We start from the raw sequence: 137596 nt of genomic DNA on the forward strand, positions 1-137596 counted from the left end.
AAAGTTGAATAAAATGACCGATGATGTTGCTGATTAGATCAGATTCACGGGGAGAGGACATGAAGAATCTCCTTCAGATGGTGTAGGTGTTGAAATAGAGAGCTGATAATGGATTTTCCTGTTAAACATGAGGTCGTGCACCTCCTGCTCAGCGGGACACGGAGCTCGTTACTGTCTCGTACAAGGTCACAACAGAGTCAATCGTATCTGTGCTGCAGCTGTGGTGAAATGTGTGTCTCCTCAGAGTGTGAGCTCAGCACAACCACGCGTCCCTGCCTCACCGCCGCCACAAAGGAGCGGGGAAGTGAAATCATGTTATTTGGCCATTACCTGCAGCCACAGAAGTGCTGATGGTGGAGGAGCCTCTCTATCCCATCACTACCTTGTCACAACCAATCCAGCTGCTGCTGCTGATAGCTTTCTTTCCATTTTCCTCCCCCTCTCTCTGTGAAGCCCTGCCTGCCTCGCCGATTGTTCTGGAGGAGGCCATCAGCTCTCCACAATGTCTCTGAGGAGCTCCCCACTGTCCTTGACCCCCACACGTGTGTGTGGGTGTGTGTGTGTGTGTGTGTGTGTGGAGGAGAAAACCTTCCTTTAACCTCTTCAAGGTCTGAAGAGGAAGCAGCTGGATGTGGAGGAAAAAACGCAGCGTCTTCTCCGGAGATAATTCGATTACAATTAGATTCCTCACACACAATGACTGTCATTCACCTGCTTTACATCTACGTCTATCACACAGTGTGCGACAACTTTCAAAAGTATGTGTGTTTCAATCTCGGAAAAACAGTCGAACAGATGAATGAAAGCAGAGTTTACACATTTTAAAGAAACATGAGGACAAATATCTACTCACCTACCTAACCCTTGTGTTTAGAGTTCATCAAAGATGTTAACTTTATATATTAAACAGTGTTTTAAATCTTCAGCAGAGTTAAAAACATGTGTGTGTGTGTGTGTGCAGCGGCGCGCGTGTGTGTGCGCGTGTGTGTGTGTGTGTGTGTGCGTCCTTCAGCATCTTTTAAAACACACATTGTGGCTGCGCGGCTCCAGCCGAGAGGCTTAGTGATGCACTGTCAGAACCCATTTACCTCCTTCATCTCCATCTCCATGAGAACATGGTGGGGGGGGCGGAGCCTCTTGTTCTATCTGACACCACCACTCACTGTGTGTTTTTACCCCGTTTTTCTCTCCATTATTCCTCATCAAACCCATACGTCTGTTGTTTGTTTTGTCTTTATTATTCTGTTGTTTATTTGTTATTCTGTGGTTTATTTATTATTCTGTTGTTTATAGTATTATTATATTATATTATCTTAACTCATGAGGTCAGAGTTTGTTTAAATGGTGCAGTGATTGGTTAATATGTTTATTTTTCATTTCTGAATTGTTCCATTTATCTGTCACACGATTATCTTCCTTGCATTGCGTCAACATTACCTGCACAGCAGCTGCGATTGCCGTTGCCTAGCGACAGGCGCGTTCCATTTGTTGTTGGAACTCGGAGATTCTGAGGCCAACGACCCCCGACACGGGATCACAGACACAAACGACACAGTACTTTTATCGTTTTACCTTCGATGGTATTTGTTTCACAGGGAATTAGATGTAAATGTGGCGTTGCCATCGACGACTGACTACGTTTGCGACTTCTCGACTTTCTCACGTCTTTTTATGGTCTGTACTTTCTTTAAAAGTCCCTGTTTGGACCAAGTCTCACAAATCCTGCTGCTGCAGAGACGCCAGGCTCATCAGACTCCTGCAGACACATGTCCTCATCAGCTTTATTATTATTGTTATTATCTCCACAGCCATGGTGAGATTATTCCTGTGTCATCAGCGCCTGTGTCTCCTCTCCTTGTTCCTCGGGGGAATCTTCCACTATGAGTTTGTGCTGCTGCTGCTGAAGATGCAGGATCACGATGAGGATGAGGAGGAGGAGATATATCTACTGGCTAACATGCAGAGTGAGGTCAGATTAAAGCAGGTATATAGGCCTATTGATCGGAGGATTGACAGCTGTGAGGAGGTCATTGATTTGGCCGCACAGAGACAACTTTTGACCTCGGAGTGTTCGAGGTGAATCGACGTCTTTAATCCAGACGGAAGAGAACGAAGTCTGGTCCCAAAATATTCTCCAGTTTTGTCTTGTTATCCTTAAAATGAATTTTAAGAAAGATAATCTGCCAATGTGGTCAATTCAGAAATGGCCAAAAGTAAGAGTTACACCTTAGAATTTCAAGTTTTAGCTTGTTACTGCTAATTAAAGCTTTAAATAAGATGGAATATCTGATTTTGGCAAACTCAGACATATTTTTTCTGAATACTAGATTCTTTTCAGACACAAAATAAGAGCAATGTCCCAGAAACAAGACTAATTGCACTTTCTTAAAAATCTCTTAATGCAGTTTTTGTAGTGCACTGCATGATTTTAGCTTGTTTTGATGAAGTTTCTGAGCCACATCTCACTGAGGACACTCAGAGAACCGGGGTTTGTCGAAAATGTAAATACTCCAGCAGAACTGTACATTTCTTTATTTTATGTCTTTAATCCAGAACTGGACGACGTTCCCGCTTTGAGGCAGACAAAGCATTTTACAGGAAGGACAACACTGACTGACCAGGTTCACCTCACACTGCATCACCCCGCCCCAGGCTCCTCCCTCCCCCACCCCCCACCTGCCGCTGCCGCTTCCCGCCACCACAAACTGCTGCAGGGAATTCAAACACTCACTGACGGTAACGTGAGTGGATCACAGGTTTCTCCCACAAATGAGGTCAGCGGTGGTCGGATCATTGAGAGGTCAGTGCGCTCACCTTTTCTGCCTGTGACACACACACACACACATGCAGTAAAGTAGCAGAACAACGTGGTAACACCTGAGCAGCAGCAGCAGCAGCAGCAGCAGCAGCAGCAGCAGCAGCAGCAGCAGTGCGGCCGTGTAAACACACAGAAGCTGCTCGTTATGGTTTATAGAGGGGGGGTCATTGGGAGAGCAGAGGGACGTGCGCTCACTCTGACATGTCACAAGGGTTTCATTAGCGATGCTGCACAGCAAAGGTTACCGTGTAATGTGTCTCATGTGGTTTGTACAGTAAACGTTCTGAAGAAACGTTCAGGGCTTTGATTTCAGCCTCGGTGAAGAATTTACGGTCACCTGATGACCTCATGACCGGCAGGAAGTGGAGGCTGCAGGAGGCGGGTGACACAAAGTGACCACACGAGGCAGCAGCAGACCAGCAGCTCCTGAGTCCCCGCCAGCTAAAATCACTGGTTTTCTCTGTGGGCTTTGGTGTGGGAGAGTGAGTGCTTTACAAACTTGAGTTTCCTGTCAAAAAAACCCGGTCTGACAGTGAGATAAAGACGCGCACGTGTTCTGAAGACGTCGTAGACTCAAGTTTCTGTGGATTTTGTGTCCCTGGTGGCGGCCATGTTGTGTATGTCTGTCATGTTGCGTGACTGTCAGTGCTCCACTGTAGTCTGAGACCGTGTCCCTCAGTGGTGCAGTATCATGCTGGTGTGAATAATCCAAGCATGAAGAGTTAAATCAGCCCCGCGGTGCCTGATGTGTGATGAACTCCTCCAGCTGTCCGCTAACATTAACTGGCCCCTCCTCTTTAATGACGGCCGGCAGCTTTCCTGAGGCCCCTTCACACGGTTAATTGTTTCAGCAGCGACTTGGTTGGTGTGTTGTCGCAGATATGTTTCAGTCTGGAGTTTGACCTTTGCACGCTAATGAAGGATTGACCGCGGGCAGCTCATGCTTTGGCTCCGTCTCCTGTGTGACGTGTACGCTGAGGTGCGGGTAACGTCATCGGAGCGCGGGATGAAGGTCGCTCGAGCCGAACGGAACACATGAGTACACACACGCTCTTCCTCGTCGTTTGTGAATGGTTGAAGAGTCGTTTGGTTCTCGGGGCAGCGTTGTCCGCTGAGATCAGCCGACACGTTAGCTGTTGGCTGTGAGTGTGAGGAGCCGTTCCGCTCCATCAAACTGTGTTAGAGTCACACGGGCGTCGCCTCCCGCGCTGCGATGATGGCCGCCGCCGTCCTCTGTCTGACAGCGACCACCATCATCATCATCATCATCATCTGCTGCTGTTGTTGTGAATGGAAGCTGTTAGCGGAGCGTGATCACTGAGAGCATTATCACAGTGTGACCCACGCAGTCGTCACAGTGCTGCGTTCATGGGCCTCCAACCTGGGCCTGAATCCGGCCCTGGCAATAGGGGGTGGAGCCTGAGCCCGGCCCTGGCAATAGGGGTTGGAGCCTGAGCCTGGCCCTGGCAATAGGGGGTGGAGCCTGAGCCCGGCCCTGGCAATAGCGGGTGGAGCTTGAGCCCGGCCCTGGCAATAGGGGGTGGAGCCTGAGCCCGGCCCTGGAGCCTGGCCCTGGCAATAGCGGGTGGAGCTTGAGCCCGGCCCTGGCAATAGGGGTGGAGCCTGAGCCCGGCCCTGGCAATAGGGGTGGAGCGCCCAGCCCTGGCAATAGCGGGTGGAGCTTGAGCCCGGCCCTGGCAATAGGGGGTGGAGCCTGAGCCCGGCCCGACATGTTTCAATAAGACAGCGCTACAACCAATCGGAGCAACGCCGAACATAGTCAGAGCGGAAAAGGATCCAAGGCCAAGTGTTGCGTGTAGAGTGTGTTTGATGGAGAGATTCCTGTAAGATGACAAAAGTTACGGTAATGGAGCCCAGCAAAGAATATGAGAATTGTTTGTACATTCAGAAACAGAAGAAACCCTAAAGTATTACCAAGAGATTACAGCATGTTGGAGTGACACTGGTAGAGAAAACACTGCGTCTCACCCTTTTATCCAGACTTGACCGTGACTTGCCGGTGTACTGGAGATGATGGAGGCGGAGGAGGAAAAGACCGAGTGGAAGCCACGACAGGTCGTTCAGATAAACGAAGACATGCAGGACCTGCCACAAAAAAAATTAATATCAGACGCAGCATCACTGAGGTTTGTTACTATTTACATGTGTTACAGTAGCAGAGAGCGGCAGGGACTACACCACATTAAGCCCGCCCACCGACTCTACTCACGATGTGATAGAATAGAATAGAATAGAAATACTTTATTCATCCCCAAGGGGAAATTGTTTTAACAAAGCAGCACTACAAACAGTATTATAAACATAAGATGTAAAATGTGCAACAGTAAGAAAAGATTGGCCAAACCAGAGTCTGGCTGCAAATGAACTTTGCTGCCGCTATGGTGCGTCTAGATTTTCTAAGCTAGTCACAGACGTTAAAGAAGGTTCATTCTATTCTTTATATTTTTGTTTAAAGGATTATTATTTTATTACTTAATGAACCTGATCTGGACACGTTGAATACTGCGAGTAGGTACATTTAGTTTCCTGTCAATCATAAGTTTATTTAGAAAATTCTTTGATGCATTTTTTGGAGTTGCTAAACTGATTATTTTGTTGTTGAGTTTTTTGTGCTAAACCAAATTCCACAATGTTTTCTGACCGTTACCATGACGATGATGGTTGGATCATGTGACATGAGGTTGTTGGGTTTTGGTATTTACCATTTTAAAAAAAAAACAAATATATGAGAGAAATAGGAATACGTACATAATAAACAATGTTATCCTGTTTATTTTGAGAATAAATGAAGATTTTTCTAAATTAACCTAATACATATATCATAGTTTAAAATAAATAATGATCAATGTAGAAAACACTATTTGTTTATGAAGTGTCACCATTTGTGTTGCCAGTTTTCACTGTATGTGTGTGTGCGACTGTGACATATGCAGTGGGGTATTTTTACACTTTGCTCTGTGCAACTATAATCCAAACAGACAGTGCTGTGAGACACTGGCAAGGTTTTACGTGCCTTCACAAATGTCACCCTGCTTTGCCTCTGGTCCCTGACACACACACACACACACACACACACACACACACACACACACACACACACACACGCTCACGCTGCAGATGCACATGCAGGCTTAAGTTTTAATTACATATACATTTGTTTCAGGGTTAGCTCATCCAGGAGCAGAAGTATTTGCATTGTTCTGAGTCAAATGAGTCAAATGTCTCGGCTGAACCAGTTGTTAAAAATATATGCAAAAGATAAGAAATATATTTTAAAGTTTATATCATATTTTAATGATGTTTTTTTTTGCTTTATCTCACTGTTTTTCTTACATTTCTAACAGGAAACTGAGATTTGTAAAATACTCACTCTCCCACACCAAACCTTATAGAGAAAATCAGTGATTTTAACATCACAGCACACAGGAGTTGTTCATCCAGTTCAAATATTATTATATTATTATTTTGTAAAATTCGGCATTTGAAAACCTAAGTTCAGATTGACCTCAGTGACACAAAGTGACCACACGAGGCAGCAGTTGACCAGCAGCTCCTGTGTCCCCGCGAGCAAAAATCACTGATTTTCTCTATGGGCTTTGGCGTGGGAGAGTGAGTGGTACACAAAAGTCTGTCTAACAGTGAGATAAAGAGGAGAACTTGTTCATAGACGTAGAATGGCACAGATTTTCCTCTGTGAGCATGTGACTTGTTTTTCACACAGAGAGCAGAGGGAGCCTGCCTTTGTGTCACTACCTTATACAACCACACAGACATTTCAAATATGTAGTTTCCATTCAGTGTCTCAATGCTGTGGATTCCAGTTGCGCTGCAGAGGTGCTGCTTTTGGTTTTGGTCTGACCAATGAAATCAAATGAGGTCGACCCACAGACTCATTTTGGGGGTTTAGAGACTTGAGCTCAGAAAAATGCTTGTGACGTTTGGCTGAAGAGCTAAAACATCTCTGCTACAGTTTCCCACATTTTTCCGGGAGGCTCAGAAATAGACGTGCAATCATCATTTTTATTTATAGCTGCTGCATCAGTCCTCTCTGTCGGGACTATCACATAGAAAGAACGATGTCGGAGGAGCTCGCTGGGGATTTAATGCATTCATGACATGTAAAGATATGTAAAATGACATAAATGATGTCGGAGCGCGGTAATTATCGTCCTCATAATAACTACTTTCCTGAATTTTAATAGATCCTTTGGTGCGTGACAATTTTCAGGTGTTTGTTTGTGAACAAAGAAACAGCGTGATGAGGGAGCAGCTCTGCAGTGCAGGACACTGTTTTTCAGTTTGCCTTTAACAGCCACTGGAGGAGCGTCGGTTGGTGCTGCTGCTGCTGCACCCTGAGGCCTTCTATACATAATTATATACACACACACACACACACACACACACACTGCCGCCTCATTAGTGACTGCAGCCTGAGGCTTACAACAGGGAAAAGGCCTAATTGCACAGTTCAGCAGCGCTGACAGTCCTCGTAGCATTTTTTTTTACCAGACTCCAGGATCAGGTAGCGACACCTACAGACACTTCCTGCCACTTCCTGCCACCACTGTTTCAAATGGCGTATTTCCACCGGCTCGCCTCATCTCGGGACGGCACGGCTAGGTTGCATCTCCACTACAAAAACAGTACCTACTTAACATGGGTGGAGGTACTGACACATAATTAGTGCTGTGGCTTTATCTCACTGTTAGACACTTTTCCAACAGGAAGTTTGTAAACCACTCACACTCACACACCAAAGTCCATAGAGAAAATGAGTGATTTTAGCTCAACGGGACATAGGAGCTGCTGGTCTGCTGCTGCCTCGTGTGGTCACTTTGTGTCACTGAGGTAAATCACAGCATAGGATTTCAAATGCAGAATTTTCCAAACAAGACTTTGGAATTTACTGATGGAGGCAGCAGTGGATCAACAACTCCTGTGTGCTGTGATGTTAAAATCACTGATTTTCTCTGTGGGCTTTGGTGTGGGAGAGTGAGTGGTTTACAAACTTGAGTTTCCTGTTGGAAAAGTCTGTATAACACTGAGATAAAGACGTGAACATGATCTGTAGATATTGTAGACTTAAGCTGACATAGATTTTATTACCTGAGTCTTTAAATTGCACTAAGAGACAGCCTTTTCTAGCTGGAAAATAAAGGTTTGTGTCGCTTTGTAAATGGTGTGCTCTCCCACACCAGACCTCATACAGCACACAGGAGTTGTTGATCCACTGCTGCCTCCATCACTAAGTTTAAATGTCTTATTTTTTTTAATTCAGCATTTGAAATATTTCATTTACACTTAACTTAGTAACACAAAGTGACCACACGAGGCAGCAGTAGACCAGCAGCTTCTGTGTTCCCGCAAGCTAAAATCACTGGTTTTCTCTATGGGCTTTGGTGTGGGAGAGTGAGTGGTTCACACACTTTTCAGTTTCCTGTTGGAAAAGTCTGTCTAACAGTGAGATAAAGACATGAACATGTCCTTTGTTCAATGACTAAAATATTTGTTTTGATTATGTCTCAGTAACTCATACAACAGCACTTAAAAACACGACTATCCCTTTAAAAGTGTTTCAGTGGATTTGATCAATACTGATATTCTTGACACATGAAGAGTAAATGAAGTGATTTGTGGATGAAAAGTAAATTTTACAATAGTTGTAAAGATTTATTTTCTTTATAAATGACACACACGGGGATGAGAGTGCACTCTTGTGAGATTATGATCTTCTGCCATCTTGTGGAAAAACAGAGAAACACAGCCTCTAACATGTGACCTGTGTCGCTTATGTGATATTATTTATATTTAGATCAATTTAAAACTAAAAGTAGAACCTAATTAACGATTGGAAAGTTCTTTGAGTTGCCTTATTCCAAACGTCTTATATAATCTAAATGTACGTTTCGCGAATCATACAAGGGTGATTTGTCGCTCGTGTCTTCCCGTAGGTTTGTTGATGTTGTTGCAGGAGCTTGTACGTGCGGACTGACAGGTCTGTACACCATGTACTTTCACTCATTTTCAGCACGGTTAAAGTGGTTTATTTACGCATAACAGCGTTAATGTTGGCTTAATTCATGTTTGTAGTTGTGTTTGAGAAGGTGAAGTCACAGTCGGAAGATGGCAACATGAAAGGAGAAAGTGTTCCATCAGCTGACCGGAGCTAGGCCTATCAGCAGCAGCTAGTTAGCGTAGCTTAACTGAAGGGCTAGTTGGTGTTAAAGCAGTGCTGTTTCTGTTTTTTTCTAAAACAAATAAATATATTTACTGTCAACGAAGAAGGTGTTTAGTATAAATGACCGCTGCTCCGTGAAAGACACGCGCTAATGTTGCATCATGAGCTAACAGCAGCTAACTGGGCTAAAGGTTAGCTGCAGTTTGGTGATGTAACTTAAGTGACAACACATGTTTTTGTTGTTTTTACTCCCGCAGATAAATCAGCGAAAGCAGGAGGAAAGTGAACATACACACACACACACACACACGAGCGCACCATGTCCACCGGCGTAAGTAGCACAGCATCGTTTCCTGTGATTGATCAAAATAAAAGAACACATTTAAAAACATCCGAAGAAGATATAAATATTAAATGTTAATATTTTTTTAATAAAAAACATTTTTTAAGCCAGGATTTTTACCTGAGATTTATTATTTATTTGTAGTCTGTTGTTTAATTTTATTCAACCCTTTAATATCCTTTTAAATACCTAAATAAATGAGGTAAAATGTTACTTATTTTAAGTACTGATTCACTTTATCTATGTCATTACATTTTATCTGTTATTATTTTGTGTTTAATATTTCTTTACCCTTGTTTAGATCACTTTCTTTCCTCGCGTCTTCACTTCTCCATTGTTGTTTTTATTACTTAGCTTCAATAATAGCTTTCTTTCTTTTTTTTTTATCTCGTGAAGTGCTTTGTTGCATTGTCTTGTATGAAAAGTGATGAAAAAACAACTTGACTATGAATTCATTTTAAATAGTTATAAGAAAAGCATGTAAATTGAGTAAAGCTGTAAATGATGTGACAGGAAGTAGTTAAAGTGCTGGATTATGATGACGTTAAATGAGCAGTTTTGAACTGTGAAAATAAATCTACACATTTTGGTCCAAATAACAGAGAGAAAAGAAAATATCAGCACACAGTGAAGCCTTTTGTGTAGTTGTAAAGTATTTATATTGGAATTTGTTGTAGTGAGGGAGTACTGCATCAGTGTCTTGTCTTTGACGGTCGTCCTCTCTGTCTCTCTGCAGGTGCTGTGTGGATGCAGCAGGGTGGTTCTGTCTCAGACCGCGGGTCGTCAAGCGTTAGCTGCTCTCAGAGTCGGAAGAACCAGAACCTTTTCTGCTGCTAGTTCAGATGAACCGTACGTTACTTTATCACACACAGACTCAGGTGAGTGAGTCGTCTCTCAGCAGGAAGCTTCCAGCCTCTCTGGTTCTGTGTCGCGTCTCTGTATAAAACAGACGGCGTGTTCTATCTCGTTCTCCAGGACCCAGAACTGTGTGGCCCGATGAGAACATGGGGCCGTTCGGTCCTCAGGACCGGCGCTTCCAGTTACCTGGCAACGTTGGCTTTGACTGTCACCTGGACGGCACGGCCGAGCAGAAGAAATTTCCGATCCACAGAACGGTTCCGGACGTGCTGACCGCGCCGAGCAGCGCAGAGAGACACCAGTTCGTTCTGGCCCAGTTTGTCAACGAGTTCCATGTAAGTGTTGACAAATTTAAAGACATAATATGTAACTTTTCTGCCTTTTAAAATGTCTAAAAACAATCAGATTTATGTCTTAAATCATCCAAAATGTCTTTAACACATTTTAAATCCGCAGAAATCTGTATTTTTGTTCCAACTTAATGTATCGCTAAAGAAAAACTGCGCGACTTTGATGATAATTTGTGTGTGTTTGTGTTTATCAGGGGAAACTGGGTCCCATGTCGATCAGAGTCAACAAAGCAGAGCAGTATTTTCATCAAACAGACACCGACTGTTCCATAAACTCCTGTCCTGAGCTGCTGAGGAAAGGTGTGTGTGTGTGTCCAGGTATTACTAATGTTGTGGGGACCTAAACCTGTTTACCCAGTCACATTATGGGGACTTGTCTTCCGTGTGTGCGTCAGGTGTTTACCCCTCAAAATGGACCATATTGAAGAATTTTAATTTTATTAATTAGGGAAATTATTCCTCTGCATTTGACCCATCCTAGAATTAGGAGCAGTGGGCTGCCACATTGAGTAGTGCCCGGGGAGCAATGGGGATTGGGTACCTTGCTCAGGGGTACCCCAGCCCTTTTGGCCAGGTGGGGATTTGAACCGGCGACCCTCCGGTTAAGGTTAATGAACAGTGTGTCTTCTTTTTTCAGATCTAGAGCTACTGTTTCCCTCAGCACCTGCCACCTCCATCACGGTTGTCACGGTGACGCAGAGTCGTCGTCACTGTGAGGAGGAGAAGGAGGCAGAGTCAGAGCAGGGCACAGAACAGCTGCTAAACAAAGTCAGTCCTGTCATGTTTCATTCATCTGTTTATAAAGTATTTTTATAAACGTTTTATGATGTTTATTTTGTGCGTGTGTCTCACTTCAGTTTGTAAACGGAGCAAAGGAAATGTGTTTCGCTCTGTGGACGGCGGGTTACTGGGCCGACTTCATCCACCCGACGACAGGAGCAGCGGTGAGTCACATGAGACATATTTATGATGTTGAATACACACTGAATCTATTAAATATTGATTAAAAAATACATGGAATCAACGAAATTCTGTTCAAAAAGTAACCATTTCTGTTGTAGCAGAATTTGGCCATATTTATACTCAATTTCACACATAAATATCCTATATGTTTAAAAAGTCAAAGAAATACAGAAGGTATTACATGAAGCCGTAGATATTTTATTTTTTTATATCTCATATACCCAGCCATGCAAAAGTATTTTTTTGATTTATATCCTGATGTATATCTTCCCTCTCGCTCTTTTTTTAAACTACATTTCTCACAGTTCTTTGCGTCTCCGTTAAGTCCCGCCCCACTGCAAACAGAGGAGGAGCTGAGACATTTAGGTTTCCACATCGAGGTGTCGGGCTCGTGCACGGTGATCCGTCACATCCTGAGCGGAACGCCGTTGTTTGTGGGGACCGTTTTCACCAACGCACCGACCCACAGCGCCACCATTGCGCGGCTACAAGGACTGTCGGACGTTCTCGACGACGAGGAATAGGCTGTTTTTCTATTTAATATATATATTATTTTTATGAATGGCCTCTTATTTATGGTGTGAACAAGCGTCGGTGTCACTGAGACGCTGCGTGACTGGACCAGGATTATTCCACACTACAGTACATCCAGGCAGATTACACCACGTGTTATTATTGTAATTTGCCTTTTTTAAACGTGTCGGTCAGTGACATCATCATCATCATCATCATCATCGACGGTCAGATGATGAGAAACAGAAAGTGGAGACATTTCATATGCAAAGCGACGTCGCTTTGAGATTTAATAATTTATTTTCACAGCTTGAGTCGAAGGAGCTGAAGCAAAACTGGTGAAATAAATCCAAACTGTGAAGACTTCATTTCCTGTCATGTTTCCCTACATTTATTTATTGATTTGTTTTAAAAAGTACTATTAAAGACTGGAACAGGCCGACTAGGGCTGATTTTTCAGCTTCTTAAATGTGAATATTTTCTGGTTTTTCTGCTCCATAAAACACAGGAATCATTAAAACCGAATTGTTTCGGTTTGTGGACAAAAACAAGACGACATTTTATGGACCAAACAAGTCCTTGACTAATCATTTGCAGCCCTACGTACTTCTAATTCTTAAAAAAAGGGGGAAATCTTGTTGGAGGCAAATTACAAAATATAAAAATAAACAAAAAAGATTTAATAACACTGAGTGTGAAATATTAGATCAAACTTTTCTTTGAGTATCTGTACTTTTGTAAATGTTCAAACAAGTAGTTAAAGTGCAGAATTGTGATCTGTTATTGCAAGTATTATATTTGATTGTGTTGGTGCGCCCCTGCTGGCGGCTCAGGTAACTGCAGCCTGTGTGTCCATGTGAGCCGCCATCTTTGGAGGCAGATGAGCGCGCTCTGCTCGTCGTTACTACAAACTTGAGTTCACCGTGGACGCGCAAATACACGCACACTTCCGTGCGAATATGTCCAACAGAAACACGCCGAACAGCGGCTCTCCTCAACCGGGGAGGCGCGGGACCGACTCCCCGGCCATGGAGCAGCAGCAGGCGGCGAACAAAGACAGCCCGGCACCTCAGCAGCAGCAGCAGCGGCCGGATGAGGAGGCGTCTCCCGCGGCGGAGCAAGCGGAGGGAGCCGGGGAAGGAAGCGGAGAAGCTCCGGCTAAAATGACTCTGGATATCGCGAGTTTTCGGAGACCTGGAGAGAAGACGTTCACGCAGCGGTGTCGCCTGTTCGTCGGCTGTTTGCCGCTCGACATCCCCGAGGAAGAGTTCACCAACATGTTCGCCAAATATGGGAACGTGAACGAGGTGTTCATCAACAGAGAGCGGGGCTTCGGCTTCATTCGCCTGGTATGACTGACTCCTCGCCTCCCGCTGCTTGCACCGCCATGTTGTATCAACCTCCTCTTTAAATTTAAACTTTATTTTTAGGTGGATTTTATAGATTTAATACAGAACTGTGGAGAACAGGCGTTAGCTGCTATGTTAGCATTAGCTAGCTTGCTAATATTCAATGTTATTGCACGTACGCGGGCGTCACCAGTGACGTCAACACGTAGACGCGGGGATTGGCCGCTCCAAGACCAGAGTGTAAACAAGTGGTCACAGCTTTTCTGGATGCAAACGTTTAAGTGTTGTATTCAAAGGTGTTACACTTTAAGATGTACTTATAATTTTATATTGTAGATTTTAATCACTGATATCAAATCACATAGCTTTAAATGACTGTGAATGATTAAAGTCTGGTGTTACAGTAGTTGAACATATTTGCATGAGAAATATAAAATAGCCTTTGTAAAAACTGTAGAGCTGCATCTAATTATTATTTTCGTAATAGATTAATCTGTCATTTATTTTCCCAATTCATCGAGTCATCATTTGGTCCATAAAATGTTGGAAAACGTTAATTATTGTTTATCAAACTTGGAAATGATGTTCTTAAATGTCATGTCCAGTTTTAATTATTTCTTCTGATTCAGATTCATTTAGTAATGGATTTATTATTGCAGCCCTAGTTTTAATAAATATTCTTCTTTGCTCCTCTCGTCTCCCAGGAAACCAAGACGCTGGCAGAGATCGCTAAAGCAGAGCTGGACGGGACGATTCTGAACAATCGACCAATCAGGGTCCGGTTTGCGACACACGGCGCCTCCCTCTCGGTCCGCAACCTTCTGCCCGTCGTGACCAACGAGCTGCTGGAGCAGGTGAGAGAGCGGTGGAGGGACTTCCTGTTTCCTGTCCCCGCTGTGGTCTCTGTTTCTCACTGAGTTGTTGTTGACGTTGTTGACGACCTCTCGTGTTCTCAGGCGTTTTCTCAGTTTGGACCCGTGGAGCGAGCCGTCGTGGTGACAGACGACCGCGGGCGTCCCACGGGGCGGGGCATCGTGGAGTTTGCGAACAAGGCGGCGGCGCGGAAAGCTCTGGAGCGCTGCACCGAGGGAGCGCTGCTGCTCACCACGTAAGAAACAAACAACAACATCAGGCCCATTTAGATCTTTGTGAATTCACGAGCGGCTTTAATATCGTCAGAGGGGGAGGAGCTTCAGTCATCTATTACTAGTCCATTACTTAATTGATTGTCAACATCTTGATAGTCCTTTAGTCGGTTTGAGTGTTTTGTTACATATTTACAACAAGTTTTATGATTTTTGGGTCAAAAACAAAACATTGGACCAAATAAAAGAACTATTTGTAAATAAACTTCTCCTTTTAGTTTCCTTCTCCTCCTCCTCAGTCATTTTCTTTCCTCTGTCCTTCTTCTTCCTCTTCTTTTTTTGCACATTCTTGTTCTTCTCTTCCTCTTCCTCTTATTTCTATCATTACAGCACTTTTGTATCGATTCATAATCGACTAAGCTGTCCTTTATTTTCTTAATGAATCGAGTACTTGTTGTTTCAAATCACTTTGTTCTTCTTCTTATTATTATTGTTATTATTATTAATATTAATATTAGTAATTGGAGGAGGAAATCAGAACATGTTCACACTGAGGAAGCTGAAAACTATTTGGTCTTTTTCTCTAATTTCTTCTTCCCTTCTCTACTTCTTCACCTCCTCACTGCACCTTTTCCTCCTCTGAATTTTGCCTCCTCCTCCTCTCTTGTACTTGTTTTTGTCGTCGCCGTGGAAACAAAGTTAGACTGAGTTTGAGTGGCTGCTCTGTGTCTGCAGCACGCCGTGTCCCGCCATCGTGGAGCCGTCAGAGCACGTAGACGACGACGAGGGACTCCCTGAGAAGCTGCTGCAGAAAATCCCAAAGTACCTCAAGTGAGTGAAGACGTGTGTGTTGGTTTGTGTTGCAGCTGTGTAGCAGGTGTGTAAGTTGTGTCTTCTCCTGTCCGCAGAGAACGGGAGCAGCCGCCACACTTCGCTCAGCCCGGCACGTTTGACTTTGAGTACTCGTGTCGCTGGAGAGCTCTGGACGAGCTGCAGAAGCAGCAGAAGGAGCAGGTGGACAAAAGCATCCGCGAGGCCAAAGAGAAGCTGGAGGCGGAGCTGGAGGCGGCCAAACACGAGCATCAGCTCATGATGATGAGACACGGTCAGGGCTCCTTCTATCCTCACACTGTTCCTCCTTCATTATCGCCGCCCTTTTTCTCCTTTTCACGTTTTCTCGCGTGTTTTCCAGATCTGATGAGACGTCAGGAGGAGCTGAGGAGGCTCGAGGAGCTCAGGAACCAGGAGCTGCAGAGACGCAAGCAGATCGAGATGAGGTACAGTCACACACACACACACACACACACACACACACACACACGCCACCGAGGCAAATAAAACGAGTTATAAAGAGGAGTTTTGTGTTGTTCTCATTGTTTTCTTGTTAATTATCGACAGTGGTAACATTTTACTGAGCGGAGCAGATCATTTCCATTTCACCTCACATTGTAACTCATGTTCACATATTAACAGTGACGTATATTGGTACATGCTAATCTATGGATTAAAGCTGAGCACTGTTTTTGATATTTTAAGTATCTGTGATGACTCTCCCTGTTCTTGAAGGCTGCTGCGTTGATAACCATCAAACACACGGAATGTTCTGTATTATTCTGCTTTAACGCACTTTAATTTAACAAAGACAAAAAAAAGAAGTATTATCTGAAATAAAAGGTAGTAATGAGTGAATTGTATTCATTTGAGAGGGTATTTACAGTGTTTGTGTCTGTTTTTGTCAGACACGAGGAGGAGAGGAGGAGGAGAGAGGAGGAGATGATGAGGCACAGAGAGCAGGAGGAGCTGAGGAGGCAACCTGGAAACTACCTGGAAAATGTGAGTGTGTGTGTGTGTGTGTGTGTGTGTGTGTGTGTGTGTGTGTGTGTGTGTGTGTTTTCACCTGGCTTCATCACGTCAGCACAAACACGGAGAGAAATCCCAACCAGCATCTTACTGTGATTCTGTTACTGTGTTTTTAATCCACACAATCCGTGGATTAAATCTGTCTGATTGTGGATTTTGACATGTTTGCTGATGCATTTGCTTTTTCTGTGGTTGTCTCTGATTCCAAACTCTAAGTCACAAAAATCATTTTTCATCAAACATTGGGATTAACTTGGGTTGCAGCTCGGGATTATTTTCTTTATTTATTGATCAGTTTTTGGTTTGGTCCATAAAATATAGGAAAATGTGATGTGAAATCCTTGAAATGTTGTGGTTTTCATGTCTACAATTTGAAATGAGTTTTCATGATTTCTTTTTGAAAATATTCACATTTAAGAAGCTGAAAAATCAGAGAAATTCTTAAAAAACGATTAATCCTTGATCAAAATAGTAATAGAAATGGATTGATTCATTAATTAGTAATCACTTAATCGTTGCAGCCCGAGCTAACGATGATTATTGATGATCTATGATTTGGAGCTGAGGACACATGAAGACTCACCACTAGAGGGCAGTGTCTCCTGTTTAAACCACTGCACTGAGGAATAATCTCTTTATTGTTGCTGTTTTTACTCCACGTTTGTTGCTCGTCATAAATAGATGGATGTTTGACAGTGAACTCACTTTCATTCTTCTTCTCTTGTTGCAGAGGGAACAGGAAATGAGAGCGGGGGATCTGGGCCCGCGTGGAGGTAAAATGTCTGGATTATCATTATTATTATCATTTACGTGTGAGTCCTTCACTTCAACACTAACCGTGGTTACGCTGTGATATCTCGTTCAAACTTCACAATGCTGTGTTTATTTTCTTATTTCTTCATTCATGTTGCATCAGAAATACATTTTATTGTGAAATATGTGTCGTTTAAATGGCAAAAAAACAACACTTTTATGTTGAAATTCTGTCGCCAGTATCACTACAGTGATATCACCATGGAATATTGTGATATCATTTCAAGCTAAAATTGTAACTTACACACTGAACGGTTGCTTTTTGTAGATGGTTACAACCAGGCCTCTGCTGCGCCCGGCGCTAACCAGGGCGCTCAGATGATGGGCCTGAGTGGAAGGGGCGGAGCCATCGGCCCGGAGGGAAGTCCAAACATGGGCGTGCAGTTAATGCCAGAGAACGGAGCCATGGTAACGTATCTGGAAAATTCCGCAGAGCTTGAGTTTAATCAACATAAAAATCCCAATTGATCATAAATCTGTAGATTGAATGGAAACATTTCTTCTTTTTCTTCTCCACGTTACTGCGACATCGTCACAGAGAAACGATAGATACTCGCAGGGTGGATCAGTGGGGGGTCGGCCTGAGGTCGAGTCACCTAAACAGCAGCAGCAGCAGCAACAGCAGCAACAGCAGCAGCAGCAGCAGCAGCAGCAGCAGCAACAACAACAGCAGCAACAGCAACAGCAGCAGCAGCAGCAGCTCGGCCCTCAAGGAGGAGCAGCCACGGGGTTTGGCATGGGAAATCCAGCAGGGGGCGTCTTTGATGGGCCAAATAACAAACGCCGCAGATACTGACCTCATGGATCTTTGTTACTGCTTTATTTTATTTTTTTAAAAACATGTCTTCTGTTTAGGATGTAGTTGTTCATTTTGTGGAAAAAAACTGAATCTAATGGCTTTTTTAATGTTTACTTCAGCAAATAATGTGAATTTAAGTGATTGTTAGGGTTAGTGTGGATGAGTGAATCAGCTGACTCACCAGCACAAAGAATCACTGATTTTAGACACTTAACTTAAGACAGACTTTTCCAACAGGAAAACTGAACTTTGTAAACCACTCACTCTCCCACACCAAAGCCCATAGAGAAAATCAGTGATTTTAACATCACAGCACACAGGAGTTGTTGATCCACTGCTGCCTCCATCACTAAGTTCAAACATCTTATTCTGTCAAATTCGGCATCTGAAATCCTTCGTTCACTTTAACTTCAATGACACAAAGTGACCACACGAGGCAGCAGCAGACCAGCAGCTCCTGTGTCCCTGCGAGCTAAAATCAGTGATTTTCTCTATGAGGTTTGGTGTGGGAGAGTGAGTGGTTTACAAACTTTTCTCTCAGGACCTCACAAACCCACGCTTGAAAATAACAACCTAAACCATTATTTTTTAAAGGTGCAGTGCATAGAATTAAGGAGGCTCTATGAACTGAATTTGAACAGAATATTTACAACTATGTTTTGATTTATTTATTATATTATAGAAAAATGAAATAAGAACAGTTGTGTTTTTGTTAACTCAGATCGTGCAGACGCTGACATCTGCTCAGTCTGCTGTGTTTGTACAGGAGGCTTTTCTACGATTGTTCGCAGCCTCCGTAGTTTCTCTTACACACTATATGCGATAGTTGCAATCTGCAACTTCACCACCAGAGGTCACTAATCCTACACGGGTCACACCTTTAAGGTGACATCAGGAGCAGAACCTCGGCCTATGTTGTTTTTTTAAAGCAAAGATAACCTACAGAAATCGAATACTTTTGCTAACATGAGAAAACAAAAGTTCACATTCAGACATTTAAGAACCTTCATTTTCACTTTTTCCTCTTAAAAACACAACAGACTTAAAGTGGAGGTTTCAGCGCCCCCTGTGTCTGATGGACAAAAACATTTTTTAGGAAAAAACGTGCTTTTCTGTGATTTCTTTCAAACATATTTGTCTCTTAAATGCCGTACAGTCACATGACTTCATGAATCAAACTTACATAAGTTTAATTGAATAAATACACATGTGGAGCATCAGAGATCACGCTTGTTTTTTTTCTCCTTCGTGTGATATCACGTGTTTTTAAATCTTTCATAAGACCTGGTTTATTTTTAGTGAATCAGCCACAGTGTGGTTTCAATAAAAAAAAAAAAAAAAGTTTTTTGTTTGACATAATACAACTGAAGAATGTTTCCACTGTGTTTGTCTGGTCAAAAATTATGGTGAAAAATTAAAAGTCTATTATTTTTTAACTTGAGATGATGAAAAACTGTATTTTTCATGTTTTATGTCATGAATATTGTCCGTGTGTTTTGTCTTTATGAGGACATTTGAACAGAAGTGTGACACGGACACAAAAGTGTGTTTTGTGTCTTCTCTTTGCCCAGGGCTGCTCATTATCAGCAGAGGAAAGCCAATCATTCCACTGATCCACTTTTTAACGGGGCTCGGATTAATGAGGATAATCTGGGGAAAGAGAAGTCGCCCTGGTTCTGCTTTAGCCCACTTTGTGGCCCACTTCTCACTTTTCAGGGGCAACTGTTTTCTTCCTTTCTTCTGCTTCTCTAAATGTTCCACTTTTTCTGACCTCGCCATAAAACAGCAAGTAAACTAAAGTATTAAAGCAATAATACTCCACTTAAAGTCTTTATGCTAGCTAGCTATTGTTAGCTAGTTCTGGCTAACGTTATGACCAACTCAAGTAGTCTCGAACTTTAAAAATTGAATTTCTTAAGTTTTTATGCTGGAGGATTGTGTAAAAGTGATGATGTTCGCTAATGAGCTGTGCTATAGCATTCGTTTTTATGCCGAGGAAGGAGTAAAAGTTAGCGTACTCGTGACAAGGACTTCTTTCTTTCTTTCTTTCTTTCTTTCTTTTCTGAGGTTTAATGGCGGTTGGCAAACAACGATTGGGTGCATTACCGCCACCGTCTGGTAGGGAGTGTGGTTCGAAATGTTAATCCAACTGAACTATTACTGAAATAGTGACAAGGACGTGATGTTAGCCGTGTTATATCCGTGTTTATGGACGCTTCATGTGGCTTTTATGCTAGCAAGCTAGGTCCGGTGGTTAAAAGGGTTTTATTAGTAAATGTTTGCACACTGGTAATACAGAAATATGAATAATTTAAGCAGATTTTGCGCTTAAAAAAGAAAGTTTATAAAACATGAGAGATTCTGCGTGATTTTACATTTATTAGCACGTCCACCTAGCATGTTAACGAGCTCCGCTAACGCCCAGATAAGAAAAGAAGCTAACAACAAAACTGTGTGAAAGACTAGAATTTAACCGTGTTTTTCTTTTCTTACAAACTTTACTGAAGCAGCTAAATAAACAAAAATCTTGTTTTTGAGTAGTTTTTGTCCAAAATGAACGTAATTAGTGAGCTAAGGGACACCAAAGAGTGTCCTACATCGTTTTTATCTTAATTTATGACGTCAATATTAATGTTGATGTTATTGTGTATAAATAAAAAAAACATTTTGGACACATAAACACTTTCAATTCTTATTTTATAAATTGTATGTGTGTTTGCATCAATCAATCGGTTCATATTAATGTGTTTTAACAGAGGACGGATCGTGGTGGAGTTATTGATTAATGAAGGAAATCAGGTGTTATTGATGATGATGTCATGGTTTGATGTACAGGCGGAGGTTAGGTTGTATGTTTGGAGTCATTGTGGTGTTTCACTGTTTCATCTCCTCTGTGCTCTGAATGATTCTGTTAAAAATACGTGGGCCTTTTTTTTTTGTTTAGTTTTTTTACAGTGTTGGCCCCGCCTCCTCTCTGTGCGTAAAGACGCATTAAGAAGTGTCGCAGCAGCAGCGGATAATCCAGACTGAAGCTTCACACTCATGGTGAGCGCACACACTCTCACTCTCTCTCACACACACACACACACACACACTCTGACAGAGCTCATGAGGTTTGTTACTGTCATTGTTTGTGTGTCATGTGTCTCTCCTGTAGTTGTTGTTGTTGTTGTTGTTGTTGTTGTTGCTGCTGCAGACTAACACAGTTCACTGTGGCTGCTCCAGGTTTGAGTTCAGATGCTGTTTGTTTGAGCTCTGAATCGCTGAGGACAGCTGGACACTGAGCTGGAGGACGTGAAGGCAGCTGGAGAACATCTGGAGGCTGGACAGTGAGCAGATGGATGTAAAGACAACTGGACACTGAGCTGGAGGACGTGTAGACACTGACACTCAGTGTAGAGGCTGGACAGTCAGCTGCAGAACATCTGGAGGCTGGACATTGAGCTGAAGGACGTTTCGATGCTGGAAAGAGAGCTGCAGAACATCTGGAGGCCGTGGGGACAGCCGGACAGTGAGCTGGAGGACGCGAGGAAAGCCAGACAGTGAGCTAGAGGACGTGGGGACAGCCGGATGGACATGTCCCCACTGCAGCAGCAGCAGGTGGAGGAGGACGTCAGCCTGAGGAGAGGCAGCATGGAGCAGGAAAATAAACGGGTATGATTTTCAAAATAAAACCTTTGCTGGACAGAAAGCGTCTCGTTATCCTCAGAGGTCACGGCTGAGGTCAGGGCTGAGTCAGGTCAGGCTTCAGGGACAGACGACAGGATGAAGAACAGGACACCTATACAGATATAAATGTAAATGTAAACCTCTCACTCTCCCACACCAAAGCCCATAGAGAAAACCAGTGATTTTAACATCACAGCACACATGAGTTGTTGATCCTCTGCTGCCTCCATCACTAAGTTCTATCGTCTTATTTTGTCAAATTCGGCATTTGAAAAACTTTGTTCAGATTGACCTCAGTGACACAAAGTGACCACACGAGGCAGCAGTAGACCAGCAGCTCCTGTGTCCCTGCAGCTAAAATCACTGATTTTCTCTATGGGGTTTGGTGTGGGAGAAATCACTTTTTCCTTGTTTTCCTCTGTCGGTGAAGTCAGGACTTTGTCGGTGCCTCCTCATACAACCATATATATATAAAAAAAAGACAATTTAAAGTCATCTTGGTGAAGATGGCTCCGCCCTGCTGGTGAAAAGGTGAAATACAGCATCATTTCATGCAGAGTGAGTGTGTGAGAACGTGTCAGAGAGCAGAGACAGATGAAGGTTTCATCACCACAGCTAATCTTCATTCACGTCACTCTGGAGGCCGAGCTCTGATCAACGAGCGAGCAGAGCAAACATGAACACGTGAGGTCACACATAAACACATGAGGTCACACATGAACATGTGAGGTCAGACATGAACACGAGAGGTCACACATGAACACATGAGGTCACACATGAACATGTGAGGTCACACATGAACATGTGAGGTCACACATGAACACATGAGGTCACACATGAACACACAAGGTCACACATGAACACACAAGGTCACACATGACTGTAGACTCACAGTAAAGGTGGAGAAGGAAATAACAAGAATAATAATAATAATAATAATAATAATAATAACAATGATAAGACAGTGTTGTGATGTTGTTTGTGTTCAGAGGATGAAGTCTCAGAGTTGTCGCCGTCAGTCTGCTCCGTCTCTGGTCATCACCAAGGCCCTGACCCGGTCCAAGACTCTGTCCAGGTACTGGTCTCACACACGTACACACACACACACACACACACACACACACACACACACACACACACACCTGTGGAGTTGAATCCACTGGCACAGATAATCCATGTGTGACCAGACTTAGTGCAGGATCAGGATTCTATTAATAGAGTCTGTATTTGAACGTGTGGTCTGAGAAAGTGAGGAAGAAAATAACCTCGTTAAAAGACGACGCTGTTGTTGTTGTTTCAGAGACAGCTTCCTGGTCCCCGTGAGTCCGGAGACGTGTCCCCTGGTGCAGTCCTTCCTCGCGGCCTCAGAGCGCTGCTTCCTCCAGCACGGACACGCTCAGCTGAGGACGGGGATGCAGACTCAGGACAGACACCTCTTCCTCTTCAACGACGTCCTGGTCGTCGCCAAGGCCAAGTCAGAGCAACACACAGTTCAAAGGTTACACTCACAGAGAGAGTGTGTGTGTGGTCACACTGGTCTGCCCCTCCCTGTCCACAGGTCGGCGAACCACTTCAAGCTGAAGACTCAGGTGTGTGTGAGTGAGATGTGGACGGCGAGCTGCGTGGACGAGGTGTGTGAGGGCAGCATCGACACAGAGAGGAGCTTTGTCATGGGCTGGCCCACCTGTAACTGTGTGTGTGTGTACAGGTAACACACACACACACACACTGTCAGACAGACTTTAACAACAGGAAACTGAAGTGTTCAAACCACTCACTCTCCCACACCAAAGCCCACAGAGAAAATCAGTGATTTTAGCTCACAGGGACACAGGAGCTGCTGGTCTACTGCTGCCTCGTGTGGTCACTCTGTGTCACTGATATAAATTCAAATGAAGGATTTAAAATGCCAAACTCATAAAATAAGACATCTGAACTTGTGATGGAGGCAGCAGTGGATCAACAACTCCTGTGTGTGTGTGTGATGTTAAAATCAGTGATTTTCTCTCTGGGCTTTGGTGTGGGAGAGTGAGTGGTTTACAAACTTCAGTTTCCTGTTGGAAAAGTCTGTCTCACAGTGAGATAAAGACGTGAACATGTTCTGTAGATGATGTTAATGACTTAAACTGATGAAGATTCTGTGGCTTTAATCTGCTGTTTCTGATGTTTCAGTTCAGCAGAACAGAAAGAGAAATGGCTCTCACTCCTCAAAAGGTAAACTCTAACCTTACATGTGAGCGTGTGTGTGTGTGTGTGTGTGTGTGTTTATCACCGAGTGTTTCTCCTTCACATTCTCTGAAGTCGCATAAAAGAAGAGAAAGAGAGGGAGGAGCCTAAAACAATTCCACTGCGAGTTTACGGGAAAGGGATCAACAGCTTTGCTGTGGTACGTTTATTTTCTTTGTTTCCTGGAGGATTCTTTTCTGTCTCCGTCTTCTTTTGTTACAATGAAATCATCGTTTGTTTGTTTGTTTGTTTCCTTCACAGACAAAGACACTTCCTGTGAGCAACTCCGATTCAACCAATGAGGTGATCCGACTGGCTCTGCAGCAGTTCAGCATCATAGTGAGTCAAAGCGAACACGGGAGCATGTATGTACTGTACATATACTGTATAAGTATATAGACAGGTTATTGTTTGCTTTGTCTCTCAGGGAAATGTGAAAAACTACCAGTTATGGGTCATTTCAAAGAGGGACAACGCCCCCTATCCTCTGATTGGTCAGTGTGTGATGTCAGCTGACTGACGCTTAAACCACAGAACAATCACACACTGACGTTATCCTCTTCCTCGTCTCCCACTCAGGTCACGAGTTTCCGTTCAGCGTCCACATGAACCACATGAGACAGGCGGCGTCTCAGGGGGGCGGGGCAGGGGCCAGGGACGCGGTGGTGGCGGCGCCACCTGTGGACAGAGACAGGCTGCAGGTGGGACACGTGCAGGCCAGCAGGCAGTGTCAGTTCATTCTGAAGCCTCGACCCGAAGAATCGCTGCTGCAGCAGCAGCAGGTGTTTGCAGGTGGGCGTGGTTTTTAAAGAGGACCAGCTGCTGCTGTGTCCCCGCAGCTAGAATCCCTGCTTTTCTCTTTGGACCTTGGTGTGGCAGAGTCAGAGTGATGTCGTGTTTTCTTTTCAGATTTTTCTCAGAAGTCCTTCAAAAGGAGGCGTTCCCTCATCACCTGGGCCTTCTGGCGAGGCTCCGCCTCTCACCTGAACGAGCTGTCTGTCTCTGGCGCGGCCCGTGGCTGCCTGTTCGGCCGCCATCTCAGCTGCGTGTGTGTGGAAGACGCGTTACCCAAACCCGTCATGGTGAGTGACGTTTTTTTACACAAACACAACAACGAGTTAATGTCCGTGTTTACCCATCATGCCTCACTCCACAGGACATGCTGGCGTTCCTGTACCACGAGGGGCCGTGGACGCGGGGAATCTTCCGGCGTCCGGCGGGAGCTCGCGCGGTCAGAGAGCTGCGAGACTCTCTGGACGCTGGAGAGTTCCAGCTTCCTCTGACATGTGACCACGTCTTTGTCATCGCCGGAGTCTTTAAGGTGCGAGGAAACGTCACGCCATTTCACGTTGGAAAAAAGCCTCTAGGACATTGGTCTCCAGTGAACAGATTACAGATTACAGATTACGTAGTCATTAGTGGCCAAAATGTATCTCAGCGTCAGTTCAAAACAAATGTAGCCTCAGTCATGTGAGCCTCACACAATAATCTAATCTCCTTCACTGTTGAATCACAGCAGGACAAAGTGTTCACAGCAGAGCAGCAGGGATTGTTCATGTAATCTGGATTATAATCTCTCGTTATCCGCAGGGATAACACACACACAGTTTATAAAGTGTGTCATGTGTTCACACATCAGGGTCGACATTTTCATTCACCGAGAACAAGCGACAAAGAACATCGCAGAATAAAAGTGAAAAGGATCGTGAATTATGGAGCGTTCGCGCTGAACACGAGCTGATTTTTAATGTTACGATAAAAGTGAAAATGATCGTGAATTATGGAGCGTTCGCGCTGAACGTGAGCTGATTTTTAATGTTACGATACAAGTGAAAATGATCGTGAATCATGGAGCGTTCACACTGATATACATGAATGAACTTGTCTGACGTGTTTTCTTGACACAAACGCATCACACGTGTATGTTCTTTCAGGATTTCTTACGTAACATCCCGGGCAGCTTGCTGTGCTGCGAACTTCACGAAGAGTGGATGGACGTGCTGGAGGAAGAGGAGGAGGAGGAAGAGCAGGTGCAGGACGTGCAGAGGTAACAACGTCACACACGCGTGACACCCTGACGACGGTGATGATTCCACACACGCGTGTGAGCGATGGTGACTCCCTCTGTTGCGCCCCCCGCAGGATGATCTGTCGCCTCCCGAGAGAGAACGCTCTGCTGCTGCGACACCTGTTAGCGCTGCTGCACGGTATCCAGGGCAACGCTCACGAGAACCAGATGACCGCGTTCAACTTGTCCGTGTGCATCGCTCCCAGCATGCTTTGGCCACCGGGGGCGCCGTGCAGCCCGGAGGTGGAGGGGGAGGAGACCAAGAAGGTGAGAGGGCTTCAATCATGGTGACGTGTGGAATGTTCATTTCAAAATAAAAGTCATAAAATCATCAGAAATGAAAAGACTTGAGGTTACTTTATTTTGAAAACATAAAGATGTGATTATTTCTTCTTACAGAGATTCATTTTATTTACTCTATAAGAGAAAAACTGATGTTTAAATGTTTCACACTTGACCTCACATCATTTAGTCGGTTACAGTTTGAACTTTTATTTTTTAACAAATAAACATGAAGTTGGAAAGCTGTAGCATGAACTAATGATTTAAAACTTTAGATCCTGAGGGAATTCTGGAGCTCATTAAACTTTTAGACTGTAATGTTCCTTCAAACAAAGAAAAACAACATTGAAGAAAGTTGACCATAAAATATCATTATTATACTTTTTCCTTTGATTATTTTGGCTTTTCTACAAAAACAAGACTTATTTCACTTCCCCTGGCTGAGTTTTTTGCAGTGTGGAGGTTGGATTTTGCAGAATAATGAGATAATACTGTGGAATGTGACTGTGACCCAGACTGAGTCTGATTTAATGACTTTAACTTGCGCGGTTACATAAATCTGTCAACAATAAAGCATCTGTTAGCATCTGTTAGCATCTGTTAGCAGATGACTTGACCTTGTGAACCTGTCGCCTCCTCAGCTCAGACTTTTCTCTTTGGAATCTGTGAAATCAGCTTTATAGGAGGATGAAGGTCTAATTTTAGTATGGTCTTGACTTCTGGACCTGGTCCAGACCAGACTCAGTGAAGTGTAGAAATGTGCTTGTGTCGCCGCAGGTTTGTGAGCTGGTGAAGTTCATGATCGAACACTGTCAGCAGATTCTGGGAGAAGACCCTCGGTCTCTGTTTGGAGGACCGCCACAGAGACGGCACTGTGACGAGACTGGATCAGGTAAATCTACATCTGCAGGATTTGAAGAATGTGTTTCACGTCTTTATCTCACTGTTCCAACAGGAAACTGACGTTTGTAAAGCACTCACTCTCCCACACCAAAGCCCACAGAGAAAATCAGTGATTTTAACATCACACACACAGGAGTTGTTGATCCACTGCTGCCTCCATCACTAAGTTCACATGTCTTATTTTTTGAATTTGGTATTTGAAATATTTAATTTAGACATGCTTCAGTGACACAAAGTGACCACACGAGGCAGCAGTAGACCAGCAGCTCCTGTGTCCCTGCAGGCTTAAATCACTGGTTTTCTCTATGGGCTTTGGCTCTGACTGAGTCTGAGTCTTGTGATGGATTAATTTATTTCGCCTCTTTATCTCCTGGACCTTCAGAGTCCTGTTCTTACCCTCTGACAGACTCCTCCTACGACAGCCTGGAGAACGAGCTGGACAACAGCAGCGGAGGATCGCCCAGTTTCTGCAGCCGCCTCCGCTCCAAGCCGCTGCAGGGAAGCCTGGACTCCATCCTCACATCGAGTGACTGCGACCAGGACACAGGTCCAGGAGACCACGATCAAAGCAGAGGTCTACACGGTCTGGAGAGAACCAGAGGCAGGAAGCAGGACTCAGCGGCTGGAGGCTCCTCGTCCACACTGGACTCCCTGTCTCCGGAGGGTCCACACAGACCGAGGCGCTACTCAGAGCCGGCTATAGCATATGTGGCTAAGTTTGGACCATGTGCTTCAGGAAGCACTGAGGTCCTCAGTGGTGAGGAGGAGGACGGAGCTGAAGATCTGTCAAAGGAGACACCCAGCAGTCACACACACTGCACAGGTGAGAGCAGGAGAGCAGGAGGAGAGTGTGAGGCCTGCTCCTCCAGCCTCTCCTCCACCACCAACTCACCCGCACCAACTCGCTCCTCCCTGGACTCTCTGGACTCCCTCAGCAGCGACAGACCAGGTCTTCTCCTGCCCAGGACGCTGCTGCCCTCCAGCAGCTCCTCTGTAACACCTCCACCCTTCAGATTGTCTTCAGAGCAGAACACCGTCCCAAAGGCTTCCCCACCCAGAGAAGCTCTCAGCTGGGGAACTGTGAAGAGCAGCAGAGGCTTCCACCTGAACACGTGGGTGAAGAAAGGCCGCAGACTCTCACTGAGCCAACAAGACAACGCAGAGAAACAAGAAGACGACGACAAGACTGCGGTGAGTAGATGGTTTTCTAAAGTCTTTGCTTTATTTGGTTTTGTGGTGTTTTTGCAGCACTTTTAAAAATCTTTTTCTCCCACACCAAACCCCGTAGAGAAAATCAGTGGTTTTAGCTCACAAGGACACAGGAGCTGCTGGTCTACTGCTGCCTCGTGTGGTCACTTTGTGTCACTGAGGGCAATCCAAACTTGGGTTTTCAAATGCCGAATTTGACTAAATAAGACACGTGATTTTCTCTATGGGCTTTGGTGTGGGAGAGTGAGTGGTTTATAAACTTCAGTTTCCTGTTGGAACAGTGAGATAAAGACGTGCACACGTTATCGTAGACTTAAACTGACGTAAATGTTATTAATTGAGTCTTTTATAAGGTGGCCAAACTTTTTCTTAAGGTGTCGTTTACTCGCTGAGTCTTGTGCTAAGTGGCTAAAATCATGAAATTATCATCCAATGTTGTTTCAACCAACAGGGAGGAGGAGTCCCTGACAAGTGTGAGAGAGGAGGAGTGAAACAGAAGATCTGCAGATCCAGAAAAGATGTGAAGATGAAGCTCGACCCTGAAGCACACAGACCTCCGTCTCACCACCGCTCCACAGGAAGCCTCCACCTGCCCGTACCTGCCTGGTCTCACTGCTCTGACGCCACACAGCAGACAGCAGAGCCTCAGGTGACGGAGCGGAAGCAGTCGTCGTCTCCGTCTTTCTTTTCCCAGCACAGAGGTCCGTCCCTGTCCCTGTTCAAACGACGCAAATCTCACTCTGTGGAGGTGGAGCGTAACGCCAGGCTCCACGCTCGCCGCGCCTCAGAGCCTGGTCAGCGGCTGGTGGAGCAAGCCTCCGCCCTCAGCCACACTCAGCTGCCCAGTGACCCAGGGCTGAAGGTGTCGCAGGTGGATTCGCAGGGATCCGCCTCTGAGGCTCGCTTCTGCCTGTCCCCTCACTCCACCAAAGCCGTGAGGGACTACTTCTCCTCGCACCCGCGCAGTAACCCCCAGAGCAGCCAGCAGGTGGCGCTGGCCCTGGTGAAGAGTCACAGAGAGTGGCTGAGGAGAAACAGCGACCCCACAGCAGAGCCTGATTACGAGCAGCTTCTGTTTGCCGAAGAATCCTTTGTCTGATTATTACTGAGGTTGCAATTTAGCGCGCTTTAGTGGCACAGTTAAAGGAACAGTTCAGGAAAAACTGATTCTAGGTATCTTAAGAACACGTTCACGTCTTTCTCTCACGGTTAGACAGACTTCTCCAACAGGAAACTGAAGTTTGTGAACCACTCACTCTCCCACACCCAAGTCCACAGAGAAAATCAGTCATGTTAGCTCGCGGGGACACAGGAGCTGCTGGGCTACTGCTGCCTCGTGTGGTCACTTTGTGTCACTGATATAAATTCAAATGAAGGATTTTAATTGGCAAACTCATAAAATAACACATTTGAAGTTAGTGATGGAGGCAGCAGTGGATCAACAACTACTGTGGGCTGTGATGGTAAAATAACTGATTTTCTCTATGGACTTTGGTGTGGGAGAGTGAGTTGTTTACAAAGTGACACACTTTGTAAACACCTTAACTATATAACCTGTAGGGTCAATAATACTATGCGTTATGATATGTTTCTTTCTATTAAAACTTATGAACGTTCATTAGAGTCTAAAACAGATGATATTTCATTTCGGGTGTGTAACTGAAACAGATCTCGATCCACTGGTTGTGTTTAAAGAATGTTTTCATAACTTTATCAGTCTGCCAATTTAAAAACAAACTGCTGTTGCCTTTCTCAATTATAAACACACAGAAAGTCAATCTCCTTATCGATGACACAGTTAATTTACATATTATTATTGTACTATCTTATATTTTAAATTTACACTGTTGAGGGTTTTAGGTTAAGTTTGTGTGAGTATTCTCAATTAAGGCTTTCATAGACATTTTTGAAAAGGCTGCTATTATCTGTGCTGCTGCTTGCCAACTGTAGTGTTAATGAATGTCAAGGTTATGGTAAGAATATCATTGTAAAAGCTTTCTGTTATTATTTACACACAGCAGAACATGTTCATTCTGTTGCCAACAATGTGTTTCTTACATTTTAATCGCATACATCTTTGCAGTATTGTTCTATCATGTAAATATTATGATCTTATTTTGAAGCTTTATATTCAACACAGCTGAAATTGCCTCAAGTTGTTGCTTTCTTAAGTTGTTTAAGTCACTGTACTTTGTACGTGCGTTTATTTATGCTTTGTTTATGAGCCTGAAACTCAAATAAATACAAATAAAATTACCTCTGAGTGCAAAACTGCTTTTCATGTTTAAATTATTGATTTAGTTTAGGTTTTATGTGTAAGATACACGCGAGAGCCCTCTGCAAATACAGTAGAACAAAGTTTTCAAGTGTTGTCGTAAAAAGATTTAAAATATTTTTTTCCAAAAGATTAGGATCAGTATTTTTCATTTGAATTTGATGATTTTCTTGATTATTGTATATTAATATTATTATTTTTATTTAACCTTTTAATAATCTTTGACTCCCGTCGCTGCTTAAATTGGTGGAATCCTCCTTTAATTGGTAAACTGACGCAATTTGTTTCTTTCGACCAATCAGGAGCGGTTGCTGGGCAGAGTAGAAGCAGTCGACCAATCAGCGTTTAAATTGAGGACGTTTGCGGGCGAACAGCGAAGGACGAAAGAAGAAACTCTGAAAAGTGACAAAAAAAACCCACAAACAAACCTGTTATTATCATTTTTAGGTATTTCTTTTCGTCACCTTGGTTCGTTAATTCCACAAAGAACATATTTACTGAACAAGTTTGGACATTCGGACACATTTTGGTGCAGTTTGGACACCAAACGCACCTACGTATCAGGGTAAGGCTCACGAGCTAATGCATTAGCGACTAGCATTAGCGTTAGCTGCTTATGTTAAATTACGTTTCTGTTTTTTAACTGCGTATTTATTTTACACTGGTATTCGGAACAAAAAACACATTCTTAACATGTGTTAATGTTTTAAAGTGTCTAGTCTTATCTATTGAGAAATGTTCTTTTTGAGCGTGTTTGCATTCGTGAACTGACCCATTTTTATCACAAGGACATGCATTAGTTTCATATTGTTAAAGATAATCTCCTGGTTTTTAAACACATTTTATTTTTATATCACCCGTAAAACACTTTAATATAAAGAACATGTTTCTTCGTTTCATGTCATCATTTAGCACTTTTTCTTACTCATTTCATACTCTTAAATGTATGTGTTTAATGATTGAAATAACAAAATATAAAATTATTGTAGCATAAGTGGCAAAAGAAACGTTTTTTTAAAACATGAAATACACGGGAAACATGTGGACATGTGTGCTAATGGAATTGATCACAATTTTTTCAATATTTGACTTGCCTGTATATTTAATTAAAATGTTGGGGCTTTTTATTAGAATATTGTGACGCAAATCCAACTTGGAAAATAAATATTATCTGTAATGTAAAAAATGGGAAAAATTTGACTCAAGAAATTCAGTATCCCTCAGGTTTAAAATACATACTTTGAATTCAATTTATAAAGTAACTCAACCAATCACAGGAAAAAAAAGTTCAAAGAGACATTCAATTCCATTTTTTTCCAGTCACTTTCTTCATTTTCGTCCTCAGAGTCACTTCCTGTCTTCTCTCTTCTTCTTCTTGTTCCTCTACTCTGGCAGAACGCTGAGCGCTGCGCTGCTCTTGGCCTTGCCCATGGTGAACCTGACCGTGCCGCTCATGTCTGCGCTCGTGTTCCTCAGCGTGAGCTTGTGAGTCGCCCTGCGGCTCTCCAGCCGCACACATGGACCCGAGCGAAGAGTCTCTCCATTCAAAGTCCAGACGGGAGGTTTCTCTAGCTCCAGAGACACCTCGCACTGGAAACATGCTGACTCATGCTCGCTCACCTCCACGTCTTCCAGCTCTTTGACCATCACGAGTGCCTGGGCTGCAGCGGCATCATGGGAAAGATTTACAGAACAATTATTCATAAAAATATATCAAATATTGGCACTTTGTTCACAGCTCACTCTCACTAAAATCGATACCAGCTTGTCTATGATATCTTAAGAACATATGTTCACATCTTTATCTCACTGTTAGACAGACTTTTCCAACAGGAAACTGAAGTTTGTAAACCTCTCACTCTCATGTTTATATGTCAGTAGCTCATACAGCCACACTTACTGTATATATAAACCTTCACTGTTCGTTTAAACTAAGCAGCCATCTTACCTTCCACCATCAGCTTGGCCTGGCACGTGTGCTCCCCAACCTCGATACTGTAGCTGCCCTCGTCCTCTACCGCCACCTGCTGGATCACCAGCTTATGCAAGCAGTCGTCCACCAGCATGTCCACACGCTCCGAAGGAGCCAGCTCCTCCCCGTCTTTGTACCAGGTGACGTCGCAGCGAGGCGACGACACGGTGCACTCCAGGATCACGCGGTGTTTCTCCAGTGCCGTTCGGTCTCGCAGAGGTTTGACGATGGACACCGGAAGCTCTGGGGGATTATGAGAGAGATTGGAAAAAGCACAATGAAGTGGAAAATGTACAAAATGAACAGTAAAACCAACTCACCTTCCACTTCGAGGTAAGCTGTAGACTCAACGTCTCTAGCCACAAAGTGTATTTCTCCAGCGTCCTCAGCTTTAACATTACACATCAGCAGGAAGTGTTTGGTCCCTGGACAAGGTGGAAGACAGGAAGTTTGACACGTTTGAATCCACATTTGAAGACACAAGTCAAACGGACATAAATCTCCCCATTTTTTGCAGTGCTATCGTAGGAAATACTGACACGTGATAAACTAAAAAATGATTGATGTGCATTTTAAAACCATTACATGGATGAAACAAAGTGTGAGTCCAGGCCACTGATCCCTGGTGGGCTGTGGAGGCACTGCAGGTCGGCCGAGAGAGGTCTTCCAATAACTATAAAACTTTTATGATTAGTTGTGTGTTAAATATAGAAAAAAATGGCAATTTCTTTCGTTAAATAAGGTTAATTGAACTTGACATTTCTAAGTTAAATATGTAAGCAAAATTAAAACTTATTTATGATTAGTTCAGGTTAATTATACCTGATATTTGATAGTTTGTTTTGAAATTATTTGATCTGAAAAGGCCTGATTTAAAATATTATTGTCTGCTTGTCTGTGAAATAACTAAATAATATTTAATTTCAGGTTTTGTTGGGCCAAAAAAACAACAACGTGATAGTATTCACATTTTAGAAGTTGCTGACCTTCAGTGCGGATCTTGATGGTGCTGCTGGGTCGGATCCTGTGACCGTCCTTGTACCACTCTGCTGTCACGTCGTCCAGGGACACCTCGCACATGAAGACGGCGTTCTGGTCCTCCTGGATGTAAAGATCCTCCATATCCTGAACGATCTTTAATGCATGCTCTGAAAGAGATTTAGATGGAAAACACCGGGAGTCAAACACAAAGGTGAGTTTCTGCTTTAAGGGAAAAGCTTAACAAATGCTTCACCTAATAAAATCTATGTCTACAATAACTTCTCTGTCACACCAAACCCCATAGAGAAAATCAGTGATTTTAACATCACAGCACACAGGAGTTAATGATCCTCTGCTGCCTTCATCACTAAGTTCATTTTGAATCCTTTGTTCAGATTTACCTCAGTGACACAAAGTGACCACACGAGGCAGCAGTGGATCAACAACGCCTGTGTCCCTGCGAGCTAAAATCACTGATTTTCTCTATGGGATTTGATGTGGGAGAGTGAGTGGTTGACAAACTTCAGTTTCCAGTTGGAAAAGTCTAACAGTGAGAAAAAGATATTGTAGACTTAAATATAAAATATTATTATAATGTACTGTATATTTGTAAGTAAATGTATGCTCAGCCAATTACCGTAAACCTCCAGTGAACAGGAAGTGCTGACTTCCCCCGTGTCACATGTGTAGGTGCCAGAGTCGCCACGGGAACACTGCATGATCTGACAGAACCGCTTCCGACCCATGGAGTAGATGCGGCAGTTCTTCCCTGGCTTCAGCTCGGTGCCGTTCTTTTTCACAGAAGAAGAAAAAAAGGACAAAGGTATTTCTTCATGAATGTCAAACATGTTACCATAAAATCATAAAATGTTTTTTTTTTTTTTGTTTTCACTATCAAGTCTGACCTTTAGCCACGTGACATCAACGTTTGGCCGTGACAATTCACACTCCAGAGTGGCAGGAAGTTCCTCCTCCACACGCACGTCAGCCAAAACTTTTACCACAGACACTGGTGTCTCTGTCAATTATCAATAATCAGTCACAATTCTGAAGTGTGGATGTATGAGGTACTGACACATTGTCAATGCGAATGTGTGTTTGTAAACCACTCACTCTCCCACACCAAAGCCCATAGAGAAAATCAGTGATTTTAACATCACAGCACACAGGAGTTGTTGATCCACTGCTGCCTCCATCAAATGTCTTATTTTGTAAAATTCAGCATTTGAAAACCCACGTTTGGATTAACATCAGTGACACAAAGTGACCACACGAGGCAGCAGTACACCAGCAGCTCCTGTGTCCCTGTGAGCTAAAATCACTGACTTTCTCTATGGGCTTTGGTGTGGGAGAGTGAGTGGTTTACAAACTTCAGTTTCCTGTTGGAAAAGTCTGTGTAACAGTGAGATAGAGACGTGAACACATTCTTTACATATCATAGACTTATGATCAAACAGATTTTATGTGTAGAGTATTTTGGTAAGTGGCTAAACTCTGGCATTTCTGTAATGTCCTTGCTGACAAACATGTTTTCAACGTCTCTGTCAGCACGTCATGTAAACCTGAGCTCTTCCACTTATTAGGTCTGTACCTATGTCAGAGTCAGTCGTTACCTTTTACTGTGAGCCTGGCAGTGTTGCGGGCCCCTTCAGCAGAGAAGATGATGGTTCCTGTGTCCTCCAGTGTGAGGCCAGACAGCGTGAGGCCGTGGACTTGACCATTGGTGCTTACCCGCCACCGGTTGTTTGGTTTCACGCGAATGCCGTCCTTTTGCCAAATCCCCTCCACGTCTGCGTGGGAGAGCTCCACCTCGAAGGAAGCTGTCTCCCGCTCAAAGGTTTCTTGGTCAGTTAGGCCTTTGCGAATTGAGATTTTACGAGCTGGAGTGGAAGACATGAAAAGTAGGAGTGAAGAATAGTTTGTAGAAATCTGTTTTAAATCAGGTTCAGTGAAGCTCGGACACAAGAAAAATAATCATTTTATCCACTAATCCAATCAAATCAATGTCAGAACATGTTCACGTCTTTATCTCACTGTGAGACAGACTTTTCCAACAGGAAACTGAAGCTTGTAAACCACTCACTCTCCCACACCAGTACAACGTATATTAAGCGGGTGAATAATTTTATGAGGTGAGACTTTTTATTCAGGGGCTGTTATTTTCCTTGTGTCCCTTTTGAGTAGCTTTATTCTCAGGCTGGTTCATACAACTACACTTGAAGAAGCTGAAACTATCTTCAAGGCAGAGCTTACTTTCCCACTGCACTTTGAGTAAATACTGTGATTCAAGGACAAATTAAAGTCATTTAAATCTAGATTCACTTTATCACATTACAAAAACAACACTGAACATGTAAACATTTGCTATTAAACCCTCCACCTGGCCTCACTTACGTTCAACATTGAGCTTGACCTGTGTGCGGTCGTGCAGAGTCTCACAGCGGTAGGTTCCCCGGTCAGACAGAGTCAGGCTGTGGATGGTCAGACTGCGTTTACGGCCGTTCTGTGCCAGCGTATGTCGAGGACCTGGCTGGATGACCACACCCTGCCTCATCCACTGGACCTCGCCACTCTCCAGACTGATCTCTGTTTCCAGGGTGGCGTCGCAGAACTCCTCTGCCATGACGGCGTCCGTTTTCCTTGTGAACATGACCTGAGCCTCTGAACAGAATGAGAAGATACAGAAATAAATGTTCATTCCTAGAAATACAACATTTTCTCTCCCTAAATGTGTTTAGGGTAAGTTTCTTACCCTGAACTTTGAGGCTGGCTTTGCTCACTGTCCCCTCCACCTCTGCTGAAATCCTGGAATTGTCCAACAACTGGCACTTCTTAATCACCAACATGTGGCAAAGCCCGTTCTGTGTCGCCTGAAAACGATCGCCCAGAACGATCGCCTCGTTGTCCATGAGCCAGACCAGCTGCACGTCCTCAGGTGACACCACACACTTGAACGTGGCGTCTTCTCCTTCCAGCACGTTGGCGTTGTAGAGCTCAGTGAGGAACTCTACCACTCGAGGCACTGAAGACACAGTATGTTGAGTATGTTTAAAGTGATCGTATAGGTCTTTTAAAGTGTGGTTGTATGAGACACTGGACTGTGAGCACCCCCCCTTCATTGAGAGAGACGGTTCACATCTAAACTAACCCTTAAATAACCTGTGACCTTATATAATGCAGACATACTCACTCTCTACTCTCAGTGTCGCCACAGTGCGGTCATCTCTGGACTCACACGTGTATTCCCCAGCGTCCTCTCTGCTCAGTCGGTGGATAGTCAGGCTTCGCTCCACTCCGTCCGCGCGAATGGAGAACCTCCTGCTCGGAATCATCTCCTCGCCGTTCTTCAGCCACTGCACGTCTGCCTTTGGCTTACACACTTCACAGCGAAGGGTCACCATGCCGTCGGCGTGGGCCACAGTGTCCTGGAGCGGCTTCACAAACCTGATTCTCATTTCTGTGGCACAATAAAGTAAAATTACTGTGACGTTTCAGCTTAAAATGTGGACGGGTAACAAAGCCAAACTGGAGTTTTACCTTTTACGAGGAGGCTGAAGTGTATCTGGTCTGTGTTGACATCACAGGTGTACTCTCCAGCGTCAGAGCGCCGTAAAGGGTCGATGGTGAGTGTGCGTTTGTGACCGTCAACAAGAGCCCTGAAGCGCTCCCCTTCAACGGGCGTCCAGTCTTTCAGCCAACGCACCTGAGCGCCGTCCTTGGACACGTAACTCGTCATGGTCACACTCTCTGCTTCATAACCCGTCACTACGATGTCATCCTCCTTGTTCACAAACGTCACCGGAGGCTCTTTCATGTAAAAGAAAAAATACAAACACAGACACACACATGTTAGATTTATTTAATTTCACTGATTCTTAACGCGTCTGCAGTTGTATCATCTGTGGCTGTACCTTGAATCCTGATAACACTGATCATCTTATCGTCCACAGCGTCACACACGTACTTCCCAGAATCTGAGGGCCGGACATTTGAGATGATGATTTTCCTCAGTGTGCCGTAGCTCTCGATGTAGGTGCGGGCGTCGCTGGTGAGCGGTGTGTTGTTGCAGTACCACTGGACAGGCGCGTTGGCACGCGACACCTCACAGGCCAGGATGAGGTCGTCGCCTGCCACCATCTCCTGCTGGTCAGGGTCATTTGAATTTCCCACAATGGTCACTGGAGGCTCTGAAGACAACAGAGGAGAATATCACCACATACAAGCCTCTCAGAGAAGGAGAAAAATAATGAAAGAAAAAGCAAAAATACCTTCTACTGTAACCTGGAAGCTAATGCTGTCATCTCCTACATCCAGGAAATATTCTCCTGAGTCTCCATGTTCAGCGCTCAGAATAACCAGTGAACGGAAAGCTCCTTCCTCTTCTTCACAGAACCTCTCGTCGCCCTCGATGCGGCGACCGTCTCTGTACCACTTTGCAACAGCGTGGGCTCTGGAGAGTTCACACTCCAGCACGATGTCGTCAGAAATGAGGGATTTGAGATTTGTCTTGATCTCTGACTTTCTCAAGATCTTCACTGGAGGCTCTGGGGATGAAGAATCACACACTGACTCTCAGTTTAGTGTCACAATGTCACGATCGTTACATAAAAATGGGCCACAAATATTCTCCAAATGCATTTCTTTGCCTCTTACCTAAAACTTTCACCTGGAAATCAACTCTATCATCATCAGCATCACAGGTGTATTGTCCAGAGTCCTTTGGGGCAGGATCGTGGATGGTCAGTCGACGGGTGAGTCCGTCCTCTGTGATGGTGACGTTACTGCTTGCCTCGATTTCTTCGCCGCTCAGCCTCCACTTGACTTGTGCGCTCGGCCGAGACACTTGGATCTCCATTACGATTGGTTGTCCAGCGACACTCTGCAGTTTGTCAGGCGTGTCTTTGGGACGCGATAGTGCCACCGGTGGCTCTGTCATTTAGAAAGGAAAGCATTCACTGAGAACCTGTCTATTAAGTTGTAAAAAGCCACCGGTGTGTTGTCACTCTTACCTGTAACTGTCACCAGGAACGCCACAGAGTCGTCCTCAGTGTCACATATGTACTCTCCTGTGTCGTCCACAGTGGACACCGGTATAACTAATCGGCGTTGGGCTCCCTCCACCTCGAGGGTTAAATTGGCGCCCTCTTCCACCTCGAGGCCGTCTTTGTACCACAGAACTGGAGCGTCAGGCTGAGAGATCTCACAGCTGAGCACCAGCCGCTCTGAGGACAAATGGTTCAGTTCCACCTCTGATTCACTTGGGGAAACAATCCGAACTGGTGCCTCTGGACCGTCAAGAACAAAAGAACCTCAATTTGATGTCAACCAAGTGAATACACACCTTTTTGTCGAGGAAACAGCGGAAATACGCACAAACAAACCTGTGACAGTGAGCTGGAAGAACACGGAATCTCCATCTGTTTTGCAAACGTACTCTCCACTGTCCTCCACTGATCCACAGAGGATGTTCAGCCTCCTGTAAGGACCTTCAGAAAACAACCGGATGTTGTTGTCGCTCTCTTCCACCTCCTGACCATCTTTGTACCACTGCACCTTCCCAGTGGAGCGGGACAGTTCACACTGCAAATGTATCTCCTCTGAGATGTACCTCTCCATCACGACGTCGTCCTGAGGCTCCACAATCATCACCGGAGGCTCTGCAGGAACACAGGCATGTCAGCTCATGTTAATTAAACAATTTTTAAAAAAAAAGAAAAAAAGTTTTTTAATAACCATATTTTCATTGTCTCAGTAAGGAAAACTTGGGTCATAGTCCTGAACTTTAATCTACTGTTTGTATCTCAAATCTTGGACTCAGAAGTGCAGCCTCACCACGGACGTTGACGGTGAAGTCCACGCTGTTGTTTCCTGCGCAGCAGGTGTAGCTGCCAGCGTCTGACGTGTCTGCAGAGCGAATGATGAGTCTCCTCACTGTTCCCTCTGTCTGCACAGTGATGTTGTCACTGGGCTGGATCTCAGAACCGTCTTTATACCTGGGACCACCACAACATAACTTGGTCAAAGTGGTTGATTAAAGAGTGGAAATCATTTGAAATTGAACTCTGGAAAGAATCTTCCAATCACCAAGTGACTTCAGCGTCGTCTCTGGAGACGTGGCAGAGCAGCACCACAGGGTCCAACTCCATGCTGCTTTTGTGGAGCTCGTCTTCATGGACTGGACTGAACTTCACTGGAGGACCTGAAGCACAAAAGCAGATAGATGATGGCTGTGGAAAACAGAAGAAGAATGCACTTTATATTTTATCTGACTGTCTTTTACCTGCAACATCCACGTTGAATTTGACGACATCCTCTAAGGTTTCACACGTGTAAACGCCAGAGTGACACGCATCAGCCAACTGGATCACGATCCTCCTCATGTTTCCGTCTGATTGGATGTTGAGGCCGTCGGTAGCCTGCAGCTCCTCGCCGTCTTTGTACCAGGTCACTTTAGCGAAGGGATGTGAGACTTCACAGTAGAGGACGATGGCATCGCCCGTCTCCACCTTCTTCTCTGTGTCTGCCTCTGACAGAGGGCTGAACTTCAAAACAGCAGCTGCACAAAACGTAAATAAATAACAGACACAAACCAAAAACATGTTGGTGATGTTCACATCTAGTAACTTAAATATTTAGTCCATATTTAAATAACTAAAAACTAAGTTAAGACGTGCTGGTCCACAAAATGCCTACATTAAGAAGTTCTAGTACTCAAAATAGTAAAATGAAGATGTGTTGTCCTGTGTACCAGACAGTAAAAGACCCACTTCAAGAGCTGGTGCAGTGGTATTCTCTTAACACAACAGACATTGACATCTACTTGTGTATTTTTAATGAAATCTTAATTTCTTTAAGAATATTTGTGTCCGGTGACACTGTTCTTGTTTCTTTTCCTGGTTTTATCAGGATTTCTTTTGCTCCATTTGTGTGAAATAAAAGATAGTGAAAATAAAAACAGCAGATTAATTCATGATACATCATAAAACTACTTTAGTTTCTGAACAACAATAATAATAATAATAATAATAACAATAATTAATAGTAGAATCTGTGTGGCAATGGAATCGTGAGAGATTCCATGGCAGAACACTCACGTTTAACTTTGAGCACAGCTGAATCTCGGACTCCGTTGGCGATGAACGTGACCTCCGCCGTGTCCTCTGTGGTGCGAGCGTCCCGTATGAGCAGCGAGTGCTGTGTTTGACATTGTTGTATCGAGTATCGCCCGCCGTGCTGCAGCTGAGCGCTGTTCAGAAACCAGGTCCCGACCATGGAGGCCGACAGCTCAATGGAGAAGCCAGCATCTTCTCCCTCCATGACCTCACAGCTTTGGAGGTGAGTGCGAATTTTGGGGCCGGGAACTGGATAAAAAATAGAAAACAGAACATTGATTCTTCTCAGGTTCATCAAACATTCTTTTTGTTGTCATCGTTGTATGGTCTTTTACCCAGATGGACTGCTTTAGGAAACTCCACGTGACCACTCCGTCCGTACTTGTTGATGCAACACACTCTGAAGCGGTAGTCGCCTTCACACGGCACGCTGTCACCGGACACCTCAGCCGAGGTGGCGCTCTCTGACGTCAGACACTTCTGCCACTCCTGCGAGCCCACTTCCTGTCTCTCCAGCACAAACATGGAGCGGGTGGACGTCTGGCTGTTCGGGGCAGGAACCCAGGTGAGGAGGGCGCTGTTGGGTCGGTCGGCATCCATCTTCACACCAACGGGACAGATGGGGGGACAATGTCTCGACGCTGAAATAGAATTAAAATCATTTGAGATTATGTGCATTTACGTCTAAAGAATCTAAATAACACGTAGAGTAGAAGAAATGCTGTGATACCTTTGACCTTGAGACGTGACGAGGTCTTGGACCTCCCCGCGACAAAGGTCACAACACCCGAGTCCTGATGGACCACGTTGACAAAGACCAGTATGTGAGTTTTGCCGAAAGACTTGAGGATAGTCTGGTGTGTCTCCAGGAGCTTCAGACCGTCTTTGAACCAGTAGACGTCCATGTCGTCTTCCTCCACCTCCACACAGAACACCGCATTCTCGCCCTCCAGGACCTCCAGCTTCCGAGGAAGTTTGCGAATGATTGTACCTTTAACTGAAAGCTCCGCGATACTCTTCCCGCCGTCTGGCATCTCGCACAGATACACTCCGTCATCGTCTGTCTCGACGTCGCGGATGGTGAGTCTCCGTCTGGTTCCTTTCTGCTCCATCCCATATTTACTGCTGGGCATCAGCCTCTGGTCTTCCAGGTACCAGGCGGCAGGAATCGAGTCATCGGGCACCTCGCACTCCAGTACCGCCACATCGTGCTCCCTCACTTCCACGTCTTTTAATGAACGCCTGAACCGAACAGCTGGACCTGAAGAACAAAACAAAGAAGCAGGTACTTGACTCACTTTCCCACACCAAACCCCATAGAGAAAAACTGTGATTTTAACATTACAGAGCCACAGGAGTTGCTGTTCAGTTGTTCAGCTTCAGTTCAGTATCAGATATGCACTTCTGAGTCCATAAAATAAATTAAATTGAGCTGACGTAGATTTGATTTTTTTGTCTTTCGTTAAATGACTAAAATCAGTTTTTTTATGGATAAGATGATTCACTGCAGAACATTCTTAATAATCACTGTAAATGAGTTTGCTTTTGTAACAACCCTATTTTTCATTGTCGTGTGAAGAAAAATCTAAAATCTATTTCCCTATTTGTATCTTCTCACCTTTGACGGACAGGTGAACGGCACTGAGTGTGTTTCCCAGAGTGTTTGAAGCCGCGCAAACATACAGTCCTGTATCATTCTCTTTGCAGTACAGGACCTTGAGTGTGTAGTAGCCCTCCCTGTCCTCAAAGATTAGGTGACGCCTCCCGGCCTCCAGGGGAACCCCGTTTCTCTTCCAGATGATCTCAGGTTTCGGCTTCCCCGTGACAAAGCAGCGGAACTTGGCGTGCTTCCCTTCTGCCACTGCAAACTTCTTCACCGCGGACGAGTTGACGGACGTGTCGTCTTTGACCCTCAACGCGCGAACGCCTCTGTGTTTCGGTGACCACTGGCTGTTGTTGTGACCACTGGAGGACTTTCTCTTGTCCTCTCGCTCTGGAACAGGCTCCACCAGCAGGACGGCGCCAGCCAAGGCCTCGCCGTGGCAGCTGACGGCCTTGCAGGTGTAGACGCCTTTGTCAGGCATGCGTGTCCTATAGATCTTGAGCTGGAACCAGCCGCCGTCTTGACAGCTCACGCTGAAGTGCGAACTCTCAAAGATGTTGTTCAGTTTCTTCCCGTCTTTCTCCCACACCACCTCGGGTAGCGGGTGACCCCAGATCTTGCAAGAGAACGCGGCGTCTTCCCCTCGGTCCACGCGCAGAGAGAGCGGCTTGATGAGGAACCGCGGCTTATCATCAGATATTATACTTGTTTCTTCTCTTTTTTCACTCAACTTTCCTTTCCATTTGTCTTCTACGATTACCTCTCCTACATTTTCTCTACTACAGTTACTGTTTTGCTGTTTGCAGTAGCCGTTCATTTGTCCATTTTCTCTCACTTGTTGCCCCACTTCCTGCGGCCGTGCCTCTCCGTCCACTTTGAGCGAGGCCGCCGCGTACGTCTCACCCACACTGTTCCGAGCCTTGCACATGTACTGACCGGCGTCCTGCGGCGTGACGTCAGTAATGGTCAGCAGATACGCTTTGCCTTCCTCTGACAGCCTGTATCGCCCCTCAGACACGATCTGAACATTCTTACGCTCCCAGATCACGTCAGGTCGAGGGTCGCCTCCGATCTGGCACCGCAATGTGGCGTCTGTGCCACACTGTGCCAGCACAGGTCGAGGGTAGCCCAGAACACGAGGAGCACCTCCAAAAATATCCATGACACTGTCACTGTCTGTCTGTTTGAGTGGAGAAATGTGCTTTGTCTGAAAATGATGGTCTTTTCTGTGATGGAACAAAGAAAAATGTACAATTTAGACGACAAAATCGAACAAAATACTTAACATTTGCCGAGTTTTAAAGGATGTAAGCATGTTTCCTACTGGAGAAAAGACAATATAAGATTTTATCGTGATAAAAATCACTCGCAATGAAATAGTAGTGGTGAAATTGAATGGAGAAAATTGTTTCAATGGCTGATTACTTCACCAATATACAGTAATACAGTTATTTTAAATCTTTAGTCATTCCAGGACCTTGTGATTAATCATGATCTCATTAAAAGGATGTTTGCGACCTGGAATGCAAAACAACACCAGGTTTTCTGGTCTTTTTAGTCACATGTTTTTCTAACTATAGCAACTTATTTTTCACAACATTAGCAACACTTTTTTTTTGTTTTTGGAAAATGTATTTTTTAAGAATAAGTATTTGATTTAAGTTCAGAAACAGTCACAGTTGAATGAGCTTTATTATGTCTTGTTTTTAGTACATTTTCTAAACGCAATCATAGTTGATTTACAAGCAGAAGGTAGGCTACTCCATATAACTATTAACTAAGGTGTTAATCACATGTTTGGTTGTTTAGTTAAGTGGGTTTTGAGTATCGGCTGAGTCACAGCTGGTGCTGTAAGTCATTGAAGAGAGTATTTATAAAGGCGTCCTGAAAAAGACACCGCAGAGACCATGTGTCACACAAACTGTGCAGACGCTCAAACTCTAAAACAAGCAAACTGAAACCTACATCAGATTAAGTACAGTTTATGTCTTTATCTCACTGTTAGACAGACTTTTCCAACAGGAAACTGAAGTTTGTAAGCCACTCACTCTCCCACACCAAAGCCCATAGAGAAAATCAGTGATTTCAACATCACAGCACACAGGAGTTGTTGATCCACTGCTGCCTCCATCACTAAGTTCAAAAAAAAATTTGAATTTGGCATTTAAAATCCTTTGTTCTATTGACCTCAGTGACACAACGTGAACATGTTATTTTTGATAGATTTTATTAGCTGACCTGTTTTGTTAAGAGGCTCTTTTTTGTAATGTTTTCAGTGAGTGCACGCTTGAAAACCTGCAATTTACTTTTAAAAAATGAAATTGTGTTTTTTTGGAAATTTCGCAAATAACAGATAAACTTACCTCTCTTTCAAGTAGATTTCTTAGAGCATTTTGTCACTGTTGTGATGTCAACTTTAAAATGACGTCCTCGATGAGGCTTCTGTTCGTTCATGTGACCCCTGAATCTTCCCTGAATCTCTCTCTGACTCCTTGAAATTACGTCTCTCTTGTGTGGTCTGTGGTTTTCTGTAGATCCTGGATCACGGTTGAAAGGCAACCCCCCTTCCCCCTTGCTCAGTGAGAGTCAAAGAAAGTCAGGGGAAAAAAATCCGAGCTTCCATTCAGAAGTGGAGGTTTGCGGTGTCTTGGTCGCGTTCCATCTGCGAGGCGTCAGGACGTAGGAAATGACCACAGTCTGTGAGTCAAGTGGTGGGATTATGCGTCAGCGCTGATACTGTCATTGTTCGACAGCTACAGAGTGACAGAGAGGCCGCTGGAATGAGGGGCGGGCGACGGTAACTGCTCTCGCAGCTGCTGCCACTGTGAGCCATCGCCTAAAAATACCAGCAGCTTCCATGACAGTGGGCCAGATAAAGTTAGGCTCTCCATTCACTAAAGATAGAGCAGATCTGCTCTGGATCACTCAGCTCTGCAGATAATGTCCACTGTTAGAGCGCGCCAGTGGAAGCTCCGTCCACCTGCTGCAGGCCCTTGTCTCATGAGGTCATGTCCACCCATAAATAGGGTCATTATTTGTCCTCTCTCAGTGTTAGGAAACGATTTACACAGAATGAACAGAGGACAGGAGCTGCAACAGATTCAAAGAAAATAAGTTATTCTGGTCCCAAAGACAACAGCTGATGTAGATTTTCAAAATGTCTCGCTAAAACCTTTGTGTTAGAGTTTCACAGTGTTTTTGTCTGAGGTACTGACTCCAGTTTAAGACTATGACATGTTAAGAATATATTTACGTCCTTATCTTACGGTTAGACAGATGTTTTCAACAGGAAACTGAACTTTATAAACCACTCACTCTTCCACACCAAAGTGAGAAAATCACTGATTTTAACATCACACACACAGGAGTTGTTGATCCACTGCTGCCTCCATCACTAAGTTCAAATGTCTTATTTTGTAAAATTATGTTTGAAATTCTTCGTTCAGACTTATCTCAGTGATGTAAAGTGACCACACGAGGCAGCAGTAGACCAGCAGTAGACCAGCAGCTCCTGTGTCCCCACAAGCTAAAATCACTTTCTCTACGGGTTTGGTGTGGGAGAGTGACTGAGTTTCCAGTTGAAAGGGGTTTCTTAAAATATGATTCCCTGCTAATTTTTAGAAATATGTTTCAGTGAGAATGTGAGGGGGAAAACACATTGGTTTGAATTTGTTTTTGTTTTTTTGATTAGTTTCCATTTGATTTAGTCTAGGACCTGCTCTTCCTACCAGGAGGCGGCTCACACTTGTTCTCGTCCTGTTCTTCATTCATACTCCAGAGCGGCAGGTGGCGGTAAGGCGCTCGCACCTTCATGTCAGCCGCGGTAACTCAAAGTAAGAAGAAGCGGAGTGTGACACCCGACAGGAAGTCTTTCACGTCTCCGTGATTTTTTTTGTCAGGACTTTTACTACATTTTAACCAAATATCGCACCGTTTTGTGACTTCTACGCTGTGGTAAATGACGGGGATGGAGGAGTATCACAACAGCAGCGAGGTTCGTCGCTGCACATCTCTGTTCTTTTCTGCTTATTCTCCATTCGTCACGGTGGCGATAGCCACACTGTTAGCATCAATGTTAGCATGTGATGTCACCGTTATGTTATCATTTGTCACGTTAGCCAGAGAACCTGGTTATTATGGGATTTAGACGCGACACTTTTGATGATTAATATCAACATTCTGCTTTCATCCTAATCGACAGTCATGCTAAACTGCGACTGTTTTGTTCATTATTATTTAAATTAAAGTAGTTTATGTCTATCATAGCATTAATGACAACATCTTTGTGTTATTTCTAATATTTTCAGTATTAGTTGTAGTAATGTAGTTTTTGAGTTTTTATACGGCTAATATTAACAGTGGTCTTAATAGTGCTGTTGTAGGTTATTTGCATTATAATAAATATTGATAGTTCTTGTCTTGTATTACAAATGTTGCTAGTATTGGCAATTGTTTGTGCATTCTGTATTAATGGTGGCTTAGTTTTTTTGTATTATTAATAGTAATGATCTAATCCCTTGTTTATTTATTTGTGTTTTTTCAGGGCTCATTCAGCTCTGAAGAGGCTGATGTCATTGTCAAAGAGGTGACTCTTTTTCTTCCTATATATTAAATTTACACACTGACGATGCATATAAATAAACCAGAATGAACCAAAAGCCTCATTTGTGTCTTTAGTTTATGGTGGGGTCTTAGAACATGGCTCCCTAAAAAGCAAACTAAGAATAAAGAACAATTTCTGGGCTGAATTTTTAACTTAACATAAAAAACATTTAATATTAGTGCATGATATTATCTTCAGCTCTGCATGATTTAATCGGTAATGTCTGTTGAAGAGCAGAACTGTGTCGTCTCTGTTCTCCATTGCCCTCAGTGTGAAAAGTGCATCATCTGACTTCCACATGATGAGAAAACACTTTGTCTTTTTTGTGTGTATCAGTGTGTCGATAACGTGGTTGGTGGAGAGGACTACAGCCAGAGTCAGGTGAACAAATGGACCTCCAGCATCGTGGAGCGCTGCCTCACACAGCTCGTCAAACACTGGAAACAGAACAAGTACATCGGTACGAGTCCTGCCTGGACACAGTCATGCCTCAGTCACTGTCGTTCTTTATATTTATTGTTAATGATAATGATGTATGTTTTTGTGTGCGTACACAGTGACGTGTGCTGTGATGCAGAAAACAGGAGGAGGACTCCACACGGCAAACTCCTGCTACTGGGACACGACCATGGACGGTAAGAAGACAGGTTCAGTCTATGATGTCTTCCATTTTTGTGACTTAAAATGACCTGTATGAATTAAAATGTTTCTGTCTTTGCAGGAAGCTGCACTGTGAGGTGGGAAAACCGCACCATGTACTGTGTGGTCAGTGTGTTTGCTGTGGCCGTCGCTTAAGGACATGCTCACACACGCGCTCTCTAGGGTTTGGAGAAACGGTTTAACTGAAGTACAGAGAAGCGTCAGGACACACGATGCTGCTAACGATATTTATGATACGTCTCTTCTACGATTTGTATTGTATGTTAAATGTTGTGCTGGGTTCAGAAAAATCGATTTTCCGATTCAAATTCACTTTTATTTTGAAGATCTGATGTGGATTTATAACATCCTGAGACCGATTGTTTAATATAGGCCATTTCCTGTTTAGAACCAGATGCAGGCCAAGCTGTGCTCACCGCTCCCTCTGCTGGACAACTTGTTCAATACTTTAAAGTGTCTGTTGGCGTTTCTTGGCTGGATATTTTGAACTTAAACTGTGTAGTGTCGAGTTACACTGTGTGGTCATGTTAAACAAAAAGTGCATTAATTTTACAACTTAAGTCAATTTCTTAGTATAAAAAATATGTTCAATGATGCACCAGGTTAGAGGGACACAGGGTTGTTTCTGTTAAAGTGCTCACACATGTTTAACTTAAGTTATTTTCACTTTTAAGAAGCTAAATAATCCCAGAGAAATAAAACCACCACCACCACCAGAAGAGGGATGCAGTGTGTTCTTATGAACAGCAGGGGGCCACCACGTCCCACATCCACACAGCTGAGGAACAAGAGAGTGTTCTTAAGCCCTGAAAGAAACTGACGCCTGGTCAGATAAAACAGTTTTTATTCTCTGTTTAGAAACAGTGGTAACATTACTTTAAAGAACAAAGTCACCTTTGTTGAATGGAGGTTCCTCAGTTTTCACCACGTCCTTGTAACAACACTTTCTCTTCTGTGTTTACGTTTGTCTTTCTTTCTGTGACCAAATTAGTTTCTTTTGTGGTTAAAATAAAGTTGAAGTTTAAAAAAAGAAAACAGTCTTGCGTCAGTTTTTCTGCCCAAGGTTTGTTGTCATGAAGATTTTGCAGTTTCAGACAAACTGATCATAAATTAAAAAGGTAAACTAAAGTTATTTTTTAACTGGTTCATTTAAAGCACATTTTAACAACTGTGATGTACAAATGTATTTAAATTATTTGCATAATTGTTGAAATGTAAGTGTATTAAAAAAGAACTGCATTAAATTTATGAAAATATCTAATCACATTATTTTCCATCTGTCGTTTCTTTTTTCTTCTAGAAGTTTTCTTTGTTGAAGATGAACTTGACGTCGGCCTCGGAGTGCGACAGACACTGTTTCTCCAGAGATTCTGCCAGACGAGGTGGACCACACAGGAACACGCCTACTTTACTCCTGAGGACACACACACACTGGCTGGTTCAGTTTCATTGTTTCAGCACAGATCAGTAAATGCAAAGACATCGGTATGTTAAAGGTAACATTTTCAGAAAACTGTTTCTACTCCAATGACGACCTCATTTGTGCTTATAGCTTCTAGCTTTTAGTTAGTGAATGAGGTTTCTTGAATGCATCTTGAAGCTCAGCAAGCCGTGAACCCTGCATTACTTTCACTAACTTTCGTACACATTCAAGCCTTCAACGATCAATACCTTTTTAAATATGTTTAGAGCATTTTTGGACACAGATTTTAGCCACTTTGCTACAATTTTCCCACAGGAAGCTGAAGTTTGTAAACCACTCACTCTCCTACACTAAAGCCCATAGAGAAAAGCAGTGATTTTAACATCACAGCACACAGGAGCTGCTGGTCTACTGCTGCCCTGTGTGGTCACTTTGTGTCACTGATCTGAATCTGAACAAAGATCACAGCATTTGACAAAATAAGTCATTTGAACTTAGTGATGGAGGCAGCAGTGGATCAACAACTCCTGTGTGCTGGGATGTTAAAATCACTGATTTTCTCTAGGGCGTTTGGTGTGGGAGAGTGAGTAGTTTACAAACATCAGCTTCCTGTTGGCAGTGAGATAAAGACGTGAACAAGATATCGTCGACTTTATCTGATGTAGATTTTATGAGATGAGTCTTTTGTTAAAATCACTCATGTCCTTGTGTGGCATCACTTTTCATACTTTAATTGAAGTCATTTTCTTTTCTTTTCTCTTTACTCAGCAGGTGAAAAGGTTGTCATGGCGATAACAGCAGAGTGGACTTAATGTGTTTTTGACAGTGAACATCGTTCTCCGTTGTCTCAGAAGAAGAGATGGAGATGATGAGACACGGAATCGTGGTGCGTTCATGTGCAGTGGGAGAATCGTGTGTTTGGCCTCACTTGGGGTGCTTTGTCGCAATGTTGGTGAACTCATTGTCCCAGTTGGGTTTCCCATAAAGAGTCTTCTGCTTCAGGCCGGTGATCGGGTCGTTCTCCGCCTCGTGGTGAACACGGAAGTGAGCCGCCTGACACACACACACACGCAGGTGTGAGTAAAAGGGTTTAAAGGTGTTTGTTGATGTTTAAATGAACGTCACACCACCTCGGTCTCCTTCCAGCGTGTGAGATAGATGTTGTAGCTGAGGAAGTCGCTCATGTCCTTCTCCGTCATCTGACCCTCCAGAGACTGCAGCAGGTCAGCGAACCACTCGAAGGCCTGAGTCTCTGGACACAGCCAGTAGAAGTAAATCTGAGGACACACACACAAGTGACATTTGCATGAATTATAATCCACATAAACAAGTTTAAATTATACAATATCTTGTGTGTAGTCACCCGTGCCACACCAACAACCCGTGTTGTTTTTCTTTAAATAAAACATCTATGAGACCCACTGAAGCCAAATATTGATGTTAATTAATTAATCGATCATAATTATTAGCTATTCTTCTTACCTTCTTTTATAGCTTATGTTTCCACTGACCTTCTTGGTGAAGATTATTGTTGTTATTTAAGTTTTTACATAGTTTTTGTTTCCTCTGACCTTCTTGATGAAGATTATTGTTGTTGTTATTGATGTTTTTTACATAGTTTTTGTTTCCTCTGACCTTCTTGGTGCAGATTATTGTTGTTATTTATGTAGTTTTTGTTTCCTCTGACCTTCTTGGTGAAGATTATTAATGTTATTTATGTTTTTTATATAGTTTTGGTTTCCTCTGACCTTCTTGGTGAAGATTATTGTTGTTATTTATGTTTTTTATATAGTTTTGGTTTCCTCTGACCTTCTTGGTGAAGATTATTGTTGTTATTTATGTTTTTTATATAGTTTTGGTTTCCTCTGACCTTCTTGGTGAAAACATCCTGGTTCTTCTGGATGCGTTTGTACCAAACAGACTTGAGGATGGAGGCGAACGGCGTCACACCGATTCCCGCTCCCACGAGCATCACCACTTCGTAGCGGAACACGTCCTCGCTGGCCGTGCCGAATGGGCCGTCGATGGCCATCCTGACAGACGGAGAAACACTGTGAGTGAAATATCGCGCCTCTGAGTCATTTTTTACATCTATTCTTTCTTAATGTGCTTTTTCCTCCTCGCAGAGAAACCCTTAAGGAGCAGGAAAGAGTTTCAGGACTAACTTTCCTCTTATTTTCAAACATTAGTGAGAAGAAAAAGTGTTGATGAGAAGTGGAAGCAGCAGCAGCAGGTCGCTCTTTCATGAAAGGATGAAAGTGCTGCAGCTCTCACATTAAGCTGTCGTTTGTATTGTGTGACTCTACACTTTCTCTCTGGGCAGTCATTGGCAGCGTTTCACAGCAGAGCTGGACACAGCGGCAGTCACTGCCACTTAAACATCACTTATTTCTCTGTCGCCGTACTTGGGCAGTTTCCAGGCCTCCACCGTCTCGTTCTTGTCGCCGCCGCAGGCCTCGTACAGAGCCTGAGTCCAGTCTCCGACGATGCGGATGTGGGCGGTGAAGAAGTCCTCCTCGGGGGCAGAGGTCAGCGTGAACGGGTGCCACTCCAGCCGGGACACGGACGGACACTGGATGAAGACGTACTGACCCACCTCCATCTTGAAGCCTTTCTTCTTCATCTGCAGCTCCAGCGTCTTGGACGGATGCATCACCACCTGGAGACAAGTACGTACCAGACGACTTATCCATTCAATTCATTCTTTTATGTCAGGACATAAAACATAACAATTCTTTTCACGATTCAATGATTTTCTTTTTCATCGTTTGGTCCATAAAATGTCAGAAAACGCAAAAACACGCTCAGTGTTTGTCAAACCCTGAGATGACTATGTTCTCGAATATCTTGTTTTTGTCCACAAACCAAAATGAATCAGTTTTTTAAGGATTTCTTAAAATGAAAGAAATGCAGCAAATGAAACGAAGAAAATGTTCACATTTAAGAAGCTGAAACAATCAGAAATCTTGTTTTAATCATGAAATTCATGGCGTTATCCATTTGCGACTCATTGCTACAATTTCAGTTTTATGCTTATTTTATTTAGTTTTTACTTTGTTTTACATATTTTTTTATAAAAAAGCCTTGAAACGCGCTTCGAATAACATTAATTATTATGAATATTATTTGTTTAGTCACTAGCTGTCATCAAGCAATGTTTGTTTTCCAAAATAAAACGTCTTTTCTTCGGACTGAAGCACTCTCTAAACAGAAAAATAACACAAACACATACCTTAGTGATGACCACTTTCTGGTGGGACCGGTACAGACGAATGATCCTCTCGCACACGTAGAGAATCATCGGACCCACCACCCACTTCCACGTCTACACAAAAGAAGAAGAAAAACGTTAAACACACACACTTCACACGTAAAGACCTGAACTGTCCCTTTAACAGCTCTCTCACCGCCGGTGGGTTTCCAGCGAACTCTGGCACGGCACAGTCGGAGCCGTTCTTTCCCCAGTCGTCAAACCGGTCGACACAGACGTCGGGGTCGTTTGTCTTCTGACTGGCAGGCGTCTGTCCTCGTACGATACGACTGCACACAGAGAATTCTATCATCAACGCACATGAAACCGCACCCGGAATAATCCACATTCACTGAATCTTACGTTGATTTTGTTAACTTGTGTGCTGTCTTACCCGTAGCCGTGAAACACTAGGCCGATGAAGAAGATGACGAAGAGGTGGTGAGTGTACCAGAAGACCTCGAAGTACGACCTGCGGATCACCTCCATGGACGACGTGATGATGAGGATGAGGGCGAGGGTGATGACCACGCCCGTCACCCCGGCGATGGTGGTGAACATGACGATGGTAGGATTCTGTAGCACATTTAAACTCTTATCTGATGGACTGAAGCCACACCAAAGCCCATAGAGAAAATCAGTGATTTTAGCTCGTGGGGACACAGGAGCTGCTGGTCTACTGCTGCCTCGTGTGGTCACTTTACGTCACTGAGATAAGTCTGAACGAAGAATTTCAAACAGAATTTTACAAAATGAGACATTTGAACTGAATGAGGGAGGCAGCAGTGGATCAACAACTCCTGCGTGCTGTTATGTTTAATTGGCAGATTTCTCTATGGACTTTGGTGTGGGAGAGTGAGTGGTTTACAAACTTCAGTTTCATGTTGGAAAAGTATGTCTAACAGTAAGATAAAGACGTAAATATGTTCTTAAGACATCGTAGACTGAAGCTGACCTAGATATTATGAGTTGAGTCGTTGCTAATAGTGTAAAGGTCATGACCTCTGGGTGAATTTTGACATTTTGTTCTTTTATTTCTCCATGTCTGTTTTCCTGTTTTACTACACTGTCTTCTGAACTACTTTATGTTAGTTAGTCTTTCACTTTTTGTCTTAGTTTGTTTGTTTTATTAAAGACTCCTTTTGCGTCTGGGTTCCTGCTTTTTCTACACCGTGGCACTAAAAATCCATTTTATCTGCGTTAAATTGCTTTGTTTTTCAGTGTGAACACAACTGTATAAGCTTCTTAATGGAGTGTACGTGCGTTATGTTGCACTTCAGAAGCAGTTGATTGCACACAGGAAGTGTCTTTGATGACAACACATGTGCACAGGCCAACACCTCACAAGAGGAACACCATCAGGTGAAGTAATCGCCACATTTAGCAATCGAGCTAAAGTGAGCGTCGTGTGGGATTCAGCAGCAAACCGTGACCCACCGTCTCGTTGGTTCTGATGGGGTTCAGGAAGGACGCGTTGTCCCCGTTGCCGATCTGAGAGAGGATGAAGGGCAGGAAGCTGCTGTTTCGATTCAGCTGAGCGTCCATGAAATATTCAAAGTTGAACAAGTGTGCAACGATGTGCACAGCTTCAAGAAGAGAGAGAGAGAGAGAGAGAGAGATTATTTAAAGGAGTTTAAAATAGAAAGAATTTGGCTTTTGGAGCCTTTGCATAAGACTTGTATGTGTTTTTATCTTCTATTTTCAATAAATTGTTGGATAAACTGCTGCTCACGGCTGTCGTTACCTGTGTGGAAAGCAATCATGTAAGCCACCAGTTTGTGAAAAGTCAGGTTTCGGTCCAGCTGACGAGCGGCTGCACGACTGCAGCACTGATCGTGAGCAAGAGAGACAGAAACGTCAGTGTTAGAATATAATGTGAACGTGAAAAAGAATGTACTTTTTAAACTCTAGTGTTTCACAGTGAACCTGGATGGTGCCACGAAGGAAGGAGAGGAGGTTTCGACACACTGGCAGCAGAATGAGCATACAGTTGAAGTTGAGGCAGGCGGCAGGAGCTCTGGCCCACGACAGAGCTTGCTGTTGACAGAGAGAGAGAGAGAGAGAGAGACTGAGTCTGACATCGTCTACAATGTCTTTATCTCACTGTTAGACAGACTTTTCCAACAGGAAACTGAAGTTTGTAAAGCACTCACTCTCCCACACCAAACCCCAGAGAGAAAATCACTGATTTTTGCTCTCGGGGACACAGGAGCTGCTGGTCTACTGCTGCCTCGTGTGGTCACTTTGTGTCACTGAAGTTAATCCAAGTGAAGGTTTTCAAACACAGAATTTAACAAAATAAAGACATTTGACCATAGTGATGGAGGCAGCAGTGGATCCACAACTCCTGTGTGCTGTGATGTTAACAGATTTCCTCTATGGGCTTTGGTGTGGGAGCGTACATCGTTAACAAAGTGACAGAAGCTTTATTTTTCAGCTGGAAAAGGCTCCAGTCTCACGGCAAGTTAAGAATAAAATCGACATCAGCTTACGTCTGCGACATCTTAAGAACATGTTGGCGTCTTTATCGCAGTGTTACTCACGCTCCCACAGTTTCACACAGTGACTGCTTGTGGAGAAAAACTGTTCTTCAGTCTGTTTGTGTCCTGTCTCCTTCCAGAGGGGTGGGGGTGGACGGGGTAAACAGTTCATGTCCAGGATGGGTGGAGAGAGCTTCTTTTTGAAGACGTCCAGCATAGATCTCAGACAGGGGGGATAGTGTAGTTCCAATCACACTGGTCAGGTTCCTGGTAGAACCTGACCAGCAGGTTTTGGGGCGAGGTGAAGCTGTTTCAGTTCCCTGAGGAAGTACAGTCTTTTCTGGGCTTTTCCCACCTGATGATGTTATTACATTACACGTCATTTAGCAGACGCTTTTATCCAAAGCGACTTACAAGGGAATTGAGTACAACCTGCCAGGGGTGGAGTTGAACTTGCGAGCGCAATGTCTTTTGCACACAGGGTACCGGTCTTAACCACTGAGCCACCCCACCCCATGTGTGATGTGTGATGTGTGCTGAGCAGGTGAGATCAGCCGCCATGTGGACTCCCGGGTATCTGAAGCAGTCTCTCTCCCCTGATGTGCAGTCCACAGTGCTCAACCCTTTTGCTTCTCCTGAAGTCTGTTATGATTTCTTAAAGCCATGTTGTTATGGGAACACCACTGTCGGAGGTGTTGGATCTCCTCTCTATGGGCTGTCTTGATGTTTTGGTGGATCAGACCTATGACAGCTGTGTCATAAGCAAACTTTGCAATGGCATGGTGAAGAGAGAATAGGGGAGAGGACTAAAGACACACCCCTGAGGTGTTCCGGTACTGAGGGTCAGAGTGGCTCCTGACCCTCTGAGGCCTGTGTGTGAGGAAATCCAGTATTCTGCAGCAACATGCACTTTCAACACATTTAAACTTTCTCTTATCTGAGGTTCTGAGGTTTGCAAACCACTCACTCTCCCACACCAAACCCCATAGAGAAAATCAGTGATTTTAACGCCACAGCACACAGGAGCTGCTGGTCTACTGTTGCCCCGTGTGGTCACTTTGTGTCACTGAAGTAAATCTGAACAAAGGATTTTAAATGATTTTAAATAAGACATAAGAACTCAGTGATGGAGGCAGCAGTGGATCAACAACTCCTGTGTGCTGTGATGTTAAAACCACTGATTTTCTCTATGGGCTTTGGTGTGGGAGAGTGAGGGGTTTACAAACTTCAGTTTCCTGTTGGAAAAGTCTGTCTCACAGTGAGATAAAGACGTGAACATGTTCTGAAGACATCGTAGACTTAAACTGATGTGGATTTTCTTTCAGTTTGTGTTATTTTCTTCAGCTTTAACAGACTTAACTGAATCTGAATGTGATCTCTGTGTTTGGATCAAAGTACGAGCCTCTGTGTTTCACTTCTGCTGCAGCAGCTGTGAAGCTGGGGATTTTCGACTGAGCGCATTGTGAACTCAACCGTGAACGCAGAAAACCACAGATGTCACACACTCAGGTGAGATTACATTATGTACAACTTTTATTTATTTATTTTTATACACATTTTTTCTAAAGGTCATTAATTTAAAAGAGATTCTGGGCGGACCCACTCACCCCGAGCAGAACCCTGGTGTAAAACCAGCGCTCCACCAGAAACGCTAGGTAGAACTGCACGAAAAGGAAGGCGTTGATTCCCAACCACACCACCTGCAACACGCATGGAAACAAAGAAACAAGTCACAAACTCACTCTGTCATTCAAGAATAAAGAATAGAATTCTCCCTCAGAGGACATTTGAACAGGATTATATGACGTGTGAGTGTCAGGTAAGAAAGAATCTACCTTATTTCCTGTTTTTGTCTCTCTTTTTAAGTAGATGATAAAGATGGAGTTAAATTCAATGAAATATGTTGAAAAGTAGAGATTTGACTCACGATAACAAAGCTGGAGAGTCCCTCGTTGGCTACAAAGTTTCCCATGATGGAAAGAAGCTGTGAGACGTGTGTGTGTGTGTCAGTGTGAAATGGAGGATGAAGCAGCAGCAGGAGGAGAGTGAAGAGAGCAGTGGCTCGCTCACTTTTCTTCTACACCTTTTGGTGAAAGCAAATAAGGAAGTGTCTCTTCAAGGTCGTATCAGGAAGATGACAAGTTTTTATTTTTTAACTCCCACTTGAACCCCCCCAGTTTTATCTGTCACTCATTAAATCATGAGCATGACGACGTAGAGTGGATATAAAACATCTACAACACTCATTTCAGCACTGTTCCCCACCCTTAATGTGACCTATGACCTGTACAAGTGTGCACACCCTTGTTGTGTCTTGTTGTGTTGAGTCTGTCAGCATGGCACGTCTTGATTTTATTTCTCCGCTCTTTACAAATTAAGCGTTACAAATTAATCCGTCAGATTATGAGGCCATGTCTTGTGCATAGCCCTGTCCATTCCTTACATTTTACGCAGTAATCCAGACATATGGAGAAGACGGGATATTTTTTTCACATGTTGAACACCACCAATACTATGCCCAAACTTCCTGCAGCTCCTTCATTGTTGCTGTAGGTCTCCTGGCAGCCTCCCTGACCAGTTTTTGTCTCGTCTTTTCATCGATTTTGGACGGACGTCCTGTTTCTGGCAATGTCACCGCTGTCCCTATAAATATATGTTCACTGCTTTAGTGGAGATCCAATTCTTAAGATATTGTAGACTTCAGTGTCTTTTGTTAAGTGGCTAAAATCTGGTTTTTGACACACCACACCAAAGTCCATAGAGAAAATCAGTGATTTTAGCTCGCAGGGACACAGGAGCTGCTGGTCTATTGCTGCCTGAGGTCAATCTGAACCATGCATTTTAAATGCGGAATAGACAAAATAAGTCATATGATCTTAATGATGGAGGCAGCAGTGGATCAACAACTCCAGTGTGTGTGGGGTTTGGTGTGGTTTAAAAGAATAATTTTATAAAATTTATGTCAACTTAAGTCTACGATATCTTACGAACATGTGCACGTCTTTATCTCACTGTGAGACAGACTTTTCCAACAGGAAACTGAAGTTTGTAAACCACTCACTCTCCCACACCAAAGTCCATAGGGAAAATCAGTGATTAATCAAAATCAGTGACACAGGAGTTGTTGATCCACTGCTATGTGCTGTGATGTTAAAATCACTGACTTCAAATGCCTTATGTTTGTGAATTGAAAATCTTAATTTATGTTTATTTAATTGACACAAAGTGACCACACGAGGCAGCAGCAGACCAGCAGCTCCTGTGTCTCCATGAGCTAAAATCATTAATTTTCTCTATGGGGTTTGGTGTGGGAGAGTGAGTGGTTTACATAAAGATGTGAACATGTTCTTCAGATATCGTAGACTAAAGCTATTTTTGCTGTATTCTTGCACAGAAGCTGGTGATGTGTTCAGCTCTGTGGTATTTGAATTCCAGAATAATGCAGTTCCTTCTGTGAAAACGCTGTCCAAGAGAAGCGTGAGTGAAAACAAGATTTATAGAGGCTGACTGTCGTCAGTCAGTAAATGCATCAGCTATAACGTCATAAAGACGCGATTAAAATGGATTAAAACCTTTCAGACCCTGTTTACTTGGACAGACGTCATGAACTGATGCAGAAATCACACAGGTGGATGTTAAAGGAGGAAGTGGACGGTGGATGTTGACACTGCGAGTGGGAGAGGAAGTGGCAGATTTCTAAACGTGAAGTACAAAAAACATTTCCACATTCTTCCTGTTTCACACTAAACTCTCACCTTAAAGCACGTACGACATGGAAGACATGAGAGGCACTGGAGGTGGGGGGGAGTACAAAATGGCTGCCCTTGCCTACACAGCACTGTACACCCGTACAAATATATACGTATGTGTCACGTTTCTTTCCTCTTTCCCTGAGTCTCGTTCATTCCACTAATCACACGCTGTAAATACTCTGTGAAATTTAAAATATCTACTCTTTATGGTCTGTATTACAGGATTATTAGCTGTCATTTCAGATAACACCTGCTTTATTTCTGTCTGTTCTTCATTCACATGTGTGAGAGACAATGAAATTCAAAGTCAAATTCTGCTCCAACACAAATAACTAGGCTTAAAATGACAAAAGTCACATTTTTAAATACAATTCTTCAGAATAAATATGATGATTATCAACGTAAGAGCCTTTAAAAGCAGTAGAAGTCATCACAGATACTTTATTATCACCAGATATTGATATATTGATAACTGTATAACAACATCATTTTTAATCTATTTTATTCTATTTTATTCTATTTTATTACACTTTACTGTTGTATTTTGTTCATTAGTTCATCCTTTTCTTTCATAGTCTCTGTCTCACTGTGTATTATGTCCTTTTATTTTACTCTAAACTCTTTTATTTAACTTTATTGTTAAATGTAATATCTGATTCTAATATTTCATTCCACAGTGTATTTAACTGTAAAGCTATGTTGTTTTATGTCTTGTGTTATTTATACCAGGAATTCTTAAACTTTGCTGTACTTTATTCTCCTATTTTATGTTTTATTCCTCGTCTTTGTTTAGCTTTATGAGTATGTTCTTATTTCTGAATATTTTATTCCTATATTTACATTTCAATTACGTTTCTTTTCTTAATTTATTATACAATTGTTTTTATGTTTCTGTAACCCACCCTTAGTGAGGATACTTAATTACTAAATTAATTAATTAAATAATTAATTACTAAAATGGCTGAAACCGAGCTGCTGCTGCTGCTGTGACATAACACATGTCCCAGCTGAGCTGTGTGCGCCCCCTGCTGGCCTCCTGACAAACACAGGCTCACTCTCAGTGAAAACAGATGTTACGGTGCGTCGTGACACTTTTGTGATTTACTCTGTAAAGTTTCTTGAGTTGCTGCTTATTGTTCCTAAATTCCCTTGTTGTTATTTCTGCTGCTGCTGTCCTGTGTCTGTTGCAGCCTGCAGGGGGCGACACTCAGCCTCACCCCCTCTGCATTCTGTTGAGTGATGTCAGGGGTTGACATTAAAGCAGCAGGGAAGGGGGATTAGATTAAATCTGTTGTTGCACGGCGACAGTGACATCACCACCGACCACTTTTCACAATGCATAATCCCAAAGTGATGCTGCGGTTTCTACACCTGAGCCTGCAGAAGACGCTGCTGCCCAGCAGAGGAGATGATGCTCTCTCACGCCCCCCAGTGGCGCGTGTGTGGGTGTGGCTGCAGCTCAGAGGGGGAGGAGCCTGTAGCTCCAGCTGTGTGTGTGTGTGTGTGTGGCTGCTGATCAGGTGGAGATCAATCTTCTTCAGAGAGCGGAGATCCACCACCGGACCCTGCTGCTCAAGCCTGGCGCCCACTCCTGCACGGGGATCTCCCCGGACTACCGGCTGCACCCACCGGCTGCTGGACAGTGCCAGCCCCGGTCCTGGTCCCGGTCGTGGTCCTGCAGACTTCAGCAGCAGCTGATGCGGTTCATGACTAAGGAGTTATTTTGCGTCACAGGTAAGACTTTTATACGCTTTTAAACTGTAAAGGCGCGCATGCACGTGACGCGCGCATACTCTGTTAACCTAATTAAAAGTTGAGGTGATTTAATGAACATTTGCTGTTTAATTACAGTTAAACAACTCACTGTAATTAATTAAAATAAAAACGGAAACATATTTTAATGTATCTGTTCACTTTTATTTTATTTATTTATGATATTTTAATTTTCCTTCATTTATTGGTGACAATGACACGATTCTGCTTTATACATTTGATTTATTATTGGTGATTTTTTATTAATATTAACATCTATTTTCAACCAGCCATTTTGGTTTTATATCGTTGGTGAAAGTTTATGATGGAATTATAGAGCAATATAATGACCAAAAACAACATTTTCTTCTGCTTTCTCTTTCGGTAAAATAATCATGTTAAATAAATCTAAAGATGCACTTAAGTGAACAGAGAGTAAACTTGATTGTTTGAGTTAAAGTGAGAAATTTTGACAAATTTTTATTGATTTTAAATGCATTTTTTTGTTATTAGACTCAAGTTTAAGTAAAAAAGAAAAAAGATACTGGCACAAGCGTCCCTTTAAATTTGAGTGGCAGGCAACTCTATCTTTGTTATTACAAGAGGAAAGAAACTATATCAACTCTTTCCATAATCCATTTTCAGTTTCTGTGATTTTTCATTTTTGATTTGTGGACAAAAACAAGACGTTTGAGGACGTCATTTCCTGACATTTTATGGACCAATCGACTAATTGATGAATTTAAACAAGACCATAGAAGCAAAGGGAGTAGAGAGACTTGTTGTTGTTGTTGTTGTTGTTTATTTCCTGTGTGCAAATAAACATTTGATGGAGAGAACAGAAGCAGAGCGGAGTTTCCACATCCATCTGTTGTGGGGGCAGAAAATCAGTTTAAATCAAGCGTACATTGAGTTCTTCACGGCGTATCAGGAGCCATGTGACTCCTGACGTCACACACTGATGATGTGAGCAGCTGCAGGCGTCCTCTTGTCTTCTGTACACATCTGAGCAAAGCTAATTCAATTAGCCGCACGCCAACAGGAAGGAAGAATGCTCGCACTGTTCTCGTGCACATGCTAGCACCGCCCTGTTAGCATAGCCCGGGAAGTAAAAGCGGTAGTTCTGTGTTTTTGATCTAACATCTACGTCAGCTCATGTGTTTAATCATGTGTTAAGAACATGTTCACATCTTTATCTCACTGTTAGACAGACCTTTCCAACAGGAAACTGACGTTTTAAACCACTCACTCTCCCACACCAAAGCCCATAAAGAAAATCAGTGATTTTAACATCACTCTTTGGTGTGGTGAGTGAGTGGTTTACAAACTTTAAAAAAAACGTGCTAAAATTGTTACATATACAGCAGTGAACATATTCTTCAAAGAAATTGACTTAAGCTGATTTTATTGACTGAGTCTTTTATTCACTGGTTAAATAGTTTTTTTCCTTGTTTCCTGCTAGAAGTTTGGGACAAAAGTCCATGTGAGGTCAGTCATTAAATTGTGTTAATTCCACGTCTCTGTGACTAAATGGCTGAATAGTTTGTTGTTGTGTTCCTTGAACCATGAGTTTTTCTTACTGTAACTTTGATAACCCTTTAGAGCTTGTCTATCAACTGTTCAGCAGTGAGTTAATGTCCGCGGTGTTCTTGATGTGACGGCTGTCAATCTGTTCATTAGTAACAGGTCAGTGTGGAGACACACAGACAGACAGACAGACAACGGTTATATAATGTTGTGCTGAGTTCATGGGACTCCCCGTGGATCAAATGCCCCTGTCTGTTTGGATCACTGCTTCCTGTCCGTGTGTGCATGCTGCCTGTGGCGCAGTGTGCTGCTGCTGCTGCTGTGATGGGTGGACACTCTCACCACTGCTCAGCTGGAGCTCCAGAACAGCAGATAACGACTTATCACTGCTGGACCCTGCACATGACGGTTACAGCCTCCGCCACAAAGTCCAACATGAGCGAGTGCAGTTCACAAACATGGGAGAGCAGGTTTCACTCAGGCTTAATGGATACCAGTACATTAAACGGGTAGTTCACACGTTTTAAAGTGTGGTAACATGTCGGGCAGCAACAATGAGTTGATAATTAATCTATTGGGTTTATCAGTTTGAGTGTTAAAGTTAAAAAAAGTTTTTGTCGTCTTTAGTTTTTTATGTGAATATTTTCTGCTTTCTTTGCTCCATATAAACAAAGAAATCGTTAAAACTGAATCATTTTGGTTTGTGGACAAAAGCAAGACATTTGAGAACATCATTGTTTTGACGTTTGGGACACACTCATCAAAGTATTTCAACGTTGTTTTTTAATTGGCAAATGAAGACAAATGAAATATTTCATTTAGACTTAACTCAGTGACACAAAGTGACCACACGAGGCAGCGGTAGACCAGCAGCTCCTGTGTGCATTGATGTTAAAGTCAGTGATTTTCTCTGTGGGGTTTGGTGTGGGAGAGTGAGTGGTTTACAAAAGTTGTCTCACAGTGAGATAAAGACGTCGACATGTTCTAAAGATAGAAGAGAAAAACAGAACAACTATCCCTTTAAGTCATCTGTGTACCTTTTATTTTATAATGCTGTGTAACTTGGACTTGGTGACGCCAGATAAGAAGTTGATAAGAAGGAATTAGATTTATCAGTGAAACAAACCTGAGCAGGCATTTTAATGCTACAGGAGGATATTTTGAAGTTTTTTATTTATTTAGTGTACCGTAAACTGTTAAATTCAGATCAAATGTTGTATAAATAAATCTTAAGTCATCCAAGTATAAGCTTTTTGTTTTCCTTTCCCTGTAGAGTCAACAGTAATTAGTCTTGTGCTCGTCACAGCCGGTTTTTAGACTTTCCGTGTGTGTGCACAAAGCTCATCTCTCGCTAATCAGGTTTATCCAGTGCTCTGCTCTGCCACTGTCCACTTCACAAGTCACTGACACACATGAGAGGAAATTATCATGTTCACATTTATAACGTGACGTCCACAAAGCAGTGGAACACAGTTCAAGACCTAACGCTATCACCTCCTGATGTGTTTTTAATGCTTGATCGGAGCTTAAGTGTTTGTAAACTGTTTAGCTACCATTTAAAATACTTGCCTGATGAAATCTATTTCAGCTCCTGTCTACAACATCGTAGGAATACTTTTCACGTCTTTATCTCACTGTGACACAGACTTTTCCAACAGGAAACTGAAGTGTGTAAACCGCTCACTCTCCCACAACAAAGCCCACAGAGAAAATCAGTGATTTTAACATCACACACACAGGAGTTGTTGATCCACTGCTGCCTCCGTCTAACAGTGAGATAAAGTCGTGTAAAACACTCTTTAGGGCTGTGTGTGTATTTTTACGTGATGGAGTCTTCACAGGTGACAGTGAGTGTGTTATCAGACTGGCGGTGAACAGTGAGTTTGTTGACACTGGTGTGATCGCTCCACACTTTTCTCTTCTCTGTCTGAGCAGATCTAGTTTTGTTCATGAAGTATCTTGTTAGTGTCCCGGGTCACATGGAGCTGGGCTTTTTTCCCCTCTGGCTGTTTGGAGCATGTTTATCTGACAGGAAATGGAGAATCAGCTCATGAGCTCGAGGTGAAGTGAAGCTGCTCTTGATTCATAAACAAACAGCTGTGTGTTTCATTTAGGGAACGAACAGTGGTCCAAGAAATCATGGTAATGAGTCCAAATGACCAACAACGTGCCCATGTGACTGGAACTAGTGATAACTTTAGTTTTACATCATTGGTTATTAAACAATTACGACATCAACCATCAACTATTTTAGTGATATGACTGTTTGTGTGCGAGAACACAAGTTATCTGTTTATACAGCTTCTCAAATGTGAGGATTTTCTGTTTTTTGTGCCTTTACAGGTACTTTTGACAGTGCTTTATTGAATGTTATTTTTCACTGCGTTTCTTTTGAACGTGAGTAGGAACGCAGTTTCTAACGTAGAAAAGCAGACACGACCACGTTTACACGCACCATATTTCATATATATAATGTTTTCTTGGATCTTGCATGATGGTGACCTGCTGCTGTGGCGTGTGTGTGTGTGTGGAGCTGAACAAGGCTTTATTTTAATCCTCCTCAGATCAACTGAGGGATTATTCAGTGTGGTTTCCGTCTCAGTGCTCATGGATCTCACTGCATGTCATGTGACTCCACTGCATCCATCTTCTCACAGTCTTTGTGTCTGTGTAAGACGTTTAATTGTTTTCTCATGTTCAATAATTACATTTAAGTCGGCAGCAGCAGCGGCAGCATTTGAATTTATTCCACACCAAACCTCATAGAGAAAACCAGGGATTTTAACATCATAGCACACAGGAGTTGTTGATCCACTGCTGCCTCCATCACTAAGTTCAAATTACTTATTTTGTCAATTCGGCATTAAAAATCCTTCATTCAGATTGACCTCAGTGACGTAAAGTGACCACACGAGGCAGCAGGAGACCAGCAGCTCCTGTGTGCCCGCCAGCTAAAATCACTGATTTTCTCTATGGGCTTTGGTGTGGGAGAGTGAGTGGTTTACAAAGCAACAGAAAGTGAGATAAAGCAGCAATTATCCTGTGTTTGTGTCTTCCCTACAGTATAAGTAACATCATTCTTAGCATTTCTTAGAAAGAACTGCCCCTTGACGTCACTGAGAAGTCACTCAGTTTCAGAAAAGATGAGAACGAGCTCACAAAAGGATCTTCACACCCTCAAATGTCCACTTGTGTTCAGGTCACATGTTCCTGCTGCTGTCGGACTTTGCCACAGCAGTGTGGAATCATGAGGCCTGAATGGAGGTGAGTGTCAAGCTCTTATGTTCCCTTCAGTCATGACAAAAATACTTTATTTATCCCAGAGGGGCTGGTTCACAAGACAAGCGGCATAGAGTTTTTATTCAGTAAAAATCAAAGTCCATAGAGAAAATCAGTGATTTTAGCTGGCGGGGACACAGCAGCTGCTGGTCTACTGCTGCTTCGTGTGGTCAGCGTAGGATTTAAGATGCCAAAGTCACAAAATAAGATAAGATAATCTCTCTGGGGTTTGGTGTGGGAGAGTGAGTGGTTTATAACGTGTGTGTTTGTGTTGACAGGAGGCAGCAGGATGCTGTGGCTGCTGCTCTGTCTGCTTCCTGTGGCGAGCTGCAGCTCCACTGACGCTCAGGACGCCGTGTACCTGGAAAAACCAGACCATGGTGAGTTTTCACAACTGAAACACAAGTCGTTCTGTTTGTGCTCATTGTATGTTTATTTCTGGTCATTTTGTAACACTTAATGTGACATTTTTGACTCTTTATGGTCATTTTTGGACTCTTTGTTCAATCTTTGTGGTACTGTTTCACACTTTATGATCATTTGGTGACTCTTCATGGTGATTTTGTGTTTATTTCTGACTGGTTTTGTGACTATTAATGGTCATTTGGGGACTCATTGTAGTCCTTTTGTCTATTTGTAGCCTTTTGGGGTGCTTTATGTTCATGTTTCGACTCTTTATGGTCATTTGGGGACTCTCTGTGGTCATTTTGTGTTTATTTCTGGTCATTTTGTGACTCTTAAAGGTAAATGTCTGACTCTTTATGTCTTTACGTCATTTGAAGTCATTTCATGTCTATTTCTATGTTGCGTCTTTGTGTTTATTTTATATCTCTTATTGAGTATGTGTATTTGTACTCATTTCATGTTGACTGGTGCTCACTGTGTGACTCCTGCTCATTACCTTTATATTGTGGTGCTTTTATGTCCATTTTTTGGTAATTTCCTCCTGACTTTTAATCCACAAATGTGATGGAAATGAGGATCACCGTCAACGACAGTGACGATGATGTTTGTGAAGGTTTAGGTAAAGCTGACAGGAAATGAAAGCAGGAGCCATCTTCTTCTTCTTCTTCTACAACCTTCAGCAGAGGAGATGTTTTCAGGGAAATGTCAGTGCTATTATCTCTCTCACACACGCACACACACACACACACACACACACGCTGAAGCACAGGCTGTCACAGCTGGTGATGATCACTGCAGCTGAATTAGAGAGCAGGAAGATCTGTTTTTAGCTTCTGTTGCAGTCAGAAGAAAGATGAGAAATCATGTTGGATTATAACGTGAGCTGTGAAATGTCACGTCTCACCTGAAATGAAGAGGTCATCACTTCATCCCTTTGTTCCACAGCAGGCTTTGCTTTGTCTCACTCAGAGATCTGAGAGATCTCAGCTGAACATCAACATTCACTGTTACCCTGTAACTGTGTCATTTACACCTTTTTTTTTCTTACCTTTCTCTGTGGTCATTTTTGACTCTTTATGGTAATTTTGTGTTTATTTATGGTCTTTTTCTGGACTGTTTGTACTGTTTGTCACTTTATGGTCATTTGATGACTCTTTGTGGTCATTTTGTGTCTATTTCTGGTCATTTTGTGGCCATTAATGGTCATTTGGTGACTTTTTGTGGTCCTTTTGGTCTGTTATGTTTATTATGAGACTATTTACATCTATTTTTAGTAATTTCCTCGTCTGTTTTTGTGTTTTTTGTTTGTTGTTAGTCAGGACTTTTTGACTTGACTCAGATTTCAGATTCAGATTTCTATGTATGGAATTAAGGAGACCGGTGTTAAAAAGACGATTTGAAGAAGAGTCACAGAGTTGAAGCTCTCATCCCTCGTTCATGATTAATTTGAGAGAAAATCTCTCTCCAGAATTAAAGCTCTCAATTTCTCGGGGGTGGAGGTTGTCGTCATCATCGCTCACCTTTGTGATTGTTTTTTCCTCACAGAGTCAGTGGGCGTGACGACAAGGCCTCACATCTTTAACTGTCGCTCGAAAAACATGGAGGACTTCGCCTGCTGGTGGCGTCCACTGGACAACCTGACAGAGACGGAGGAAGTCACCTACGTCCTCACCTACTCCATAGAGTGCGTACATCACACTACCTCCATCATAGACTTCATTTCCATACAGGGGGGTGGAGTGGCTCAGTGGTTAAGACCGGTACCCTGTGTGCGAAAGACATCATGGTCGCAATGGTCGCAAGTTTGACTCTGCCCCTGGCTGATTGTTCTCAATTCCATTGTAAGTCGCTTTGGATAAAAGCGTCTACTAAATGACATGTAATGTAAAACAGGTGTGTTTTTAAACTGATAACTTAAAGTACAGATGTGCAATACACACAAAGTGACGTAATGTATGTACAGTCCATAGAAATTGACATTTAGACCATTTTAAACATTGATTTATCACAGGTAAAACAGATTTTAACCACTTAACAAAAGACTCACCTCGTCATGAACAAGGTAACAGAGAAGCTAGTCTGTTGTAAATATTGAAGATAAAAAAATAAAGTCCAAATGTATAAACAGCAAAATGGCTTCATAGATTCATCCAATCATGTATTTTCTGCTCTGTTGTTCACAGACAGGGGCCCAGTCATGAATGTCCAGACTACACGAGCGCTGGTCCCAACAGCTGCCACTTTGACAAAAGCCACACCAACGTGTGGAAGGTCTACTGCATCAACGTGACGGCCGTCACTGCCCACAGGAACTACACTTCCCAGCAGCGCTGCCTGGACGTAGCAGATATTGGTGAGAGAAAAATAATCGACATTATCTTTAGATTGTGTTCACGTCTGTATCTCACTCTCCCACACCAAAGCCCTGATCATGTGATTGAATCATCACCGAGTGACTGATTCTGTGTCGTCCACAGTTCAGACCGAAGCTCCAGTCAACCTGACCTACCAACTGGAAGACACCGGTGGACACGAGGTGGGACACACTGCACATCTGTCCTGGGAGTACCCGGAACCATCGGACCTGCAGTACGGCTGGATCACACTGCTCTACGAGCTGCAGTACAGACGTGTCGACGAGTCAGACGACTGGAAGGTACAGAGGGGAGAGATGATCGGGGCCAACAATACTCTACAGAGAGCCAATGTGTCACACCACTTTGTATATTCTGAATTTTGAAAAGACATTAGATTCAATTTGCTCTGTCAAATTTAATCTAAAAGATGAAATGAAAAGTGCTGGTGTGTGTGTTGTGGTTGCAGGTTAAATTCCCGCTGAACGAGCCTCACGTGAAGCTGCTCGGACTCCCCGTCGGCGACTATGAGATCAGAGTTCGCTGCCGTTCAAAAAACTATGGCCTGTGGAGCAAATTTAGCTCCCCACTGTTCATGAGCATCCCATCCAAAACAACCACAGGTACACACACACACACACACACACAGGGTTATAAAATTATTATTATTATTATTATTATTATTATTCTTTACTTTATTTTCATGGATCCTGGCCTGGAATAATCCTTTTCCATCCCATTTAAGCTGCTTAACAAAAGACTCACTTCATAAAATCGACGTCATGTGAAGTGTACGACAACAGGAAACTGAAGTGTGTGAACCACTCACTCTCCCACACCAAAGTCCATAGAGAAAGTCAGTGATTTTAGCTCGCAGGGACACAGGAGCTGCTGGTCTACTGCTGCCTCGTGTGGTCACTTTGTGTCACTGAGTTCATTCTAAATGAAATATTTCAAATGCTGAATTCAAAAAAATAAGACATGTGAACTTGGTGATGGAGGCAGCAGTGGATCAACAACTCCTGTGTGTGTGTGTGTGTGTGTGTGTGTGTGTGTGTGTGTGATGTTAAGATCACTGATTTTCTCTATGGGCTTTGGTGTGGGAGAGTGAGTCTAACAGTGAGATAAACCTGAATTACATTTCATTTTGCCCTGTGTGCAGGGAAGCTGGTGGTGATGATCCTGGTGACGAGCGTCAGTGTGGTGTCTCTGCTGGTCATCGGCTTTGGTGTTGTTCCACAGAGCGGAAGGTGAGAAGACACACACACACACACACACACATACACACACAGACACACACACACACACACACACACAGACACAAACACACACACACACACACACACACACACAGACACACACTCCTCATGGAAACAGTATGTTGACTAAAGCGTGTGTGCTCCATGTTTCCACTGTAGAATAAAAGACTACTTCCTGCCGCCGATCCCTAAACCGAGGATCATGGGCATCGACCCGCTGCTCCTGGAGGTAACATCATTTCAATCAGCTGTTTATACTGTGTGTGTGTGATTTTTATAACATTTTCCTGCCTCCTTGTTTGTTTATTTAACATTATAGCATCTTAAGAACACGTTCACGTCTTTATCTCACTGTGAGACAGACTTTTATCAAACACTCACTCTCCCACACCAAAGCCCAGAGAGAAAATCAGTGATTTTAACATCACAGCACACAGGAGTTGTTGATCCACTGCTGCCTCCATCACTAAGTTCAAATGACTTACTTAGTAAAATTCTGTGTTTGAAATCCTTCATTCAGATTAATATCAGTGACACAAAGTGACCACACGAGGCAGCAGTAGACCAGCAGCTCCTGTGTCCCCACGACCAAAAATCACTGATTTTCTCTGTGGGAGAGTGAGTGGTTTACAAACTCCAGTTTCCTGTTGGATTTTATTCTACATTAGCACTTTTCTCTCCCCTTCTTCTTCTCTTCTCCGTGTATTTGAATCTTCTCTTTCGTTTCTCATCCTCTCCTCTTCCACCCTCAGAAGGGTCACCTGGATGAAATCAACCGTCACTTCAGCACCTTCCACAGCTACCGTCCTCCCAGCTACACAGAGGACGTGTGGGACCAGGTCAGCGCCGACAGCTTGTGTTTCTCCATGTCAAAGGACTCCAGTGTCCCGGCAGCCAACACAGACCAGGACAAAGATCCTCTCATGGTTCCATGTGACATAAAACCTGTCGCTGCCCGTGTTCAGGCTCCAGCCCAGAACCCGTCCTCATACGTGCAGAGTCCGTCTCCGTACTGCTCGTCCCCTCCCGACACCTTCACTCCTCCACTTCCTGTCTCGTCTCTGTGGCCAAAGCCCGAGCTCCCGCCGCTGCCGGACTACAACGTGATCGGACATGACAACTCTTTAACTCCTCCCGACTCCACCGCCGGGCACTCGCCATCGGACTTCTACACCTGCGTTCAGCTGGTCAATGAAAGCAGTCAGCTGCATCTGGTGCCGTACATTTCCACGCCCTACTGCGGGGAGTTCCCGCCTCCGCTGGGCGTCGACGTCAGCGCGGGCGAGAAGGAAGAAAAGAAGAAGAAGAAACTCGCCGAATACCAAGCCGGGAAGAATGTGACGAATGAGCAGAAAGAGGCTGAGAGCAGCGGTGAAGTGGTCGTGCCTCTGCTGCCCGTCGCCGTGGACAACTAAAGCTAAGCACATGCACAAAAACACTCTGTTCTTAACCTCACACTTATTTAAACGTCGTTGAATTTCAAACGTGACAAAAAAACACGTTCTTGCTGCAAGAACACATGATGTTTAACATGTTTTACTCTCTGTTTCTCTGCTCACACACACGGACCAAAATCTGTTCAGGTGACAAGCTCTTAAAGGAATAGTCTGGGATTTCTTTGAAGCCTGGTCGTACACAGATCCACATTCTCACTGAAAACATGACTGATTTTACTATTAGTATTTCACTATTTAACAGACTTTTCCAACAGGAAAGTGCAGTTTGTAAACCCCTCACTCTCCCACACCAAGGCCCATAGAGAAAATCAGTGGTTTTAACATCACAGCACACAGGAGTTGTTGATCCACTGCTGCCTCCATCACTGATTTCAAATGTCTTATTTTGTTCATTCGGCATTTTGATTAACTTCATTGACACAAAGTGACCACACGAGGCAGCAGTAGACCAGCAGCTCCTGTGTTCCTGTGAGCTAAAATCACTGATTTTCTCTATGGTCTTTGGTGTGGGAGAGTGAGGGGTTTACAAACTGCACTTTCCTGTTGGAAAAGTCTGTCTCACAGTGAGATAAATACATGAACATGTTCTTAAGACATCATGGACTTGAGTTTATTAAATGAGAGTAAGAATTTTTCCGACCAGCAACCTTTCATTGAAGAAAAATAACAATAAATCTATAAAAAGTAAGTCATAATCACATGATCATTATCACATGTTGCTTCTCTTTATCTGTGCTTGTCTTTATAAAACTCACTTTCAGGGTCGTCGATCTTTTCTCAGGAAAATGAAAAAGTGCAATGTCCTTTGAGGTGTGGAGGAGACTTGATTGACAGCTGGAAACATTGTTTAGTTTCTCTGTCCTCTGCTGTGTTTACTGTTTGTAATGTTCCACAGGAAAATAAGCTTGTTTTTCTTTAACCACGCGCTGTCTGTTAGTTGTCCTGCTGTTGAACTGGTGACAGAGAGAGTTCTGATGTGGATCAAGTTTTTCATGTCCTCGCTCGTGCTGTAAACATGATGACATTTTTCCTGCTTTACATGTTGGCAAAAAAGACAAAGTGACAGAAAGTGACGCCTGCGAGCACCAAAGACGAGGCACAGAGCGTCAGACTTTTCACCATGAACTCTTTTTACGCCTTCAAAAAAGTGCAACCACTGAGTTGATGTTTTCAGTGGTTTAGAATAGTGATGGAATTTAATGTCAATGTTTTCAAAATAGACTTTTCCAACAGGAAACTGAAGTTAGTAAACCACTCGCTCTCCCACACCAAAGCCCATAGAGAAAACCAGTGATTTTAACATCACACACACACACAGGAGTTGTTGATCCACTGCTGCCTCCATCACTAACTTCTAATGTCTTATTTTTTTAAATTCAGCATTTGAAATATTTAATTTAGACTTACCTCAGTGACACAAAGTGACCACACGAGGCAGCAGTAGATCAGCAGCTCCTGTGTCCCTGTGAGCTAAAATCACTGACTTTCTCTGTGGGCTTTGGTGTGGGAGAGTGAGTGGTTTACAGTCATCACCTGTGGTGATGATGAAGAGCTCAGTCTGCTGTGATGCCTGTGTGTTTGTCTCAGTGATCTCTGTATGTGCCTTTTTGTTCAAAATGAATGTGCCGCCTCACGCATGACATGACAGAATGTGTCATTCACTCGTTCACCGTGACACAGTGAGCTCAGCACACACTGTGTCCTCTCACACTGATGCACTTTGGGTTTTTGTTTCATGCAATAAAAACATCAAACGTTTGTGGAGGGTTTATCATTTCTAACAGAGTGTAAAGAAAGCAAAGGAAAACCAGGTGTCGGGTGTCAGAGCCTCCACAGGCCTGCTGGGGGAGGAGGAGGTGAGGGGGAGTCTCTCTCACTCTCTCTCTCTCTGAGTCACTCTGACCGTCACCAGCCTCGGACCAGACCACCTCCTCCACTCTGACCACTGTCCCAACACAGAGAGGTAAGAAAACACACACTCACACACTCACACAGAGGAGGTTTTTAATTTCAGTGTGTGTGTGTGTGTGTGAGACACACACCTTTGTTTAATGCTAGTTGTTGTTGTTGTGTTACTTTAAAGTAGTTTGTTCTGCTGTCAGTGATCTGCTGCTCTCAGGCTTGACACACACACTCTGAGGCAGCTGTCACCTCAGGTATAAATAGACTTCACACACACACACACACACACACACACACAGTGATGTCAGTTACTTTTTAAAAGAAATCAAATGTTATCAGCAGCTCAGAACCAGCTCACACACACACACACACACAGGACTCACGCTGGTTGGCGATGGTTGGTTTAGTTGGTGCTATCAGTTCCATTGTGGTTGGTTGTGGTTGTTTGTTTGGAGTTAGTTGTGGTTCATTAGTCAGTTGGTTGGCTGGTTGCTGCAGTTGGTTGTTTGTGGTAAATTAGTTGGTTGTGTTTGGTTGGTTGACTGTTTTTTTATGGTTGGTTGCTTGGGGTCAGTTAGTTGTTGGTTGTGGTTTTTCTTTGATTAGTTGTGGTTGATTACTTGACTGGTTGACTGATTGTGTTTTGGTGGTTGCTGCAGTGCGTTGTTTGTGGTAAGTTAGTCGTTTTGTTGGTTATTTGTGGTTAATTAGTTGACTGGTTGACTGATAATTGGTTGATATTGGTAAGTTGGTTGGTTGATAGTGGTTTGTTGGTGTTGGTTGGTATCAGTTCCATTGTCATTGGTTGTGGTTGGTTGTTTGGGGTTAGTTGTTTCACTGGTTGTGGTTGGGTTTTTTGGTAAGTTGTGGTTAATTAGTCGTTTTGTTGGTTATTTGTGGTTAATTAGTCGGTTCTTTGGCTGATTGTGTTTTGGTGGTTGGTTGTGTTTGGTTGGTTGACTGCTGTTTTGAGTCAGTTGTTTTGTTGGTTGTGGTTTTTCTTTGATTAGTTGTGGTTGATAAGTTGACTGGTTGGTGGTTGTTTGCGGTAAATTAGCTGGTTGTGTTTGTTTGTGGTTGTATTAGTATTGCTGGATTGGTATTGGATTGCATTGTAATTAGGTGTGTTTTTTTGTGGGTAGTTAGTTGTGGTCCATTAGTTGTATGTTTTATAGTTAGTTGTGGTTAATTAGTTGACTGGTTGGTTAGTAGGTTGGGTGGTTCACCAGTTTTTCTCCACGCTCAGGGTGAGGGATCTCGGTTGCCATGGCGTCGGCCAGTGAGAGCGATGACCGTGGCGATCAGGCTGTTCCTGATGGAGGTGAAGAGGAGAGGAGTGTCAGAGGAGTCCAGTCTCAGTACCTGCGCTGCTCCTCCCCCAGGTGAGACACCACTTCCTGTTTCCTGATGTTTGTTCCAGATTAAAAGCTGCTCACTGAGGACTGTCTTCTCCTCTCTGTGTCTCAGTCTCTCCATGGTGTCTGAATCCAGATTCTCCACCATCTCTGGCTCTGACGCTGCCAGCATCTACATGGAGCCCATTCACCTGTCATCAGCCATCGCTGCCAAGAAGATCATCAACGAGGGTGAGACTGTGTGTGTGTGTGTGTGTGCGCGCGTGTCACTGGAAACACTAGAAGTCCAGATCTTAACATGTTCACGTCTTTATCTCACTGTGAGACAGACTTTTCCAACAGGAAACTGAAGTTTGTAAACCACTCACTCTCCCACACCAAACCCCATAGAGAAAACCAGTGATTTTAACATCACAGCACACAGGAATTGTTGATCCACTGCTGCCTCCATCACTCACTTCACATGTCTTATTTTGTCAATTTGGCATTTGAAAGTTGAAGTTTGGATTAACTCAGTGACACAAAGTGACCACACGAGGCAGCAGTAGACCAGCAGCTCCTGTGTCCCTGTGAGCTAAAATCACTGATTTTCTCTATGGGCTTTGGTGTGGGAGAGTGTGTGGTTTACAACCTTCAGTTTGCTGTTGGAAAAAATTTTCTAACTGTGAGATAAAGATGTGAAACATGTTCTTGAGACATTGTAGACTTAATCTGACATAGATTTTATTTTAATTAAGTGTCTAAAATGAGCTGCTTCTCAGTGTTGATGACATTTTACTCTTTAAATATAGTTGTTAGTTTGCATTCATGCAGATCCACTCACAGAAGAATATCCATTAGCATTAGTTATTAATAATAATGTCATTATGTCATTACACGTTACACATAACAGCATGTTTTTTTCTGACCACCTGACTCAGACTCACTTCATCATTGTCATTTGATCTGTTGGAATAACAACTGTCGCCTGAGTTCAGTTTCAGCTTCAGTCTTAAATCAAATGAGGAGTTGAAGTCGATGAAAATGACTCCTCCCACCTCCACATTCAATCCCTCTAATTATCTCACATGCTCGTCCATGTTTCACTCCTTCACCTTGCTACCCCACACGCACACACACACACACAGATGTAGGTAGATGTTTCTCATAGTCACAGTGATTGAGTGAATTAGCCCGCGTGTGAGTGTGTCCTGCTTCACATTCCTCTTCTCACATTATGTCACATTATGTCACATTAATGGACGAGCCGTGCTTCATCTACAGCCGTGACAGTGAATGTGAAGCGATGGTTAGCGCTCCATCGTCTCCACCATGGCTTCATACTTTTACGTGATGTAATATATGCAGGAGCTCTATGTGGAGTCTCCATAATTCATGCAAGTATGCCGTGTGTTTTCCCAGGACTGGGTTCATGCATACTACACTATAATGAGTATCATTCATTTAAGAGTTTTTGTTCTCATTTTCAACTGATATCTCAGGTTTTTAACAAAATCTATGTCTTTAAGAACACGTTCACGTCTTTATCTGTGAGATTTTCAAACAGGAAACTGACGTTTGTAAAGCACTCACTCTTCCACACCAAAGCCCATAGAGAAAACATCACACACACAGGAGTTGTTGATCCAATGCTGCCTCCATCACTACGTTCAAGTGTCTTATTCTGTAAAATCCTTTGTTCACTTTAACGGCACAAAGTGACCACACCAGGCAGCAGCAGACCAGTAGCTCCTGTGTCCCCGCAGCTAAAATCACTGATTTTCTCTCTGGGCTTTGGTGTGGGAGAGTGAGTGGTTTACAAACGTCTGTCTCACATGTCGATGTTATATGTCGCTGTTATTGAGGTCGATTATTATTGAGTTGAGTGTTTTGTTGAGTGACTAAAAACCAAAACAAAACCTCCTCTTTCTTAGAGCTGCCTCCTCGTGTGCGCACAGAGTCCATTCCGGACTCCATGCTGGAGACCGCAGAGGAGCTGATGGTGGAGGACCTCTACAACCGGGTCAGGGATATGATCGACGACCGCAGTCCCTACAACACTCCCTGTGTGCTGGACATCCAGCGGGCCATGGTGCAGGACCGTCTGGAGGCTCCCATGAACCCAGTGGATGAGGTGTGGCCCAGCATCTTCATCGCTGAGAAGTGAGTCGTGTGTGAGCCTGCAGAAGATCGAGGGCTCCGTCTGCTCTGGTCACTGAACATCAGAGAGGAGGTTTCAGGTGTTCTGCTCGTTCATTCTCAGATCTGTTGCCGTCAACAAGGCTCGTCTGAAGCGAATGGGCGTCACCCACATCCTCAACACCGCCCATGGCACCGGCGTCTACACGGGCGAGTCCTTCTACACCGGCATGAACATTCAGTACATGGGCATCGAGGTGGACGACTTCCCCGACGCAGACATCTCCGCGCACTTCAGGCCTACTGCCGAGTTTTTGGACGAAGCTCTGCTGACGCACAAAGGTGAGAAAGACCTGGTCCTGGACGGAACTTAAAAGCTAATAAACAACAGATTCCAGGTGTTATCACCATGTTCTCCACTTACAGGAAAGGTCCTCGTGGTGTCTATGATGGGCATCAGTCGCTCTGCTGTCCTGGTGGCCTCATACCTGATGATCTTCCAGCACATGTCCATCATGGAGGCGTTGACGTCCATCAGGAAAAAACGTGCAATCAACCCCAACGAGGGTTTCCTGAAGCAGCTGCGAGAGCTCAACGAGACTCTGATGGAGGAGCGCGACGACGACGACGACACGCTGAGTCAGTGCTCCGTCATCGACGCTCGTGCCCGCGCTCGCATCTTCAATGACGGTGGAGATGATGATGATGACACTGACGGGGAGGACGACCAGAGTATGGTCCAAGTGAAGGCTAACTCCATCATGATGGAGGAGGAGACAGATGGACAGAGTGTGATGAGCAGCGTGGCCTCCTCTGCAGCCGCCGCCGCCCTCAGGAGCGGCTCGACCGCTGCTCAGCACGGATCCACCGCCGCTCCAGAGGAGTTCGTCCTCCCCGACCACGAGGCCAAGGAAAACGATGACGACGGTCTGGAGGGAATGATCCGCGAGTGGCAGCGGAGAAACGAGAAGTATCAAGACGATGACTGGCTGGAGGCGCAGCTGAACAGCGACGGCGAAGACGAGGAGTCTCGAGTAGGAGGCGAAAGACCGAAGAGGACGAAAGATGGCATGGACGCTGACGTGGAGAGCGTCACCAGCGAGGACGTGCGAGCGGTGAAAGAACGGCTGAAGCGTCGCGGCAGGTGTCCGCCTTCAGACGCCATGTCCACCTCCAGCTGCACGAGTTACTCTGACCTCTGGAAACAACGGCTGAGAGAAATCGAGGAGCAGGCTGCCTCACGCTACCGCAGGAAAGAGGAAGATGAAGAGAGCGAGAGCACTGCGACAGAGGACGGAGGAGGAGGAGGTGCTAAGAAGAGAATTGAAGACGAGGTGCAGAGCATCCTCTCCGACACCAGCTCCATGTACAACTTCTGCCAGAACAACAAGGAGAAGCTGACGCCTTTGGAGCGCTGGCGCATCAAGAGGATCCACTTTGGCTGGAACAAGAAGGAGAACGAGGACGGAGAGAAAAGTTCTTTAGGAGACGGAGAGAAGGGCGAGGGAGGAGCGAGGACGCCGTCCTTCGAGGACGTCAACCTGACTGCGTATCAGGCGTGGAAGCTGAGGCAGCAGAAGCGTCTTGGGGAGGAGAACACCAAGGAGATTTTGGAGATGAGTAGAGGCGAGGACTCTGCCGCCATCAAGAGGAGGCAAAGACGGGAGGAGGTTCTGGAGCGTTCCAAGAAGAACTTAGAAGAAAGTCAGTCCCTGTGTGGCTGGGAGAACGAGAGCTGCGTCAGTGGAGGTACGATTCCACTGTCAGCCTTCTGGGCCGGAGCCGGAGTCACAGGGCCGCCGAGTATCTCCAACGACGACAACGTGTCCGTGCTCAGCGGCAGATCGTCCGTCATATCTTCAGTGTCGCAGCCTCGCAGTTCGAGATCAGCTCAGTCTGCGGTTCCTCCCATCCTGCCCGTTCCAACCGTCCAGGGCCCAGGAGGTGAACCCATGGTCAACCTGGCCAGCATCCAGAGCTGGATCGCTAACGTTGTCACGGAGACGATCAAACAGAAGCAGAGTGAGATGAGTCTGCCTCCTCCGTCACGAGCAGGATCACAGCTCAGCTTTGGTGGTGGAACCAGTGTGATTTCAGGCCGAGGAGCCGATGAAGACAAAGTGTCCTTGCTGAGCGGAGCGTCTTACTCCAGCGGTCAGTCCCAGGTCCGTGGGAGAGCGGAGTCCGTCCTCTCAGGTGTGGGGTCCAGCAGCGTCTCAGGGCTCAGCAGTAAAGGTTCAGTGTTGGACTCCACCTACGGCTTAAAGAAGAAGAAGATCACCACCACCAGTGTCCCGCTCTTCAGCCTCTTCCAGGACCAGGTCAACCTGGGCAAACTGGACGCTATGGACAAGGAGATCAAGTCTGGAATGAGGGACAAAATGGCGACCTACGAAAAGAAGAAGATCCTGGAGGACAACAAACGTAGCACCCTGTACAAGAAGAAGAAACCAAAGGAGGATGAAGACGAGGAGGATGAGAGGAAGAGGAAAGAGGAGGAGTTTCTGGAGGAGGCAAAGAAGAAGGAGAAACCAGTGAGGACGTATGGTCTGTCTGGCTGTCTGAATCTGAAGACGGCTCTGGAGAAAGACAAGGACACCAGTGTGGACGACTGGCTGAAGAGTGTCCGGCCTCCTCCGAGGAGATCGGCCGACGGAGCAGGAGCAGAAGATCCCTACGATGATCTCGACGCCTCCGCTTCTGAATTTGATTTCTCCAGCCGTGGGGACGAAGAGGAGGAGGAGGAGGAGACATACAGCTCTAGATACAGATCCAGATTACGAGCAGGTCTGAGCAGCGATGACGCAGATTATTCCTGCAACGGTTTCACACAAGCGCGCGGCTACGGCAGAGCGCCGAGATCGTACGACGCTTACGAGGACGGCGACGAGGCGCCGGAGAGCCGCGACGACCTCTCCATCAGGAGGAGGTACGCTCACCATACGCAGTACGACGACGCCGAGGCCGAGGCCGGCGGCGGGAGAGGGAGAGCCACGAACGGCGAGGAGGAGGAGGAGGACGACATTGCGACCTTCATCGCTCAGACCAGGCAGAGGGTCAGAGCTCGGGCGGCTGCAGAGGCAGAAGACGACGAGGTCCTCGCTGCGTGGAGAGCACAGCAGGAGGCCAAGTCACAGAGTCGCACTCAGCCCTAGAAAACTGAAGAACACTTCACACATGAGCTTTTCGCCGGCGATCGTGAGCCCGATCACGACCACGTTCAGCGACTGAAGAACTGAACCATTCTGTCAACAAACCTTTTTATTCAAACTGATTCTAACGATTCATCTACACCCAAAACAACCGCTTTACCAGGAAGTCCTCACCGAGCCGAGCTAGAACTGAATCGTGTAAAAGCACCAGGGGGCGCCGTTTAAAATAATCAGATGTCTGAATGTTAGTTTTGACTTTAATGTAACTGACAATCACAATGTTTTCAAACCTTTAGTTTATTCTTAGAGTTTTCTTTTTTTTGAGGCGATCCAAAGAAACTCGCACTTTTTCTCTTCAGCCGTGTACGTCACATTTGCAGTTCTCCTCCAGGGCCACACGAGGGCGCTTGGTCTTATTATTTTGTATTGTATTGCAGCCGTTTGTGTTGTTAATCATAAAAACTGCAGCTGCGAAGTGAAGTGAAGTGTGAACTGCACCATAAATGCATTTATTTGCGCTCATTTATTGAGTGGTGTCAATAATAATGTTAAATATTCAGAAACATGTCATTGTGATGAAAAACTTTACTGATTTTTACTGTAAATTTGCTCGTAAACGTTGTGTTCTCTTTTCCTCCAAATATGAGGTTTTTGAAACTCGTCTATTTTCACACGACATGACGAGAAAGTCCTGAAAATGAAATCGTCTCTGTACAGTGCCGTAGTTTTATTATTGCAATAAAAGATAAATGATGAGTCACGGCTGCGTTCTGTGAGTCATTGTGTCGACTCAATACAAACTCACAGAGACGATTTTGTCATGAAATGATTGTAATTATAAAGCCTAGGGTTAGAGTTAAAATAACATTTAGTACAGCTGTGTGATTGTTATGTTCAGATTCAATTAAACACAGTTGTGTCACATTTTTCTTTTATAATTGGATTGAAAAAAGGAGCATTTTGTCTTCTCTTGCATTACAGTGCCGTCTAGTGGACAAAGAGAGCACTGCTTTTGACATTTTATCTGAAAATATGATTTACCGATTATTTTTTTGAACTGTTTGTCCAAAAGTATAATAGACATAATAGATGTGAGAGTGAAACACTGCTGTAGCTTTATTGTGAAGTTTTTACATTCCACTCCGGGATAAACCTCGACATGGGAATGTTAATCTTTAAGCTGTTTTCACTTCAATCCACTGCCACTTCATTTAAAACCACCTGAATGTATTATTAGTCATCTTAAAACCTATATAAATCTTTTATTTGGGACACACTTTGTCACTTTCATGTCACTTTATTATCCCACAAAGTATCAAATTACAACAATTTAATCACATTAAAGGGCAAGTTTAAGTGTTTTAAAAAAGTTTGTAAAGCACTCACTCTCCCACACCAAAGCCCAGAGAGAAAATCAGTGATTTTACATGTTCTTACGTTAGTTTTACTTTTAATACTTGCAGGACTTTCACCTGACACGACGTGTCTCTGCTCTTCTGTTGTATTTGATTAAAGTAAATGTGTCTTCTACCAGCAGGGTGTTTTATTTTGAAGGGCAGCCGTGAAGACAGATTCATGTGTTCACTGAGGCCGAGGACGTTGGACCTTCAGCTCACCACACGTCAGCCATTCAGCATTAACCTAATCCTGCTTTACTTTTCTCCAGTGGAAGCGAGACGCGGAGCAAGTTCTCGGTCCCGGTGATGGCGAGCTGGTGGACGGCCGTGGACAGGCTGGACAGGCTGGACAGTCTGGGCACGGAGGACAACTCCATCATGTCCCGCATGATCCAGGCTGTCGGGCTGTTTGGAGACATTCTGTCCCTCGAGGACACGATGGAGCCCATGTTCTCTGGGGTCAGGAGAAGCTCTGACAGCAAAGAAGAAGAAGAAGAAGAAGAGATGCTTGGACAAGCACCGGTCCAAGGAGCAATGAAGACGATGATGATGATGGAGGACAACAAAGACGGGAAGGTGGAGAATGAAGGAGACGCTCCACAGGGACATGAGGAGGAGAGGAAACATCAGAAGGACGGACAAGAGGGCGAGGAGATGATAAAGGGAGCAAACGAGGAGAAGAAAACTGAAGAAGTGGAAGAAGAGGAAGGAAGGGTAGAGAAGAAGGAGGTGGATGAAGAGATGGATCATGTTGAGGTTTTAATGGAACGTGGACGAATGGAGGAGGAGGAGGACAGAGAGGATGAAGAAGAGGTGGAGGAAAATGAAGAACAGAAGGAGTTGAAGGAGGGAGAGGAAGAAGAACGAGGAGAGGGTGGAGGGATAGTTGCTGAGGAAGAGGAAAATGAAGATGAAGAAGTGGAGAAAGGAACGACATCAGAGATGCAAAGATACAAAGATGGAAAGATAGGGGGAAAAGGAGATGAAGACACAGTGGAGAAGGAAGGAAGGATGGATGAGAATGTAGTAAAGACGGAAGGAAGTGAAGTAAAGGTGGATGTAAAAGAAGAGAAGGAAGAAAGGAAACAGGAAAAAGAAGAAGAAAACTCTGAAACATCTTCATCGTGTTCTCCTGAAACGCTGAGTCATGAAACTTCACCGGAACGACACACAGGTACAGCGATGACGTCATCGACCTTCATCAGTTCATCAAAAAAATCCTTTTCTGATCAATAATCTTTGATCAAATAATCAATAAAATCTGTCAGATTACATCTATGCTCACTCTCCCACACCAAAGTCCACAGAGAAAATCAGTGATTTTAACATCACACACACACACACACACACACACAAGACCCTGAATTAGCCATTTAAATTGGGCCAAATAGTTCATTAGTACATAAAAAAGATGCCTTTTGTAAATGCTGAACATGTGACCTACGTTACTGTTTACTTTTAATGAAAGAAAATAATGACCTTTGTGTTTGCAGCTCCTCGGTCGCCGCGTCGTCGGCTGCAGGGAAACGTGATGGAGGACAAAAGACAAAAGACAGAAGGACGTCAGGCGTCAAAGTACAAAAGTGTGTCGTACAGAAGGATCCAGAGAGGAAACACCAGACACAGAGTCGATGCGTTTGAGGCCCTGATGAACTTGTGATAAAACTCTGTGTTTGTGGAGGAGGACTGACGTCGCTCACATAAACACAAAGAAAAAAGGATCCAGGATCAAATATCATCAATGAAAGCAGGAATATGTAGGTTTAACTGGGTGGCCAGCATTAGATCAAACCAACGTCACCATCATTCATTTACAATTCCGTAGTTATTTCTGTTCAAATTGTGCAAAAACTCAACTTTTTATGCGGATATGTTCATACTAACTAAATCGGGAGTAAATCTGACCATTTCTTCTTTCCCTGTTGATTCTTATGTTATTTACTTTCTGCAGATTTGTCAATAAAAAAAGGAATTTGAAAGACTGTTGCTCATCTGTCGATGTTTCACTGCAGTTAGCACGTAAATAAATACACGATTAGTGAGTTTAAATGATATAGTTTGCCTGTATGTCTGTCGCCTTCTTTTCTTACATCATTTAGAGTTTAAATTTGTCAATAAACTGAAGTCAACTACAAGTCCCACAATCCTCCGCTCGCTCGCTGACGTCACAGGGACCCCGGACCCGGCGTCGCTCTGTCAGCAGCTGTGGCACCGGTGTGTGTGTTTTGAGTGTTTTTGAGTGTTTTTGAGTGTTTTTGGGGACACTTTTCTTCACACTCGTGTTGTTTCGTGTGATTTCATCACAGGTAAGTTCATTGGAAAACACATTCTTACGAGTTTGACTCGGGTTTCGAGTCAGATTCGGATGTTTTAGCTGAGTTTTTTATGATCGTAAAGTTAGCCGGGCTAGCTAGGTAGCTTTCAAGATGGCCGCCGTCAAACAAAAACAAACGCTTAGAAATCAACGAAGACGTTGATTTGTAAAGTAAATGCTGAGGCTTTTAATGTTACGTAACATTCAGAACGCGCAGTAAACGTGTGTGATGGCCGATGTCGGTGTTACAATGTGATCATTTGCGTGTTTACAGCCTCAGCCCGCAGCGATGACACCGCTGCTGCTGCAGCTGCTGTTATCCACCGGAGGAAGAGGAAGAGGAAGGAGGTGATGATGATGAGGAAGAGGAGGAGGAGGAGGAGGAGGATTACACGCAGTTAGCTGACGGAGCGACAGAGCCGAGCCCAGACTCGGTGTGTGAGCCGACAACCGGAGCAGGAGCGGGGACACGGGGACACGGGGACACGGAGAGGCGAAGATGCCGCGGAGGAAACAATCCAACCCTCAGCCGGTGAAACGTGAGTTCTCCCTCCAGCTGTTTGTGCTGGATCACGTGCGTCACGAGACTGTCGTTCACTGTCACACGTTCACTCGCCGTCTCCGTTCAAGGAAGTGCAGTCTTTTCAAAATTCACGCTGAAGCCGTTTTTCTGCCGCATTCACACGTTTGTTTGAACGAAGGGTTAAAGTTAGTCAGAGAAGCTGCCGGACTGGTTTCACGTGTTGACTTTACACCATGACTTCTTCCTCATTATCTAACACACACACACACACACACACACAGAGGAAGACTCTGGAATTAAAGGGATCATTCACACGTATTTAAAGAGCGAGGATTTCACAATAACACGAGGCAGCAGTGGACCAGCAGCTCCTGTGTGTGTGTGTGTGTGTGAGTGATAGAATCACTCTGGACTTTGGTGTGGGAGAGTGAGTGGTTTACAAACTTGACTTTCCTGTTGGAAAAGTCTGTCTCAGTGAGTGAGATAAAGACGTGAATCGTAGACTTAATGATGAAGTGAATCTTTGAAACCTCTTCAGAGTGTGGACATTATACACTCAGACAGTGTGTTTGTGTGTGTGTGTTAGATGGACTCTCCACTTCCGCTCCTCCTCCTCCTCCTCCTCTCTGCAGGCCTTCACCTGACCTCCTCACCTCCTGCTCTCGTTTTCCTTCCTTCCTTCCTGTCTTTCTTTTTTATCTCTTCCTTTGCTCCCGTACTTCACCTCATCTCACATGTTTGTCTTTTACTTTTTTAAAACAGTTGAACTTAAGTCACAGGAGTTTAAGTTCCTGCTCTTTTTTACCAAAGCTGATTCTCATCCTTTCTTTCACTTCTCTTCCTTTTCCTGACTCCCAGCTTCAGCGTCACTCCTCCAACTCTTCCTCCTCTGAACTTATCTCATCCTCACTGATTTCCCCTTGCCTGCAGCCTCTGCTTCCTCTGCACCTCCTCCCTCCTCCTGCTTCTTTAACTTCTTCTGAGCATAAATGTTACTTCTTTTCCTGTTTCTTTTATTGAAACCACGTTCAGCTGCACACATGGTTACACTTTAGTCAGAATAAAATAAGAGTGGCAGCACTTAGTCGATTACTATATAATAAATCAAACTTCTCATTGTTTAAGGACAAAATCCCTGGTTTCAGTTTCTTAAATGTGTGCACGTCTCTGGTTCTCTGGAGAACAAGCAGCACTTTTCCTTTTTAAATGATATTAAACTTGTTCGTTTTTAAAACAGTATCCAAATGTGTGCGCGTGTGTGTTTAGTGGAGTCGGAGGACGGGCTGGTGGCGTGTGAACCCAGTTGCCTGGTGTTGGAAAGCGACTTCCTGCTGAGTGGAGAGCTGGAGTTTGGAGATGCAGAGATCATGGGTCTGGACAGAGAAGCCGGTGAGTCACACAGAACCTCTCAAAGTCATCATTTATTTATGAACCCTGGTGTGAAGACTGTGTGCTTTCTTCAGGTGTGACTGTTTTCTCTCTGAGCGTGGAGGAAGAAGAACCCTCCGCTCCATCAGACTCCACGTTTCCAGCTTTCCTCTCGTGTAAAGGATGTGGTCAACTGCTGGGAGACACTCCTCTGGGAGCAGGACTCGATCTGGGTAACGACTTTTCATTCATCTCACCACATTCTCACGTTAAAGATTCATGTTGTATTAGACGACTGCACTGTGTCAGCGTCTAAAGACTTTATCTCACTGTGAGACACACTTTACAACAGGAAACTGACGTTTGGAAACCTCGCACGCACACACACACACGCACACACACACTGCTGCACACCTGCAGCGCACACACGCGCACACACACACACACACATGCCACACATTACACACACACACGCACACACACACACACACGCACGCACACACGCACGCACACACGTGCACGCACACACACACGCGCACACACACACACACACATTTCATTCAGACTTAACTCAGTGACACAGAGTGACCACACGAGGCAGCAGCAGACCAGCAGCTCCCGTGTCACACTGAGATAAAGACGTGAACAAGATCATTCTGCTATAACCTTTGTTCCAGGTGTGGGTCTGGACCTGGGGGCGGAGCTCTACTGTCTCAGCTGTGAGGAAGGCGCCCAGCTCGCGGCCTCTCAGGTGGAAGGTTCGACTCCGTCGGACACTTCCATCAGCAGCGCCTGCGACAGGAAGCAGGAAGACCCGGGTGAGCTGCGCGCCGCGTGCGACCCCCCGGCGAAGCTTCACTCGTGCTCTCTGTGCGCCTTCACCTCGCGTTACTCCAACCACCTGAAACGCCACATGAGGATCCACAACGGCCTGAAGCCGTACCTCTGCCCCGTCTGCCCGTACGCCTCCGCCCAGCTCGTCAACCTGCAGCGCCACGCGCGCACGCACACCGGGGAGAAGCCGTACCGCTGCCCGCAGTGCAGCTACGCCTGCAGCTCCCTGGGCAACCTGCGGAGGCACCAGCGCATGCACGCGCAGGAGAGACCGCAGCGGAGGGACAAGGAGAAGAGACGAGGACGACAGAAGAAAAACCACGCTGCCGCTGAAGAAGGTGAGCAGGAAGTTAGAAACAATGACATCATCCTAAATAGAGGTCATTGTTAATATTGCACATGTGTAATACTTCTTTACACCGTTAGTTACTTTTTTGTCACATATTTTGCAACATTTTTGATGAAGTTTTTGTAACTTTTATCACATTGCAATATTTTGTCACATTTGAATGATGTTAAGTAAAGTCGTGTGTCGTTCATAACGTTATAAAGTTGAAGTTAAAGTGGAAATTCGAATTGTGTAAATGATGACACACCCAGAATCACATTGAAACCATAGAAGTTATTACATGTATTTTAATTTAAGAGAAGAGGAAGCAACGAGTCGAAAGTGAAAGAGTTTTAAAATGAGGAAGAGGAACGAGCGACCTAAAATTAACCTCTGTAGAATTGATTCATCCTCACTGAGTCCAAGTGTTTTTAAAACAAACGTCTTATTGAGCTGTTCTGTCTGTTCCTCCACCACCATCATCATCATCATCATCATCAGTGGTGTCAGACCTGACTCTGAGAGTCTCTCAGGACTCTGGTTACCTGCACACGTTGGGAGGCCTGGGCTCTCCCTCCGCCCCCCTCCCCGTCCTCCTCTTCCCCCTGTGCTGCCGACTGTGTGGCCTCACGCTGGAGGAGGACGACCTGGAGGGAGACAAGACTGAGGGGGAGGACGAGGAGGACGGGGACGCACAACAGGTATGTTTCAGTTTGAGAGAGAAACTTGAGTTTCCTTGTTGGAAAAGTGTGTGTAAGAGTGAGATAAAGACATCGTAGACGTAAACTAACATTTATTTGACGAGGTTCGTCTTTTGTTGCGTTTAATCCATGTAAAAAAATGTCATTATTTCTAAAAAGCTGAACTGTCCCTTTCATATTTACTTCAGGTGTGTCGTCGTTGCTCGTTGGACCTGCCGTCGAAAGACGCATCTGCGCCCCCTTGTGGCGCCACCTTGCCTTGTGGATCCCGGCGTGGTCGGCGAGGGACCAAAGTGTACCGCTGTCCCCACTGTCCCTTCTTGTCCCACTACCCCAACCACCTGGCGCGCCACGCCCACACCCACTCTGAGGAGAAGCCCCACAGCTGCCCTCACTGCCCTTACACGTCCTCGCACCTGGACAACCTCAAGAGACACCTGCGCGTGCACACGGGCGAGAAGCCGTACCAGTGTCCGTCCTGCAGCTACGCCTGCGGGAACCTGGCCAACCTGCGGCGCCACGAGCGCATCCACTCGGGCGCCAAGCCGTTCCACTGCGGCGTGTGCGGCTACTCCTGCAACCAGAGCATGAACCTGAAGAGGCACATGCTGCGGCACACGGGCGAGAAGCCGTACGCCTGCGCCGAGTGCAACTACACCACGGGACACTGGGACAACTACAAACGCCACCAGAGGAAGCATGGACACAACACGGACAACTGGGACAAACACGCGCCTGACAGCGGCTTCAGCTGGAGCGGAGACGCCCAGGAGACGACGACGACGACGACGACGACGCAGCAGCAGCAGCAGCAGCAGCAGCAGCAGCAGCAGCAGCAGCAGCACACCTAGTGTGTGTGTGTGTGTGTGGATTAAGGCACACGCATCAGATTAACACCTGGATTATCTTCATTTCTTAAACACTTGTGATGACATTAGCACATTATTCAGTCAATGCAGTGTCCTCAGGAGAGCAGCTGCACAAACCTGTGTGCTGTGTGTGTGTGTGTGTGTGTGTGTGTGTGTGTCTTGTATGTGTTGCCTCTTTAGGACCTCCTTCTGTCATAAACACTGACCTTGTCAGGACCAGTTGTCTCATGGAAGGTCCTGGTTAAACTGGTTCTGTGTGTGTGTGTGTGTGTGTCTCAGGTAGAATCTCAGGTGCCTTTAATGAACTGCACTGACTTAATCCACAGAGGCATTAACATGTGTTTGGATTAGCCGCCAGATTATTTGCGATTATTTTTATCGAGCGTTGCGATAAACGTCGCCCGGAGGTGAGCTGTCGTTATCGGGATAATCGCGAACGGAGAAGAAAATGAAGAAAATACTGAATCACTCTCACTCCAAACACAGTCCTAGTGATTTATTACTGTTTTATTTAAGTGCCACAAGATGGAGCTGCATCTTTTGCAGTCATATATCGTTTTCTATCTTCTGATTAAAGCTCCGCCCCCATAAGAATGGAAGTAATATTATTGTTTTATAATGTAATTTTTTTTTAACATAACATTTTTTCTGACAAGGCTAGTAATGTTTTTTGTTTTGTTTTTTCTACCTTCGTTTGTCACATGAGTTGTCTTTATGGACATCGCATATTTGTGCACAAAATACTTGCACCCGATAGATCCCACCCCTCTGATGAAAGCTCCACCCCGGAAAACACTGGAAGTCGCGTAAAGTTGTAGTGCTAGCAACGTTTTTTGTGACATTTTTACTGTAATTTGTTTTTTTATTTTTGTAACATTACTCTAATTTTTTTTTTTAATTTACAGAAAAATGTGAACGCGGAGCACAGACAGTAGGCTCCGCCCACTTCTACTAAGAATGTTTAGTTCCCGACCAAAATATAAGTGCCAGTGACTGTAAAGTGCATTTTAGAGATATCTTAAAAAATGTTCTTACAATTATCGCAACGATGTTTGATCGTTATATTTGCGATGTTTTGTCTTAGTCGGGATAATCGTGACTGTAAATGTTTGTAACGTGCAAATGTTCACCGGGCGGAAATCGTCGACGTCGGAGTCGCTGATAATAATCAGTGTTTAGTTCAGACAGCAGGGGGCGTCCTGTGTTCAAAAACAACTAAAGGATTTTATTAAAAATAGATCAAACTTTAAAGGTATAGTTCAGAATATTTTTTGAAGTGTGGATTTCTGTGTGACCTTTATTCTTAATTGGCTCATGTCGCCCCCTGGTGGTCTGTTTTTGTCTTAGAACAAGAATTTAAATACTTTTATATCAAGATGAGTAAAATTTGCGACACAATTTTGTCGCTGTTTTCATCTCAAGATTTTGTGAAAATGACTTTTCAGGGACGTTTGAGTGAAATTTAAATTTATTTGAGCAAAAACAAACATTTTACTCTATTTTTTTTAATTACTTTAGTTTTCTTCTTAAAAACAAACAAACTCAGGCTTTAAGTAAAGAAATCTAATTATGAAAACTGTGAATTTTTCCTTCTTTGAGACGTCATTTTTGTTTAGTTTGGATTATTTTGACACCTTGTTTGTCGTTGGTGGATGAAATTCTGGCACTTTTCTGGAAAATAAATCTGAGAAACATAAACGTCAGTGTGTGTGTGGTCATGTCTCGTTATTTAAAGGGACAGTTAAGGGGGGGTTTCCTTGTGTGTGTGTGTGTGTTGGTATTGTATTGACAGCCATCTTGAAGTGACTCAGTCAGTCAGTCAGTCATCATCTAACCGCTTTATCCTCCACCAGAGGGTCGCGGGGGGTGCTGTGCCAATCTCAGCTACATGGGGCGATAGGCGGGGTACACCCTGGACAGTTCGCCAGTCCATCGCAGGGCCACACACACACAGATAGAGACAAACAACCATTCACTCTCACACTCACTCCTACGGTCAATTTAGAGTGTCCAATTCACCTAATCCCCACATTGCATGTTTTTGGACTGTGGGAGGAAGCCGGAGAACCCGGAGAGAACCCACGCACACACGGGGAGAACATGCAAACTCCATGCAGAAAGGCCCTTGTTCCAACCGGGGCTCGAACCCGGGTCTTCTCGCTGCGAGAGTGCTAACCACTACACCACCGTGTGGCCCCTTGAAGTGACTCATTACTGGCAAATTGCAAATTCTTAACCATGTGATCCGTGAGCCTGAGACTCTTATCTTCTCTACACCAGCGGTAGCTGTCATAACAGTCTGGCTGAAGCTACTTCCTGTTTTCACGCTGTGTGTGCAGGAAACACCTGCTTCACACGGACCGAGGTGGAGGGACGAGGACACTGAGGGACATGTGGTCCCTTCAGTCTTTTTAAAACCTCAGTAATGTAGCAGGGTGATGTCCCCCGAGACGTCCTCACCTGCTCAGAAAATCACCTGACATGAAACTTAAGCACAAAACAACTAAATATGTTCGCAGCAGTGAGGCGTTCCTCAAGGATTCATTTAAGGCCCTTTTTTATTTTCTTATGAACAAGAATGAAATGACAGTAGAATAACGGTAGGATAAGGCGTTCCTCAAGGATCTATTTAAGGCCCTTTTACTATTTCTTATGTACAAGAATATCGTCATAGTTTTACCTCATATTCTCAAACATTAATTTATTTTTTTAGTTTCTCAGAACAAAGAGTTTGTGATGTGTGTGGTTTTCTAAAGATGACCACACCCTCCTTCAGAGTGACACTCAGTCACTGTGATGGAGACACACTGATGTGAGCTGTTTCACATGAGTGCAGCTTGTATGTAAAGCAGGGAGAGTCCCTGTGTGTGTGTGTGTGTGTGTGGGGTCTTTATTTCAGACCGAGGAAAACGACAGTAAACATCGTAACTCATGGGTTCGGTGAGTAAAAAACAATTGTTTAGTTTGTGCATGTTTTCAGGCTCTTAATGAAAGACTCACCTCATTAAATCTGCATCAGCTTACGTCTACGATATCTTAAGAAGATATTTGTTACTTTGATTTATTGTCACAGCGCTTTTTGTCAACGAGAAACTCAAGCTCACTCTCCCACACCAAAGCCCATAGAGAAAATCAGAGAGTTTAACATCACACACACAGGAGTTGTTGATCCACTGCTGCCTCCATCACTACGTTCAAATGTCTTATTTGGTAAAGTTCTGCATTAAAAATCCTGCATTTTGATTTACGTCAGTGACACAAAGTGACCACACGAGGCAGCAGTAGACCAGCAGCTCCTGTGTCGCCTGTGAGCTGAAATCGCTGATTTTCTTTATGGACTTTGGTGTGGCAGAGTGAAAGTTAAGTTTCTTGCCAGAAAATGCTGAGTCCTCGCGACTGTATTTGCCCTCTGATGTCCTACAGCGCCACCTGCAGGCCGATATCCTCATTTATCCAGGAAAAATCTGGACATCACATCACTTTTTTGACCGAAGTCTGTTTTTCCAGAACAATTCTCAGCCCAAGTTGTTTCCGGGCGACATCGTGGAGTTCCCACGGAACAAATACTTCTCTCATTTTGGAATTTACTATGGAGAAAGAGACGGCGTTCCGTACGTGGCTCACCTCACCTGTCGAGGTTTGTTTCTTCATCTTTATTTGAATTCACACACATTTAGAACATTTATTTCAATGTGGTCGTCTGGTTTTGTCAGATTCCGACGCCAAACTCCTGCTCTTTGGTCGAGCTCTGAGGTCAAATGTGAGACTGGACCCTCTGGACCTGCTGGGGAAAGAATACAAGGTAACACACACACACACACACACACACACATTAAATGTGTCAGTGTTGTTGACCGTGTGTCCACCGCGTGTCTCAGGTCAGTAACATGTTGGACGACTCGTTCTCTGCGAGGGATTTCCACGACGTGGTGAAGCCGGCCATCGACAACCTGCTGGGCACAGACGTGACCTTTGACATCCTGTTCCACAACAGCGAGCACCAGGCCACGCTGCTCAGATACGGAGTGAAGCGGTCCCAGCAGGTCAGTGGGCGGAGCTACTGTATGTCATCATCATCACCATCATCGCCACAGCTGAGCGAGGATCAGTTTGTTTATGTCAGATTAAAACGATCGTCCAGACAAAAGTGACACCGTTTCAGTTGTACAAAAATATTTACAAAATGTTATGTTATGTTATGAAAAGGAATTGTGGGAATCAAAAAATGGCAAAGTAAAAAGTAATATTTTGTTAAAATATGTTTGGAATCATCCAGAAAATATATAAAAAAGTGTGAGTTACCCAAAATATTTACAAAATGACTTTTTACTAAAAACGTTTGATAGAAAAATATGTCAGGAGTTTTAAACAGTCATGTTATATAAAATTTAGTTTGGAGTGTTACAAAAAAAACCACCTAACATTACTGGATTAACTTTTATAAAATAGGATAAGAATCAAAAATATTTACAAAAATGCTTCTTTACAAAATGTGACGTTATATAAAAAATATTTTTGGAGTTACACAAAAAATTAGACTGTGTACCAAAAAGTTCACAAAATTATATAGGAATGTCACATACATTTTCCAAAGTATTCACACAAAATGTCACAGAATGTTCTTACATTATAATCTGTCATTTATGAACTGTGTGCGCGTGTGCGTGTTTCCAGATAGAGAGAATCTACAAACACATCATGCGGGCCTGGAAGAAGCCGTTTGAGAAAAAGGAACTGTGAGACTTGACCTCTACCACCAGAGGGCGACATTGTTCTCTTGTACGTCAGTTAAAGTTGTGACTGATGTTGACTTGGAACTTTTACACTTTTATATATATATATATATATATATACAGTATATACATGTATGTGTACGTATGAAAGTGAACATGAGATACTGTCATTCTGAATTCAAGCTAAAAAAATGTTAAAAGTCCTATAGTCACCTTTTAATTGAAAAAAATTGAGATGTAATAAAAACAAAAAGACGAGGTTGTGTTCTGCACATTGACTGTAGACAGTCACAGAAGTGAAGGTTAAACGTAGTGTTTGCATTTTTTAATTTGTATTTTAATCTTTGTAACTTCCTGTTTGTGTCTTCGTACATTTTCTATGAAAAAAAAACCCTGCTCCAAACTCATTTAAACGGCGTTGTTTTCATTGTTATTGTTTCGTGCAATTCTCTGATAAAGTTTGTTTCAAAACACACGAAGAAGACGACGTTGATAAACTACTTCCGGCTCAAACGCCAGCGGCAGAAACAACGTCAGGTTCGTACAAATCCGTTTTTTTTTCAGTTGCGTCATTTAATTTAAAATAAAATTAGTATGTCGTCCAAAATCACCTAAAAAAAGTCATAGTTTAGTGTGTCGTCCAAAATTTATCAAACAAGTCATGGTTACAATGAGATAAAAACTATGCCGGGTGAGTTTTCTTCTGTCTCTGTGTTTCCGGTGATCTCATGACATTGACTTAGGGTTTTCAAAATAAAACACGCCCAGCAGCTACGATTCAGAGACGTAATATCGAGACTTTAATCGACCAAAGGATCAACTTTGAGATGTAATAATAAAATTGAATGTCCATAAGTTGTGACTAGGTTGTGTTCAGGACGTGTATGACTACTTTACTTTAAATCACATATTTTTTACTGTACAGTTTTATAGAAATTTCAAAGTAAAAGTCCCATATTGGCACTTTTTAGTCGACAAAAATAATGAACTTTGAGATGTAATAAAAGCACAAATGTTCATAAGTGCTGGAGAAGACTGACGAGGTTGTGTTCAGGACATAAATCACACGTTTTTACTGTACAGTTTTAGAGAAATGTCAAGTAAAGGTCTCTTATTTACACTTTTTAATTGAATTTTTTTTTTTATCTAAACACACACACACAGCCTCACATTTATATAGTTTTTATTGAAATTTCGGTTCATATTTTTGCTCCACACGCGTTGATTTGAGGTTGTTTTTGTAAAAACTGGGCCTCGTTCACAATCAACTGATTATATGTCATAACATGTGTTTTATTAATTCCTTTAATACAAAACATCATTGTCTTTTAAGATAAAAGAACATATTTGGGTCATTCTGATGTGAAGGGGAATATTTATTTATGAGATAAAGTCAGAAGTATGTGACCAAAACATCACTATTTAATGATTAAACAAAGTCACAATAGTGAAATAGTCATAGTGATGAGATTAGAGGCCAAAATTATGAAATAAAAAGTCACAATTGTGTGATAAAATATCATGATTGTTATTATAGAAACAGTTCAAACAAGTCAAAGGTATGTGACTAAAACATCACTGTTAAATGATAAAGTCAATTATATGATATAAAAAAGCCAATTAAATAGTAAAAATAATAGTAAAATGACAAAAAGTCAGAATCTCTAAAATAAAATCACAATAGTGTGATGAAAAATCAAATATGTGATTAAAGACCTCTAAAATCTTAGACAGAAAGTCAAAATCATGAAGTTCAATCCAGCCACATTTGACTTTGTCATAATTTACTTCAGAATTGTTTTTATTATTCATGACTTTTCTTCTTAGTGTTGCATAATATTGAGCTCCCACATACATTTATGTAAAGAATAAATATTGATGTTGATGAACGAGGCTCAAAGTTGAGTTCACAGCAAGTTGAGTGTGGATTTGTCTCTTTGTTTCGATTCTATTCACAGTCACATGTTAGGACACGATAAAGGACGAAACCGCAGAAAACTGACACCTCATTTCTACATGTTCACATACTGAGTGAGGTCACATGACTCCCAGAATGCTTTATGCGCAAAACAGATACAAAGATCACAAAAAGAAAACAACAGCAATAACAAAAAAACAGCCAGAAAATACCAAGTAATAATAATAATGCACCCTTTAAAGGGAAAGTTCAGGTTATTTGTAGTGTTGTTGTTTGAGGTACTGACGAAAACCACTTCACTGTGCTTTAGTCTGCGATATCTACGTCACATGTTCACGTCTTTATCTCACTGTTAGTTTGTAAACCACTCACTCTCCCACACCAAACCCCATAGAGAAAATCGGTGATTTTAACTCACGAGGACACAGGAGCTGCCTCGTGTGGTCACTTTGTGTCACTGAAGTTAATCCAAATGAAGGAATTGACAAAATAAGACATTAGAACTCAGTGATGGAGGCAGCAGTGGATCAACAACTCCTGTGTGTGTGTGTGTGTGTGTGTGTGTGTGTGCTGTGATGTTAAAATCACTGATTTTCTCTCTGGGCTTTGGTGTGGGAGAGCGAGTGGTTTACAAACTGCAGTTTCCTGTTGTAAAGTCTGTCTCACAGTGAGATAAAGACATCAACATGTTCTTAAAACATTGTAGATTCAAGCTGACGGTTATTTCATTTGATAAATGATTTTGTGAAGGGATTAAGTGAAGTTTGGCGACTTGTCAGAAAACCAGTGATTTTAACATCACAGCGCACAGGAGTTGTTGATCCACTGCTGCCTCCATCAATCAGTTCAAATGTCTTATTTTATGACTTTGGCATTTGAAAACCTTCGTTAACGTCAGTGACACAAAGTGACCACACGAGGCAGCAGTAGACCAGCACCTCCTGTGTCCTCATGAGCTAAAATCACTGATTTTCTGGCTTTGGTGTGGGAGAGTGAGTGGTTTACAAACTTCAGCTTCCTGTTGTAAAAGTCTGTCTCACAGTGAGATAAAGACATGAACGTATTCTTGAAGATATCTGACGTTGATTTTATAAAGTGAGTCTTTTGTGAAGTGGTTAAAGTCTGTTTTTGTGTGAGTTACCGGGTCCTGAACAATTATTATTATTATTACAGTTATTTTTATTATTATTTGGATCATTAGAGCAGCTTCTTTCATCACAGTCGCCTCAGAAAAAAACAATTATATCAAACATGTTTAAAAAAAAAAAGGCTCAGAGAGTTTGGTTAAAAGTAATAATAATAATATAAAAATAAAGGTAGCACAGTATGTGTGGCCTCATTGCTTTGTTTTTGATTGTCTTGTGTTTGGTTTGGAGGAGACGACGTTAGGAGAAATCCCACACACACTCAGCAGCGTCACAGGTGGTGGTGGTGGAGGAGGAGGAGCAAGGGGAGGAGTTACTGGTGTTAACCGCATGAATGGCGGGTGACGTGGGGGCGTGGCAGGAAGCGGCAGGCGGGCAGGACACTGGAGGGTTGTCAGGGCTGGACAGTGGCACGGCCGGGTACATGAGGCTGAGGAAGGAGTCTCTGGTGTGTCGATTCACCTGTCACCACGACAACAAGAGTCTGAGACACCACGTCACGCTGTTTGTAAACAAGCACGACAAACACACTCACCTGTTTGAAAAAGGCGTGGCTTAGCAGAGCAGACGCTGACGGTCTGTGGACAGACAACAACAGCAAGGTGAACACACAACACATGAATGTCATTGTCGTCAAACGTGTGTGTAAATAAAGTTTGCTGACCTGTGCTCGGGCTGCTGCTGCAGACACTGCTGCACCAGGTTGTGCAGCGTGGCCGAGTGGTTCTTGGGGGCGGGGCTCTGAGGTCGGTCGGTGGGCGGAGCCGTGGCGCTGTGCGTCAGACTCCCCGTGGCCACGCTCTCCCCGATGCCGGAGTCCACGCCAGAGCGCGACACCTTCAGACCGCCCAGCTCGCCGAGCGGGAAGGGGGCGACGTCGAGGAGGCAGCAGTGAGAGCCGCGCAGCTTCTGCAGCAGCATCTGAAACAAACACACTCACATTTAAGTGAAGTCAGCCTTTAATTTAATTAATTAGTTAGTTAGTTAGTTAGTTAGTTAGTTAGTTACCTGAGTGGGCGGCATGTCCTGGAAGGGAACTCTGCCACTGACCAGTTCACACGCCACGATTCCTAAACTGTAGATGTCTGACTGTACTCCGTAACCATGCAGGTCCTGCTCAGGACAGACAGCAGGGGGCGACACACACACACACACACACACACAAAAAGCCGAAGCTGAAAGTTGAAAAATCACATAGTTGTGCAGTACAAATACATTTTAAACTTGAATTGTTTTTTTGCACGTGTTTTAGGAGCAGAAGTCTCCACACGGGAGTCCTGACCTGTCGCAGGAGTTCGGGGCTGAGCCACGGCAGGAGGGCGGGGCTGTGGTGAGGCATGTCAAACACCGCCCTCATCCTCTTCCCCTCACGCATCATACTGTAAACACTGTGGAGGCCCGAGAGGTAGACACGCCCCTCTGCTGACAGCAGGATGTGACTGGCCTTCACCCCACTTACGACAACAAAAACAACAAACACGGTAAAAAAAATGTAACCTTCATCACCTTGAGGCCAAAAATGTCCAAAAGTTATTACTGAATAAGAACTCAATAAGCTTTTTATTAACATTAGTAAAAGCAATAAATATGTTTATTAAGCTAAATTTAATCCTTATAAGTCGTAATTATTGGTAATAAACATGTTATTAATGTTATCACAGGCATATACACTCGAAACAATGTGTCTCATAAGAGCTTATAATTGTCTTTAAAGCAATAATAAACATGTTAACCATACTTGATTAACACTTAGACTCACTGATTTGGATAAAACATCTATTTGCATATTATATGTGGCTTAATAACAGTTAATAGGAGCTAATAATTGTCTTAATTTTTACAAATAATTAGTACATTTTTACAAATATTCTTATTGATGTTAATCTGAGATAAATGAATTGTTAACAAGTGTGTCTATAGAGCAATAATTAATGTGTTTATTAACACTTATTTTGCTCTTTTAAGGTCTCATTAAAGGTTAATTACAGTTTATTACAAGAAGCTAAATATGAAATTGTTTTCAAAAAAATATGGATTTGAGGCCAGGACTTCAGATGTAACACATACTAACATGGAAAACAAGATTTTAAGTTCTTTTAAGACAGACAGATGGAAAAATGTATTGTTTTCGTGGAGGACATTTTATGTCCATAAGGTAATGAATTAAATGTTATCTTCTTAACACATTAACAGTTAAATGTAACTAATAATTGTTTTAATTCATAATTATCATCAACAAAAATCGTATTGATGTAAGTGTCTCATAAGGGCTTAAAAGAGCAATACTTCATGTGTTTATTATGCTTTTATTGACACTTATTTGGGTTTCTATGTTGACACTTTATGTACATAAGGTGATGAATGTAACATTTCTTTCTTACTCAGTGTCAATTTCATAAAAGATAAATGGTGAAGATAAATGCTTGAGGGTTAAAAGTCATGATATATTATCTTCTACGGCACTGACCGGTGAACGTAGCCCATACGATGCAGGTATTCCAGCGCGTGCAGGACGCCGTTCAGCAGGTACGCGATCAGTGACTCGCTCATTCCATCAGGGAAGTAGGTCCTAAGTAACGTGTCAGCAGAACCTGTGGACACGAGTGAGAGCACAATCATCTCAGCTTTAGAGGAGAACGTTCTGAAAGGTCTCAGTGTGACTGTGCGAGCGTCAGCTGACCGTAGGCCATGAGCGGCGTGAGGACCCACAGCTGACAGCAGGAGCTGAACACCAGGCGGGACGTCAGCAGGTTCTGGTGACGGAAAAGTCTGGAGAGCAGAACCTCGTTCTGGAGACAAAGAGAGAAGCGCGTGAGCTCAGTTCCATTGTTCAAACCAGGCAGATGAACGTGTGACTGACCATGAGCTGCAGTAGCTCCTCCTCCGTGCACTCGTCCAGGTTGGTGCGTTTGATGGCCACCAGCTGACCCGTGGGCCGGTGACGACCCAAACTCACCTGACTCAGGTTGTTGAAGCCTCTGCCTGGAAAATAAAAGATTCCACTCAGCGCTGACGTGACAAAGTTCCACGCCTGTGTGTGTGTGTGTGTGTGTGTGTGTGTGTGTGTGGGGGGCTTGTCGTTCTCACCCAGCTCGGACAGCAGCTGGTAGTGGGCGGGGTCAGCTGATAAGCCTGTGATGTCATCGCCGCCATCGGGTCCCTGCAGAGTGAACTCAGAACTGTCGCAGCTCTGCACAAACAAATGCACCACGTTTTAATCTTCGTTCACTGGTTACAAACACACTGGTGCATTATGGGAAATGTAGTATCCAGTGTTTTCATTGTTTATTGGATTTAAAACCTGTGTATTTCTTGGCTTCTGCTGCACCAATTCACTCGAGTGACTGATGTATGAATTTGATTCTTTTGTTCTATAATCTGATATTGTGAAGATATAAGAAAAACTAAAGCGTCATCGATATTTGTGAGAACAAAAGTGAGTAAACAGATGATTCACTGCCAGTTTAAAATGTCTCATGTGAGTTTTTAGACTTTACAGAAGTGCGTCACATGTTTCTGTTGATATTTAAACCACGCTGCAGCACTTCCATAAAGCTGGTAAATGATGGATGAAGCGCGATGACAGGATGGGGGAGAAGCATCAGTGTCTCCATGGTAACAGCTGCTGTGGCTACTGACCAGGAAGTGGTGACTGGTGTCCTCATACTGCTCCTCCAAGTCCATGTGCTGGACCTGAGTGTGGGAGATGCAGGAACAGTCCTGCAGGGGAGGGAGGGAGGAGGGAGGAGCAGAGGTGAGACCTGCTCCTGCACCACAAGGGCGGAGGAGCAAACATGGAGGGAGAGGAGGAGACGAGGAGGCAGCAAGGAAGAGGAGGAAACTTGGAGGCAGTGAGCAAGAGGAGGAGATGAGACAGCAAGGGGGGGGGGCATGGAGGCAGCGAGGAAGAGGAAGTGGAGACGAGGAGGCAGCAAGGAAAAGGAGGAAAAAGAAAAAGAGGGGGACAAAGAGGAGGGCGGCGTGGAGGAAGAAGAAATAGAAGAGAAGGAATAAAAAGAGGATGAGAAAGAAGATGAGGAACAGGAGGAGGAGGAATAGAAGGAGAAGATGAAGGAGGAGGAGGATACAATAATGTGCAAAAGATGAGAGATGAGGCTGAGTGGCAAGCATGATGGGATGTGTGGACGCTCACATGGCATGATGGACAGATAGATAGAACGATAGATCAAACAAATACTGGTGCCTCCCGGTTTGTATTTCAAAGACTCGTCTATGTCTAAAGAGACTGAAACACACACACACACACACACACACACGCTCACCAAGAAAGACATGGAGTCCTTTTGGGTCCAGTAAAATCACAGGAGCTGTCATTCATATGTTCACAGGCTGCAGGGACGAGGAAGGAGACGAATGTGAGACACGTTCATGTAAACACTCATCCTCTCACCTGCATCATCTACACATTCACAGGAGACAGAGCACTTTTCTGTAAGGAAACAAACATGTACACGTGAATCATGTTCTACAAAAAGAAAAAAACTAAGTTTTAATTCGTTTAAACATGTTTTACAGTGTCTGTGTGGTTTAGTTTAAATTTTACATTACATGTCATTTAGCAGGCGCTTTTATCCAAAGCGACTTACAATGGAATTGAGTACAGTCAGCGAGGGGTGGAATCGAACTTGTGACCATGATGTTTTTCGCACATAGGGTACCGGTCTTAACCACTGAGACAATCCACTCCAAATTCTACATTATCGCATTAATAATAAATGCATTACTTGTTTTTTGTAATTTCACTTTGAGAAACGGGACATTCAAATAAAGTTCATTATGATTGCGTACATTAATGAATGTAAATAATCCACAATAATAACATAATTCGTGTTTACGTCATTGTCGTGACACTTGTAAACATGCTATATGCTACGTGCTACAAACACACAACTCGGTTCGCTCACGTCGTTCCGAGTACGAAGCTAACGTTAGCTCACGAATTAGCCGTGTTTCACGCGCATGAAGTCATTTGAATGATTATTTTGTATTTATTTTGTGTTCATTCACAGACAAACGAGTCGCGAGGACGTGAATAATCCTCTCACCTTTCTGACGTAAACAGCTCACAAACACGCAGGAAATCCCCGAAACAACAGCAACAACTGCGCTTTCTTCACAAAGTCCATGTTTTCTTTTTGTTTCGCGTCTAAAAATTAAGAAATTAAATCAAACAGTGATAAAATCACAGATAAATCATCCGCCGCTTTTTTCCCCTTAAAGGACTTTTAATTTGACACAGATAACCGTCGATGGACTGTGACGTCACCAGAGCACACGTCGCACAGTGATGACGTACATGAACCGTTTCAAAACTCCTCATAGGAAGAAATGATCTTTGTTTTTCAAAATTATAACAAATAATGATTGGGGTTTTTACCGTGATTAATTTATCAATTGATTATTTTATTCTTCGGTGTCTTAAAATTGTTTTTAACAAGTGTATTCGTGTCCTAAATGTCTTATTTTTTCCCACAAAGTTGAGTTAATTATTTGCATCATTATTGTCATTTAAGACGGTGAAAATTAGAAATATATCGTTTTATATATATATATATATATATATATATATATATACTCAACTGATTATCTGAATTCAGTTATCATTTATCTTTTGAGCCCTTTTTAAAAGCATAATTTATGAAAATAAGATAATAAAATAATATAACTTTTTTTAAATTATAAAATAAAATAAAATTAAATTAAAAGTATTTGTACTTCTCCGTTGATCCACTAGGTGACAGCGCGTCAGCAGTGCAGCGCTGCGTCACTGCCAGTCTCGGCCCTTAGCAACCACTCCAGTCCACATCGACAACGTAAAGGAGACAGAACTGTCGCAAACGTGGCTGCTCATTTCTAACGCATATAATGACGTGAATGTTGAAACATTTATGTGATTTGAATTAATTTAAACACAAACACAGGAAGTGTGATGCAGTTTGAGCCTCAATTAACAAACAGAGCGGGTGTTTGCTTGTTTTCAGGCGCTGTCGCTGTGCCGCTTGAAATCCGGTTACCCTACCAAATTAAAAGCACGTTCACACGGATGACGAAATCCCACTGGTAATATAGTCAAACAGACAGATAGATAGACATACTTTTATATCAACAAAATTATATATTATATAATAATGTTTTTCATTGATTTATGTAATATAGTAAAACATGATGGAAGATAATATAATGTATTATACTAATAAAAACATAATGTCATTTTATAATGATGAAATATAATTATATATGTAACAGCGTCAGTTAGTATGAGTATTTTTGCGAAAAAAACGGCCACACAATGGTTTTCCCCTCTGTATAGCGTGCTTTTATTGTGAAACAGTCATAGCAGGAAGTAGCCGTAGTCGTTGTCGCGTTGACAGCAGTAGCAGCAGTGTATGTGTGTGTGTGTGTGAGAGAGAGAGGGAGAGAGAGAGAGAGAGAGAGAGAGAGAGTGTGAGTGAGAGAGAGAGTGAGAGAGTGAGTGAGAGAGAGAGTGTAGAAGGGTCGCCAGTGACAGTCGCTGTTCGTGTATCTCGCGCTCGGGTAAGAACTCTCTTTTCTGCCTCTTTTCTCTTTCTAACGTCACTCAGCGGGGACTCCTCACTTGTTTTGTCCGCCTGTGAGCGCTCTGTGGCCGGGCAAGCTGTGGAGGACGAGTCGCTCCTGTCACATGAGGAGGAGCAGAGAGGAGGAGGAGGAGGAGGAGGAATGGAGGCTGTGAAATGTGGAATTAGTCCTTTTTTGACAGCTAGCTGTTAGCCTTTAGCCTGCCCAGGTGAGGTTGTTGTGTGCGGGGCTGTAACAGGTTAGTTAGCATGTTAGCGCGTTAGCGACAGAAGTAGTCGCTGCGTGTACTTGTTCCATTAGCTGCTGTTAGCTTTAAATAGCTTAGCCACTAGTTTCACCCTGCATAAACAACAGTCTTCGCTCTGTGTTGTTGTTGTTGTTGTTGTTGTTGTTGTTGTTGTTGATGTTGACAGAACAGGGCCGGTGCTAGAGTTTTTGGTGCCCACTAATATGGTGCCCACATCCTAAAAACACCATTTAAGGAGAAACAATGGGACCAAATATGACTTTCTGAGATTAAATTTTATCACAATGTACTCTCAGAAAGTTGATCGTATTGTGAATTCATATTATCCTAAATTCATCACTGAGTGACTTGAAAATAAATGCTGTCTCACTCACTCACCAGTGTACAGTCCAAGTGATTTATTTAAGTGCCACTAGAGGGAGCTATAACATGTTTTTGTCATTCTTTGGTTGCGAAAGTCGTTCGTAATATGTTTTTGTACTATTAATATTCTTATTATTATTACATGTTGTAAATGAAACTGAAGTATTTTTTCTCTTACGTTATGAAAATTTGGCAATAATAGTATTTTTTAAAATTTGTTACATTATGTTAATAACATGCTTTTGTAACGTTACTAAATGTTGTAACTAAATGTCGTGTGTGACAATCATTTATTTAATTTTAGTAATATGTTTTTATACTATTATTACATATGAATACAATTGTGTACTAGTGTACACATTATTCATATTACATGTTCTTGTGTTTTGTAAGTAACATTACACACTATATACACTACATTTTTTGTAGTGAAAATGTATTTAATGTTAGTAACAATTATTTCGTAATGTAAACTATGGCAGTATTTTGCCATTTTTTCTGTTATGTTGGTAAATGTTTATATCATTTCTTGGTCAGGAGTGCATTTAGTCAGTTATTTTCGTAAAATCACAACATTTTGTGGAGTTCCTGGCAAACGTATGCTCACATTCCTATGTTAAATTAAAATTACTTAAAATAAAAGGACATTTGTGTGACAGTTTCAGTGAATAGGTCTGAAAAGGATCCAAAATGTAAACATAAACCCCCACACACTGTCGGAACCTTTCATGTAATGTGGTTAAACACAGACACACACACACACTCTACATATGGCTGTATTTTCCTCCTCCTCCTCCTCCTCTTCTTGTCTTTGAGGAAATAAAGTGTAAAATAGGTGTAATCTGCCTCTTATTGACGTCTGTGTGCATTACAAGTGTGTTAAAGATCAGGAAACAAAAAGTCTTTGTTTCTGTCTGTATTTATTGGAACACATGTAAGTGTGTCGCCTTTATGACTAACTATTTCTGTTCTTTGTGGTCATTGCAGCACTAACCAGAGAGCTGAAGAAGTGGAGATTCAGCTGCTCGGACTGTGACTGCTCCTCTCTGCTGCTGTCATGTTGAGTAAAAGTTGTCTTCTACCACCAGCAGCAGCAGCAGCAGCAGCAGCCCTGTTACACTAATGATGATGATGTTGATGAGTGCTGAAGATCATCATCATCGTCATCATCATCAGCAGCAGCAGCAGAGGTTCAGCTCATGACTGAAGGTCATGAAGCAGCCAGTGAAGTGACCGCTGAGGACACGACAGCCTGACGGTGCTGCACATGAGCACCATGGCCTCCAAAGAGAGACTGTATGAGGTGTGGATGCTCTACTACACTAAGGTGAGACACACACACACACATTAACATGATATTTTAGGTCAGCAGTGAATGTGCTGTGAGCGCCCCCTGTTGCTGATGTCTGTGATGTCTAAAGAACATGTTCATGTCTTTATCTCACTGTTAGACAGACTTTTCCAACAGGAAACTGAACAAAATGTTTGTAAACCACTCACTCTCCCACACCAAAGTCCATAGAGAATATCAGTGATTTTAGCTCACAGGGACACAGGAGCTGCTGGTCTACTGCTGCCTCGTGTGGTCACTTTGTGTCACTGAGGTTAATCTGAATGAAGGATTTTACTAAAGACAGAATTTTACTAAATAAGACATTAGAACTTAGTGATGGAGGCAGCAGTGGATCAACAACTCCTGTGTGTGTGTGTGATGTTAAAATCACTGGTTTTCTCTCTGGGGTTTGGTGTGAGAGTGAGTGGTTTACAAACTTCAGTGTCCTGTTGGAAAAGTCTGTGTCACAGTGAGATAAAGACGTGAACGTGATCTGCAGATATTGTAGACTTAATCTAAATTTGTAGCACACTCTCCTAACATGGGATGACAGGGTGTGACACTGCTGCAAGGATCGTGTGCGGTGGTGGTTGTTGTTGTTCCAGGGCAGATGAATGAATGAATGAGGCTGGAGTAGAGACAGCACCTCTTGAGTCAGCTCCTGGCTCGATTTAATTCACCGGGCGATGCGGCGTGTTGGCGTCCTGGCGTGGAATCAAAGCTGCCTCAAAGCTGCTCCTCACGTGAGCCGTGCTGCAGAGACACACTTCATCTAATCCCACACACTAACACACACAACATCTGTTTCCTGTACATGTAGGATATGGCATGGGATAATTTGCAGAATTTAAGCACATGCTGACACAAGTGGACACTATAATAATGCCAGTGCTGTGAGCTCACGAGTGCACACTTTGCACACTTGTGTCAGTCACATGTGAAAGTGGCAGCAGGTGCTGTGAGTGTGTGTGTTTGCATTGAGCGAGCATCAAACCGATGCTTTGGGTTCATTGTGGCTGTGAGAATGTGTACTCAAGGTCAGTGCTCCTGTCTGCCCATCTTTACTCTGTGATGTGATGTACACTCTACATGTGAGTGTGTGTGTGTGTGTGTGAGTCACTCACGTGGCTCTTAAATCAGATGGGGAATGTTTCTATTTGAGCTCTGAGACCCTCGGCTGCCTCCCACTGAAGGGTTAACTCCTCCACAAACAATCTCAGCTCTTTAACTCCGGTCTGTGCCTCGTGTTGTCTCAGCCCACAGCAGCCAGTCAGAGTGTTTGGACCAACCAGGATTTTCCCTGCGTCCACTGTTCACGATTCCCAGTTTCATTTTCTCAACCTGAACTGATGTCATGTCTTAACCAGCTGCACATGCGTGGACGTGTGTAATCAGACTGATCCACAATGTTCTGAAGGGAACAGTGCAACGTGTGTGTGCAGACAGAAACATAGACTAACACCAACAACAGAACTAAAAAGCTTGTCAGTTTAAGTCTACGATATCTTAAAAAATATGTGCACGTGAGACGGACTTTTCCAACAGGAAACTGAAGTTTGTAAATCACTCACTCTCCCACACCAAACCCCAGAGAGAAAATCAGTGATTTTAGCTCGCAGGGACACAGGAGCTGCTGGTCTACTGCTGCCTCGTGTGGTCACTTTGTGTCACTGAGTTAAATCTGAATGGATAATTTCAAATGCCGAATTTTACAAAATAAGACATTTGAAGTGAGTGATGGAGGCAGCAGTGGATCAAAAACTCCTGTGTGCTGTGACTTTAAAATCACTGGTTTTCTCTATGGGCTTTGGTGTGGGAGAGTGAGCAGCGTTTCCTGGTGTGAAAGGCTGTTTTCAACCATAAATGCACCTGCATTGATAAAATAATAATAAAATAATTGTCAGATGTTGCATTTACAGTCAAAATCGTAACACAAACACATTCAAACTGGAGCCTGTGATTCCAGGAGATATGGCCTCTTGTCCTCTGTCTGTGTAATGATTGACAACAGCATTGTACCACCTGACCTGACCTGGAGAAGGGGGAGGAGCCAGTGGCTGTTGACTGTAGACACCTGCATTGGTAGAACTGGCTCTTCCTGTTCTGTGTCTCCGCTTATCTGTGTTATTATTATTATTCACCTGATTATCCAACACTTCCTCCTGCTGTGAAACTGGAACTCTTTGCTGGTGCTTCATGTATTCATTCATCATGCTGTCACAATAGTTTTATATTAAAAAGAAACAGTGTGGACAATTCTGATCATGATAGGAAATTAATAACAGTAAAAACAACAATTTAGCCTTTAATGCACCACAAGAAGTACTAATGTTAGTTAGTTAGAATCAATAAATAACAAGCAGTTATTTTCCATCAAATCGTTAATATAAGTTGTTTTTAATGATTTTAAAGAGTATGCTGGAGGTGAGGGGTCACAGTTTATTTAGTCGTTTGGTTCATTAAATGTCAGAAAATGTTGAAAAATGTGGATCAAAACCTGTAAATGTCTTGTTTTGTCCACAAACCGAAATTACTCAATTTGAATGATTTTCTTTGTTTTATGGAGCAAAGAAAGCAGAAAATATTCACACTAAGAAGCTGAAAGACTCACATAAGCTTGTTTTATTCATTTAGAAAGACACTCAGACGGATTAAAAATCGATTTATCTTAATCAAAATGTGTAATCTATGAACTGTTGGAAACATTTTGCATTTTCTGTATGAAAATAGGTTCATAGTTCAGCTCTGGCGTCAGAGCACGAGTCCGGTTCTCGGCTCGCGTAGCTTCATCTCTTCATTATGATGAGAGGTTGCCATGGATTTATTGATCAGTATTGACGAGTGTGTGTTGCCTAGACCAGCTTTAATTAGAGTAATGGTGCAGAGGGAGGAGAAGGAGAAAGTGCCACGCTTTCACATATTTGCTCAAGTGGATTACGTCGCTCTGTTTCCAGCTTTGCTGCTTGTTACAGTCTAATCTCTGTGTCTGGTTTCCACACACACACACACACACACACACTGAGGTGCAAAGTTTGCTCCCTCAGGCTGCCTTTCCTTTCCTTTCCTTTCCTTTCCTTTCCTTTCCTTTCCTTTCCTTTCCTTTGATTTGCTTTCTCTCTCTGTCATATCCATGTTTCCTCATTGCTATGAATATCACTAGAATAACATGATGTCACACTCCGCCCCGTGTAGCTTTGGCCCCGCCCACCTGCGTCTATAAATACACCCCCTGACACTGACGTCACGGCCCCGATGAGGCGTCTGTGACCGGCTGTGTCACCGCGAGCGGAGAGATGACCACAGGAGAAGCAGCAGCAGCAGGATGTGGTTTCAGCAGTGACTCCACGCCTGCTGCCACCCAGCCAGGTCACCCACAGCCACGCCTGTCTGCAGGGGGCGGGGCTTCGCTCAGCTGTCGCTAAGAGCTTGCACACATTTATCAGCTGATTATAATTACATCTAATTCATCGTTTGTCTTTGTGGCTTCAAGAACACAAAGTACAGAAACTGTTTAATTACAGTTTTTATTGTCTTGGTCGACTTTAATTTTATTATGCGGTTGCTGGTTTATATTTCTTTAAAGGGATAGTTCATTTTTTTTTAAGGGAAAATGCAAATCAACATCAGTTTATAAGTGTGATATCTTTAAGAACATGTTCATGTCTTTATCTCACTATTAGACAGACTGTTCCAACAGGAAACTGAAGTTCATAAACCACTCACTCTCCCACACCAAAGCTCATAGAGAAAACCATTGATTTTAACGTCACACACAGCAGTTGTTGATCCACTGCTGCCTCCATCACTAAGTTCAAATGTCTTATATTTTTGAATTCGGCATTTGAAAACCCACATTTGATTAACATCGGTGACACAAAGCGACCACACGAGGCAGCAGTAGACCAGCAGCTCCTGAGTCCACACCAGCTAAAATCAATGATTTTCTCTATGGACTTTTGTGTGGGAGAGTGAGTGGTTTACAAACTCCAGTTTCCTGTTGGACAAGTCTGTCTAACAGTGAGATAAAGACGTGAACATGTGCTTAAGATATCATGGACTTAAACTGATGTAGATTTGAATAGTTTAAGCTTGTGAACATAGTTTGCTGTACTCTGTGAAGAACACAGAAGGAGAGAAGCAGTTTTTGTTGTTGTTGTTTTGGCTGGAGTTAAATCTCCTGATCCTTCACTTGCTTTGTTGTCACATTTCACTCTGACGTTATCAGGAAATTAGCCCAGAGAGCTGACGGGAGAGGTTCTGTTAAATGTCAGGAGACACTTCGGTGCAGAGCTTGGGTGGACTCGTGTCGTGTTTGCAGAGCTGTCACTCACTTCAGTCACTCGGGGAACATGACACTCATGAGGCATCAGAGGTTTTTTATGTGAATGAAGTTTATTGATCAGTGTTTGTAACGCCAGACGACCTTTGAGAGTGTCTTTGAACACACACACACACACACACACACACACACACACATGAACACGGGACCACTGTTGTTACTGTGTGTGTGTTAGGATTCTTCCATGGAGAAGCAGGGTCATGTGGAGCAGGGTGTGTCCCAGTCTGCCACAGTCCAAACCCTCAATGGGCATCTGTGCTGCTGCCTGAAAGAGGACATTCTTGCTCTCATAAACACACACACACACACACAGTGCCCGTGGTGAGCCTGGTTATTACAGAGCGGCGCTGCAGACTGAAATCATCATGCAGTTTTCTCGCAGTTACACCCTTGTGTGTGTGTGTGTGTGTGTGCGTGCGTGTGTGCGTGTGCGTGTGTGAGAACAATAACCTGCCACTGAATAAGTTAAAGAGCAAACTTGATTAAATGACTTTGAGTCATTGTGTCGCAACTCACTTAGTGTTTTTCTGAAGCGTGTCCTCAGACCCGGAGCAGTGAGCACCGCGGACTCATCTCATTAAATCTACACCAGCTTAAGCCTACGATGTCTTTAAGAACATGTTCATGTCTTTATCTCACTGTGAGACAGACTTTTACAACGGGAAACTGACAGTTTGTAAACCACTCACTCTCCCACACCAAAGCCCATAGAGAAAATCAGTGATTTTAACATCACAGCACACAGGAGTTGTTGATCCACTGCTGCCTCCATCACTGAGTTCAAATGTCTTAGGCATTTAAAATCCTTTGTTCAGATTGACCTCAGTGACACAAAGTGACCACACGAGGCAGCAGAGGACCAGCAGCTCCTGTGTCCCTGTGAGCTAAAATCACTGATTTTCTCTATGGACTTTGGTGTGGGAGAGTGAATGGTTCACAAACTGCAGTTTCCTGTTGGAAAAGTCTGTGTAACAGTGAGATAAAAACATTCTTAACAGATCATAGACGTTCACTGGTAGTCTGGTACCTCGTCTTAGCTGCACTGTGATTGGTTAAACTCTCTGAAAACAGCAGATCTCTCTTAAATAAGTTCATTTTTCAGTGAGATTATTATGGAACTATTGATTCATATCCATTCACATATCTAGACTGAAACTACTGTAAATTGCCTATCCCAGCTTTAATGTGACACAGGGCAAAGAAACACACAAATGGGCGATTACTAAGTATTATTCACACGTGGCTGTTGTTTATTCCATTCACGTGTCTCTCTCTCTCTCTCTCTCTCTCTCTCTCTCTCTCTCTCTGTCCCACACACACACCCCTGGTGCTGGCTGATTCCCACTGTCTCTCTCTCTCTCTCTCTCTCCCTCTCTCTCTCTTTAGCCACATGGCACCGCGATCCTGAGAAAACTGTTTCAAGCTCCGCCCCTTTTTAAAGCAGGGTTTGTGGACAAGTCCGTCGTCTTTGTCTCAAAGTGACGTCATGGGATGTTTCCAGTGTGTTTTCTAACATTTTTCTGCTTCTTAAATGTGAATATTTTCTGGTTTCTTTGCTTCACCTAACAAAGAAATCATTCACACTCATTCATTTCCGTGGTCATTCTTATTTATTGATTATAACGATCGAAATTTAATGAATAAATTATGAAATGAATACTAAGATAATTGAAAAATATTCAGCTTCTTAAATGTGATTGACGTGTGTTTTCTGTTACATAACGAGGAAACTGCAAATTATCATATTTTACAGTTTTTAGACCAAACAAACATTCATTGTCAGTTGCAGCCCAAACAAAAAACTAGTTTTCCTCATTAAATTGAACGAAAATCCCCACTTTTTTTGACATATTTATTTATTTATTTATTTATTTATTGTAAATCATCTGATCGTCTATTTTTGGTTTTGCAGAACAGAAAATAATAAGCAAATGAGTCAAAAACCACAGTATATGAAGATCAGATAAAAGTAATTCACTTTTATCTTTGGTTTAGGAAATAAAGATGAAATAAGCAGCAGCAGCAGCAGCAGCAGTGTTTTTACTGAGTCATGTTGTGCTGATTTATTTCCTCCTTTATGGGCGTTACACTGTCGGGAGTTTTATGTTTTAAAATGGCTGCTTATGTCATAAATGTGATCATCACACCGTACGAAAATACACTTTACAATCACTGCAAAGTGCACGATATACACACAGATTTTTCACTCTCAGCATTCTGCGGTTTCTGCTGTTTTACAACATAACGAACTGGAAAATGATCAAATATGTTGTTCAATATTTGAATGTATCATCTTTTTATGTTTATGTCTGAATAATGAGTGTTAACTTTGTTGAAAGTTTATTTACTGTCTTTGTGTTAAAGCCATAATGACGGACATTTGGGGCTTTTTATTGGGATATTACAGAGCTAATGCTCTCGGGAGAACTGAGTGACAGTTAATGACTTTTTTACGGGGCTTTTGAAGTCGGATTAAAAACACGTCATCACCGCAGGCTGAGTCGGGACATTGTCCTTCTAAATCTCGTGTTCCAGGAATTTATGAAATGTGGAACAGAATGTGGTCCGGCCGGTTTTTTCCCCGGCAGCGTGTCCATGTTTGATCCTGGAAAAGATAAAGACGCAAACACACCTGAGGCATTCCTGTCTCTGTGGAGCAGGACATACAGAACACAGTTCCTCAACCTTGACCTTCCTGACCTTCTCTCTGTCCTCCTGTGCTCTCGTCCTCAGAGGGATCCAGACTATTTGAAGTTATGGTTGGAGATCTTCATCGGTGCCTACGAGCGATGTCTGGACGTGGACTTTGAAAAACCTCCTTCAAGGTAACGAGTGATGGTTGATGAAGCCGAGTATATGGTAGCGTGGTTTCCTCGTTCCCCTGGCAACAGCAGAGGCCAAACTGTCACAAACGTCAAGTCTGCTTGTACTGACGCGGAACTGTGAGCGCCCCCTGCTTTTGAAATCTACATCAGCTTAAGTCTGCGATATCTTTAGAACATGATCACGTCTTTATCTCACTGTGAACTGAAGTTTGTAAACCACTCACTCACTCACTCTCCCACACCAAAGACCATAGAGAAAATCAGTGATTTTAGCTCAGGAGCTGCTGGTCTACTGCTGCCTCGTGTGGTCACTTTGTGTCACTGATTTAAAGCTAAATGAGGGATTTTAAATGCCGAATGTTCCAAAATAAGACATTTGAACTGAGTGATGGAGGCAGCAGTGGATCAACAGCTCCTGTGTGTGTGATGTTAAAATCACTCATTTTCTCTATGGGCTTTGGTGTGGGAGAGTGAGTGGTTTGTGAGTGTCTAACAGTGAGACAAAGACATGGACATGTTCTTAAGATGTCGTCGTCACTTGTGTGATACTGAACTCTCCCATTAACAATTTTCACTGTGTTGTAATGTTGTGTTGTTTGTGAGGAGGCGGAAACATGAATATTCTTTTCTTCTTATTCTTGACTTTGAGCCGTTCAGAGACCGAGACAGAGGGTGGAGTGAGTCTTGTCTGCTGAGCTTGTCATCTCCTTCTTCTGTCATTTCCTCCATCTCCTCCTCCAACTCCCTCCACCGTGTTCCTCTCACTGCTGTCTCACTGTTTTATCCCCTGCTCCCCGTCTCCCTCTCTCTCTCTCTCCGTCTTTTCTCCACAGCTGCCACCAGCATTCATTGCATGTTGTCTTTTTTTTGCTCTCGCATGAGCAGTGCAGCTCACATGCTGATTCTGTTTCCATGGAACAAATGTCTGAATGCAGCAGAACAGAACCGTCTAATCTTCCTTTTAAAGGGACAGAAAGACAAGGAAAACAGAATAAAAGATTTGCATGATATAATATCTGTCAGCTTAAGTCTATCATGTGTTAAGAACATGTTTGCATCTTTATCTTACGGTTAGACAGACTTTTCCAACAGGAAACTGGAGTTTGTAAACTACTCGCTCTCCCACACCAAAGCCCATAGAGAAAATCAGTGATTTTAACATCACAGCACACAGGAGGTGTTGATGCACTGCTGCCTCCATCACTGAGTTCTAATGACTTATTCTTTTGAATTCGGCGTTTGAAATATTTCATGTAGACTTAATTTATTGACACAAAGTGACCACACGAGGCAGCAGTAGACCAGCAGCTCCTGTGTCCCCACGAGCTAAAATTACTGATTTTCTCTATGGTGTTTGGTGTGGGAGAGTCACTTCAGTTTCCTGTTGGAAAAGTCTGTCTCACTCTGAGATAAAGAAGTGAACATGGTCTGTAGATATGTTGGATTTACAGATGTCTTTGTTCATCTTGCTCTGTTGGTTGAAATCGTGTCTCCAGGCCAGAAGAGCTCCCCCCGGTGTTGACCCTCCTCCCCGACAACATCCTGCAGGTTTTACGCCACCAGCTGCTGCAGTGTGTCCAGAAGGCGTCTGACGGCCTGGAGCCAGAGCAGCAGAACCTGGCTCTGCTGCTGCTCAAGTTCCTCATCATCATCTGCAGGTCAGCGCACACACACACACACACACACACGCACGCCGCGCACGCACACATTAACACAGATAAACGCTGAACTGTGGATTTGTCTCCTGTGTGTTTTCTGTTAGGAACCTGTCCAACGTGGAGGAGATTGGCACCTGCTCTTACATCAATCACATCATCACCATGACAACGCTCTACATTCAGCAGGTCTGACTGACTCCTCCCCCTTTTTTCTTGCACTTTATTACAATATATATATGAAAAAAAAAAAAACCTGAACACAGTAAATTGCAGATTAGGATTAGTTCTATTATTTTCACAATTGTCCACCATTACTTTGTATCTATTATCATTAGCGCCATATTTTTTAACACTACCACACTACCGCAATTTTTAACACTACCACAATTTAACACCACAATTATGGTTCGTTTTGTGACATTATTTGGCAACATGTCACTTTTTTACTAATTAACATGTGTAAAATATGACTTTTTCCTGAAAAAAGCCAATTAAATCTGTTCACAACAATGTTGTTTTTTTAAATACGTATGGTAAAGGGGGTGGGGCTTTAATCCACTGACAAACACTGTGTCATAAGCGCCCAAAAACGAGAGATGCATTCAGGAAACCTCGTTAAATTTCAAAAACTGTGGTAGATGCACCACAAATAAGGTCGTCATTTGCTCTATCCTTACTTTATACATGATGCAGTTATTATTTAAATGTGACACCAAGTGTGTGTGTGTGTGTGTGTGTGTGTGTGTGTGTGTGTGTGCGTGCGCGTGCGTGTGTGTGTGCGTCACTGCAGCTCAAGAGCAAGACCAAAGAGAAGGAGATGGCAGACCAGAGTCAGGCTGAGGAGTTTGTACGCCACGCACTGACGTTCTGCGAAAGCCTCTACGACCCGTACCGCAACTGGAGGCATCGGACCTGCGGGTAAACAACAACAACAACAACAACAACAACAACAACAGCTGAACTTAATCGTTTATCTCAGCAGACAAAGAGATTTATGATCAGGAAAATATCTTATTGAAGAACTTTCTTGGTGTACATCCTGATGAAGAAGAAGAGAAACCCTTGATTCTCTTTCCTTAGTCATCTGACTTTCTTCATTCTTTCTCCGTTTCTTCTCTGGTTTTGGTTTATTTATTTGTAGCAGTGCCACATAAAGGCCTGACATATGTATTACACCGTTCATTAAACCAAAAAGACAAAGATAGAGATGATTTAAGAGGCTCAGAAATGGAAGAAGTAAGTTGTTGTCGTTGTCGTGTTTGTGTTTATATTTACGCTTCTCTCCTGTGTGTGTGTGTGTGTGTGTGGTCAGGGAGCAGCTGGGAACAGTGGAGAGGAACAGACAGAAGTACAAAGCTGCTCCGCTAACCGTCGAGTTTGTCCCCTTCTTTTACCGTAAGACATGCACACACACACACACACACGACAGTGACAGTTTAGTCAAACTAAGGTCGTAGTCTGACTAAGAGAGACAGTTGGACAACGTAGAGTCTGAGTTTACATGCGGAGGACAAGTTGGATTTTTTTGTCTGTGTGACTCCGCCTCTGTAGGTGGCGCTGTAGCTCTCTATAAGCTTGAATCAGTTTATGAGAGAAGAAGTCTGACTAAGTGTATACAGCACATGCAGGAGTAATCAGACTATGAATCACATCATCCACGTATCTTAGTCTGAGTTTAGTCAGACTAACGTGTTAACACATAAGTAAACTTAATTATTGTCTTAGTCTGAGAAAGTCAGACTTTTTACATGCATGTAAACGCACTGAGTGACTTATTGATATGAGGCTGGAGGTTCACAGAGGAAACGGTACAAACGATGAAGGTAAAACGCTGTCAGAGTTTGTGAAACTCCGACAGGTTTCAGAGTAAACAACAGCTCCTGTGAACGTATATGTTTAAACTGTTTGATGTGGATTCAGATGCCTCCAGTTGCTCTCCTCCTCCTCGTTCCTCTCTGCATCCGGGTCAATCCACTGTTTGTGTCCGTGTTCTCCAGATGAAGTGATAGTGAAGAGAGTCTGACACCGTGGCCATTTTAAACAAACCTCTCCTGTCTCTGTGTGCGGCTGAGGTTTGACACCAAAGATAACAACGACCAAGGCACAGACCTAACAAACTGGTATCTGTGTGTGTGTGTGTGTGTGTGTGTGTGTGTGTGTGTGTGTGTGTGTGTGTGTGTGTGTGTGTTTATGCAAAGTCTAAGTATGTAAAGCGAGAAGCGGTGTTGTGGTATGAAGGGAACACGTCAGAGACGATCACACGTGTTGACAGATGAGTTAATGGATGACGATGACCACCGAGAGCCAGAGGTTAATGACAGGACCTTTGTGCGCGTGTGTGTCCGTCTGTCCTTTGTGTATTGATAAAAATACAGGCGACAACATAGCGAGGAGTGGCTGTGTGTTTACATATCTACAGATCAAACTGATGCTGTGTGTTTGTGTGTGTGTGTGTGTGTGTGTCAGAGTGCTTCCAGGAAAGCGAGCACCTGAAGGAAAGTCTAAAATGCTGCTTGCTGCACTTGTTTGGAGCCATCGTAGCAGGTGATCAGGTAATGTTTACCTGCCTTAAAGTCCAGTATTTATAATATTTCTAATGCAGATATGAATGTTTTTTACATGTTAAAGTTCATAGTTCAGGTTTTATATTAGACGTTGACACAAAGCACAAGAAAAACACCAGGAAAAACTGATTTTAGCCACTTAATATAAGTTTAACTTGATAAAATCTACTTTACAACAGGAAACTGAAGTTTGTAAACCGCTCACTCTCCCTCACCAAAGCCCATAGAGAAAATCAGTGATTTTAATATCACACACAGAGGAGTTGTTGATCCACTTCTGCCTCTACCACTAAGTTCACATGTCTTATTTTTTTGATTACGGCTTTTGAAATATTTAATTTAGACATGCTTCAGTGACACAAAGTGACCACACGAGGCAGCAGTAGACCAGCAGCTCCTGTGTCCCTGTGACCTGAAATCACTGATTTTCTCTATGGGCTTTGGTGTGGGAGAGTGAGTGGTTTACACACTTCAGTTTAACAGCCAGAAAAAGTGGCAACAATGTTTGTAGACTTCAGCTCAGGTAGATTTTATGAGGTTTACCACAGCATGTGCCCTCAAATTACTCACTTCTTATTGTTTTCTCTGTATGCTCCGTCACCCCTTTTGTCGCCGGGCAGAAGAACGCCGTGCTCGCCATCTCTCCTGCCACCATGGAGGTGCTGATGCGAGTGCTCGCCGACTGCTCCATGGGAAGCTGCCCCTCCGACGAGGGCGAGGACTGGGACAGCGAGGCCCCCGACAGGAAGGCCCTGCTGACTCTGGGCTGCCTGCGCGAGGTGGTGCAGCGTCTGCTGGCGTCCAGCTCTGACCAGCGGCAGGTGGAAATCGCCTCGGTGCTGGAAAACTACTTTAAGCTCCTCAACTCGGACCCGGCGGCCGTGGTCGCTGCTCGACAGCAGCAGCAGCAGCAGCAGCAGCAGCAGCAGCAGCAGCAGCAGGCTAAGGGACGAGTGCCGACGCTGGGGCGACACTGGGAGAGTCGCTTTGTGGCGCTGCAAGTGCACATGCTCGGTAGAGTTTAACTTTAAGTTTTTTAATCATTAATTCTGTAGAATGAAGCCGGTGTGACTTGTGTTGTTTTGCCTCAGACACGATCAGGGACATGTTCCTGTGCTCAGACAGACCTGTTCTACAAGCCATTTTCCTCAACAGCAACTGTTTCGAGCATCTGACTCGACTTCTGCAGAACAGCAAGGTAAGCAGACACACACACACACACACACACACACACACACACACCTGTCCTCCACCATTATACCAGTATGACACCACTTTAGTCATCTGATAACACTAGAATATTATGATTTTTACAGTTTGATGTAGTACTGTGCAGCTTCAGGCTGATTTGAATTATATGAACAATTCATACACCGCTAAAATATAAATGATAACAATCAAAGTAAAGGTTTACAGGTATTTTCGTGTCACTATGACACAAATAAGTCATATTAACAGCATATTTCTTTCTGTTTATCCTCTTTTATTAAAAATCTTTATGTTTTTATCAGCGTTAGTTTACTGGAGAGCAGATATGTAATATAAATGGTCAATCATGTGTTTTATGTTAATATTTGTCTGCTGACATATAATTCAAAGTCGTTCAAAGTCACATCTAAGTGTGGTCTTCATAATAACACCAGAAATCCTGCACATACATTCTGTTGTTGGAAGAAAGTTCATGGTTATTAAAGAAATTGAAGGAATTGCTTAAAAAAATCTTGAAAACAAAGTTATTTAAGAAAGTGTGCGCAGGGGAACCGGCTTCCATCTTATTCTTGGTTAAATGTGTGTTTTTGTAGTTAAAATGTATGTTTTTGGTAAAAGTTGTACAAATAAGGCAAGAGAAATGAAATGAAATGTTATGACCTGCAGTAAAGTGTGGAAAGGAGCTTTTTCCCCCCCGACATTGCATGTTTACCTCTCCACAGCAAGGCTGGATCACCAACACGCCTCCTCACAGTGACCTCTGTGAAGGTCACAGCTTCTAACCGCTCCCCCTGTCCTTCACTGACAACCTGCACCCTCCCTCCCTCTCTCTCTCCTCCTGTCTCCCCTCTTCTCTCCCCCACATGTTGACACTGTTGCCTGTTGTGTGTGTGTGTGTGTGTGTGTGTGTGTGTGTCAGCTGGTTAGGGTGCGCGGCAGACAAGGACCAGAAAGATTTAACCAACAACAGGTTACTGACAGCAGAGAGGGACACTCAGGTACCGCCGAGAAAAACACAGACCACGCCCCCTCCCTCCCTCCCTCCCGACACTCATCAATCACCTCCCTGCCCCTCCCTCACTCTCTGCTGCTGCCACGCCCCCTTCCCTTCCCTTCCAGCTGGAGGCCTCTCCACAGCATCACAGACGCTCCTCACACACTCTCACAATCAGACACACGGTGGCGCTGTACTTATGTTATCTTGTAGATGAAGAGATTAGAGAATCGTGGTGTGTTTATAGTCATTAAAATGCAAAAAATGTAGATTTTAATGCCTGAAATTGTCTTAAATACATTAAAATAATACACACACACACATGCGTTTAGAATATTGCTGTTTTGTCATTTTGAGCTTGTAGGTATTCATTTTAAAATGACAACAGTTGTAAGGTGCAGGAAAGGTGTGAAAAAGTATTGAATATTAGGCACTTTATCTTAATTTTATGAATTCTACTTCTTTTACACTTTTAAATAACTTTATTTTGAAAGAACTTCAGTTCCTTCTCAATGATCCAGGCTGTCATAAAACTACAAAAATGGCCAACGTGAGTTTCTTATAACTCGCGTGGTCCACTCGAATCAGAAGTCGTAAAATGGAACGTGTAATCTTAATTTTACCAGAAAAAATATCCACATTGAGATTATTAATCTCAGGCGGAGGGGCGGAGCCTGGCAGGACACTGATTTATCCGTTGCTCTTGTTACTTGAAAAGTCTTTTACTCTGGTCGTGTGAATCCTCGGCGGAGTGAATCGTCCCGTGTGCCACAGAAAGGTCACCTTTCAGTCTGCCCTTTGTTCTTCCCACACACTGAGCCTTTATGAGGGTTAATCTGTGTGTTGATGTGGATTATGTGAACACACACACATAGACAGACAGCAGTGTGGCCTCAGAGCGGCTGTAACCTGATGCTGCAGCAGCTCTGAAGCCACGCTGCAGCTGCTTTAAGTTTGTTTTCACCAAAACAAAAACTACAAAAGTAGACTTTAATGTGTTCTTGCTGTGGAGAGGCCACGCCCACTCCCCACCATTCACCCTGCCCTTCATTGTCCTGGTTTTCTGCGGTGTACCCTGGGCTCCACTGGAATGCTCTCACCTTGTCCTGGTGTGTGTGTTCTCACAGAGTTCACTTGGTCTGAGGTGATGATCTGAGTGTTTTGATTGAGTGTGGCCACAGTCCCTCTCCAGCGGGTTCTGACCCACATGGGCTCAGTGATCCAGCATGTGTCGGTCCTGAGCAGGACAGAGCTGCTGGACAGGAATGTGTGTGTGTGTTTGTTTGTTTGTTTTATGGGTTGCATGCTCTTCTCTGTGTGAGGATAAAGAGTCTGTTTGTGTTGATCTGTGTGAGGAGCGGGTGGTTTTTATTTACTTTGACTTGTTTTTGACCGAACCCTAACAGCTTCCTGCTTCAGCTACATCTTCACCCTGGTTTTTTTGTTTGTTTGTTTTACCTGGAGCAGAAAGATGAATTTTAACCCAATGATCTGCAGTAGAAGCTTTGATGTCAGCTTCTCCTGCTGCAGAAACAATGATTTTACTCACATTTACTCACTAAATAATTCAAACGCAGAGGCATTAAGTTTCCTCCTCCAACTGTGACGCATGTGGCCTTACATAAGTCAATCATAGCATCATAAACCATGTTCATGAACGTGGCTTTAAATTGTGTGATAACATCCACCTGGAATAACAGGACATTCACCTTGTTGTTCTCGTGGTTACCAGTATCTCACCTGTCTGATTGTTCTTCAGGTGTTTCAGGGGCGACTCGACTCCCTCGCTGTAGCCACCATCAAAGCCCTGACAGTAGTGATGCACAAATCACCAGCTGCAAAGGTAACAATGGCCATAGATACAACATTTTCAATATTTATCAATGTTTATACTATGTCTGTAAATACTGAAAATGATGGGGCCTGGAATTAAGCCTTGTGGTACACCACAAGAACGTTTTATCAATGAGAAAAGGGAAGCGGCCTTTTAAGGAAGAAAAAAAGTTTTGATGGGTCAACTAAAGTCAATAGTATCCCATTCCATAGGGCCAAGAATCGAGCCTTGTGGTACACCACAGCGATGGTTTATAGATGAGAGAGGGTTAAAAAAAAATTTGTTGGAGAAGTTAACCAAGAGTCCTTTTTGGTACTGTACTGTAAAAAAGCTAAATCTTTACCTGAAGTTGAGATATGGCGATAAGAAAAGGGCCCAGAATCGAGCCTTGTGGCACACCACAGCGACGTTTGGTAGATGAGAGAAGGAACGTTTTTAAGGAAGAAAAAAAATTAGTTTTGAGGCGTTTGCTTAAGTTCTAGGTTTGTTCTTGAAAATCTGTTCAACCTTAATCCGAAATTATAACACAGAGAAAAAAAAAAAGGGCCCAGAATCGAACCTTGTGCTACACCATAGCTATGGTTAATCATTTTCACAACTTGAGTTACAGAGAAAAGAATAAGGCCAAGAATTGAGCCTTGCTGTACACTGCAAGTATTAAAGTATTAGAAGAAACAAGGACTGTACTTTCAAATCTGGTGAATCTCTCCCTGTAGTTTGGACATGTTACCTACACAGATGCCATTAGTATTTATTCAGAGTCCTGATTTGTGCCACTCCTGCAGGAGGTATTCAAGGAGAGGATTGGTTACAATCATCTGTATGAAGTGCTCATCTCACTGGGCCAACCATCGCGACACCTTCTCAAAGAACTGATGAACATGGTGAGAAGAACGGTATCTTCAGTGCTTTATTGACTCACAGATACACAATATCTGTTGTTGACTGAATCTTTGTCCGTGTGTTTTTGTTGAGGCGGTGGAGGGCGAGCACAGCTCAGTGGGTCTCCTGGGTATAAGTAACGTGGAGCCCTTGCTGCTGCTGGTCCAGTGGCTCCCGGAGCTGGACTCTTCGGAGCTGCAGCTTTTCACGACTGATTGGCTCCGCCGCCTCAGCTGCCTTAATCGTCAGACCCGCGCCACCTGTGTCAACGCCAGCATGGTCATGCAAGCGCTAGCTGCCCTGGAACGCCATGAGCGACTTCATCGAGCTTGTGCCGAGAGCCTGCTGGGGCTGGTCGGCTCACTGGGCTCCCAGTCATTGAGCGCGAGGGAACTTCTGGGGTTCCTGCGCCTCCTCAGGCCCCCAGAGTCAAGCCAGGCTCATCCCTATGTGGGTCCCGCCCTGAGAGCCCTCCTGACTATGGTACGCAAACAGGGCCTGGAGAGTGCAATGCAGTATTTTGACCTGTCGCCCAGCATGGCCGGCATCGTCGTGCCAACCGTGCAGCGCTGGCCAGGCTCCGCCTTCAGCTTCCTTGCCTGGTTGTCTCTGGATCAGGATCAGTTGGGTCCACCCAGCAAAGACAAGAGGAAACAGCTCTACAGGTGAGATGACACAACACCTTTATTGACCAAACGTGGTGGCGTTTCTGCCTTCTCAACATGTCTCGCTTTATTTTTACGCTCTCCAGCTTTTTCACCCCGGGAGGAACGGGGTTTGAGGCCTTCATCAGCTCCGCTGGTGTCCTCGTGGTGGCCGTTTGCACCAAGAAGGAGTATGTCACCGTCATGCTGCCCGACTACTGCTTCTGTGACTCTCTCTGGGTGAGTTCCTGACATGGTATGACACATGAAAAAGAGAATAAAATCAGTTTGGCGTGAGTAGCTCTTGTTTGTGAATGTCTTCCTGCAGCACAGCATCGGTGTTGTTCACGTACCAGGAAAGAGGCCATTTGGTCAGAGCCTCGTCTACATTTATGTTGATGGACAGCAGAAACTGTCTGCTCCCCTTAAGTATCCCACCATGACAGAGGTGAGACACACTCAATACTGACTGTTTTATTGAGAAAAGATGGGGCCCAGGGTCAAGCCTTGTGGGACACCGAAGGTTGCTGTTTTGTGAGGTGGTTTTGTCTCTTGTCTCGTAGCCATTCACGTCGTGCTGCATCGGCTCCGCCGGTCACCGCACCACAACGCCACCGCCCTCCCAGATTCCCGACCCCCCCTTCTCCTCCGCCACCACACCCACCACTCGCTCCTCGCTGGGCAGCATCCTGTCGCCGCAGACGTGGGGCGGGTTGCTGGGCGGGAAACCCGAGTCTGTGACTAAGCTGATCTCGGCGGGGACGCAGGACAGCGAGTGGGGAAGCCCCACGTCGCTGCAGGGGCAGCTGGGAAGCGTCATGGTGTTCCACGAGCCGCTGCAGCCCAACCACGTCAAAGCCATCTGCAGCTCTGGTAAACAGGATGTGACGTAAGAGGAGGACGGACGTGCTTGTCCGTCACCTTCAATCCTAACTCTTCCTCTTTGTCTCTTACTCAGGTCCAAACTGCATCTCTCCGTTAAAAGCCCAGGAGTCGGAACACGGCGACGTTTCGTCCAAACTGCTGCTACACTACTCACCCAAGGTGATTGTACCTGCCCCCTCAGGGTCAGCCACATAATCCTTCGTTTCCTGTTGTGGATGAGAGTGAATGAACTGGATCTGTTTCCGTTTGTCTCATCACAGGCCTGTAAGAATCCCATTTGTCTGGATCTGTCTCCCAACAAACTGCACGGACGACTCACTGGAAACAAAGTCGTCAACTGGGACATCAAGGTGGGAGGAGCCTATTATTCATGTCGTATTACATTAATCACAGAATATTGAGTTTATATTTGTCTTTTTAGGACATGGTCAACTGTGTGGGCGGCGTCTCCGTGCTCTTCCCTGTCCTGGAGCAGTTGTCCCTGATGACGTCGGATCAGGACCAGCACGGCAGCGATCCCGCTGCGGGGTCAGAGTTCATCACCCCGGACGTTTCCACTCCGGCGGACGGAGACTGGGTCATCCTCCCATCCAACAGAGCTTCAGGTGCGTCTTCTCCCTCCATCACGTCTTGACCACACCGCGGAGCAAAGAGTGGGAGACACGTCTGTGTTTGGATGTTGTGTTTCAGAGGCTCGTCTGGAGAAGAACCTGGTGGCCACCTTCCTGTTGGTGCTGAAGCACTTCCTGCAGAGACATCACATCAACCAGGAGAACCTCCTGCACTCACATGGTGTGGCGACACTGGGAGCTCTGCTGCAGAAGGTCTGTGCTTCTGTTTTTAATCCCTACTCCCGTCCAACTTTGTCTGTGAAGCACTTTAAAACGACCACAGTGGACCAAAGGGTTTTCCTCTGTGTCTTTACTCTCGTCTTTGCTCTCTCCGTGTTTACAAGTTTATTCAGTTCATGATTTCAAACCCTGAGTCAACGTCCACATGCAGGGAAAGTCCACAGGGACATGGATTAAAGAAAGTCTACAGTGTCTGAGATGATGTGACAATAGCTGCTTAAAGCAAAGACACCACACCCTGGAATAGAAAATAAACCATGATAGTAATTCATTTCTAAAAATAAACGTCTATAATTGCTGTGTGTGTGTGTAGTTGTGTTCAGGTCAGGTGGACGTGAGCGTGCTGGTGGCCGTGCAGCTGCTGATCGAGCAGGTGACGTACGAGAAGAACACGTCTCTGCTGCAGCAGCTTCACACGCATCTGCTCTTCAACTTCAACATCTGGAGCAGAGGAGACTTCCCGCTGCGCATCGGTGAGAGCGCGACAGAACCAGAACCAGTTCTGACTCAAAGTTAAAACAGTGGTTCCCAAACACTGGGTCAGGGACCCTCAGATTTATGTTTAAAATGAGTTGTTTACCAGTTCAAGATGATACGAGATGTAGCTGTAAATTACTCGCACATTTTATGATTGGTGGTTAGGATTATTATATTTATATAATATGTATATATTATAGACACATTCTTGTCCCAAGAAGAGCGGGAGAACACAAACCGTTTAATCTCTTATTTAATGTTGTATCTCAGAGAATATGAAGTTAAAGTACAGATGAAGCTGCTGTATTCTATGTCTAACGTCAGATGTGTGTGTGTGTGTGTGTGTGTGTGTGTGTGTGTGTGTTAAAGGTCATATCCAGTACATGTCCACTGTCATTAAAGACAACAGGAAACAGTTCAGGAAAAAATATGGCGTCCAGTTTCTGTTGGACACCATTCGTCTTTATTACGGGTGAGACTCGATATCCCACTGTCCCCACACACACACACACACACACACACACACACACACACACACACACAGAGGACATGACCCCGCCGTGTTCTGTCCACTCTGCAGGAAGAACAACAACAACAACAAAGAGAGCGACCTGAGCGAGGACGATGTCCGCACCATCCGCGCGTCGCTCTGCGGCCTCGTCAAGTACTACATCAGCAAGGGCATGTCGCAGGAGGAGATGCACAGCATTCTGGGATACATGGCTGCCATCGGAGATGAAGACCAGGTCAGACGTGTCAGACGTGGAGACGCAGGGGTTTTTAATTTGAAGAAATGTGGAGTAGGCCAGGTGTTCTTTCAGCGTGTGACCAACATTATTTGTCATTAAGAGGATGGCACACATACACAGGAAGCTGGAAACCTCATTTCCTCTTCTACTATTGACTTATATTTTTAAAAAAGCAAGTTTGACTCAACACCTAATACAGGAAATCTGTTGCCACGTCGCCCCCTGTCTGTCACTGCATGTATCACCTCACACTGCTCTTCTATATGTGTATATCACCTTCTGTTCACATATGGTCAATATAATCATGTGATTATCGTCCTCCTCCTCCACAAATCTACAATTTTATGTTTATTAAACAGGATTATTTAAAGGGATATTTAAGGGAAAACACATTATAGACCCTTAAGAAAAGACTCACTGAATAAAATCTACATTAACTTAAGTCTACAATGTCTTTATCTCACTGTGAGACAGACTTTTCCAACAGGAAACTGAAGTTTGTAAACCACTCACTCTCCCACACCAAAGCCCATGGAGAGAAGCAGGGACACAGGAGCTGCTGGTCTGCTGCTGCCTCGTGTGGTCACTTTGTGTCACGGAAGTAAATCAAAAGGATTTTAATAAAATAAGACATTTGAAGTTAGTGATGGAGGCAGCAGTGGATCAACAACTCCTGTGTGTGAGATGTTAAAATCACTCATTCTCTCTAGGTTTGGTGTGGGAGAGACTGAGTAGTGAGTAAATTAACACTTTTTATGTGGTCTGTGTCTGTGTGTGTGTGTGTGTGTGTGTGTGTATTGCAGCTGTGTGTCCTGCTGGAGTTGCTGCTCAGCCTCTTCCAGAGCAGTCCGGCCCGGGACCAGATCTTCCTGCTCCTCTTTGAGCCCGGAGCGGCCGACTCCTGCTACGCTCTCCTCCTCAACAACAAACACTCGGACCGACTCCGGGAGCTCGTCTTCAAGGTCAGTCAACGCCCTCTGACTGACTCACACTCTGTACTCTGTGACGTCTGTTTAAAAAGCTCTTCAGTCGTCGCATTAACACACACACACACACGTGTGACATGTTTTTCTCCAGCTGTTTGAGCGCATGCTGCGCTGCGACCGCGTCTACGAGAAGAACAAGCAGCGTCTGAGGCTGAGGGAGGCCGGTTACTCCGGGCTGTCGCTGCTCTTCTCTGAGCTCCACGTCACACCCACGCTCGTCCGCTGTCTCCTCAACCAGGTCCTCCACACAGGTCAGCCCTCCATCATCATCATCATCATCATCATCATCATCATCATCATCATGTTCATGTTTGTGGACGTAAAACAGCCCAAATTTTGTTAATTCAGCATTTAAAATCTGCCTTTGAATTTATGTAAATGACACAAAGTGACCACACGAGGCAGCAGTAGACCAGCGGCTCCTGTGTTTCTCCTTCGTTAAAACACTGGTTTTCTCTATGGGCTTTAGTGTGGGAGTGTGAGTGGTTTACAAACTTCAGTTTCCTGTACACTTTACGTGCAGCATGTGTTACAGTGTGAGTCTGTGTCATTGTTACAGATCACGTGGTGAACTACAAGGACCTGATGTCTCTGGTGCAGCTCACACACCGGGCTGGACCTGCTGTACGACTCATAGTCTGCAAACGGGTGAGAAACCGCTGCTGTGTCCTGATATACGGACATGTTAACATGTTTGTAACTGTGTGTGTGTGTGTGTGAGCAGGTGTACCAGCTGCTTCAGTCTCAGCAGGACGCTGCAGTCCAGATCTCAAAGCAGCAGTGTTGGCAGGACACGCTGATGCGTCTGTACCTGCGCGGTGACAGCTCCGTGCCGCCGCGCTGCTCCGACACTGTCAGCACCTGCAGCCTGGAGATGAGCCGCGGCGGCGGCAGCAACACCCGCCTGGAGCTGCCGCTGGAGAGGAGGACGCGCGTGGGAAGCGCCGGGCTACTGGAGGACGACCGGCTCAGCGTCGGCGACGCGCGCTCCGTGGACAGCCTGGACAATGGCGACGTCATCTCGCTCCTGGACACGCCCTCTTCCTCCGCGTCCACAGAGCCGCAGCTCCATGCCAAACCCTGGGTGGTGGGGAAGTCCGGCGGCCTGACGCTGGACCTGTCGCACCTGCAGGCGTACGAGGGCGGCGACAGCGGCAGCCAGACGCCCGGAAGCGCGCCCAGCACGCCGTCGCCCGTGGAGGCGTCCAAGCCCTTCCCGGGGATGTTGGGGGATCGGGACGCGGCCAATGAAGACAGTTTCCTCTTCAGTGACAGCATCTCGCTGGGAGAGTCCTTCAACAATGCTGAGGTGACAGTATTTCACAGAATTTCAAAATAAAAGTGTTTGTTTTGATATGGAATGGAATATAATTCACAATAAAAATTTATTTTTTTAGGTCCCTAAACACATTTTTCACATTTTCTTAAAGATTAAGATAAGTTAAGTTTTTTTGTGTATATGCTTTAAAATTTATTTGAATTAATTACAAAAAAAAAGACATTTTAACTTAGATACAATTTATATCACAATTTCAAGTCACGGTATGAAAATAAAACTTCCCAAACACTGGGTGGGGACCCACAGATGGGCCACAGGGTCCCTAAACACTTTTCCCAAATTTTCCTAACCTGTATGTAATTTTTTTGTGTATATATTTTTTAATAAAATGAATTTCAATTAATTACATTTAAAAAAAAGTACATTTTAACTTGAAGTGACTTGAAGTTTTATTGCACCCAAATTTGCTCTTGACGCAATTTAGATTGTGAGTTCAAGTCACGGTATGAAAAGAAAAGTTCCCAAACATTGGGTGGGGACCCACAGATGGGTCACGGTAGAGTTTTTTGGGTCCTTTATTTCAGATTTTTTTGTGTGTATATGTTTTATATGAATTCATGTGGCCTGAGGTTTCATGTAACGACGGTGACTCTGTGTGGCCCTCTAGAGGACGGAGGAGGAACTGTGCAGCATGCTGCTGGAGATCGTGCTATGTGTGATGTGGCGTGGCGTGGAAGGGTCCGACGACTCAGCGTGGCTGGAGCGCGGTCAGGTCTTCTCCGCTCTCACCAAACTGGGCACCAGCAACGAGCTGCTGCTCCCGGTCGACCACATCAAACTCAGGTACGCCCCCTGCTGGCCTGAGCGGCCTGTAAAGATGCGCACAGATCTAATCTCCTCTCTCTCTTCTCTTTGGTAAACCTCCAGTCTGATGGAGCGGATGTTGGAGTGCGCGGTGGGCGATAACCGCGAGGCGTCGGCCGCCACGCTGCCCCAGCACACGGAGAACGCGGTGCGGCTGCTGCACATGGTGCAGGACTTCCTGCAGGCCGAGGGCCTGGTGAGTCCGGCGCTCTGGACGGAGAAGGTTCTGGAGGAGACGGTGACGCTGATGGACAGCCTCATGGTGTGGTACTCCGCCGGAGACCAGTGGTTCCAGCTGTCGCAGCTCGGACTGAGGCTGCTGCTGGGCTTCATGGCGCAGGAAGACACTGAGGTGACGTCTCCGCCCTCATCAAAGGGTTCACAAACATGGGGTCCTGTGCCCATCTGTGGGTCACAGGAGATCTTTTTTTTATGTACAAATTTGCTCTTGTTAATTTTGTCATGAGAGTTTGCCATCTTTAAAAACAGGTTCCCAAACACTGGGTTGGGACCCATGGATGGGTCACGGGAGATGTTTTTTGGGTCCCCTAAGCAAATGTTCTGAATCCTCCAGCCTTAAAGTTGAGATTTAGAATAAAAATGGATTCTGTTTATGTTATTTAACAAATAATTTGTTTATTTTACAAATATGGCTGTAAATGGCTGTAAATTTGTTCTCGCTCAAATTTGGTTCCCTAACACTGGGTTGGGACCCACAGATGGGTCACAGGTGAATGTTTTTGGGGTCTCTAAACACATTTTCAGCATTTTCGCAGCCTTTCAGTTAAGATTATGTGCTTTTATGTTTTAAATAAAATTTATTTATTTTACGTTATTGAACAAATTGTTTGTTAAACAATTTAAAATGGTATTATTTATTACAAATACAGCTGTAAATTAGTTGTTACTTTATGCACAAATTTGCTCTTGTCACAATTTATGTTTATGATTTTATTTATGTAACAAATGGTTCCCAAACACTGGGTTGGGACCCACAGATGGGTCACTGGAGAATTTTTTTGGGTCCCCAAACTAAACTTGGGTCTGTGTTGCACAAAATGCATAAAATTAATTTTTATTGATTATTTGTTTAGCGATTCACAAATTCGATACTTGGAGCCACACCCCCACCCCCCCTTAAAGAACTCTTTACGTGTGTCTCAGGTGTGCGCCATGGCAACAGCCAAGCTCAATGGCATCCTGCAGACCAAGGAGGTGTCGAGCCAGGACGAGGCCTGCTACCTTCTGGGGAAGGTGGAAGGAATCCTGCGCCGCTCCATCCAGGAGCAGGCGGAGGAGGACACGTACTCCTTCCTGGTCCCTCTGCTGAGGACGCTGCTGTCCAAAGTCCACCGTCTCCTCTACATGGAGCTGCATCTGCCGCAGCTTCCCGATACCAACGGCAGCCCGTCCTTCTTCGAGGACTTCCAGCTCTACTGCAAGTCGCCCGAGTGGCGCGTCTACCTCGACAAATACGTAAGACCTTCTTCTCCTGGTGGACTCACCGCCGCCGTGACTCGTACTCACTGAGACGTTTCCCTGCAGATAATCCCGTACATGAAGCAGTATGAGATTGAGACATTCAGTCAGGGACACGAGACCATGGCTCTGTACTGGAAGGAGTGCTACGAGGCGTTCATGGTCAGTCTGCACCGGAGAGAGCGGGAGCGCGGCGAGAGTAAGATACGCTTCCAGGTGAGTTCACTCACTCATTCACACCTGTCACACCTGTAATATATTCATGTGAAGAAAAAAAAGTCAATTCAAGTCAATTCAAAGCTTCCAAAAATCAAACCAGCTTTGACTGGAATCGTTTCTGTTTCAAAATAAAAGACGTGCTTTAGTACAGCGTTGTAGAAAACTAAAGCACCAGTTTATCATAATATCATATAATATAAATATATATAACACATTTGCTTTTACACGATGAACCAGTGCTGAAAGATTTCGTTTGAAGTGTTTACAGACAGATTTTCTGCCTTTAATATTTAAGTGAATTTAAAAACACTCACTTTAACAATTATTAATATTATTTTAATGACAACATTGAAAAAACCTCTTACTGAATTGAATAAATAACAGAAATGTATAACAATTCCAATAAGAGGCTAATTTTGTTGTTTTAATACGCGATTTATTTTTCAGCTTTCTTCATAAAATTGTATTTATTTTAGACATTGTTTGATATTTAACCACCGCTTATTCTATGTCTAAATTCATTTTATTCAATTCAAGTAAATTTTAGTTTATGAACTGATTCATTTATGGTTATTTCATCCTTTTAATTTGTCCTTTTATTAACTTGATATAGCTTTTATTTTCTTTATTGTCCCACAACTCTCTGTGCAGTTGGAACATGAATTAAGGTTAAAACATTGGTGCATAAATGCTTCATTATAGTTAATTTGCACTTATTTTTGCATCCACTTCCATAAACAGTGAACTGATATTGCCTGTAGTCTTTTTAAATAATGAATGAATTCATGATTCTTAATTCAGAGTTTTACAAACGTTCTACATGTGGACCAGACACAAATCACAAAATAACTTTTTTTATGTATGTGTATGTGATTTAAAACATAAACACACGTAAATCAGTGAAAGTCATTAAAAATTAGTTTTGGGACCCAAAAAAAATCACCCGTGACCCATCTGTGGGCCCCCGACCCAGTGTTTGAGAATCCCCACCAGATGACTTAGTTTTCACTTGTGTTTTTTTTAATCTGTGACATCACTTCCTCCTCCTCCTCCTCAGGAGCACTTTGTGGAGCCCTTCTCTCGCCGAGGACGCCAGGAGAACCTCCGCCACAACAGTATGTTGAAGCAGCATCACGGCCTCAGCGGCGCCATCCTGAGGCAGTGGAAGGCGGCGCGGCGCGGCCTGGTGTGTGAGAGAGGACCGTGGGCCGACAGGTACGGCTGCGTGTGCGCTCTGAACGTCTGTATTTATAGAAACAAATGAGGTAAACGTGAGCTGTGAGTGCGTGTTTTCTAACAGGCAGCAGGACGAGATGCACTGCAGAGTCTCCAGCGCTGAGAACTTCTCCCGCATGAGACTGAAGCTCGTACGCAACTACAACTTTGACCCTCACAGAGAAGCCAGCGCTCTGAGGGACAACCTGGGTGAGAACACACGCACGCACACACACACACACACACACGCACACGCACACACGTCATCCTTTAAAACGTGTGTGTGCAGCTGCATCGACTCTGTGTCTGACTATGTTTAAGTAAATCATGATTCATGATGTTGTTAAAAAACTAATATGTAGTGGAATAATTACATGTGTGGGTTTTGTTAAAATTTAAGATTTAAAATAACGTCAATTATATTTGAGGACATTTGAGATTTTTAATATGAAGAGTTAGAACTCTGCAGGCACTAGGGGGCAGCACATTTAAAGTCCCTCCAAAAACAAAAACTGTTAGAACTCAACTGTACAAGGTCCAGTCCAAACCAAACTTGCTACTGTTGATAACTGTGTAGAAATATTCAATTTTGAACATAGCGCCCCCTGCAGCACCGCTGTCAACACAAAGATCCACTTCAAATTAAGTTCCGATCTGAGGCAAACCTGTTGTGATAGACTGCGTGTCTCCTCCTCGTGGTCTCAGGTGTTCATCAGCAGCGCGTGAACGCCGAGTCTCTGCTGCTGGAGGCGGTGAAGCAGGTCAAAGTCAGCGACCTGGACGACGACATCCTGGACCTGCCCGAGGACGACCCCGCCGCCGCCGCCAACACGCAGTCAGTCACCCAAACGTCGGCACACGCTCACACAGGAGAACCGCCGGGAACCGTCAGGGTCACGCTCTCGTTTTGTCCGTGTGCTGCAGGGCTGAAGCAGAGGAGGCGGGGCAGAAGGAGAAGCTGGTGCTGTCTGAAGACTGTGAGCTGGTGACGGTGGTGGACGTGGTGCCCGGACGCCTGGAGCTCACCACGCAGCACATCTACTTCTACGACAGCAGCCAGGAGAAAGAGGAAGGTGAGATTTCCTCCACACGTCCACCTGATAAAGATTTACAGAAAATAGAATAGAATTCCAAAATCTGCTGTCGTTCTCTGTGTCATGTTGCTGAGAATCTGGATTAACTGCCGTATTATTTAAGTCTAATCTCGTCACCGTCTCATTCCAAGGTGTGGGCCACGACTTCAAGTGGCCACTGTCTCAAATCCGGGAGGTGCACCTGCGGCGCTTTAACCTGCGCCGCTCCGCTCTGGAGATCTTCCTCATCGACCAGACCAACTACTTCCTCAACTTCAAGAAAGAGGTGAGAGCGCCACCTGTCCACAAAGGTGAGGAAATGAAAGAAATAAACCTGTTTCTGACGAGTTCTGTGACGTGAAACAGGCGAGGAACAAGGTCTACGGCCGCATGTTGATGCTGCGATCGCTCAATCTGTACGGAACGCGCTCGCCGCAGGAGCTGCTCAAAGCCTCGGGACTCACACAGGTCAGCAAACTACTTCCTGTGTCAGGGTGTCACTTTTATTGTGGAGAACGGAGCTGACACATTCTTCTCCTTCCTCTCAGAAATGGGTGAACCGGGAGATCTCTAACTTTGACTACCTGATGCAGCTGAACACGATCGCGGGCCGGACGTACAACGACCTGGCTCAGTACCCGGTGGTACGTTCCTCTCTGAGAACGCCGCAGCTGTCTCTCTGTCAAACGTCCTCACTGACCTTTTTGTCCCTCTGCAGTTTCCCTGGATTTTGTCGGACTACACGTCGGAGGAGCTGGACCTGAGCGACCCACGCGTCTTCAGAGATCTGTCCAAGCCGGTGGCCGTGCTGAACGAACGCAACGCCAAGGCGGTTCGAGAGAAGTACGTGTGACACCGAGAAGAGACGTGTCCGTGGTTTAGATTTGTAATCTTAAGAGTGTGGACGTGTTCTTCAGGTACGAGAGCTTCGAGGACCCGACCGGCACCATCGACCGCTTCCACTACGGCACTCACTACTCCAACGCCGCCGGAGTCATGCACTACCTCATCAGAGTGGAGCCGTTCACCTCCATGCACATCCAGCTGCAGAGTGGACGGTGAGAGGAACACTGTAACCATGGCAACTGATGCTACAGCGGGAGGAGATTTTAGAATCTGCAACCATGTACCTGCTCTGATGAGGTTCAGCTGAGCCGATGCTGAAATGTGGAGGAGTCATGATCGCCAATGTTGATGATATCCAACTGTAGATCAGTTGGGGAATTACAAATTCTACTTATAATTATAAAAAACAACAGGTACTGCATCACTTATGGAAAGCTTCAAAAAAGTCTTTTTTCTCGGAAACGAGGCAGTTAGAATCACTGAAGGTTGAGTTCTCCTTCTTAATAAACCTACACTTGTACTTGGTCTGTGTGAGCTGTGTCAAGTGAGGACATGCTGACATGTGTATGACTCAGTGTGTCGTGCCTTGCCTCAGGTTCGACTGCGCCGACCGTCAGTTCCACTCCATCCCAGCGACGTGGCAGACGCTCATGGACAACCCCAACGACGTTAAGGAGCTCATCCCAGAGTTCTTCTACTTCCCCGAGTTCCTTGAGAACCAGAACGGTGAGCTGTTCAAACTCAGAACCTTCTCAAATCAAGTTTGTTGTCTTACTTTTGCTTCTGTCCTCCTGTATCCTCCTCTGTCCTCTGTCCTGTGTCCTGTGTCCTGTGTCCTGTGTTGTGCAGGTTTTGACCTTGGTCGCCTGCAGATCTCTAAAGAGCGCGTGGACGACGTTGTGTTGCCTAAATGGGCCAAATCCCCCGAGGACTTCATCTACAAGCACCGTAAAGCCCTGGTGAGTCCGGCTGAGATTAAGTGAAGAAGCGTTGCCATTGTGTGGATTTTCATGCCGGATTATAATCCCTGTGTGTGTGTGTGTGTCACCAACAGGAGTCAGATTACGTGTCCACTCACCTTCACGAGTGGATCGATCTGATCTTTGGTTTCAAGCAGAGAGGCCCCGCGGCCGTGGAGGCGCTCAATGTCTTCTACTACTGCACATATGAGGGTAAGACGTCCACACACAGGACAAGGGTCAAAGGTCAAGTTCAGGCATCTTTAATGAACTAATGTTGCTATTTTTATTGAATAATTTATTATAAGTTGTTCTTAGAAAAATAAAAGACCCCTCTTTCATTTTGTTAGTTATTCTTATAAAATAAAATACACTCTTTTATGGTATCTTTTGGTTTAGTATTAGTCTTATTAAATGAAATACACTTTTTTACATTATCTTTCATTTTAAAAGTTATTCTTATTAAATAAAATACACAATAAAATAAGAGCCACTGACAGCTTTTTGTTACTACTTCCTGTTTACACCTTTTGACATAAGACTTATCAGTGAAAACAGTAAGATGGTGGTGTGGTCCTGCAGGTGCAGTGGACCTGGACTCCATCACTGATGAGAAGGAGAGGAAAGCGGTGGAAGGAATGATCAACAACTTTGGACAAACACCGTGCCAGTTACTCAAGGTGCAGACACACTTTATCCACCCTACTGTTTCACTCTGGATGACGTTCTGCAGCTCACGTGGACCTTTCTGTGTCTTCAGGAGCCACATCCAGTGCGTCTGTCCCAGGAGGACGTGGACAAGAGGAAGTCTCAGCTGGACTCGTCTCCTCTCAACATGTTTGAACACCTCAACGACCTCAAGTCCTTCTTTGTCGAGGTTTGATCTCTCTACTGCTCGTGGGAGTGATAAATAAACACGTTCACGTCTTTATCTCACTGTTACACAGACTTTTCCAACAGGAAACTGAAGTTTGTAAAGCACTCACTCTCCCACACAAACTTCAGAGTGTAACGGTGAGATAAAGACGTGAACATGTGAAGATGATTCCAGTTGTTCTTCGTCTTTGTCTCTTGATCCTGACGTTAAACCTGAACTATCCCTTTAAATCCTCCGTCACAGGGCATCAGTGACAGCGTGCCGCTGGTTAAAGCTGTGGTGCCAAAGAATCAGTCACATTCCTTCATCACCCAAGGAAGCCCCGACACTCTGGTGATAAGGCTCGTCACTGTTATGATGTTCAATGTGGTGAAAGATGAGATTTAATGAATGAATGAATGAATGATTGGCGCCTCCAGGTGACGGTGAGTCAGAACTGCTTGGTGGGGACTCATGGGTGGCTGCCTTACAACAAGAACATCTCCAACTACTTCACTTTCATCAAAGACCCCACAGTGTCGCACACAAAGTGAGAACACACACACACACGTGTCCAGACTGAACAGCTTCTGAACAGTGTAACCACACACACTCTCTCTCATCACGTTAGGACCCAGCGCTTCCTGTCGGGACCCTTCGCCGCCGGCGTGGACGTGACGACCGGTCTGTTTGTGGTCTCCCACGACGGGAAGCTGCTCTTCAGCGGCGGACACTGGGACAACAGTCTGCGCGTCACCTCGCTCGTCAAGGGCAAGACTGTGGGGCAGCACATCCGACACATGGGTGAGCAAACTGCTGCCGCTGCCGCTGCTGCTGTTGTGGCGTGTCTCTGTATGTGCGTCGTTTAGTCATCAGTGTTACTCCTCCTCCTCCTCCTCCTCCTCCTCCTCTGTGCTGCAGACATCGTGACGTGTTTGTCCACTGACCACTGCGGCATCCACCTGATCTCCGGCTCCAGAGACACCACCTGTATGGTGTGGCAGGTTCTGCAGCAGGTGACCACGCTTTCACACACTTTCACGCACGACGATTTACTGTGAAGAAAAGTCGCTTTGTTCCGTCATAGCGTGGACCAACAGAAACCTTTTAGTTTTTTATTTCTGCAAAATCTGCAAGGTTTTGTTTGAGTTTGGACAAATAGAAAACTCGAGTTAGTGTTTAAGCGTGAATGAGCAGGTGCTGAGTCTTTTACTTTGAAAACTGTGATGTTTTGTTTTCGTGTGAACAGTAACTGCGACTTTTATTTTGAAAGATGCAGGGTTTTGATGTAACGTGGATTAACAGAAACTGAGACTTTTACTTTGAAAACTGACACTCAGGTTCTGTTTGTTCACACTAAAACAAAACCTTGCACTTTAAAAAAATAAAGGTATTCAGAGTTTTTTGTTACTAAGTAACCAACTGCTTCCTGTTAACACCTGAGTGGTCATGTGACGTGTGTTTTTTCAGGTGTGTGATTAAAATGTGTTTTTTTGTTTGTGAAGCTAAAACACACAGTGTTCCTGATGATATTTTCAGAATAAAAGCCCAGTTGTAACGATGTATTTGCTGTTTTCAGGGCGGAGCTCCTGTGGGTTTGTCTCCCAAACCTGTGCAGGTGTTGTACGGACACACGGACGGGGTGGTCAGCGTCAGCATCAGCACGGAGCTGGACATGGCCGTGTCTGGATCACGGGTGAGAACACACACACACACACACAGCCGGCTTTATGCTGAGTCATGTGTTCCATGTTTTGTCATATGCTGAGTCACTGAGCTGTAAAACAGGGTTTTAGAGTGCGCCGTGAGTTGTGTCGTGTTTGAACCGTGTTGTTATGATCGCAGCTGTGGATTATCATAAAGAAGCTTAAACACTTAACTGTTGGATAACAAACTGTTAAGAGTCACGACAATGTTTAAAGTCATAATTCACGATCACTCTGAGGCTCACTGTCAGAGATGACTCGACAAAAAGGATTTTAGCTGCTAAATAAAAGATTCACCTTATGAAATGCACGTCAGATTAAGAATATCTTAAAGAATATCTTTAAGAACACTGTCACGTCTTTATCTCACTGTGAGACAGACTTTTCCAACAGGAAACTGATTTTCAGTAAGTGAAAGCAGCAGACATGTTTTACAAGACAAGATGTTGTAGACTTAAATTGGCAGAAATTAAAAATATATATTTTTAATTAAATTAGGTTGGCATTGACAAGAGGTTATCCACCTGTTGCATTGATAATCATCATATTTATTATAATGAATAAATGTCTGAAATACACTAATTTTAAGCCTATTTGACCATATTTATAGTCAACATTATTGTTTCTAACACACGTTACTGTCCTGCATTTAACATCAAAAAGAAATAAAGCATGTGAAGTGAAAGGTAACAACAACACAGATGATAAACTGTGAATGTGGATGAATTAACCCTGCAGGACGGGACGGTGATCATCCACACGGTGCGTCGCGGTCAGTATATGCGCTGCTTGCGGCCGCCCTGTGACAGCTCTCTGCCGCTGTCCATCCTCCACCTGGCCGTGTCGTGGGAGGGTCACCTGCTCGTCCACACCTGCCTCGAGGGCAAGGCCACGCTCAAGGTGCGCGTGCGGGACGAGAAGCAGATTAAGATTTAAATGAGCGAGTAACAGGAGAGTAAAAGTGTTTTGTTGTCGTTGTCGTCCCCTCAGGATAAAAATGCTCTGCACCTGTACTCTGTGAATGGAAAGCACCTGTGCAGTGAGACTCTGAAGGAGCAGGTGACTGACATGTGTGTATCTGGGGAACATGTGGTCACCGGCAGTGAGCAGGGACTCCTCACCATCCGTGACCTGTACAGGTAACACACACACACATAGCCCCAACTTTCATGTTCATTTAAATTATTCTAACATCAAAACTGATTTGATATCTCACTGTGAGACAGACGGTGAAGTTTGTCAGCCACTCACTCTCCCACACCAAAGCCCACAGAGAAAATCAGTGATTTTAACATCACACACACACACAGGAGTTGTTGATCCACTGCTGCCTCCATCACTAACTTCTAATGTCTTATTTTGTCAATTTGGCATTTGAAAACCATTGCTTTGATTTATTGTTGTGACACAAAGTGACCACACGAGGTAGCAGTAGACCAGCAGCTTCAGTGTTCTGAAGATGTCGTAGACGTAAACGGACGTAGGTGTTATGAGGAGATTGTTTTGTTACAAACAGGTACAGGTACAGTGTGTGAAATCTGTGAAATGTGCACAGTCAGAAGATTAAGATTGTCCATTGTCGTCTCCTGGTTAAACACCTGACTGTCTGTGCTCCTCCTCCACAGTCTGTGCCTGAGCTCCGAGCCCATCGCCATGCGCGTGCCAGTGCGCTGCGTCTCCGTCACCAAGGAGCAGAGCCACGTGCTGGTGGGCCTGCAGGACGGGAAGCTGATCATCGTGGGTGTGGGGAAGCCGGCCGAGGTAAAGAACTCACTGAGGAACTACATCGCTCAGAGTCTGGAGGGATCTCCGCTCATGGCCTCCCCGCTGCTGGCGCCGCTGAGAGCGCGCTCGCCCACGCGGCTGCTGCACCAGCGTGACCAGCTGGTGTTCAGCCCCGCCTCCAGCTCCCACAAACACTAGCTCTCACACTCACTCCACCCACCTGTGGCTAAGCCCCGCCCCTCAAACACAGAGGGCCAATCAGAAACACAGTTTCTGGCATTTTCTTTGGTTGGAATGTGTCATTTGTCCTGTTTTAAACGCCTCAAACATCCCGTGAGGAAGAATCAGGGACATCTAGTGGTGAAATGGCAGGTTGCACTCACGGTCAACAATCGTCATGGAAATAGCAGCTGAAAAAAAACTGCAAAATCAGAGCAAACGCAGTTATCGTCGTGACTCCTGTATGTTTGAATGAGTTACAGAGGGGCGGAGCTTAGCCATCAGTCATTCTCAGGGGCTCACCCACCACATACACACACACACAGTGCTGTTTTGTTAGTCCCTCTCATATTGTTTACATGACAGCTGACGAACACATTAATGTGACGACATGAAACAAGAGACACACTGTTACACTGTAACAACGACCTCGTCATCTTCTCATCAATCTCATCAATCAATCATTTCCCTCCTCCTTCTCCCCACCTCCTCTGTCACTTCATCTTCCTCCTCCTCCTCCTCCTCTCAGATGCGTTCAGGTCAGATCAGCAGGAAGTTGTGGGGCTCCAGTAGGAGATTGACTCAGATTTCTTCAGGAGAGACCGTCTACAACACGCAGCACGACCATC

At 44.0% G+C, this 137596-nt stretch overlaps 13 protein-coding genes across 22 annotated transcripts in view; 10 read left to right on the top strand and 3 right to left on the bottom strand.

The window, feature by feature from the left end:
- Window positions 1-2716: 2716 nt before the first annotated feature.
- mmadhca (metabolism of cobalamin associated Da) lies at window positions 2717-12412 on the top strand. Of its 4 annotated transcripts, XM_044017578.1 has the most exons (9): window positions 2717-2800; window positions 4820-4965; window positions 9275-9295; window positions 10097-10238; window positions 10336-10553; window positions 10763-10868; window positions 11206-11336; window positions 11426-11512; window positions 11837-12412. In XM_044017578.1, the coding sequence occupies exons 1-9, from the start codon at window positions 2770-2772 to the stop codon at window positions 12053-12055; spliced, it is 1101 nt and encodes a 366-aa protein (XP_043873513.1). In that variant the 5' UTR covers window positions 2717-2769; the 3' UTR covers window positions 12056-12412. The 4 variants fall into 4 exon arrangements, with proteins under 4 accessions (XP_043873513.1, XP_043873536.1, XP_043873528.1 ...); XM_044017601.1 differs by lacking the exon at window positions 2717-2800 and having other exon boundaries at window positions 4926-4965; window positions 9275-9348; XM_044017593.1 differs by lacking the exons at window positions 2717-2800; window positions 4820-4965 and adding an exon at window positions 8325-8834 and having other exon boundaries at window positions 9275-9348.
- Window positions 12413-12895: 483 nt separating this feature from the next.
- On the top strand, window positions 12896-19172 carry pspc1 (paraspeckle component 1). Its single transcript, XM_044017574.1, has 10 exons — window positions 12896-13393; window positions 14098-14247; window positions 14350-14501; window positions 15214-15309; window positions 15387-15583; window positions 15671-15755; window positions 16218-16311; window positions 17069-17111; window positions 17420-17559; window positions 17690-19172. The coding sequence occupies exons 1-10, from the start codon at window positions 13004-13006 to the stop codon at window positions 17945-17947; spliced, it is 1605 nt and encodes a 534-aa protein (XP_043873509.1). The 5' UTR covers window positions 12896-13003; the 3' UTR covers window positions 17948-19172.
- Window positions 19173-20802: 1630 nt separating this feature from the next.
- On the top strand, window positions 20803-29579 carry LOC122783184 (rho GTPase-activating protein 20-like). Of its 4 annotated transcripts, XM_044047873.1 has the most exons (17): window positions 20805-20995; window positions 21176-21604; window positions 22609-22694; window positions 22920-23093; window positions 23178-23327; window positions 23792-23833; window positions 23921-24005; window positions 24107-24184; window positions 24273-24339; window positions 24425-24637; window positions 24755-24927; window positions 25002-25166; window positions 25780-25892; window positions 25988-26180; window positions 26973-27087; window positions 27481-28289; window positions 28759-29579. In XM_044047873.1, the coding sequence occupies exons 2-17, from the start codon at window positions 21521-21523 to the stop codon at window positions 29404-29406; spliced, it is 3195 nt and encodes a 1064-aa protein (XP_043903808.1). In that variant the 5' UTR covers window positions 20805-20995; window positions 21176-21520; the 3' UTR covers window positions 29407-29579. The 4 variants fall into 4 exon arrangements, with proteins under 4 accessions (XP_043903796.1, XP_043903779.1, XP_043903808.1 ...); XM_044047861.1 differs by having other exon boundaries at window positions 20803-20995; window positions 22920-23327; window positions 27505-28289; XM_044047844.1 differs by having other exon boundaries at window positions 20804-20995; window positions 22920-23327.
- Window positions 29580-31409: 1830 nt separating this feature from the next.
- Window positions 31410-44993, bottom strand: obsl1a (obscurin like cytoskeletal adaptor 1a). The gene is made up of 24 exons (XM_044020027.1): window positions 44614-44993; window positions 42266-43476; window positions 41378-41908; window positions 40983-41288; window positions 40630-40896; window positions 39816-40091; window positions 39620-39734; window positions 39368-39528; window positions 38917-39192; window positions 38545-38820; window positions 38189-38464; window positions 37804-38079; window positions 37447-37722; window positions 37073-37342; window positions 36726-36992; window positions 36288-36557; window positions 35930-36196; window positions 35149-35415; window positions 34441-34553; window positions 34173-34326; window positions 33541-33702; window positions 32875-32979; window positions 32531-32797; window positions 31410-32243 (listed from the first exon to the last, which is right to left on the bottom strand). Exons 2-24 carry the CDS (start codon window positions 43410-43412, stop codon window positions 31966-31968), a joined length of 6603 nt encoding a protein of 2200 aa, XP_043875962.1. The 5' UTR covers window positions 43413-43476; window positions 44614-44993; the 3' UTR covers window positions 31410-31965.
- A 1078-nt stretch (window positions 44994-46071) lies between these two features.
- Window positions 46072-48550, top strand: LOC122765196 (dynein light chain Tctex-type 3-like). Its single transcript, XM_044019329.1, has 5 exons — window positions 46072-46244; window positions 46794-46835; window positions 47190-47313; window positions 47411-47488; window positions 47575-48550. Exons 1-5 carry the CDS (start codon window positions 46209-46211, stop codon window positions 47646-47648), a joined length of 354 nt encoding a protein of 117 aa, XP_043875264.1. The 5' UTR covers window positions 46072-46208; the 3' UTR covers window positions 47649-48550.
- LOC122765193 (cytochrome b-245 heavy chain) lies at window positions 48341-56760 on the bottom strand. Its single transcript, XM_044019325.1, has 13 exons — window positions 56594-56760; window positions 56274-56366; window positions 54113-54223; window positions 53931-54015; window positions 53624-53772; window positions 52581-52762; window positions 52344-52476; window positions 52169-52261; window positions 51342-51595; window positions 50807-50969; window positions 50067-50213; window positions 49865-49989; window positions 48341-48927 (listed from the first exon to the last, which is right to left on the bottom strand). Exons 1-13 carry the CDS (start codon window positions 56636-56638, stop codon window positions 48810-48812), a joined length of 1698 nt encoding a protein of 565 aa, XP_043875260.1. The 5' UTR covers window positions 56639-56760; the 3' UTR covers window positions 48341-48809.
- A 2598-nt stretch (window positions 56761-59358) lies between these two features.
- Window positions 59359-70722, top strand: LOC122765194 (prolactin receptor-like). The gene is made up of 9 exons (XM_044019327.1): window positions 59359-60152; window positions 65255-65356; window positions 66927-67065; window positions 67565-67734; window positions 67859-68037; window positions 68205-68358; window positions 68898-68985; window positions 69154-69223; window positions 69747-70722. Exons 1-9 carry the CDS (start codon window positions 60116-60118, stop codon window positions 70407-70409), a joined length of 1602 nt encoding a protein of 533 aa, XP_043875262.1. The 5' UTR covers window positions 59359-60115; the 3' UTR covers window positions 70410-70722.
- Window positions 70723-71987: 1265 nt separating this feature from the next.
- Window positions 71988-79738, top strand: dusp27 (dual specificity phosphatase 27). The gene is made up of 6 exons (XM_044019324.1): window positions 71988-72414; window positions 73600-73735; window positions 73821-73939; window positions 75622-75850; window positions 75951-76168; window positions 76253-79738. Exons 2-6 carry the CDS (start codon window positions 73620-73622, stop codon window positions 78979-78981), a joined length of 3411 nt encoding a protein of 1136 aa, XP_043875259.1. The 5' UTR covers window positions 71988-72414; window positions 73600-73619; the 3' UTR covers window positions 78982-79738.
- Window positions 79739-80404: 666 nt separating this feature from the next.
- On the top strand, window positions 80405-82279 carry LOC122765195 (cilia- and flagella-associated protein 251-like). The gene is made up of 2 exons (XM_044019328.1): window positions 80405-81549; window positions 81869-82279. The coding sequence occupies exons 1-2, from the start codon at window positions 80682-80684 to the stop codon at window positions 82033-82035; spliced, it is 1035 nt and encodes a 344-aa protein (XP_043875263.1). The 5' UTR covers window positions 80405-80681; the 3' UTR covers window positions 82036-82279.
- Window positions 82280-82526: 247 nt separating this feature from the next.
- On the top strand, window positions 82527-89698 carry LOC122783480 (zinc finger protein 513-like). Its single transcript, XM_044048316.1, has 8 exons — window positions 82527-82681; window positions 82964-83228; window positions 84479-84601; window positions 84676-84813; window positions 85258-85752; window positions 86244-86443; window positions 86632-87265; window positions 89652-89698. Exons 2-8 carry the CDS (start codon window positions 83189-83191, stop codon window positions 89696-89698), a joined length of 1677 nt encoding a protein of 558 aa, XP_043904251.1. The 5' UTR covers window positions 82527-82681; window positions 82964-83188.
- A 482-nt stretch (window positions 89699-90180) lies between these two features.
- On the top strand, window positions 90181-92472 carry plaat1l (phospholipase A and acyltransferase 1-like). Its single transcript, XM_044019246.1, has 5 exons — window positions 90181-90252; window positions 90820-90949; window positions 91026-91114; window positions 91191-91355; window positions 91987-92472. The coding sequence occupies exons 1-5, from the start codon at window positions 90244-90246 to the stop codon at window positions 92050-92052; spliced, it is 459 nt and encodes a 152-aa protein (XP_043875181.1). The 5' UTR covers window positions 90181-90243; the 3' UTR covers window positions 92053-92472.
- A 2120-nt stretch (window positions 92473-94592) lies between these two features.
- Window positions 94593-100387, bottom strand: stradb (STE20 related adaptor beta). 4 transcript variants are annotated; one of them, XM_044019985.1, is made up of 12 exons: window positions 100175-100387; window positions 99392-99458; window positions 98748-98828; window positions 98196-98298; window positions 97969-98090; window positions 97789-97897; window positions 97576-97699; window positions 96391-96562; window positions 96117-96221; window positions 95773-96029; window positions 95644-95686; window positions 94593-95570 (listed from the first exon to the last, which is right to left on the bottom strand). In XM_044019985.1, exons 2-12 carry the CDS (start codon window positions 99401-99403, stop codon window positions 95349-95351), a joined length of 1350 nt encoding a protein of 449 aa, XP_043875920.1. In that variant the 5' UTR covers window positions 99404-99458; window positions 100175-100387; the 3' UTR covers window positions 94593-95348. The 4 variants fall into 4 exon arrangements, with proteins under 4 accessions (XP_043875920.1, XP_043875919.1, XP_043875918.1 ...); XM_044019984.1 differs by having other exon boundaries at window positions 99392-99528; XM_044019983.1 differs by having other exon boundaries at window positions 99392-99558.
- A 3049-nt stretch (window positions 100388-103436) lies between these two features.
- nbeal1 (neurobeachin-like 1) overlaps window positions 103437-137596 on the top strand; it is a 36368-nt gene continuing 2208 nt past the window's right edge. Inside the window, exons 1-53 of the mRNA XM_044019586.1 lie at window positions 103437-103624; window positions 110703-110794; window positions 112291-112452; window positions 112557-112638; window positions 113243-113370; window positions 113765-113847; window positions 114919-115004; window positions 115637-116030; window positions 116108-116214; window positions 118979-119062; window positions 119839-119937; window positions 120029-120600; window positions 120687-120819; window positions 120908-121027; window positions 121143-121452; window positions 121538-121623; window positions 121725-121814; window positions 121886-122069; window positions 122155-122288; window positions 122629-122788; window positions 123162-123264; window positions 123373-123538; window positions 124345-124503; window positions 124619-124778; window positions 125087-125175; window positions 125252-125836; window positions 126474-126649; window positions 126734-127022; window positions 127835-128146; window positions 128216-128365; window positions 129426-129583; window positions 129669-129793; window positions 130289-130418; window positions 130508-130656; window positions 130809-130942; window positions 131023-131124; window positions 131205-131300; window positions 131375-131499; window positions 131574-131714; window positions 132098-132228; window positions 132352-132461; window positions 132557-132674; window positions 133044-133141; window positions 133222-133338; window positions 133582-133671; window positions 133758-133867; window positions 133949-134121; window positions 134239-134333; window positions 134897-135013; window positions 135762-135923; window positions 136014-136162; window positions 136649-136784; window positions 137497-137596. The exon at window positions 137497-137596 is cut by the window's right edge and continues 2208 nt beyond it. Coding sequence (XP_043875521.1) covers window positions 103565-103624; window positions 110703-110794; window positions 112291-112452; window positions 112557-112638; window positions 113243-113370; window positions 113765-113847; window positions 114919-115004; window positions 115637-116030; window positions 116108-116214; window positions 118979-119062; window positions 119839-119937; window positions 120029-120600; window positions 120687-120819; window positions 120908-121027; window positions 121143-121452; window positions 121538-121623; window positions 121725-121814; window positions 121886-122069; window positions 122155-122288; window positions 122629-122788; window positions 123162-123264; window positions 123373-123538; window positions 124345-124503; window positions 124619-124778; window positions 125087-125175; window positions 125252-125836; window positions 126474-126649; window positions 126734-127022; window positions 127835-128146; window positions 128216-128365; window positions 129426-129583; window positions 129669-129793; window positions 130289-130418; window positions 130508-130656; window positions 130809-130942; window positions 131023-131124; window positions 131205-131300; window positions 131375-131499; window positions 131574-131714; window positions 132098-132228; window positions 132352-132461; window positions 132557-132674; window positions 133044-133141; window positions 133222-133338; window positions 133582-133671; window positions 133758-133867; window positions 133949-134121; window positions 134239-134333; window positions 134897-135013; window positions 135762-135923; window positions 136014-136162; window positions 136649-136784; window positions 137497-137596 — 8221 coding nt within the window. The 5' untranslated portion in view covers window positions 103437-103564. The remainder of the gene's footprint in view (window positions 103625-110702; window positions 110795-112290; window positions 112453-112556; window positions 112639-113242; window positions 113371-113764; window positions 113848-114918; window positions 115005-115636; window positions 116031-116107; window positions 116215-118978; window positions 119063-119838; window positions 119938-120028; window positions 120601-120686; window positions 120820-120907; window positions 121028-121142; window positions 121453-121537; window positions 121624-121724; window positions 121815-121885; window positions 122070-122154; window positions 122289-122628; window positions 122789-123161; window positions 123265-123372; window positions 123539-124344; window positions 124504-124618; window positions 124779-125086; window positions 125176-125251; window positions 125837-126473; window positions 126650-126733; window positions 127023-127834; window positions 128147-128215; window positions 128366-129425; window positions 129584-129668; window positions 129794-130288; window positions 130419-130507; window positions 130657-130808; window positions 130943-131022; window positions 131125-131204; window positions 131301-131374; window positions 131500-131573; window positions 131715-132097; window positions 132229-132351; window positions 132462-132556; window positions 132675-133043; window positions 133142-133221; window positions 133339-133581; window positions 133672-133757; window positions 133868-133948; window positions 134122-134238; window positions 134334-134896; window positions 135014-135761; window positions 135924-136013; window positions 136163-136648; window positions 136785-137496) is intronic.

This window comes from Solea senegalensis, linkage group LG2 (assembly GCF_019176455.1).
Source record: "Solea senegalensis isolate Sse05_10M linkage group LG2, IFAPA_SoseM_1, whole genome shotgun sequence".
In the NCBI taxonomy this organism is placed as follows: Eukaryota; Metazoa; Chordata; class Actinopteri; order Pleuronectiformes; family Soleidae; genus Solea; species Solea senegalensis.

Bases quoted from the DNA above. Each gene is read 5' to 3' on its own strand.
- mmadhca (XM_044017578.1), top strand. From the start codon at position 2,770: ATGAGGTCAGCGGTGGTCGGATCATTGAGAG. The intron at 10,554-10,762 runs GTAAGTGTTGAC...TGTGTTTATCAG, and splicing joins AGTTTGTCAACGAGTTCCAT to GGGAAACTGGGTCCCATGTC. The intron at 11,513-11,836 runs GTGAGTCACATG...CATTTCTCACAG, and splicing joins ACCCGACGACAGGAGCAGCG to TTCTTTGCGTCTCCGTTAAG.
- pspc1 (XM_044017574.1), top strand. From the start codon at position 13,004: ATGTCCAACAGAAACACGCCGAACAGCGGCTCTCCTCAACCGGGGAGG. The intron at 13,394-14,097 runs GTATGACTGACT...CTCGTCTCCCAG, and splicing joins GCTTCGGCTTCATTCGCCTG to GAAACCAAGACGCTGGCAGA. The intron at 15,756-16,217 runs GTACAGTCACAC...TGTTTTTGTCAG, and splicing joins CGCAAGCAGATCGAGATGAG to ACACGAGGAGGAGAGGAGGA.
- LOC122783184 (XM_044047844.1), top strand. From the start codon at position 21,521: ATGGACATGTCCCCACTGCAGCAGCAGCAGGTGGAGGAGGACGTCAGC. The intron at 24,340-24,424 runs GTCAGTGTGTGA...TCTCCCACTCAG, and splicing joins CGCCCCCTATCCTCTGATTG to GTCACGAGTTTCCGTTCAGC. The intron at 24,638-24,754 runs GTGGGCGTGGTT...TTTTCTTTTCAG, and splicing joins GCAGCAGCAGGTGTTTGCAG to ATTTTTCTCAGAAGTCCTTC.
- obsl1a (XM_044020027.1), bottom strand. From the start codon at position 43,412: ATGGATATTTTTGGAGGTGCTCCTCGTGTTCTGGGCTACCCTCGACCT. The intron at 39,529-39,619 runs GTGATTGGAAGA...TGGTGGTCCCAG, and splicing joins GACGACGCTGAAGTCACTTG to GTATAAAGACGGTTCTGAGA. The intron at 36,197-36,287 runs GTAAGAAACTTA...CATTCTGTTCAG, and splicing joins AGCCAGCCTCAAAGTTCAGG to AGGCTCAGGTCATGTTCACA.
- LOC122765196 (XM_044019329.1), top strand. From the start codon at position 46,209: ATGACGGGGATGGAGGAGTATCACAACAGCAGCGAG. The intron at 46,836-47,189 runs GTGACTCTTTTT...TGTGTGTATCAG, and splicing joins CTGATGTCATTGTCAAAGAG to TGTGTCGATAACGTGGTTGG. The intron at 47,314-47,410 runs GTACGAGTCCTG...GTGCGTACACAG, and splicing joins GAAACAGAACAAGTACATCG to TGACGTGTGCTGTGATGCAG.
- LOC122765193 (XM_044019325.1), bottom strand. From the start codon at position 56,638: ATGGGAAACTTTGTAGCCAACGAGGGACTCTCCAGCTTTGTTATC. The intron at 52,262-52,343 runs GTGAGAGAGCTG...TCTTTTGTGTAG, and splicing joins TCGCTGGAAACCCACCGGCG to ACGTGGAAGTGGGTGGTGGG. The intron at 48,928-49,864 runs GTGAGGCCAAAC...GTGTGTCCTCAG, and splicing joins ATTGCGACAAAGCACCCCAA to GAGTAAAGTAGGCGTGTTCC.
- LOC122765194 (XM_044019327.1), top strand. From the start codon at position 60,116: ATGCGGTTCATGACTAAGGAGTTATTTTGCGTCACAG. The intron at 60,153-65,254 runs GTAAGACTTTTA...TTGTGTTGACAG, and splicing joins GGAGTTATTTTGCGTCACAG to GAGGCAGCAGGATGCTGTGG. The intron at 69,224-69,746 runs GTAACATCATTT...TTCCACCCTCAG, and splicing joins TCGACCCGCTGCTCCTGGAG to AAGGGTCACCTGGATGAAAT.
- dusp27 (XM_044019324.1), top strand. From the start codon at position 73,620: ATGGCGTCGGCCAGTGAGAGCGATGACCGTGGCGATCAGGCTGTTCCT. The intron at 75,851-75,950 runs GTGAGTCGTGTG...GTTCATTCTCAG, and splicing joins AGCATCTTCATCGCTGAGAA to ATCTGTTGCCGTCAACAAGG. The intron at 76,169-76,252 runs GTGAGAAAGACC...CTCCACTTACAG, and splicing joins AGCTCTGCTGACGCACAAAG to GAAAGGTCCTCGTGGTGTCT.
- LOC122765195 (XM_044019328.1), top strand. From the start codon at position 80,682: ATGGCGAGCTGGTGGACGGCCGTGGACAGGCTGGACAGGCTGGACAGT. The intron at 81,550-81,868 runs GTACAGCGATGA...TTGTGTTTGCAG, and splicing joins TTCACCGGAACGACACACAG to CTCCTCGGTCGCCGCGTCGT.
- LOC122783480 (XM_044048316.1), top strand. From the start codon at position 83,189: ATGCCGCGGAGGAAACAATCCAACCCTCAGCCGGTGAAAC. The intron at 84,602-84,675 runs GTGAGTCACACA...TGCTTTCTTCAG, and splicing joins GGGTCTGGACAGAGAAGCCG to GTGTGACTGTTTTCTCTCTG. The intron at 87,266-89,651 runs AGCAGCAGCAGC...CTGTGTGTGCAG, and splicing joins GCAGCAGCAGCAGCAGCAGC to GAAACACCTGCTTCACACGG.
- plaat1l (XM_044019246.1), top strand. The intron at 90,950-91,025 runs GTTTGTTTCTTC...TGGTTTTGTCAG, and splicing joins GGCTCACCTCACCTGTCGAG to ATTCCGACGCCAAACTCCTG. The intron at 91,115-91,190 runs GTAACACACACA...CGCGTGTCTCAG, and splicing joins TGCTGGGGAAAGAATACAAG to GTCAGTAACATGTTGGACGA.
- stradb (XM_044019985.1), bottom strand. The intron at 97,700-97,788 runs GTCAGCTGACGC...TCGTGTCCACAG, and splicing joins CACGCCGCTCATGGCCTACG to GTTCTGCTGACACGTTACTT. The intron at 95,687-95,772 runs GTCAGCAAACTT...GTCTGTCCACAG, and splicing joins CAGCAGCAGCCCGAGCACAG to ACCGTCAGCGTCTGCTCTGC.